Source organism: Sinohyriopsis cumingii, chromosome 5 (genome assembly GCF_028554795.1).
Source record: "Sinohyriopsis cumingii isolate HCF-2022 chromosome 5, ASM2855479v2, whole genome shotgun sequence".
In the NCBI taxonomy this organism is placed as follows: Eukaryota; Metazoa; Mollusca; class Bivalvia; order Unionida; family Unionidae; genus Sinohyriopsis; species Sinohyriopsis cumingii.
The window spans coordinates 1,113,124-1,220,000 of record NC_142965.1 but is presented as its reverse complement, the minus strand read 5'-3'; the positions used below and the strand labels follow the sequence as shown (position 1 = coordinate 1,220,000).

The 106,877-nt window shown below is 36.9% G+C and overlaps 1 protein-coding gene across 1 annotated transcript; it reads left to right on the top strand.

The window, feature by feature from the left end:
- Positions 1-30,514: 30,514 nt before the first annotated feature.
- On the top strand, positions 30,515-106,312 carry LOC149798514 (uncharacterized). Its single transcript, XM_089957131.1, has 24 exons — positions 30,515-30,845; positions 40,707-40,929; positions 41,579-41,599; positions 44,957-45,060; positions 49,773-49,837; positions 50,825-54,498; positions 56,612-56,715; positions 66,619-66,683; positions 69,883-70,511; positions 79,589-79,894; positions 80,456-80,806; positions 81,912-82,071; positions 83,703-83,725; positions 85,163-85,468; positions 85,910-86,227; positions 87,087-87,410; positions 88,239-88,583; positions 89,303-89,491; positions 89,885-89,914; positions 93,205-93,510; positions 94,087-94,413; positions 95,365-95,676; positions 101,601-101,945; positions 102,639-106,312. The coding sequence occupies exons 1-24, from the start codon at positions 30,699-30,701 to the stop codon at positions 102,833-102,835; spliced, it is 8,871 nt and encodes a 2,956-aa protein (XP_089813257.1). The 5' UTR covers positions 30,515-30,698; the 3' UTR covers positions 102,836-106,312.
- The last annotated feature ends 565 nt before the right edge of the window (positions 106,313-106,877 follow it).

Genomic DNA, 106,877 nt, shown 5'->3' with positions numbered 1-106,877 from the left:
AAAGGGCTATATGAGAATTTGCTGAATGTCTGTACTAGTAAATGTGTCCATTTTGAGTATCATTTAACTTGATTTTGACATCGGTAAACAACAGAAACAGGTTAGAATGACCCGAAAGTGCCACAATTGCCGTGTGTATGTTCTTCTTTCGTGTTCGGGGATGATAATGACGTAACTAACTAGTTTGGTTTCTGTAAATACATGAATAGCTGATGAGGACGATTTATCCTCTGATCTGCCTGAACTGGACATTGAATACCGTTTCCGTCACTTGATCAACAGAGGACTTGCTAGTTGCAGAGGATCGTCTTTGATACTTACTCATTTGACATACTTTTGAAGTGTGTTACACATCTCAGCTGATATTACATCAGAATAGTGTGCAATTTCGAAAACCTCCCTATGTGAGAACCTCTACCTCCCTGTGTGAGAATCTCTACCTCCCTGTGTGAGAGAGTATAATAGTGCATTTGTCACTAAACATTTAGGAAAGGTCATCATAGTTCTTTCATGATGACATTATTATGCACATTTATTTTATGGTACACAGGACAAAATAACCAGACAAGTAATTACAAAAGCAAACTGAAAAAGTTACATGCAGAGCTTAAACTCAAATACAACGCCTTGTTTAATGCACTTAATTGTTATAAAGATGTATAATTTCGTTTCAGCTTAATGACTGTTGGAAACACCTGAAACAAACAGCTTTATATCTTTTGTCAGAAGCTAATGGCAACTCAAACAAAAATTTATGCGATATAATGTTTCATTCATATAACTTGTAGCCCACATAATTTAAAACGAACAGTCAATATTCAGCGCCGAAGTTAATGTTCCTTATCACGATAATTGGCTAAATGTTTCATGTTTCTCCTCAGTAGAGTGTGTAGAGTGTATAATCTACTTTTATCTAATGGGGGCTTTATCTACATTAGTAGAGTTTGTAGAGTGTATAATCTACTTTATCCAATGGGGGCTTTATCTACATTAGTAGAGTTTGTAGAGTGTATAATCTACTTTTATCTAATGTGGGCTTTATCTACATTAGTAGAGTTTGTAGAATGTATAATCTACTTTTATCTAATGTGGGCTTTATCTACATTAGTAGAGTTTGTAGAGTGTATACTCTACTTTTATCTAATGAGGGCTTTATCTACATTAGTTTAGTTTGTAGAGTGTAAAATCTACTTTTATCTAATGGGGGCTTTATCTACGTTAGTAGAGTTTGTAGAGTGTATACTCTACTTTTATCTAATGGGGGCTTTATCTACATTAGTAGAGTGTGTAGAGTGTATAATCTACTTTTATCTAATGGGGGCTTTATCTACATTAGTAGAGTGTGTAGAGTGTATACTCTACTTTTATCTAATGGGGGCTTTATCTACATTAGTAGAGTTTGTAGAGTGTATGATCTACTTTATCCAATGGGGGCTTTATCTACATTAGTAGAGTGTGTAGAGTGTATAATCTACTTTTATCTAATGTGGGCTTTATCTACATTAGTAGAGTTTGTAGAGTGTATACTCTACTTTTATCTAATGAGGGCTTTATCTACATTAGTAGAGTTTGTAGAGTGTAAAATCTACTTTTATCTAATGGGGGCTTTATCTACGTTAGTAGAGTTTGTAGAGTGTATACTCTACTTTTATCTAATGGGGGCTTTATCTACATTAGTAGAGTGTGTAGAGTGTATACTCTACTTCTATCTAATGGGGGCTTTATCTACATTAGTAGAGTGTGTAGAGTGTATACTCTACTTTTATCTAATGGGGGCTTTATCTACATTAGTAGAGTGTGTAGAGTGTATACTCTACTTTTATCTAATGTGGGCTTTATCTACATTAGTAGAGTGTGTAGAGTGTATACTCTACTTTTATCTAATGGGGGCTTTATCTACAATAGTGTTTTCATGAACTTACGCATGATATTTACATTCTTATCACATTTACTTCTGTTTATTTCCTTTTTACAAACCTCTGCTTATAAAATGCGTTAGGTTCATATATGGTATGCCCATGTGATCAGACGTGTTAGAAAAAGCACTGCCACTTGTTATTACAAACTGCTCACTTTCATACCCTTATTAAACAAATTAAAATGTCAAAACGTAGAAAGAGTTACGACTAAACAGTGTCAAAACTAATGACAATCTTATGAAGCGTATTCGTGCATTCTATCTTAATAAATGTATTATTTATCTTAGTCTGTGTCAAGGGCATTGTTTTTTTTTAATAATTATTTTAGTATAATATTTATAATAGACCTTCTAATAATAACTAGGATTGTTCTAGAAATAAACTTTTAGTCCTCATCCTGGTTATTGTTTTGTGACTTAGTTGTGATATAATCTTGTTAACTGGAAATGTATTTATTTAACTTTGGCGCTGAATATTGACTGTTCGTTTTAAATTATGTGGGCTACAAGTTATATGAATGAAACATTATACTGCATACATTTTAGTTTGAGTTGTATTTATTTATGAGATAACATATGAAGCAGAAATCAGTCGTATTGCTGTGTTTTAATATTTAATTTTGGCTGGACTATTTTTCTTCAAATTATTCGCTGGAAATACAAAGTGCTCATCTATGATGATATGGCACTGACATATATATTAACTGGGAACTATGGTAAATTAAAACAAGGACTTCTGGAATTGTATTATTGCAATTATTCAAAAGACAGTTGGCACAACATGACAATTCAGGTCATTGTAACATTATATCACATGGGACTGCAGGCCAGGACAGGCACATCTACACCTTCAGCTTTGTGTATTATTTAAAAAACCACAACGTTTATTCAGATCTTTCTTGATTAAGACCTTTGTTAAAATTGTAGGATTTTGGTCGGATTTAATTCCCAATACTGTCGATTGTTTTTAAATTATCACTTTTTACTCTAAGGAAATAAATTGCTTGTTGTATTTTACAAAACTTGTTGCTTTTCGCTCTTTTCTATTACTTATATTAAGAACATTGAGTCGTAATTAGTGGCTGACATATTTTTCAGAGCGACAGGTCGACGGAACAAGACGAATTGGCTTACTGAACATTATTTGCAAGGGTAGCTAGTATTCGAATTTCCATAATATACACCGAGGATACAATTCAAAAGTAGTTTAACTTCCAACCTATACAAGCAAAGAAATACTTTAAATTAGTGTTCACATATGGAATCTAACCATGTTTCAGACATGAATTAAATCTTGAAGTAATAGAAGCTAAATATTTAGAACATTACATATTTCCTAAAAAACGAAAATGTTATCCTGTCATTAAGTGACAATAATATATCAAAACATATTGTTGTTCAACACAGTATGCTTTTTAAACACTATTGTAACTTGAGATGACACATTTGTGTATACATTATGCAAATTAATGTTTGCAATCTGGATTATGAAACCTTAATGCAGTTATAATGCGGCAAATTTGAAATTTTAATTTTAAAGGGATTTGAAATTCCCATGCCTGTTAGAGATAATATACTTCTTGTATCCAGCATCTCAGCTTGTTCACGACTGAAACATTTGAGATGTTATATATTGAATAGTGACCAAGGGCATCTCATTGATCGTCTACTATAATATCAGTAGTGAAGGGGGATACCCTACGGACAATGGGAATTAGCATTACAGAACCCCTTGGGACACTCTACGGACAATGGAAATTTAACATGGCGAAAAATCGTGGGACACTCTACGGACAAGGGGAATTAACATGGGAATAAATCGTGGGACACTCTACGGACAAGGGGAATTTAACATGGGAATAAATCGTGGGACAATCTACGGACAAGGGGAATTTAACATGGGATTTTTTTTTTTTTAAATTTTTAAAAAAAGGGGTAGGCAATGGAAAGGCTATCTCTTTTCGAGAAATATGGCTGGCCCTGAAAAGGGCCTGTGGTTTATGTTAATATGCCCTTAACATAAAGGGCATTTGCGACATCTTCTTTTCCTCAAACTTCGTCTTACAGCAGGGCCATACATCAGAGTCCTCTTGAGGCAACCTTGTCTCTCTATATAGACTCTTCTTATCCACAGGCTGCTGTTGGTCCTGTGGACAACGGTCCAATTGGATCGGACATACATGAGCATGTCCGTCCTGAACATCATTGTTGACACAAGGGTTGAAGATTCAACGTCTGTCCACATGTTGAGGCTCCGAGAATAGGTGAATCAATGCAGTGAACGGCGCTTATTTATAGGACAGGAAGGATTGAAACGGATTGAGTTCATTCACCAATCCGAACACGCGTTACAGAATTCAGTCAGCCCGCATCCAATCCGAAGAGTGCAGTCTGTGACGTCACGTAGTCTATATAGATTCGCTAGCGCTTGTGTGCAGTCAATCTATGCGACAGTGATTCAACATGACGGAAACTCAGAAAACGATCCATTGGGGTGCACCAGCAGGGGAGACTGCCCAAGGGAACTCGGACTTACTTTCAGAAGAGGTGAATTGGGATTTTGTGGATTTTCTCTCCTCGCAAGAATTTGTTCCGGAACCTTCGTTACCTTCTTCATTACCGCAAGTGGAGAATTTTAGACAGAGACAGAAAGAAGAATTGGAGAAATTTATACAACGACAAAAGGAAGCGGAACAGGCTTTTCTCCTACAGCAACAGCAACAAGAAGAAGAGGTAAGAAAAAAACAACAGCAACAACAGCAAGAAGAAGTAGCAGCAAAGAAACAAGAGGGTGAAAATCAAACGGTCACGGTACTGTTGGACATTTTAGCGGAGTTAAGAAGTCTGAAACAAATGTATCAGACTTCTTTATCACGACCGAAGAGAATACGACCTTCCCGAGCTAAACACGTCAACCCTGTGACTAAGCCTACCGTACCACCCTTAGTGATTTCAACCCAATCATCATCAACATTACGCAGTCCAGAAGTAGGCCTTGGCCGTGGCAAAGGCATAAGGCAGTTAAAGTTGATTGCTTAAACTCACCCCTTCACCATGAAGAAAAAGGCCCTTTTCAGGGCCACCCACATTTCTCGAAAAGAAATACAATTTCAATTTGCCAATAACTCAAAAAAACCCCACCCATTTTACCCTTATAGTACGTGTCTGTGTATGAGTGCGTGAGTGTAGCTTCTTATTTTAAAATCACAACTCAAAGACACTTACCTTTTATCATTCATTTATTCTTTTCTCCATTTTTTTACAATCCAATTCACAACACTTTAATAAAAAGTTCATTGACTTCTTCTTTCTCCTTGTTTACTCTCTCTGTTTTTTAAATTTCTTCACCGTCTTTTCCTCATTTTCTTCCCTTCTTCTTTTCTTCTTCTCCTGTTTCTTTGCCTCTTGTAAATAGAATTGTCTTTTTTCTTCCTCTTCTTCCTCAGAAGAATCCCTCTCTTCCTCTGAAGAATTCCTCTCTTCTTCTGAAGAATTCCTCTTTTCTTCTGACTCCTCTTGTTTCTTTTTTGGGCAATCTGGAGACCAATGTCCTTTTTCTTTACAATAATAACAGGTATCTTGACTTTTGTCTTTTTTAGTCCCTGTTTTTGTTCTTTTTTGACGGTCTGGACACTCTGAAGACCAATGCCCTTTCTTCTGACAGATATAGCAAGTATCTTGACTTTTATCTCTAAAGGAAGGAGAGTAGTCCGTAGGCTGGTCTGAAGAGAATTTTCTAATGACCCCTCGCAAAGCTCTGACGAAACGTTCCATCTGGTTAGTCTCTTCCATCGTTGTGCTCGGCTTGAGAGTGAAATGAATAGTGAAAGGACAAGACACACACCCTTTTATATACGCTGGTCTGCTATGACTATAAAGTAGTTTATGGTGTTTGAACTTGAGTCATTTGACTTTTTGCTTTCAAGATGAAACGATCCCATTCATTCGAGAAGAAAGAAGAAGAAAGTAAGAGGGAGAAACGTGATCTATCGCCTCGTACCAGGGCTGAAATCTTGGCACAAATTCATGCCAGTGATTTTGAAGAGGACATGAGTGAACCAGAATCCGAACCCTCTAAACCAAGTCCACCACCCTTTGTCAACCCTGAAAAGTACTATTCCATTCGAGAGACGGAAAAGCGCTCCTCTAGAAAATTTAGAACCACGGCTTACAAATACACGGTGAAGTTTAAAGATTTCAAGGCTGAAGTGCCGTTAGAGAAAGCAGAAGTGTTCATCACCGAGGTGTGGGATTCTTTGCTCACTGCACTCAAGCGACAATGTCAACCCAAAGAAGACGATCGCTTGAGAGTTTCCATACAACACGACGGTTTGAAATCCCCTGTTTGGATCGAGTTTAGCGCCCCTGCAGAATTGACTGCTTCCAAAGTCATGGACAAGATTCAACACGTACAACAATCTAATGATCAGTTTGACATCACCGATGGTAAAGCCACACTGGACATGACCCACGTCTCTCCTCCTCAAGGGACAGGACGCAAAAAGATGTTATTGGTGGACGACCTTCGCAACACCAAAACGAGTCTCGTCCGAATTAACAACCCTCATGACCAGATGTGTTTAGCCCGTGCCATCGTGGTGGGACGAACCTATGCCAACAAGAACGACACGGTAGAAAGGAAAAGAACCTGGGACACTATTCAACGTTCCGACCGAGCCAAACAACGAAACGAAGCAGAACTCCTGTTACAACAAGCCGGACTGCCCAAAGACACACCCTGCGGCATTCCTGAGATGCAAAAATTGCAAGATGTCCTAGCTCCACGATACACCTTGAAAGTGCACCCTCAAGAAATGCGCGGGCCTCTATTGTTTCGAGGCCAAGATTTTAAGGACGGAAAATACATTCATGTTTATCATCACGATGACCATTTCGATACCATTACCAGTATCACCGGATTCCTAGTATACGGTTATTACTGTGAGAAATGTGACCATGGTTATAACAATCGAGAGCAACACAAGCATTGTGGATCGAAATGCACAGGATGTTTGGCCTCTTCACCCTGTCTGAGCGAAGAACCAGTGCCTTGTTCAACTTGTCTGCGCACGTTTGTCAGCCCTACCTGTTACCAACAACATTTGAAGACGCAAGGTTCACAGAAAAAATGCGCTTGTCAACTCCTGAGATTGTGCTCTACGTGTGAACAAGTCATACGTACCAATAATACCAAGGCACACGTATGTTCAGGAAAGAAAAAATGTCACATTTGTCACCACATCGTGGACTTGGAACACGAATGTTACGTGCAAAAATACCAACCCCCAACATAGAAAGAGGACGGTCACAAGAAGAAAGGCAATTTCATCTTTTTCGATTTCGAATGCATGCAAGAGACTGGCATTCACATTCCTAATTTCTGCGTGGCTCATCGAGCGTGCGAGAAGTGCATTCAAGAACCTATCTTCAGTCATTGCCCTCACTGCAGCAAGATTCCCGGAGGGCGTGAAAAAATCTTTCGGGGACCAAACACGTTAGCCGATTTTGCCCAATGGGTCTTAGACCCCGTCGACAAGACGTGGAGCCAAGAGGACATCGAACGTTACGGAGATTGTCATCGTCATGCCACGGTGATGGCTCACAATTTCTCCGGATACGATGGACAGTTTCTTCTCAGATACTATACGGAACAAGGCACCGAGCGTCCTAAAGTGACTTTGAACGGAGCCAAAATCATTTTCATGCAAGTGGGACAAGTACAGTTTAAAGATTCGATGAGCTATTTGGCCATGCCTTTGAGTCGAATGCCTAAAACGTTTGGAATGACAGAAATGGCTAAAGGGTACTTTCCACACTTTTTCAATACGGAAGCCAATCAACACGCCGTTCTAACCCATTTACCTGAGGCTCACTATTACGACCCCGACAACATGCGTACCGAACAACGAGAAGCTTTCTACGCTTGGTACCAGGCTCACGCCTCGGACCCTATCGACTTTCAGGAAGAAATGTTAAAGTATTGTCGTTCCGACGTGGACATTTCACGGCGTTGCTGTGGAAAATTTCGAGAACTGTTCATGGAACACGGAGGGGTCGATCCTTTGAAAGAAGCTTGCACCATTGCCAAAGCGTGTTCCTTAGTGTACCGCCAACGATTCATGCCTGAAAACACCGTGGCTGTCATCAGCCCTCAAACGACCCACTTTGTCAAACGTCAATACTCGGTCAAAGCCTTACGCTGGTTACATTACTTGTGCGACAAGGAAGACAAGTGGATTCAGCATGCCCGCAACGGAGGGGGCGAAAAGACCATCGGAACGTATTCGGTCGATGGCTGGGACTTAGAAAACCCCAAGATCGTGTACGAGTTTAACGGTTGCTTATTTCACGGATGTCCCGTTTGTTACCCTGACCGTGGCACTAAAAATCAGTTTTTGCAACGAACCATGGAAGACTTGTACCAGGACACTTGTCAGCGACGCCTAAAGTTAGAACAGCAAGGATACCAAGTGGTGGAAATGTGGGAACACGAGTACGATCACCGTATTAAAACCGATCCCGAGTTTAAACGTGCCGTGGAAAGTTACCAGTTCATGGACCCGCTGAACCCGAGGGATAGTTTGTACGGAGGAAGGACCAATGCCACCTGTTTGCTGTACCAAGCCGACGAAGAGAAAGGAGAAGAAATCAAATACTTGGACGTGTGTTCGCTGTATCCCTACGTGTGCAAATATTGTCGCTTTCCTGTAGGGCACCCGCAATTGTTAACGGAACACATCGACCTGAAAAACATTCGACAATACGAAGGCTTGATCAAGTGTAAAGTTTTGCCTCCCACGAACCTATACCATCCCGTCTTACCTCACCATTGTCAAGGCAAACTGATGTTTCCCTTGTGCCGTACTTGTGCCGAAACGTGCAACCAAGACCAGCCTTGTCATCACAGCCAGGAAGAACGGGCCTTGACGGGAACCTGGGTCAGCGTAGAATTGTTCAAAGCTCTGGACATGGGATACCAACTGTTAGAAGTGTACGAAATTTGCCACTTTCCCAAGACACAACAGTACCGCAAGGGTGATCCCAGTCAGAAAGGCATTTTCGCAGACTACGTGGATGCCTTTTTGAAACTGAAGCAAGAAGCCAGCGGCTATCCTTCCTGGTGTCACACTCCCGAAGACCAAATACAATTCAAAGAGAAATACTACGAACAAGAAGGCATCACTTTAGACCACATCGAGAAAAACGAAGGTAGGAGATCGTTTGCCAAAGTGATGTTAAATTGCTTGTGGGGTAAAATGGCACAACGACCGTGTTTACCCAAGACGGAATATTTGACGGAACCTTCCCGCTACTTCCAGATGATTCACGACAAAACCAAATACATGAAACACGTGGACGTCGTTCGAGAGAATTTGATCTTGGTCAATTACGAAGAAGATCTGGACTTTGTACAAGACGACCCTTTTGGAAATGTCATCATTGCGGCTTACGTGACAGCCCATGCTCGCTTAAAATTGTACGAAGCTTTAGAACTGTTAGAAGAACGCGTCCTGTACTTTGACACGGACAGTTGCATTTACATCCATCACCCGATTCAACATCACCCTAACATCGAAGGAGACCGTTTAGGAGCCTGGACAGACGAGCATCCCGACGAGAAGATTCTAAGTTTCGTCAGTGGTGGTCCCAAAAATTACGGCTACGAATACCGTGACAAACAAGGAGAAGTGCACACGACGTGCAAAGTGAAAGGACTGACTCTGAATTATCGTACCAGTCGTGTGGTGAACTTTGGGGTATTGAAAGAAGCCTTGCAATCGGGAGAGGATGGAAACTTTAAAGTGACCACTTATCAACCGAACAAGATTGTACGTTTACTCACTCACCACATCGTCAGTCGACCTTTGGAAAAAGTTTATCAAATCGTGTACCAGAAGCGAGTTCGACTTCCCAATCATTTCACCTTACCGTATGGACACGTTGGTATAAAACATTGGTTGTAAGAGGATAGCCACCCACCAGAAAGATGACTTCGCCACAGCAAGAATCGAGTGAGAAACCCGATGAGAACTCCAAGTTCAAACCCTACCATTTTCCAGTCTTCTTACCTGACTATTGTGATTGTGCCCGTCGATTGGACACGTTTCAGAAATGGCCTACGGATAGGGAAGGATTACCTTCTTCGCATGTTTTAGCTAGAACAGGATTTGTCTACTTGGGACCTGAGTCAGGATTGGGATACGAGGTACAGTGTTTCGCTTGCGGACTGAAGTTACGAATGGATCTATGTATCTGTAAAGATTCAGCTATTCTGGAGCATACTCGATGGTCTCCGCATTGCCCTTACCTTTCTATGGCCTTTCCACCCATCACACTACGGTACAATGTTGACGGTACCTTAGAGACGGTACCTTCCAGAACAGGACATAAAAAACGTAAAAAAGGAAAGATGTACAAGCTGGAGACTGCATTGCGACTAGTATAAAAAAGGGGCTATGGTCAAGATCGATAGTTCATTGTGACTACCAAGACAGAGCGAACAAGATGAATACTTTGAAAGAGACATCGTTCCAGTTTGGGGATTGTAAAAAAGTTGTATCTTCCTCTAGTGTGACTAATACTGGATGGATAAGACCCAGACATTGCGACGGAAAATGTCCGGAAGGAAACTGCGATTGTCCATGTGGTTACCATTGTAATTGCGTAACGGAGTTTGCAGACGAGTGCGATTGTGAGCCTTGCGATGGATACGATGCTGTACCTTGTGACCTGAGCGATGCCGTAAAGCATCATGGGAACTTTGTTCTCACTGCCCCTATCATGGAAAGTGATGCTGTGCGTGTCAAACCTGAGGGATGCGAAAGCGATGCCGCTCGTCCTCTTAGACATTTTACCGGGTTTAAAGGGGAATGTCGACCTTCACGTTTACCTCCCTACGGATGTCATCTAGCCCCGAGCAAACTCCTGTTCCTGTCACCCAGCCCTCATCGAAACGAACCTGTGAAAGACGAATATTCGTTCCCTGTGCGTTTGTCGGAATACTGCGACTTTGAAAATCGTCTTCAATCGTTCAAAGGAAAATGGCCAAAGTATCTGGGAGGACCGACCCCAGAAGAATTAGCCAGAGCCGGATTTTTCTACTTGGGCGAAGGAGATAAAGTCAAGTGCTTCAGTTGCGGTGTGTCACTTCACCACTGGGAACCGCAAGATTCGGCCTACGTAGAACATGCTCGATGGTCACCGAATTGTCATTACTTACCCTTAGTGGGACCGAGACATTGAAGTAACTTCTTACCATAATAATCTGTTCATGGATACTTTACAAGAGAACATTCGTGCTTTGCCTGTGGAGTTGAGAGAACGCATTTACCGAGAGCTGGTCAAAATACAAGTGAAACGTAAAGAACAATTGCATCCGTTACGTCACCGGTGTTTGAACCACTGGTACCTGAAGGCTATACAAGGATTGATTCAATTGAAAGTGTTCCATCGGACAGACATTGATGAACGATCCTCTAGTTTTAAAAAGGATTGGTTTGGTATGGACGATTCTACCTACATCATTGTAAACGTACTGCATCGAATTCCAGAGGAAGAGTTAAAGAATTACCAACATCTTGAACACAATGTCAACTTGGTGAAAGAGGAAACTTCTGAACGAATTTTAATGTGTAGATTAGTGACTCAACGATTTAAATTCGACACTGAAGTGAAACCATGTTTGTGCAAAGAGTACATTTCTTGTGTCAGACCAAAAAGGATTTAGTATGACCTATTCATGGATACTTTGCTAGAGAACATTCGTGCTTTGCCTGTGGAGTTGAGAGAACGCATTTACCGAGAGCTGGTGAAAATACAAGTGAAACGTAAAGAACAATTGCATCCGTTACGTCACCAGATCTTTAACCACTGGTACCTGAATGGTATAAGAGAACTGATTCGTCAGAAATTGTTTCAGTGGTCAGACCTTGTTCAATACTTCCAGGCCCCGATGATTCACGTGTTGATCATTTTGGTTACTTCGAGATTCACCTAGAGCAACCCATTGAGGAAGACGAGGTAAAGGATTACCAACATTTGTTACTTGGAATCTACTTAGCGGAAGAGGAAACTTCTAATCGAACTCTGACGTTTCGGTTACAGTATGCAAGATTTACATTCCCAACTGGAAAACGAACATCACTGGCTAGAAAGTACGTGTATTCTTTTCGAAACAAAGAGACTATAAAAACAGGCTGCTATGCCACGACTTATGTCGTATGTAATCCAACAGATTCCGTGGAAGGAACTCAATGACCATATTCAAACCGTGGATCATTACCATCAATTATTACAAGAACTGTATCCATTCAATTTGGGACGACAAGTGGTGTGTGTCTTAGTGACTTGTTTTCTGGGATTTCGTTTACCAGCCGATTCCTTGTGGACTCTTTATGATCAGTACTTACCACCTCCATGGCCTTAAATGGTCACGAAAAACTTCTTTTGCTCAAAGCCTTGCGTTTTCATCTGGATACTTCTCGACCTCTACGGGAAAAAAAGATTCGTCAACTTTTAGCTACCCAAGCCGTGTATGACGATGTGTGTGTAGCTTGTGACTTACATCCACATTGGACAGATGTCCGTGCCTGGAAAGAATGGGGTTTTGAGGCTTGGACCCAAGAAGTGGCCCAGTATGCACGAGAGTTGTTCAAGGAAAAAAGTTACTTTTCAACCCGTGTTAGTGACGGTGCCAGAAGAACCCGTCACCCAGGACAGGACTGTCGTGGACAGACCTGAAAGACCCTTTCGGGAGGACACTTGTGTGACCTTACCCCCTGTTGAACTGGTTAGAACATTACCCAAAACATGTGATTGTTGTACAGACACTTGTGTTTATTCCACGTTCATCGTTATCATGTGCCTTTTATCCTTGTACTTAAGCCTTTGGCTTTTATGTATTTTTGTCTTTCGTATTCATGTTTGAAAAAAACATTCAATAAACGTGTTCTGAATAAAGTATATAAACTCTTGTCTTGTTTGTTTTTCGTGTCACAAGTGACATTTCTCACACCATGGCTACCTCTACTGTCTCTGCTCCCTCTTCGTCTACTGTCAAAGTCATCGACGAACACTTAGATCGTGCCAGTTGGGAGGCTTTGTATCTTAGCCATCCCTTTAACATGCTCATTGCTGGACCTAGCGGTTCAGGCAAAACCGAATTCGTCAAACGTTTGATCGAACATAAACATCATTTGATTGATCGACCCCCTCAACGGATCGTGTGGTGTTACAAAGAGTGGCAATCGGCGTACAGCCTCTTGCGAGAAAGTCAAGGCGATTCCATCGTGTTTGTGGAAGGCATTCCTAAAGAAGACGATGGCATCGTCTCTGACTCCCGTCTAACCCATTTGGTCATTTTCGACGACATGTTAGGAGAAGACGAAGAAGAAATTAAATTGTGGTTTACGCGCAAAGGGCATCACCGTAATGCCAGTGTCGTTTACATCACCCAAAATTTGTTTCAACAAAGTAAAGCCCATCGCACCATCAGTCTCAATGCGCATTACGTGGTCTTGTTTAAAAGCCCTCGAGATAAATCGCAAGTGCAAGTCTTAGCCAAACAGTTAGGAACGCCTTGGCTGACTCAGGCGTACGACGATGCCACTCAAACTCCACACGCCTATTTACTCGTCGATTTGAAACCTACGACTCCCGAGGATTTGCGATTTCGTACCCACTTGTTTCACCACTGGTGCCAAGACGGAGGGCCTGTCCTGTACACGTCTCCGTCCTCGACTTCATTTCACTCCCCATGAAAAAAATCTATAAAAACCTCAGACCCTTTTTCGTCTGTCTCACACAGTGTCAACATGACGTCCCTTCAGTCGCATCTTCCCGTCAAATTGATTCGTGCCTTGTATGGCATCAGTCGAGAAAAAGATCCACAAACACGAGCCTGTGTCTTAGAAGCTAGTCTCAAAGAAGTCTTACGATGGTTCACGGTGACGGCACGTCAATTACTCCAAGGAATCATTCAGATTCCTCATCAAACCCAACGCTTTTTCGATCGAAACAAAGTCGCTTTGGTCCAACTGGCCGATCCCCGCATTGACACTCAAACCAAAAAACAAATCATTTTGAAACCTGGAGGGAGCGGTACTCTAGGAGGGGTCATCATTCGCTCACTCTTAAGATGGGATCCTAATGCCCCCAAAGTTATCCCTAAGACAAAAGTTCAACGAAGCCCCAAGAAGAAAAAGAAAAAGACCAAGTCCCCAAGAAGAATAACTTCTCCAGTGGCAGGACCCTCCTCTTACCAGACACCACCACCCCGGAAAAAGAAAAGAAGCCCCCAGAAAAAGAAACAGAGAAAAAGTCCTCAGAAAAAGAAAAGTCCACAGAAGAAAACTAGTCGCAAGAGAGGCACTTCGGCCAGGACGCAACCTTACACTCGCAAACCACGACCTGCCACAGCGTCTCCGGCAGCTTCACGTTTGTCCACTTCTCCGTTGATGTCACCAGGAACTGAAGAGTACTTGGAGACGTTGATCACACCAAGAACTTCTCCGTTGATGACCCCCAAAAGAACTTCCCCAGTGGCAGGACCTTCCAATTTAGCGGCAGTGGCTGCTGCTCACAAAGTACCTTCTCCCAAAATCAAAGTCCATGAAAGATCGGGCATGTTACAAAGTTTACTGGATTTGTCCAAGCAAGAACTGGCTCGATTTAGTCCGTTACGTACCCCTGCACGACGTGTCATGCCTGTCCTCAAACTGATAAAACGTAAAGACAATCAGTGGCGACGCGTTCCAGTATAAAAAGACCTGTGACCAAGTCGGGGTATCAGTGAACTTGTAAAAGATGTCACCTCCAAGAAGCCACAAAAGAAAGAGACAAAGGCAGACGCGTCATCCGACAAAGCGCTTAGCCAAGCATCGACGTTACCCTAAAAAAAGACACAGTCGTTCCAAGAAAAAGAGGCGTCAACAAAGGGGAGGATTCCTTGGCGATTTTAGGAAAAACATTGTCACCTTTATGACAAAGCGATAGTCCCAGAAAAAAAGATAAAAGGGTGTGTGTTAAGTCATCGACGTTAGTGTCTGTTCGGTGAATGTCCCGGAACCCACAAGCAAAAATGTCACCCTCCAGAAAACCCCAAGGAAAGAAAAGAAAAGGACTACCACCACGTTTAGCCAAACATGGGGACATGTTATCTGTCCTGTCCAAAGCTTCTCCACCCCTACGAAAAAAACTCATTCAAACGGCCTCCAAAGAGGTCATCGATACCGTGTGTGAATGTTGTTTGAACGTTTTGAAAGGCACGATCCCTTTGTCCAAACACCAGAAACAATGCTTAGGCAAACATCGTCACGGTCTTCGGAAAATGGTTCAAAAGAAAATTCCCATTCGTCAAAAAAAGAAGATGTTGGTCCAACGTGGAGGCATTTTACCTCTCTTGTTAGGCCCCATACTGAAAGGAGTCTTGGGAACCATGTTGGGAGGACTGGTGGGAGCAAGATAAAAAGGCCTTCGGAAGTCCCAAGATCTCATAATTGACCCCTGACAACCCCATGGAAGGACGAAAACTAGCTTTAGTGCCTTACAAACGATGGATGGAATACCATCGGTGGCAAGAACAACACACCCCGCATTTACCTCCCAATCCCAATTTGAGCGAGATGTCCCAGTTACAACACGAATTGCAATCCTTGATGGATCGCCAAGATTTGTCCGAAACAGAAAAATCGCAAAAGTACGGTCAACTCTTGCAACGACTGCAACTCTTTCACCAGAAAGCTTTAGACGAAACAGCTTTACCCACTCTGAAAGATTTTAAGACCTTGATGAAAAGTCCAGCACCATCATTATCATCATTACCACCACCACCACCACCACCACTACTGTCATCCCCAACCGTCACCAGAGATGCTACCCCACAAAGACCTGAGGAAGAAGAGACGCGCGAAGTGTTTCAAACACCGTCAGCAGCTCCCATTTCGAGTAAGATTGCAGCATCCTTATTGACCCCGTCCCCCACACCCCAACGAGAAGAAATGAAAGCTTGGGTTAAAAAGATGATGTCCACGCCTCCTTCGACAGAAGTGAAAAAGAAAGAAGGGAAACCAGAAGCGAAAAAAGAAAAGAAAACCAAAGCCATTCCATTGCCACCTCCACCTCCACCACCACCACTACCTTCGACTTCTACTCCCGTAGCCCATCGGACACGTAAATCCGTTTCCAAACCACCCTTTCGTCCCACCCAAAGTAGCATCACCGAAGAGTGGGTGACTTATTAACACACCAACACAAAAAATGGAAAAAGTCTTAGCCAGCATTTACTACGATCCCTCGCATCCTGCAGGTTACGCAGGAGTTCAAAAATTGTATCGTGCTGCCAAAACGCGACTGAAAAGTCTCCGTTTACCTCAAGTGCAACGATGGTTACAAGAACAAGCTACCTACACTTTGCACAAACCCATTCGACGCAAGTTTGCCAGAAGTCGCACCCGAGTGGAAGGCATCGATCATCAATGGCAAGCCGATTTAGCCGATGTCTCTCATTTGGCCAGCTACAATCGTGGCTACAAATATTTGTTTTGTGTCATCGACGTCTTTTCCAAATTTGCCTGGGTCGTGCCTTTGACTTCCAAATCGAGCAGCGAGTTAGTGCGAGCCCTGCAACGGGTGTTGAAACAAAGCGGTCGTCGCCCTCTTCGATGGCAAACGGACAAAGGCACCGAATTTTTGAACCAAGCTTTCCAAAAAGAATTAAAGAAACGTGACATTCATTTTTTTACCACCGAGAATCCCGAAACCAAAGCCAGCATCGTGGAACGTTTTCAACGCACTTTGAAAGAACGCATGTGGAAATATTTTACGCATCACCACACTCTGAAGTACATCGACATCTTACCGCACTTGGTGCAAGCGTACAACCAATCTTACCATCGAAGCATCGGACGTGCCCCGCAGGACGTGACTCCCGACAACGAAGTGCTGGTGTTCGAGCGCCTGTTCGGTACGTCCCCGACGAGGGCTGTCCCCAAGAAAAGTGGAGAGTTGGCCGTAGGAGATTGGGTGCGCATTGGCAAAACCAAACGCACTTTCGACAAAGGTTACTTACCTAACTGGACGACCGAATTGTTTCGCGTCACTGGACGAGTGCATGGCCGTCATCCTGCCGTCTATAAATTGGAAGACATGAACGCAGAAGTACTCAAAGGAACGTTTTATTTGCCCGAGTTACAACGTGTCACCAAAAAAGAAGACGACGTGTACGACATCGAAAGCATTCTCGAACGCAGAACCCGTAAAGTGGGCAAACGACGTGTCAAAGAAGTCAAAGTACGTTGGAAAGGATATCCACCCAGTTTCGATTCTTGGATCGACGCTTCGCAAGTCATCGACTATAAAAAGAAGAAGTGACCGTCATGCCCTTTCACACAGCAGCAGACGCAGCTACGTCAACCAGTCCTTCTTCACCTAGTTCTTCTGTGCAAGATTTACAAAAACAACCCTTGTGGGTGTGGTGTGGAGAACGTGTGCCTAAAACGCAAATCGTCTTTTTCTGCCAAATCTTCGTGGTGTATTGTGTCATCGGGGCAGCCATTGCCAATTTGAGTTTGCAACAAGGAGACAAACAATTGTGGACCATTTTATTGAGCAGTTGCATCGGTTACCTGATTCCCAATCCCTCCCTGAAATTCTCCTCGAACGGGAACGTTGTGTCCAGTGCCAGTGCCAGTCACCACTCCAACAACCACAACCAGAACCCCATTTTGGGCGGAGACACGCCTCTGACATCCAGTAATATCCCCTCGGACAGCCACAGAACTCTGGAATTATGAGTCACCAAAACCAATTTTACTTAACCTTACCCAGTGACAGTTCCATGGAGGTGTTTCCCAATAACACGTTGTGCTGTTACACAGCCAAATTACCTCAAGCCATCCCCTTAGATCACGAAGCCCATTGGGAAGTGGCTTTAGTAGAAATGATTCACCCAACCCAAGTCCACAATGTCATTGCCCAGCAAAATTGGTTTAAGGTGGAAGTTCATGACAAACAATTGCAAGATGAGTTGGATAAGATTGGCACATATACCAATAAAACCTCTGATGAGAAAACTAGAACGACCACCTACAACTTGTTGATTCCCCCAGGCTATTATTTCAGTGGTCATCATTTGGTCAGCGCCATAGCCTCCAAGTTTAATGGCGTGTTCCATAAAGCTTTGGGGAATGTCCAAAAAAGTGTCACCCTGGAATACCACAAAATAGCTCGTCGCTTTCTGATGAAATTTTCTGAGGGGTCCAAAAAATTCATGTCTTTCTTATTTTGTCCTGAATTGTTTGACATATTGGGCGGTGACACGGAGCTGAGGAAGATAGGAGAACAAAAAAAAAGCCCCGAATTACCAGTCATTCATGACAACGACTCTTTTGCGAGGTATTTTCCTTTCCCGGTAGAACTGAACCAAGGACTGAATTTGATCTTTGTGTACTCCGATGTGGTGGAGTACAACGTGGTGGGACACACCTCCGTGCCGTTACTGCGTGTCATTCCTTTCAAAGTGGATTCTGCCACAAACGCTGACGAGGAAGGTGGAAACACTTACCACGTCCACCGCGAATTTGTCCATCCTCACTATTTACCCGTCAGCAAGTCGTATTTGGACACGGTCAACATTACTATAAAAGGAGATTTGGGACAAAATATTCCATTCACCAAAGGAAAAGTCACGGTGAAACTCCATTTTCGAAAACGGTTCTCTCACGACTCGTAAGCAAGTCATGTATCCAGTGTACCGAGGGGTGGCTCGACAGCGAGGAGACGGTTTAGGAGACATGTTAAAATCGGCCTTTCGTTCGGTGGCCCCGGTGTTGAAACCGATGGTGACACGAGGATTGCACGCCTTGAAAGATGCGGCACTGACACAAGGCAAAGAATTTCTCCAAAATGTCATCATCGACAAACAAAACCCTAAAGAAGCCTTCATGAGGGCAGGCAAAAATGTCTTGCTGCAAACGGGCAAAGACATTTTAGGCCGACGAGACACACCTATAAATGCCCTGCACGCTACCGAGTCAGGCATTCAGCAAGGACAAGGCAGAAAGAGACGACGAAGAAGAAAACACCCTTTCACCAGACTTCAAGCTAGAAAGGCCAAGAAAAGAAGAACCGTTCGAGACTTAGACGTTTTCGATTATTGAAACACAGAACAAAATGATGCACCGAGAGTCTTGCGCTTGTTCCAAGACGGAACTGGATCTGTTTGCCATGCCCCCCACCATGATGACCATGCAAGAATCCCAGTGGGTGGAATTTAATCCCATCTCCTCTTTGACCGATTCTGCTCCCATCGAGTTTGAAATCAAGGGACAGCCCGAAGATTACATCGATCTGAATAGCAGTTACTTGTACTTGAAAGTCAAAGTTCTAGATAAGGATGGAGCTGCTATAGACACTGAGCCGGTAGCTCCCGTCAACAATTTCATGCATTCCTTGTTCAGCTCAGTGGACTTGTACTTGAATAACAAACTAGTCAGTAGCAGCATGGATACTTACCCTTATCGTGCCTACCTGGAAAATCTCTTGACGTACGGAATAGATGCCAAGAACACTCATCTCAATGCCTGTGTGGTATGGGAAGATGACGATGCTAACGAGTTTGAAAATTTCGAAATTGAAACAAAGGATAAAGATAAACCATACAATGAGGGATTTACAGAACGAAGAAACAAAATCAAAGATGGAGAGAGTTTAGAACTGATGGATCGTTTGCATTTGGACATGTGGTTGCAAGAGAAATATTTGCTGAACGGGGTCAATGTCCGCTTGAGACTGAATCGTAGCAGTGCCGCTTTCCATTTGATGGCTAAGACTAATGACATCAATCCCAAAAGCACAATCGAAGTGGCCAAACTCTACGTACGACGCGTAGAAGTGTTACCCAAAGTAGGTAACGACATCAGTCAAACGTTGAGCAGAACGACCGCCAAGTATCCCATACGACGTGTGGAAGTGAAAACCTTCACCATTCCCAAGGGACAGCGATCCATGATCGAAGATCATCTGTTCCAAGGACAGTTACCCAAACGTTTAATCCTTGGTATGGTCATGAATTCAACCTTCAACGGAGCCTTCCCTGAAAATCCTTTCAACTTTCACCACTTCGGCGTGAAGAAAATCGAAGTCAGTCGCGATGGCAAGACCTTGTGTACCCGACCTTTCGAACCTGACTTTGCCAACAAAAATTACTTGAGATCGTACTTGTCCCTGTACGAAGCCACCGGCCAGTTAGGAACCAACACCAGTCACGGCATTACGTACGACGATTACGCAGGAGGCTATGCTTTGTGGGCTTTCGATTTCACTCCAGACCAAGGCAGCGACGAGGGACATTTCCACCCTATAAAATCTGGCCAGATTCGTGTGGAACTTCAGTTTGCAAATCCTCTGCCAGCGACAGTGAACGTCATCCTGTATGCAGAATTCGATAATACCATAGAAATCAACAGTTTGAGAGAAGTCATTCTAGATTATTAGAAGCCATGGAAGACTGTTATCCCTCTTTACCTAATGGAGAGACTTTAAAGATGGAATGTGAGGAAACTGTGGAAAAAGAAGAAGTGATCATGATGAAGTCGAGATGGCCAGAACAAGAAGCCCATTTAGTCTCCTGTTTTGCCAAACACTTGGTCGACAAAATAACAGAATTGATCAAGAAAAATTGCTATGGATGTCAAAACGATCATCCCAGTCAAATTCAACACGATAAATGCCTGATGTTAAGTCAAGAAGAAAAATTGGACGAGTATCTGGACGAAGCTTGGAGTCTCATCTCGAACAAAGACGTGTTGCACCAGTGGTATAAAGACTTGCGTGAACATTCTTGTCCACCATTAACCACTCAAGAGATCCATCGCATCGAAGCTCTCCTGAATCAGAGTGAGGAAACAGAACGATAAACCGTTTATTCGTCAGACATTTTCAAGCAAAAAGTCAGAATCGAATTGACGACTTATTATTACCTGTGAAGAAGAAAAAAAAAAACACAAATCAATGGATACCTGGGAACTTTATTACCTTTTGAACCAAAGTTCGTATACGGCTTCTTGGAATCCTGTCGTCTGTGCTAAAGATGAACTCCCTCATCGCAAACCTAAAGACCATCAAGCTTACGTAATCAACACGGACGACAGTCATCTCCCAGGAACCCACTGGGTAGCCGTCTACTTTCCTCAAGAAGGCTGTGTGGAATATTTCGATTCGTACGGATTGCCCCCTTTGGAAGACGATATCATCGACTTTATGAGAAGAAATGCTCAAACCACCCGATTCAATAATGTGAAATTACAAGGCACAGATTCCTTGGTGTGTGGACAGTACTGTGTGTATTTTCTGCATCATCGCAGCCTGGGCTATTCCTTAGAACATTTAGTGACTCATTTTGATCCTCGTTCTTCTGCTAGAAACGATGTGAAAGTAGATCGGTGGTTTTGTGACCATTATGCTTATCTTTTGTCTCAAGCTAGGAAACGTAGTGTCCATCAATGGCCTAATGATTTCCAACAGTGGAAATCACAATTTCATTCACAACGTTGTCAGCCCTGTTCAAAGTAGAATGAGAATTGAGAAAAAAATGTTTGTGATTTGAAAAAAATTGTTTGATGTTATAGTGTTGAATTATTGTTAAAAATGTTAGAGTTGTTGTTTAGTGTTAAGTGATTTTTGAATAAAAAATGTTGTGTTTTGAAAAAATGCTTTTGTGGTTTGTTTAGCTATAAGAATGTTGGATTGATGCTCTTTCATTTCTTACTATCCCTCTCATGAACGTTGCGGCTCGAAAACCGTGTGGGATGTTTTCCTTCACGTCCGCGCTTTGACTTTAAGAACCGGGGTTGTTTCCAGTCTAACCATCCATTGTCGACTCATCCTCCTACGAAGATGTGCTCCAAACTAGCTAAGCTAAACGAAGCCTACGTGAATTTGCATAGGGTCAGACACAGTCTGATACCGAAGCCAGAAGAAATAGAGAATGTGAGAATGTTAAAAATCACTGAAGACCTGATAGAAGAGCTCTTCAGAGAAGAAATGAACAGGGAAAAAGAAGAATGGACAGAGAAGTACAGACTTCAGAGACAGCAGCAACAGCAGCAACAGCAGCAACAACAGCAACAGCAGCAGCAGCAACCTGAACCTGACAGAGGCTTTGTCGATTGTCGTATCGACACCAAAGAGTTCTTCTTCTCTTTCCGAAGAAGCAGACCTATTGCCAGAAAGTCTATCCTCAGAGGACATCGCATTCTTAGAAACTAAAAAAGATTGCCATAACAAAACAAAAAAACAGCCCTTTTCAGGGCTACCCAATACTCTAGAAAAGAAATAACGATTGATTTGCCAATGTGTGTAGGTAGAGTAGTGTGAAAATAAACACTAACTCTTTCTTAAAAAATGTGAGGGTATGTGTTTGTGTGTTTGTGTGATTGTGTTTGTAAGTGATAAAGTACGTTGGTGTGGATAGTAGATTAAAATGATGTTTGTTTTTTTTGGACTGTTTGAGGTGTATATTTGGGGTTAGATTGGATTGCCTTGCGTATGTGGATAGTCTATTGAAGTGATTTATAAAAAATTTTACAATAGTGATGGGTAGCATAAAAAAGTGAGTGAGTGTTTCTTTTAGGTCCGCGCGTTGTTGTTTTATTTTTTTGTTCATGATCTAGGTAAGATCAATTTTATGTTATTAGGGGGATGTTTTCCATCACGTCCGCGCTTTCACTATAAATTGAAACTCGCTGGGCAGTCTAGCTACCCTTGTTGATTGATCAACACAGCCAGAAGAATGAATAGCAGAATAGTGAAACTGTTAGAACTCCAGATGCACCTGGAATATGCCAGGCGCATAGTAAACGAACTATCAGCGGAGGCTATAGTAGAAGAAGCAAGAGTAAAGAAGGAAGAGGAGGAGAGAAGAGAGAGGGAAGAAGAGGAAAAGAAAAGAGAAGAGAGGATGTCGTTCAGTATTCCCGAGACAGAGTATTGGGGTGTTGAAGCGAATCATCCTCCCTCTGCGCTCCCCAAAAGAAAGGTGAAAGAAGACTGGGGAAGAAGATGCGTGTGCGGCGCCAGGCCAGGAAGGTGCAACCATTAGATAGGTGCATCAGGAGTTCAAAAAACAGCCCTTTTCAGGGCTACCCAATACTCTAGAAAAGAAATAACTATTAATTTGCCAATGTGTGTAGGTAGAGTAGTGTGAAAATAAACACTAACTCTTTATTAATAGTGGAAGTGTATGTCTTTGTGTGTTAGTGTTAGTAAGAGCTGAGGTATGTTTGTGTGAATAGTAGATTATGGGTTTCTTAGCGTATGTGAAGAGTATAGTTAGGGTTTTATTATATGAAAAAAGTAGGGGGATGTTTTCCTTCACGTACGCGCGTTGTTGGGTCATGATCTAGGTAAGATCCATTTTATGTTTTTTAGGGGGATGTTTTCCTTCACGTTCGCGCTTTCACTATAAGAACCCACAGTGTTCGTCGTTCAAACCATTCTGCAAAGAATAAAAAGAAGATGGCGTCAAACCAAATGGACAAAATACAAACCTTGCAAGACGTTTTAGACAACTTAGGAATAATGGAACAGATGCTAATAAGACTGGTTGAAGACCATTATTCCTATAGTCCCCATCGTGTAAAGATGGAAATTAACAACTTAAGAAAAGCAAAGGACAAGATTAGTGGTGTGATGAAGGAAATAAAGGAGGAGAAGGAGGATGAAGAGGAAAAGATAAGAATAAGAACATGGAACGAAAAAATTGAAAAAGAGAAGAAAATGAGAAGAGGAAGAAAGAAGAAGAGGAGGAAGAGAAGAAAGAAGAGAAGGAGGAGAAAAAAAAGAAGAGAAAGAGTGTTGGAGATAAAATAAGAAGTTGGTGGAGGAAAAGAAGAAATTAGAAGCAGAAGAAAACCCAAAGGCCCTTTTCAGGGCCCCATATTTCTCGAAAAGAGATAGCCTTTCCATTGCCTACCCCTTTTTTTAAAAATTTAAAAAAAAAAATCCCATGTTAAATTCCCCTTGTCCGTAGATTGTCCCACGATTTATTCCCATGTTAAATTCCCCTTGTCCGTAGAGTGTCCCACGATTTATTCCCATGTTAATTCCCCTTGTCCGTAGAGTGTCCCACGATTTTTCGCCATGTTAAATTTCCATTGTCCGTAGAGTGTCCCAAGGGGTTCTGTAATGCTAATTCCCATTGTCCGTAGGGTATCCCCTTTCACTACTAATATCGTTAAACATTTTGCAATCAAGCGTAACACACCTACGGTTTCCTAATTCTAAGCATTATTCAAACATTTTATTTATCTTTCAACAAATAACGTAACATAAATCTAATTAAACATTAAAATTCACAAAGTTGATATAGTAGTAATTATATGTTGATCAGTTGGATTCAAAATTGGTGTTAGTGCATCGGAGTATAACGTAATGAACAGTATTTAAATTGCACAGTAACGTCAAAATGTGTGTATGATGGCTATAGCATTTTACAGGTCATTGGAACCCTTTTTATCATTATCTCTAGATGAAATTGTTTAAATCATTCTTTCCACAACGATCCTTTTCATAACTGTCAAACTATACCAAAAACATGACTGCCTGTAAAACTGTGATTGTATTACTCAAACTTATAGCTTTTGATTATATTCATTTCTAACCGCCCTGATGAGTGTCATATAGTGGAAAACTCATGAGACAAAAAAGTGGCTTCACGATTGAGCAAAACGCATCAAAAACCGATAACACTGGTTGATGTATCATCAAAAACGAACTAAATTTTTTAGTGAAATACGTGAATGCAAACATTTTCGAACTGAGTGGCTGACAGATAAAATAAAAATATTATTCAAATAATTCCAGGGAGTGTTGTTAGCCTGCAATCTATATTTAACTATTCCGAATTAGTGATTATAAAAAAGCTACGGCAACAGATAATAAATACAAAACTGAAACATGTAACGATTTCTACTATGGACACTAAAATCAATAATACAAATTAATAATATCGTGCAGACTCAACTTACTGAAGTAGACATTCGTCTAAGGTGCCCCGAGTGGCCGAGTGGTCTAAAGCGCTGTCCGTTACGGAACACTGCCATCACCTCTGTCTGCGTAGGTTCGAGTCTCGGATTCGGCCAATGTGGGTATGTGAGAAAGCTTGCCAGAAGCTTCTCGAGGGTCGGTGGTTCTTTCCGGAGTTTTCCCGGGTTCTTCCCCCACCATTAATACTGGCCGCCGTGTATAGCCTATCTTGTGCTGAAAAATGGCATTAAAACCCTACAACAACAACAACAACAAAGACATTCGTCTATGGCATACTGTATACTCTCTTGCATCAAAAATACTGAAGACGACCTATGCAACTCTATACGTTTAAGTTAAACCATGGCATGTAGTCAAGATATATTGCATCTCACGTTATTTACAAGAATTACGTGTTCAATTATATATCCGCTGCACTATGTCGTACTTTTAATATTTGCCTTTAAATATGAAGATTGTATGTTCCTTGGGCATTAGCAAATGAACAAAAAATGGAATTAGAACAAATATTTCTAATTATTGCCCTTTCGTCATTCCTTTCTTTCCAATGTGTACGAAAAGTGTGTCTATGAAAGGTGAATAATTATATTGTTCAATAAAATTTGATCACATGTGATCGGTGGGGCTTTGCACCCAGACCCTAAAACCGAACAGTTATGAGATATTTGTAATTTGATCTGCTTACATTTAGACTAAGGACAGAAATTATTACTGCTTTATTTCATACACATAGAATGTTTACTGTGTTTGACATTCTGATGTACTCATCAAACTGAGACAAATTGACATTCGATGTAGTTTTATGTTGTGGTTAAAATATAATTTATCAATAAGAAGGCATATCAATGATTTGCTTTAAGGCTTCATAGTGTTCTTCAAATTGTAATTAAATTATTCATGCCTCAGTCGTTGGAAAAATCGTCGTGGCATGAAGTGCCTTTCGAATTAAACTATTATGCATTGGCACCTAGTTGAAAGAGTAGAATCAATGAACCAGCACTGAAGTATTTCAAAGGTGTACCGAACTGGAATTTTAATTGGACTCCACTCGTCCGTGGGATGTGTATACTAGGTCCCTTTCCCGACTGGCAGATCGTCCTAAGATGTACACAATCCCCAACTTTAGCGTTCTAACTCATGATCTTTAAACCGCTAACTGATCATTTTTCAACGACGACCCACTCGTCATTCCGGAAGAAAAAATACACTATCGTTAATTTAAAAAGAGTTTTGTTTTGTTACCCCTAATTGCAAATAAGTTTCTGCCAGTTTGGTTAGGAAAGAATTTCAGAAATATAGATCAACATAACCTAAAATGTCGAATTAGTTTATTACATGACCATTTGTAGCTTACATTAGGACAAATCATCTATCTCATTCTCATAGAACTTGTAACACTGTATAATGTTCACGTCTACAAAGCATTATGTAAGCCATTTTGCTTAATAAGTGAATATTTATAAATAGTAAATATACCTGGATTATACTGAGATGATTATTCTGATTTTCATAAAACATTATAAGATCGAATGACCTACATACATATAAACGTGAAGAAATAATACTGTGTGATGATTACACCATGTGTTAAATGTACTAAACTATATTGTAAAAATGAAGAGTTCTCTTAACGTTCAAGGACAATATTGGTTGAGAAAATTAATCTACGTTGTGGATGGAACCGAGACAAGAACATCCCAGTCACTTAGTTACACAATAATATTACTCACTAACTGCAGTTTTCATGGCTCGGCGCAAACACCAACATATATAATATTAATATCACCATACCATTGTAAAAAGTGACTCTACCCTGTGCAATGTAGAGACAGCACGGCCAAAGTCATTTGTAACTAAACATTGACATAAAGAAATTTTACTTTACGCTATGAATTACAACGCTTAAATTGAACCCTTGATATCAGGTTATGGAGGGTTCTTTACAATTGTGCTTCGTGATGCAGAGCATTGTAAAACAAGAAAACAGGTTGTGCATGCCCACACGTTTTACAGTTGATATGATTGATCAAAATAAAACTGTCAAGCTTCAAAAACAGTATGATAACCTCTAGCAATTATATTTTTCAAACAAAAGCAATGAGATTGGACGACCATATGAGAATATCATTTAGCATAGTACTCTTCGATTGTAAAAATGACAGCAATGGTTCCAACTGACGTGCAATAAAAACAACAGTTGTAACAAACTTCAAAGCCACCTAAAATCCAGCAACAACTTGCGCTACATAGCCAATACAAAACATCGCTGACTTGTACTCATTCGTTTTAAAAAACTAAAACTCAAATTTAACAATAAGCAGCACATGCATATATTATCTATTGCATATATTATTTATAAACAAAGACCTAAACCAGCTCCGAAGCTTGAACTGTTTATATTGGCGATTTCTTCGTATTTTTATCTGGGGTAGAAGGAGGGGTGGGAATATGTTCTGTAGGGCATCGTAACGTCAGTTAAGATTGATTTCAATACGCTTTTTGTAATGATCAACATTTTCAAATTAACTTTTGGAAGATTTAATTAAATTGAGTTTCTTGTATTTTTATACCCTACGGTTATTTCTTTAAAATGTTTTCAATCCTTTTTTATTTCGATGGTTATGGTTTGGTGCGCCCACCCCGTTAGAGATTGATAGTGGAATAGTCAACGTATGATGTGGTGGCAGCATCTTGAAGGACTATGATGTCTGCTATGGAAGCAACCATATCTTAAACAATATCCAAGGTACCAGTCATGCATTGCCCAATCTTGATTTCGAGTCATGTCCATGTCTTCGGTGTACGTTTTGGCTCGTCGACATAAAATATTTACTTCCTTTACATCACCGTTGGCGCACATTTTTAATACTACACCTTTGCGGTCAACGTCACAATTGTGGTTGCATTTCGGAATCAACCACATTGCAGCTTGACCCACCTAGTGGCGTTCTTGGACTGTGGCCTATCAAACGGCGTGCCGCCATTTCGCAACATACCATCGCCGTGAAGGATGGCGAGGTTATCTGGAGCCTCTATGATGTCCCTTCGTGTCGATACCGAAGAAAGATCTGTGCAAGAAGCCTTCTGGTTCCTGACGTTATAAGCGAATCTAACAAAGTCGTTGGGTCGGAGATGGAAAGGCGGTTGCTGTACCCCAGCTCAGCCTTGGTGGCATACTGGGTAAGAACGACGGGAGCTCCTGTAACCGCCTCTTCCTTGTGGAAACGCCCGAACATTACTACTAACATTATGAACATGACCAGTACAGGCTTGTATCTAAACTAACCAGTGGGCATCGGATCGTGATTCAGCGTCTTGAATACTTCCAAGGATGCGTGACAGCAAATTGAACTGTCGATACGTTTCCAAATAGGTAGGGTAGAGTAGGTGAGTGGCATCATCACTAGGTCCCCGACGTGGTTACGGTGGAGGTATAAAACAAGCTCTCGAGGCGCCGCAAGACCATATGCGTTGAAGTAGAGTAGACAAACATGTGTTGCTCGAAACGCCTGCTTTCAGCGGTTTCGCGAGGATTGGAGGTCAATAATGTAGACCTCGTGCTGGCTTAGCCCAGGAAGGCGCTCAAACATGTAGAAATCCATAAAGTGCTTGAGGAGCCTGGCTAGCCGCATCATGTCAACAATGAATCACCGCAGCCCAGCCAGTATTAAATGCCTCCACTCTGTTTTGACAAGCGACCTATGATACCGCCAATAGTCATTTGGGCATCTGTTCTCGTGGGCTGTTATTGCCTCCTTATTAAAAAAAATTAAGTCTACCCCTATGTTGGCCTTGCGGGCCGCTCGGAAGCGTTTAGTTTGGGCGGCAGGCAGTATAATATGAGACCAGATAGATTTCCTGCGCCCAGTTGCAGCTCAGCACCGCGACGAGCCAACCAGGACGTGAGAAGCGCATCCAGCTTGCACACTTTGAGCGACACTAGCTGTTGTGTAGAGTCGCGTGGGCATGTGCATTTCGCAAGTTTTAATTTGTATGTTGTACCCTCATTCGTTCCACGGCATCTTCTGTCATCAATTTGTCTGAAAGGGAGAATGCCAAGGCTAAGAAGACGGTGCCGACAAGGTCTACGTTTTCAATGCTACTCGTGATGCTCGGGATCAGGGACAAGGAGCTGGTCATGACATTGCTTGCGAAGCCCTGAAGGTACTTTTTAGAAGGTACTTTTTAGGTTGCCTTCTGTTGTCGTTTATGCGCAGGTACACTTCAGCGACGCCAAGTTTGTCGAACAACATCGTGTTAAGCTCCTAATCATTATCTCAATTCGAGAGCTGGCGGGATACGATGACCTATGTGGTAAAGCTATGCCCTGCTGGGAGTTGGTCTGTCTGGAGAACTATCAGGACACTGCGTTCTGCTCTGAGTCCGTAGTAATGGCATTTAAAAAAATGTCGCTCTTCCCTCAACTCATAAACTTAATGTTATTGTTCACAGCTTCATTTTTACGGCCGGCATCCGCAGGGCATGCGTGCGTGACATTACCTTAATCTGCGGCATTGGCTGGGAGTGTGGCGTCGTCTTCGGTGTTTTTATCGGTCATGCACATGATGTGTTCACTGCCAAAGATGACCGTGTGCACGGTGGGATGACACAAGAAACCTTGATTATCTTTTGGAATGCTGGTGACGAGTTTTTTTTTTATTTTCACGTAAAAAATGACACAATTGAATATTGTTTCAGAAACAAATTTCCTATCCACATACAGTGAGTATCACAGCATCGAAGTTTATGTCCTATAAGCGAACACCAATTAACATTATCAATAGCATTGCTGTCATCTTCATCAGTTTCAGCAGCTCCACCGTTTCTATTCATAAATGTAATAGTTCTTGCTAGTTTTAAACTGTTTGTTTTAAAACGTAGACTACGCCTGAGCTAATTAAACGTCGTGCTCTATTTCATTAGGTATCACAAGTATCTTAGGAATGTTCTATGTTATGAAACGAGACAGGAAACACTCCTGGGAAAGAACATCTTTTTTAAAAAAAACAAAACTATTTCATAAAGAACATCTCATGGGCGACTTTTTCCTAAGAAACGTTAATGAAACCTGCTCCTGACTTATTTTTATATAATAATAACAATGAAAATGGAGAATTATAGCTTTTCAATCCCACTTCATCTACAGACGCTAGGAGTTATTTCATTGTTCGCGTGAGCATTAACTGGTTTCCTGGTATGACGTTAATCGTAGGAGTCATTTAAAAACAAAAAACAAAATATTCTTTTAAAAGTGCAGATAATCTTGTCTTTTGGCAGTGTAAAAGGTCAGAGTAAATATATGCTATCATCTCTTTATAGTATAATTACACTCCTGCTGTCCTTGACAATATAATTCGTGACGTATATGTAGTGAGTCTCTTATGTTGGCCATCCAGGAAGTTAGATATTACCAATCCCTGTCGTCTCTACTCGGGCGTGTCGCCGCTGCTATTTGCTGGATACAAAGAAAGAGTAGACGGCGCTATATATAGTGCTCTATATATATTTTTCCAAGTAACAATATTAAATGCCTATCATGTGTTCCTGCCTATCCCTTACCCGTATCACGTTTAGAAATTTATCCTACAAATGCCTAGGATTGTAGCATTTAATGGTTGTAACTGTTAACCGTTCACATACTGCTTTACGTTTGTTTCATTTGTGTATTCCTTGGAGCTCACGTGTAGAAATTGTAGAAATCTAAAATTTATGCAATTAACAAACAATTCAAGTAGAAATGTCGTACAAAAAGAAGAGAATAGATCAAGAATCAAAATATATGGATCAAAGTGGTTCATACAGGAGTTCCATGCCAAGATGGGTAGACATGGCGAATTTCAAGGACGGTTATGAGGGCTACCAATACACGGACCACTGGGGACAGGTAAAAGACGCTAACCATTGACATATGTTTATGGGTGGGTGTACGTGTCCACAACTAGATGTCCACATAATTGTACCAATGTTTTGTTGTATATATTTAGATTTATTTCAAGACAGATAGATATATGGACGGACGGACGGACGGACGGATGGATGGATGGATGGATGGATAAAGACGAGTGGGTCACATTATATACACTTGTAATGCGTGCAATAGTCTATGCATAATAATGAATGAATTATGAATAGACCGACGACCGGATGGAAAGAATAGCAGATGCATATCTTCATAGATTCATGTTTTAATTAATGAATGGATTGAATGCTGGACAGATTAATTAACTGGTACATTGATGAATAGACTGAAGATAGCGAAAATGCATAATCATAAAATATCTGCAAGTACGTGCCAACGCTTTGCATATTATATTGTATATATGTACGTCTTTTTACACACACACCCCTTTCGATCATTCTGCATTAGAAATATTTTAAAATTGTAGGATTAGTGGACGAGAAGGAATAGACCACATTACGTCGGCTATAAAACAATTTACAGTAAACACAACAGCAATAATAATAATAATAATAATAATAATAATAATAATAATGATAATAATAATGATAATAATAATAATAATATTATTATTATTATTATTAGTAGTAGTAGTAGTATTATTTTGAATATTATTATTATTGGTGTTATCTTTAGTTACTTTTCTTTGGTATAATATTATTATAATACTAAAAACTAATACTACTAGTACTACTACTACTACTACTACTACTAATGATAATAATGATATTATTATTAATATTATTATTATTATTATTATTATTATTATTATTATTATTATTAATGCTATTATTATCAATGATGTTGTCTTTTGCATACTTTTCTTTGTCTTCTCTTTCTGAAGTTTATATTGTTTGTTCAATTATATTGCAAGCAACTACTTTATTGATATTTCAAATTTTATCAAATGAATTGGGTTTGAGTTGGATTTTATTGTTGTGGCACAACCACTTGATGGCTACTTGGTGCTGAGGTAACTGGAATATAATGTATTGACGAATAACACACGACCGTCGCCGACCTGGGATCCTCCGACGATACGGTTCGAATCCGTGCCAATTCGCTCGTAAATCCTGCAATCCAACCAGATCTACCACAACTCCTTCCCCCACTTGTCCTCGTACAACATACAAGAAGGCACGGTTGTGTTATACTGCATTCCCCGGCATACAACGTGTTTCTCATAATAAAGTGGAAAGGAACAGGACATGCACCTTGTTATAAAGTTGACCATGCGTGGGTAACGCCGAATCCGGTTAACTGGTAATGCTTGAAGTAACTAATTATCATTTTAACTAATGAGTCAATTAACATGTTATAATATAGCATTACTCTCACCTTCATATGCCTGTCCTTCACAATTCGTTAAATTCGATTAACTGTGTATTATGGGATATTGGTAATAAAATATATATGGGTGTTATTTGGCGTGTGTATGTGTGTGTGTGTGTGTGTGTGATTTGGATTTTTAACATAGCTCTAACAATTTTTCAGCCATATCCCTACGATATCTGCAGTGTGGCAGTTTATTGTGATGTCTAGCACTGGGGCATTATGCCGCAGACATGAGAGCATTATGTCCCACTCAGTTAAATTATCCTGACACCAGGTCGACCAGGCCTAACACTAACCTCTTAATCCCGAACACCAATCGAAGCAACTGTTAATATCATTTTTATAAGCTTTTGGTATGTCTCAGCCGGTGTTCGAAACCCACGACCTCTTGCATCAGAGACGGACGCTCTATTCGTTAAGGCACCGGAGCGGTCGGACTATTGGTAATTCAGTACAGATATGTGTTATAGGCTAATGGTAATTCAGTACAGATGAGTGTTATAGGCTATTGGTAATTCAGTACAGATATGTGTTATAGGCTATTGGTAATTCAGTACAGATGAGTGTTATAGGCTATTTGTAACTCAGTACAGATATGTGTTATAGGCTATTGGTAATTCAGTACAAATGAGTGTTATAGGCTATTGGTAATTAAGTACAGATATGTGTTATAGGCTATTGGTAATTAAGTACAGATATGTCTTATAGGCTATTGGTAATTAAGTACAGATATGTGTTATAGGCTATTGGTAATTCAGTACATATATGTGTTATAGGCTATTGGTAATTCAGTACAGATATGTGTTATAGGCTATTGGTAATTCAGTACAGATATGTGTTAAAGGTTATTGGTAATTCAGTACAGATATGTGTTATAGGCTATTGGTAATTCAATACAGATGAGAGGTATGGGCTTTTGTTACTTCAGTACAGGTGGGTTGGGATGGTCCTCTAATTGCTTTAACAATTATTCAGTCATATCGATACGATGTCTACAGTGTGGCAGTTTATTGTGTTGTCTAGCACTGACCCATTATGCCGTAGACATGTAGCATCATGTCCCATCAAGTCAAGTATCCTGACGCCAGAACGACCAGGTCTAACACTTACCTCATAATCCTGAGCGCCAAGAGAGGCAGCTGTAAGGACCCTTTTATAAGTCTTTGGTATTACACGGCCCGTGTTCGAAACCCGCGACCTCTTGGGTAATTCAGTGCAGATGATCGTTATGACCCTTAGATACTTCAATATAGGTGGGTGGGGGATGGTCTTCTAATTGTGAACAAATGGCTAGACGTGCTGGTAATAGTGATGTAGTTTTTTTTTGTTGTTGTTGTTGCAATAATAAAACAAATTCCATATCTTGTTATCGACATAATTTCAATCAGTGCATAACAGTATGAAGTTTGTATGCACTGAAACTGAAATATCACTAACAGGTATAAACAATCCATTTAATGACAAGTAAAAGAGCCTTAGATAATAACAGATTTTATTTCTGCACATCTTATTTGCATTTAACAGACAGTTTTGTCAGTCCTGAAATGGAAAGGTAGAGCCTAACAAAAGGTACGAAGCTTGTACTTGCCACAACACGAGCTTCTGAGAAACACAATGCCACAGCTGTACACGTATTGTGCTAGTATTACTAGTAAGAATAATTTACATAAAAACATTAGGATGGTCCCCAAGAGATCCGTTTCGAATATTTTAATAACCTCTACTCGTATGTATTCACATACATGCTGTATGCGTAATCTATCTATCCATCAATTCATGCATGTTAAGACTGTTTTATTTGAAAAGTAGAAAGCAGCTTGCAAACACTGAATGGAAATACGTCGCACAAACATAAATAGACATGCCGGCCATCATATAGGTTTACCTATATTGCGATTATGTAGAGAACAATGAAAACTTTTTAAATGTTTCATTATTTAGCGACCCCGTGTCTTTCCTAATGACTAGGCTCTATGACAGGGTCGGCAACCTACGGCACGCGTGCCATAGGGTGGCACGTCAAGATGTTTTGTGTTGCACGCTAAAGGCAGCAAAAACTCTCGATTGTAACAGTGGTTCTCTCTTGCTGGTGACACCGCTCCGGTGGCCTAGTGGTTAGAGCGTCCGCCTCGGATGCGGGAGGTCGTGGGTTCGAACACCGGCAGAGTCATACCAAAGACTTACATAAATGGTACTAACACCTGCCCCGCTATGCGCTCAGCATTAAGAGGTTAGTGTAAGGACTGGTCGGCCTGGTGTCAGGATAATGTGACTGGTTGGGACATCATGCTACGCGTCTGCAGCATGATGCCCCAGTGCTAGACATCATTATAAAACTGCTTCACTGCGGACATCGTAGCGATATGACTGAAACATTGTTAAAGTTAAGCTAAAAATCCTAATCACACACACACACACACACACACACACACACACACACAAACACACTTACTGGTGGCTCGCACTCGTTCATTTTGTAATTAATCCGGGTAAAAGTGGCGCGTTAAGGCAAGAGTGGGATTGAAGAGAGGAAACTCGTTCCTCGTTCATCACACGACCCTTATATTGCATTATCAGATCTTAAGGTTCATGTAATGAACAAGGAACGAGTTTCATCTCTTCAACCCACTCTTTCCTTGCGACATATGCCTTCTCATACCCTATCCGAAACACGTCATCCATCTACAAGTGCTACTAGCAAACTTCCTAGTTCTACTAATTACGAAGAAATATACTGAATATTTATCATATATCACTAATTCGAAGTAATTTTCTAGCAATTACAATGTAAATAAATAAATAGCTTACTTGATATCATGCATTTCACATATGATTCACACATGATTTGTTACAGTATTCGCTATCAACATACCGAACACAAGTGTATTTACTTTAAGGAAACTTTGATAGCAGTGATTTTGCACATGAGCATGCGCTATATATCTTACATGACTGTATTGACACCAAATAAGACCAAGATAGCAGCCTCTATTATTTGCATCGGGAAGTTTGCCAGATGCGGTGTACACAATAACCCTTGTATATGTATACAAAAAAAAAAATGAATGCTCCTTGAATTTTGTTCTGTCTTGATGCAAAGTGATAATTTTAATGCGGTCGCTCAGTTCTATCTACTGCATGTAATATACCCTATTACATTAAAATAAATTTTAGCTCATACAAAATTCTTTTTCCCGCAAAAAGTGGTTTTACCGGCACATTTCATTAAGAGTCATGTAAGTAAATAATGAAGCATTTCAACTTGTTAGACTCTGTATGTGACGTTTGGCTATACCACGCAGACCCACCCTGTGAAACATGTCTAAATTACCAATAGCTCTTCAAATGTACATACCTATGGTTGACAAATTTCAATGTGTTCTGATATCAATATATGTAAATATTAGTATGAAAATGTTTAATGATAGAAGACAGTTAAACTAAAAAATATACGGTGTAGGGTTAGAGGTATGAATTGGGTGCATTTATGTTAAACGGCGTTCTATGAAAAGAAAATTGTTACATGCATGTGAACAAACTTTTACATAACTTGCACAATGAACACTTTTAGTTGTTCATTGAGTTTAGTAACTGCATGCATCTTTATCTTTCTGGAAATCAATGATCTTTAAAGCCGTGAACCAATTTTTGTTTACCTTTTTACCCTGTTAGATGCTACCATTGGCTGTAACATTTTAGATGCTACCATTGGCTATAACATTTTAGATGCTACCATTGGCTGTAACATTTTAAATGCTACCATTGGCTGTAACATTTTAAAACTAACGATAGATTTATCTCTTTAAAAATCGCAAGTTTTCTTTAAAAAAGATCCTGAAATATTTATTAATGACTATAAGCGATTCAAAAACATATTAAACAGCAACTTCCTAAATGTATGTTGCTGGTGAAGTCATCGGGACTATAGTCTATCGTACTCATCCGTGTATATCACGCAGCCAAATGAAAACGGTGTAGGTCCAGATCTCCAAACGCCGATTACGCTGGAAATTTTAAAGCACGCGTAGTTTTGCGTACTCTGTCTAACTGTCTTAAAGACATAAATCTGTAGATTATCCAGTATACACAGGTTTAACACTGGTTTATAGCTTTACGCACCTAATGTCATGTTCATCTTATCTCATATAGAAACAACCACATTTGTCTGTGTGTCCTGGCTGCAAAAACTAAAGATCGAAAGTTCGAAACTCGCGGCGGCATCCCACATTTTGTTTTTACTTTTTGTACTTATATCTTCAAACTTTCTTTTAAACTCTCTTTTAGACTCTCTAATCCCACTTGTTTTGCTATTGCCTTTTTAATTTTGATCTTGAAAATTAATCAATCCCGTCCTAGGATGGTCAATAGCTAGTTTAGATAATAGTATTCTCGTGTCTTATTATAATATGCTTGGTGTATCGCATGCGCGTTGTCTGTAAGGTGTATTTGTCAGATTCCAAAACACTGGGGAATTGAATAATGGCATTGTAGCAGTCACAATTAAGTAAAACAGCCTCCACTGAAGTGACAAAAAGTTTGTAAATCAAGTAAGTGAATTTTCATAATAAATACAAATTAACACTAATTGTCGACGTGGGGATATTTCTGCATATACGGTATTATGACAAACGAATTGTCGGGACGTTCCCTTCTCGCTTGTTGGGCATCTATTGTACAGTATCGCACTCTTTACGTTTATGTCACATTCAAAATCAGTCATCTAAATGAAAATAAGCAAGCACTTTACGCACTATCCAATTTCAGTTCCTGTTCATATTGCTATAAAATAAATTAGCTCGGCAAATCCAAAAAGTAGTGTCGAGCTATCCAATGGAAAAAGCGATATAAAATAGACATCAAGCAAATGAAGCACCGCATTCCTGTTGTACGTGCGCATGGGCCTTAACACTACCCGACATGATGAATTGCATTTTTAAACGGGAGAGTCTGTAAAAAAAAGCTTTATCACACAAATGAACCCAGTGGATCCTATATGAGATTTTATCGACTTGCATTGCATATTTGAATTTATATTCTTTTCGATTATTTTTCTTTCTCCTTAGCACAGCTTCCAACATTGATCTCCAAATATAGATAAATAATCGGGGGCGGGGGAGCTGATTTAATTGGTCAGGGAAGGAGAAGGGGATAACAATACTTTCCCTACTACTATGTCTTAGCAAATAACAGGCTGATATTTACTAACAGATGGAGGGAGTGTAACGTCAGGAAGAGGTTGATCGTATGTAATTGTTGTTGCTGCTGATTCATTTAATTTTCTTTTGAAATACGTTCTTAAACAAAATTATATGGCATCTTTTGCAGGTCACATTTACACGTTTCATAATAATCCATGAACAAACATACATACATACATGCATACATACATACATGCATACAAAAATTCAAAAATGGTACTAACAGCTGCCTCGCTAGGCGCTCAGCATTAAGAGGTTAGTGTTAGGACTGGTCGGCCTGTTGTCAGGATAATGTGACTGGGTGGGACATCATGCTACATGTCTGAGATATGATGCCCCAGTGCTAGACATCAGTATAAACTGCCACACTGCAGATATCGTAGCGATATGACTGATTTTTTTTAAATCTACGCTAAAAATCCAAATCACACACACATACCACACATACATACACACATTCACACACTTACATTACATTACATACATACATACATACATACACACATACATATATACATACATACATACATGCGTACGTGCGTGCGTGCACGTGCGTGTGTGCTTACCTACTTACCTACCTACGTACATCGGAGTCAAGATATTGTGGGTAGTGCGAAGTAATGTAAGATTATAAGAAAACAATGTGTAGGAAGTAAAATTACACGGAATATGTGATCGTTCAATGATGTGATTATTTTCAAGTTTTGTGATATTTGTTATGGCATGTAACAAAATTGTTTGCTATTATGTTATACTTATATCCATGCGAGGCATTATAATCAACAATATATAGAAACGTATTTCTTGATTTCACTGCCATAGATCTTATAAAACAAACAAAATGGCATGTTAAGAACTAGTGATAACAGAAACGTATGACATTTCAGTTTTTGGACTTAACCTTAATTTGCAGATGTTTTCTTATAACCAAACAAGCAACGGATTTAGACGAAAAAATACGTATTTTAAACACTACCTTTCCTGAGCTGGGGATATCTTTCAAGACAAACGGAAGTAGAATCATCTGTCACTGTGACATTATGACATCGAACATGGAATGATATTGTTTGACGTAGAAACGTCAGCTGTCACTGTGACATTATGACATCGAACATGGAATGATATTGTTTGACGTAGAAACGTTTGAAATGCTAAGTATCCAAAGGCTGCATCGCAATTTGTGTACATGTGTTAATTTTAAATTGATCTTCACATGTCTTCCGTTGGATAGGTTTCTTCATTTGCTAATTCTGATAAAATAATTGTTAGCAATTATTTCGAATTAATGTTGTGATTGTCTTACAATAGGGCAAATATTCTTGTTTGTGGACAACGCTTCAAACACACGAATGCCTAAATAATATTCGTCCAATTGTCCTGTTTGACAAATGTTTTAGTGTCGTTGTTAATATTTAGATTTTCTTTATTTTTTCATTTGGTAATTAGTCCCAACCAAATAAATGTCAAATATTCGCATCATATGACTATATCAAAGTTTAATTTAAAACAATTTTAGCATTATTCTCTTCTTTCGTGATTCCTTTTGACCTCTGGCAAGTTATTACAAAATATTGGTCACTAACTACCAGAGAAGAAAACTTTCGAACGAAATCATTACTATGACCATTATATAATTTTGTAAGATGTTTTAAATAGTTATTTTTGTATTTGTCTCTTTCCAAGTAAGGAAGGTTTTGCAAAAGTGTACTTTTGAGAAATGGCATACAGAAATTAGCTAGCAGAGTAAGTGGCAAATTGATCAGTATGTTTATGTTCTACTTAGTATATCGGTACAATAAATGACCCAGTCGAGTGTTATTGCGTCTCAGTGTAGTAGTTAATTTTTTTAGTGATTTGTCTCTAATTGGTCATTGAAATGATCTGACCAGTTAGGAATGATACGTGCATTCAATAGAAAACAATTATTCCTTAGCAGAAAATTAGGTTTATTCAGTTGAGCGTGAGTTTCTCAGAGGTGGGTTTTCTTGTTTTATTTATTTTTATTTTTTTTAAGGGGTGGGGGTGGCGTGCGAGTATGGATTAGGTTTTGGGGGCGGGTTGTGTAGGATAGCAAACTCATAGGTGTGAATCAGCCACTTCCTAGAAAGGTTATTTTGATACAACAAGTGTCCAGTTATGTTGAGACTTTGCAGCATAACATAGGCTGAGTATTAAAAAGGGTATGTCCAAGTTAGTATCGGATCTAAGTAGGATAGTATATCAATCTGGTCTTATAAATAATACATTAGAATGAATGCATAAGCAATGTAAGAAAAGGAACTGAATTATTGTTATAATACTTTATGAAAAGGCTGTTTTTATGCAAATCATGTAATGTTGCCACCTTTAGCAATTGTATTCACTAGCTAACAGCTCAGTAACACACTGTTTTTGTTTTCATTGGACTTTTCTCTTTCATTTTTTGTTTGATAAACAGTTGTAAATGACGCACCAAAAGAAAATGGCTATGTGGAACAAATCAAATCTCACTAAATTTAAAAACCACAATGTGGAAATTTCAGTTGTGTTAATTAAATATAAAAATAAATCATAAATAATCAGGCTTTTCCAGATCCGTTTTAACTCGAAGGTCTGTCACATTGAAACATGTATGCCAAGAAATAAAAATAAATTATGGGTTTAATGGTAAGCACTATTTGCTGGAAATTATCAAAACTGTTATAATTCGAAACTGTTATAATTCGAACATATTCGTTTTGCGAATGAAAACTGCTCGTTATACAGACAGTTTGCCGTAAGTTAAACAAATTAAGCTTAATTCAAAATTGGTGTGAAATTAAATGTTATTGAAGTCAGTTGGATAAGTGCCACTTATAATGGGGGTGGGGGAATATTTGAGGAAGATGCATATACTTTATAATAGTCGTTAATAGAGTGTATACTTGGGATATTACAAAGGCGATAGAAAGCTTATATTCCTATACATGCTTTATAGACGATAGAAAGCTTCCTATACAAGCTTGAACTCAGCGTAAATGAAAATTTTACCATTCTGAATTACTTTTAAAATCAGGTTTTAACAATTTAACTCGAAAAATAATTCATGAGATGCCGATAAAACAGTACACTGATCAATTTCTTTCCTTCGTTTATTTTTTATATTTGTTCGGTGTGTGTGTGTGTGTGTGTGTGTGTGTTATTGTGTGTGTGTTTTCTCGTTTGTTTATGTCTGCATTATGCATCTGTTTATGCGGTTCTTTGTAATTGTCTTTCATTTATTTCTATTCTTTAGCTCAGCCTGAAATATGCTCCAAGCTACTACAAAAATGAACATCTTACAAAGCATAGCCAATCAATGGCAGATTCATCATCTACCACGAAGAGTGATATGTATGACAATCAGATCACAAGGGGACGTCAGCGATGTAAAATCGCCTTTATTTTAGTCGTTGTATGTCTTCTTGCAATTGCAGCAATCATCATTCCAGTACTCGTCGTTTTTCTGAAGCCTGCAGGTGTGTATATGCCAAAACAACTACTATCACTCTTCCACTACTACTGCTGCTGCTGCTACTACTACTACTGCTATCTTGACTACTACTACTAATAATATAAAAGACATACAAACAAATAGATTCTTGACTTATTTCATTCTTTGTGAAATTTGGTTTGCAATATGTGAGATCTGAGCTTCACCAATAGTGTTTGCAATGTGCAGATAATAATAATAATAATAATAATAATAATAATAATAATAATAATAATAATATTCTTTTGAGCATATATAGCGACACAGTAGTAACATAATATATTGATAATAATAATAATAATAATAATAATAATAATAATAATAATAAATTGTTATTATTATTATTATTATTGTAAAGAAATAATATTTTGTGTCACAAATTGTTAGAAGTAATGCTCTTTGCGTACGAAAAATAAAATTACATTTACGTCTTTGTCGAAGATTCTTACAAACGTATGACAGTTATAAATAAATAAATAAATAAATATATATATATATGTATATATATATATATATATATATATATATATATATATATATATATATATATATATATATATATATATATGTGTGTGTGTGTGTGTGTGTGTGTGTGTGTTGTACTGAAGATTAACAAACATGTAAATATATTTCAGACATCCAACCTGAGAAATACAGTAAGTTTATTATAATATTATTATATATTTCTCATCCATGCAACTGTGAACTCAGTTATTTATGCAAATTTTAACCATATCGTTAACTTTTACTATTGGTCATTCTCTTGCATTTTCGTTATATGCTATGGAAAATTTAGCATATCATCCCAATTTACGGTGAAGTTTCCTGTCAAATATATACTAATCTCTCTGTTATTTGACGTCAAGGAGATTAAATATTATTATATGTGTATTCTTTCGAGAGGATCGTCCTTCTTGTCTTTTTTTAGATGAATAAGATGTCCTTCCAACCTGTCAAAAACTCTTCAATTTTATCTTAGCTCTCTAAAGGTCGTGACAAAAGAACTTTGATTAATGGTGTAACGTGGACTTCAGAACCTTTAAGAGTCAATCTTCTTTGTCATAAGACCGACATAAGGTGCATAGTCGATAATATGTAATTTTCAATCTTTTCGCAACTGTCAATAAACATGTAGGCATATTTAGGACTCCGACTAGTTTAATTGCCCGTTCTAGGACGTAATAAAATAAAAGCAAAGAGAAAAACAAACAAGCAAATTAAAACTGGGATGAGCGATGAACATAAAAATACAAGAAAAGTAATACAATTTGGGGTGCGAGACAAGTAATACCATTTGAGGTGCAAGACAAGTAATAAAAACTGGGGTGCAAGACAAGTAATACAAATTGAGATGCAAGACAAGTAATAAAAATAGGGGTGCAAGACAAGTAATACAATTTGGGGTGCAGGACAAGTAATAAATTTGGGGTGCAAGACAAGTACTAAAATTTGGGGTGCAAACTGGGGTGCAAGACAAGTAATAAAAATTCGGGTGCAAGACAAGTAATACAATTTGGGGTGCAAGACAAGTAATACAAATTTGGGTGCAAGACAAGTAATACAATTTGGGGAGCAAGACAAGTAATACAAATTGGGGTGCAGGACAAGTAATGCAATTTGGGGAGCAAGACAAGTAATAAAATTTGGGGTGCAAGACAAGAAATAAAATTTGGGGTGTAATACATGTAATAAAATTTGGTGTGCAAGACAAGTAATACAATTTGGGGTGTAATACATGTAATAAAAATTGGGGTGCAATACAAGTAATACAATTTGGGTGCAAGACAAGTAATAAAAATTGGGGTTCAAGACAAGTAATACAATTGGGGTGCAAGACAAGTAATAAAAATTGGGGTGTCGCCAAGAGTTTCGAACTTGAGACCCTTTTGTGCAGCCGGGACATACAGAAAGACAAATGTGGGGGTTTTCATATACGATAAATAATCAAAGCATCTAGTATTTTTCTGTTTTCTTTCTTTCTCTTTGTCGCCTTTTTGTAATTTCACATTCCTTAGCAAAACAGGAGACTCTATTAATGACTGTATTCATTAATTATGCTAAATGTCCTAAATATATGATTACCGGTACAATCCTTTCAAACGGATCAAACTGTTTACGTAATGTATCCAACATGTCATTGATCACTGACATGTTCCTAGAGAATTATACAGTACAACTCACTTATATTATTACACTATTGTATCGATTTTTTCTGTATCTGGTAGGACGTATGGGAACGATAGTTATAATGATACATGCGACCGGTTTGGTGCATGCTCTTTATTTACACTGACATTTATATAAATTGCCGTTTAAACAAAGCCCAAAAGCATGCACCAAATTAGAATAATAGAAGTGTGAGCATTAAACGATTAATTTCCTCAACCTCCGTCATCTTAAAAGTAGTCCATGGCTCAAGTTACCAGTTGTGCTGTTCTCTGACTCGTCAGTATCTATTTGTTGTTGTTGTTGTTGTGGGGTTTAACGCCATTTTTCAGCACACGATAGGCTATGTATGGCGGCCAGTATTAATGGTGGAGGAAGAACCCTGGAAAACCCCGGGAAGAACCACCGACCCACTATCTATATGTCAATGATAGTAACGGTTTGGTCAATGGCAGCTAGATTTAATGGGGAAATTCCATAAAATTTAAAAACAGACATAATGCATTTTTGTGGTAATGGTCGAGGTCGGCATTCATTCAAATCCAGGGAGCGGACATTAAAAAGTTCGCTCGAAATTTTTGGCTAAGGTAATATTATTACGTGGCAAGAAAATCAGTTATAGTTATTAGCCGCAGTGAGGTCGCTAACCTCGTAACACAACTTAGAACTGGGGTTATTTTTAAGATCAGAACAGTCCGGAGACTTGTACAATTTGGGTAAAAGAAATGAACAAACCATTTTGACATAATTGTTGAATCATAGGTCCTCAATCTGCTGACCCTTGACCCTTGACCCTTTTTGTGTATGTCTGACATGTCATACGTGATACAATCACGATTTGTTTTCCAAGGCACGCATAAGCTCCAGAGGCTACAGAACAGTATATCTCACTTTTAACTATAGGGTTTTGCCGTCTGCACGTCTTCATGTGTGTACGTCTTTATCTTACGAGCGCTTGATTTTGCTTAGGTCTTTTACAGAGCATTTTAGTCTGCCAAGGAAATGCCAAAAGTAAATGAACTTTAACATCATGTTCACATTCATATTGTTAAGAAATCTATTTTATCGGTATGACGTCACACGTGACCTGTGTCACTCTTCCATATAATGAAAAACATGAATAGAAAATACAATTTTTATTGAGCTTCTAAATTTTGCAAACATGGGGTTGTTGTTGTTGTGTTTTGTTTTAACATTTTATCTGATAACAGTCACAAATCCCGCAAGAACAAATGTGTATCATGAAGAAAAAAAGAAAAACATGTGTAACCAACAAAATATCGCCAACAACTGCATTTAAATCATACGAGAAGGCCAAACTGACAAATCATTTTCAGCTCGGTAGTATGAGTGAGGCCAAAGTTAAATTCATTTAGTATTGTTCTATTAATCTACGCATAATGTAACACATTAACGTTCAAATAGTGCCTGAGAATAATTTTAATAATAACTATATTCCTTTTTCCAATCATCTAACGATTGTATATTTGTATAATTGCATTTTTGACCAATTGTGTGTGTGTATATATATATATATATATATATATATATATATATATATATATATATATATATGTGTGTGTGTGTGTGTGTGTGTGTGTGCGTGTGTTTGTGTGTGTATATATAAGTGTGTGTGTATGTGTGTGTGTTAGCAACAACATCTTTATCTAGTTATTTATTTTCATGTTTTAGTGTTCCTTGTTTATTGGTATTGCCTGATCTATTAGATTTTACCTTAGATAGATAAATGTTCCAAATGCATTTAAATAATTTGATAGTTGTATTTTACCTTAGATAGATAAATGTTCCGAATGCATTTAAATACTTTGATATCGTTTTGTTTCCAGTGGTGGCCACAATGAATCTTACTTTAGCTGAAACCTTTAGAGATGAATATAATAATAAAAGTTCTCCGGAGTACAAATCATTCGAACAGAATTTTGCAAACGCAGTAAGTACTGATAAATAGGTATTTATCAAGGTAAGTACTGATAAATATGTATTTATCAAGCTGCATTCTATTACCTTTCAGTGACATTATGTTATTAATATCTTATTAAATTATACTCTATCACTTCATTTTATGTCTTCTAATCCATCCCCACCTCTCTCTCTCTCTCTCTCTCTCTCTCTCTCTCTCTCTCTCTCTCCTGTTACTAAAAATAAATCTCAGATTCTTGGCCGGATGTGTCTTTTCAATTTTAAGGTATGATTTTTTTTTTCATAGCGCATCTTCCACTTATTTTTACAAGGGTGTGTGTGTGTGTGTAAAAATATACGGTATAATTATACTATATTTACTTTACACACATTTTGGGAAAAATAAGAAAATATATTATTTTTGGCAAGAACATTCGGGGTTTTCTTTTGGCGGGAAGGGTAGGTTTGAGAGGCTCCGTGTCGTTTGTGTCTTATTTAATTTATTATTCTGATGCATACGGTTCTTGTCTCAGTGTCGAATTGATCATGTAAAATGGAGCTAATATCTTGAATGGAAATAATTATTTAAGCTTTTCTGATCTCATCGATGATCACACAATACTCATAGTATAGGCAATGGTGAAATTTTGACCTCATCGATGACCACACAGTACTCATAGTATAGGCAATGGTGAAATTTTGACCTCATCGATGACCACACAGTACTCATAGTATAGGCAATGGTGAAATTTTGACCTCATCGATGACCACACAGTATTCATAGTATAGGCAATGGTGAAATTTTGACCTCATCGATGACCACACAGTACTCATAGTATAGGCAATGGTGAAATTTTGGCTTACCAAGCCAAGCAGCTCGAAGATGAATTAGGACAGACGTATGTTAGATTGAAACAGTATAAGATTATGACACGAAATTTTCTAATTAAATAATAATTATTGGACCAGTTTATGTAATCATGGAAGGACTCCTTTGCCGGTTGTAGTATAATATTATATATCAGAACAACTTTGAGGTGATAAAAAAGTCTTAATAGCTCTTTCTTGATTTAAACTATTATCATATAGTCTGTGTCTAAAACTAATGCCTTATAGATGACCATGGCATTACTAACTGGTTTTGGTTTCTGTGAATACATGAATGGCTGATGAAATGTATGTGGCACACTTGACAGGAGATGACGTATGCGTTTGCTTGATCACTAAACGTCGGGCTGCAGTTCTGCGATTTCCACTGCTCACGCATCGGCACAACCTCTACAATTATCGTCTGTCCAACGTTTGTAGTTCCAGTACGTATGAGACTCCACCAAGTGGAGCTATCCTGTGTGAGATTTTCCCAAGATGCAGTGTCAATGTTGAAGTGTTTCAGGAATGGTTTGAGGGAATCTATGAAGCGCTTCTTCTGACCACTCTGAGATCGCTGTCCATCCTTCAGTTCGCCGTAGAAGTTCTCCTTGTAAGTCGCTCGTCTGACATCCTGGTGACCTGGTCCTCTCATCCTAAATTTGATTCCATCATCAGGGTGTGGATGCCTGGAATGCCTGCCCATAGGAGAATTTCAATGTCTAGGACCCTGTCCTGCCATCTTATCCTCATCAGTTTCCTCAGTGAGCCCATGTGAAAATGCATTATCTTCTTGGCATGACGTCCATACACTATCCGGGCTCAGCAAGCATAAAGTACAGTCAGAGACACCGTAGCTTTGTATTTGTAGACCTTACGTTCTGTTTACAGACTGATCCCTCTGCGCTTTCATACATTTGGATGTAGTTTGCTGTACACATGAATTCATGATCGATGGTGTGCATTACGTAATCAAAATATGACTGAAACAGATCTCCTTGAGTGCCCTATGCATTGTGACCATGGAAACAAATATGCACCCCTTTGTGCTTTTTCATGCGTCCTTCATAGTACAAATTAGTATAACTCGTATCTTGTCAGGCAGCATACCCAATGTGTCTAGTAAGTAAAATCAGTGAGATTCAAGACATATCATCATCATTTCTATTATAATTTGTTTCTTATTATTTCTTTATGTAGCATATCAATGCTGTAAACAACTGCAAAACGATTGTGGTATCATAGAATACTGTTAGCTTTTTGTTCACGTTATGTTCATATACAGTCCGTATGATTTAAGCTGAATAACCTATCATATTCTATTCTACTTAAAATTATCACATCCATCTATCAATAATCCAATCGACAACACTATCTGGTTATCAACATATACTTGCAAGTTTACTGACGCAAAAGGTCTGCCCACCCGCCACTAGACAGTAATTATGCAAAACTTTTGCGCTAATAAAGGATCTCCCCATCCCAAAGGGATAGTTATAAATCGATAAGGATCGTTAGGCTGCTTAGTCATGTGCAATAAAGACATGTTGAAAACTCTACGTAATTGTTTTGTACGTTTCTCTAACAGTTTACCTGCACCATTTCACTGATACGCAATGGGGCTAAAAAAAAATTCTTATACTAGCGTCATAATGTCGGCATAAAATCACCTTTGATGCATATGAGCCAGCTATCAGATATATAATTAAAGTAAGTTAAAAGCAAGCTCTGTGATAGGAAATCTTCACAAAAACACACACATACACGCATACCAGAAATAAGTATATAATGACATTCAGTTATCAGTGTGTTAATTTAAATGACCCGAACCGTGGGCTGTGAGATTTCTTCTAGAGAGAAATGCAGATGTAAAATGTAAGCAGGTCTCCTACCTTTTACTTGTACATACTGAAAATAATTACTCTGCAGTTAAGCGTCTCGCCATCGAGCACTTTAATAAATGGCAAGAAATTTTAGTGTTAAAGTGACTTAATTTGTTTGGTATCAACGTAGTGTTCAAACACTTAAATTTAAAAATGGCTTTCCCTAATCGCCGAATTTCACAAAGAACATTAAAAGTTGTCAGTAAACATCAGGTTCATATTAAGACAAATCTAAGAATGTCAAACACCGGAGTCGAATGTTACATATGCCCATTGTTAACTAGTTATATTTGAGTATTATCCACAATTTTATTTATAGCTAGATTTTCTTCTTAGTAACATCGACGTTGACAAATTTACGTTAAACGCTGAGGGTGTGGATCTTTGACCGACCATTTTAACTGGGTTGTTTAACATTCAGTACACGCTTAATCTCATAAATGCGTTTGTAATACCTTTAATATATAGTTAATATCCTGAATAAATGTTTTTTATATATCCTCCTTTTATTAACAAAGTCATTTTAAGATTAGGTTTGCTAATTTGCTGGGTTTCGTTTCCCCAAGCCTCATAAAATACCATAAGTTGTAAAGTTCCTACCAAAAACACGAAAGAGAATAAAATACATGTATTATCAAATAAAGCTATCAGCAAAAATATCGCCAAAATATCGTAATTTAAGTTAATCATTCAGATTAACATAGACTGGTTTACGGATGCTGAACAAAGATGCGAAGTCAAGTAATTTAAATTTCTCTACAAGTGACAAGATAATAGATGACAAAAATTATCTATTCCTGTAAAAAGAATAACAGTAGGCGTAATTCCGAGAAGGGATGTGTGTAGGGAGTGTCTGGATTCAATTGTCTGGTAGTGCATACACACGTCATAAAAGGAACGTGTTTACTGCACCTACACATTTTCCAAAATGCTATGCTTGATCAAAGTACCCTTATTTCACGAGATACGTCAGCGCTGAAACAGGATAGTATCTCATAATCCAAACTACAAATGTAGTATCAGGTAAAATTCAAAGAAATCGGAAATTTAATATATATACTTTGCAATGTAAAACGTTCTAAAATCTTGAATGAGACCAAGACACGTTGGACTCTAGTGCATTAAATAATTTGGTTACAGACAGCAAAAAAAAAAAAATACATTCATATAGACAGCTTCGAATGTCCTCAATTGCCCTGTGCCTAACTGAATTAACGTAGGCATTCGATTATGTGAGAATAATTCCTCTTACCCACCCAAATAGAACAAGAATGTATTTGAGTATCATATACGAGTGTGCTAAACATTTGTGTGACATTACCAGTGTTGTGAGGAGTGTACTAAAGGCTAGAAACTATGAGTTTAAGAAATTTACATACAGACGTATAAAGGACCTCGAAAATTACATAAAACATATAGACAGTAGATACATACTTGAAACTAATGAGTATAATTGCATGAAAGCATTTCAAGAATTTATTTATTTATTTATTTTGTATCATTAACCCTATCATTGGCATTTCAAATGTGATGCAATGAAAGCCAGGTGTAACTAATTAAAAGAGGTTCATATACGATTCTCTTTACTCATACTTAGCTAAAATTTTGTCAAGACCGATGCTTTCAGAACTTTTTGTTATAGACTATATGGCGGTATACCATCTTTTATTAAGCAAGTATTGACAATGTTAATAGTTCCGGGGTAAGAGTAAAGATTAGATGATTAGATGGTTGGCTCTGCTTAAGAAAGTAATTCTTTTAATCTCTCTCTCTCTCTCTCTCTCTCTCTCTCTAAACCGACCAGGATAGATGGTGCTCAAAATTCATAATACAAAGATAATGCCTAATATTTCATCATCATTTAATCTCTCTCTGTCTGTCTCTCTCTGTCTGTCTCTCTCTCTCTCTTTAAACCGATCATGATTGATGGTGCTGAAAGAAGCTTATTGTTTTATTAAAAATTCATAATACAAAGATATGCCTAATATTTCAGATGGACGAGATCTACAAGAAAAGTAATATTACAGGGTACAACGGAATTCAGATCCAATCTCTAAGGCAAGTATTTAATTAAATGAGAGGTTACCTTATTCTTTCAATAAATTTATAATGTATGTGACTTTAGTTTGAAAATGAATGTTATGTTAGCATGAATACATCCATGTATGTATGTATGTATGTATGTATGTATGTATGTATGTATGTATGTATGTCTGTCTGTCTGTCTGTCTGTCTGTCTGTATGTATGTATGTCCATGTATATGCATGTATGTATGTATGTATGTATGTATGTATGTATGTATGTATGTATGTATATGTGTGTGTGTGTGTGTGTGTAAGTATGTATGTATGTATGCATGTATGTATGTATGTATGTATGTATGTATGTATGTATGTATGTATGTATGTATGTTGTTGTTTTAGGGTTTATCGCCATTTTTCAGCACAAGATAGGCTATACATGGCGGCCAGTATTAATGGTGGAGGAAGAACCCAGAAAACCCCCAGAATGAACCACTGTCCCACGAGAAGCTACTGGCAAGCTTTCTCACATACCCACATTCCCTGAATCCGAGACTCATATATATATATATATATATATATATATATATATATATATATATATATATATATATATATATATATATATGCGTGTGTGTATGTGCGTGTGTGAGTGTGTGTTTCTGTGTGTATGTGTGTAGCAAAAACTTTCTGTATCGTCGCCATCATTCTCATCATCATCGCCGTTGGTGTTGTTATCATTAAGATTATTATCATTATTATTATTATTATTATTATTATTATTATTATTATTATTTATAACATGTAATAGCAGCATATACATGTAAATGTGTATGTATCTAAGCCTATACATATATATGCTTCGGGCTTCGTTTCTTCAATCAAGCTCTTTCTACATTAATTAATCTGATTGAACGTTCACTTTAGTGTGTCATTTTACTAAACATTTTCTACTAAGCTCTAAATGGTTTCTAAAGGTATGTATAATTTATTAAGTGATGTGATCTTTATTCTCTCTTCTAGAAATGGAAGTATCATCGTGACATTCATTATCGTCATTGCGGTCAAGAGGGCAGAGGAAAGCCCTGGAGAGCAGGCACTCAAGGCCATCATAATCGAGCAGCCGAAGGATAAAAATGACAGTACTGTCGTGCTAGTTAAAAACTTTAAGATTCGACCAGAAAGCGTGTCAGTTGCGTTAACGGAATATGTAAATGTCAACCCTATAACACCGGAAGCAACAACAACGACTACAACGTTAGCAATAACAACACCAACGGTAAAGCCAAGTACACAGGCCATAACAACTACAACGCCAAATACAACTGCAACGCCTACATCAACTTCAACGCCAACATCAACTTCAACTTCACTAACAACAAACCCATCAACAACTACAACAAAAGCAACGTCAACGGCAGCCACAACAACTACAACGCCAAACACATCTACAACGCCTACATCAACGCCAACATCAACATCAACTTCACTAACAACAAACCCATCAACAACTACAACAAAAGCAACATCAACGGCAGCCACAACAACTACAACGCCAAATACAACTGCAACGCCTACATCAACGCCAACATCAACATCAACTTCACTAACAACAAACCCATCAACAACTACAACAAAATCAACATCAACGGCAGCCACAACAACTACAACGCCAAATACAACTGCAGTGCCTACATCAAAGCCAACATCAACATCAACTTCATTAACAACAAATCCATCAACAACTACAACAAAAGCAACATCAACGGCAGCCACAACAACTACAACGCCAAATACAACTGCAACGTCTACATCAACGCCAACATCAACTTCAGCTTCACTAACAACAATCCCATCAACAACTACAACAAAAGCAACATCAACGGCGGCCAAAACAACTACAACGCCAAATACAACTACAACGCCTACATCAACGCCAACATCAACATCAACTTCACTAACAACAAACCCATCAACAACTACAACAAAAGCAACGTCAACGGCAGCCACAACAACTACAACGCCAAATACAACTGCAACGTCTACATCAACGCCAACATCAACTTCAACTTCACTAACAACAAACCCATCAACAACTACAACAAAAGCAACATCAACGGCGGCCACAACAACTACAACGCCAAACACATCTACAACGCCTACATCAACGCCAACATCAACATCAACTTCACTAACAACAAACCCATCAACAACTACAACAAAAGCAACATCAACGGCAGCCACAACAACTACAACGCCAAATACAACTGCAACGTCTACATCAATGCCAACATCAGCTTCAACTTCACTAACAACAAACCCATCAACAACTACAACAAAAGCAACATCAACGGCAGCCACAACAACTACAACGCCAAATACAACTGCAACGTCTACATCAATGCCAACATCAGCTTCAACTTCACTAACAACAAACCCATCAACAACTACAACAAAAGCAACATCAACGGCGGCCACAACAACTACAACGCCAAACACATCTGCAACGCCTACATCAACGCCAACATCAACATCAACTTCACTAACAACAAACCCATCAACAACTACAACAAAAGCAACATCAACGGCAGCCACAACAACTACAACGCCAAATACAACTGCAACGTCTACATCAATGCCAACATCAGCTTCAACTTCACTAACAACAAACCCATCAACAACTACAACAAAAGCAACATCAACGGCGGCCACAACAACTACAACGCCAAATACAACTGCAACGCCTACATCAACGCCAACATCAACATCAACTTCACTAACAACAAACCCATCAACAACTACAACAAAAGCAACGTCAACGGCAGCCACAACAATTACAACAAAAGGAACTACCCATGCCATCACAACATTGCCCTCAACATCAGAATCGAGTACAACTAGTACGACAAAATCTGACCCTAAAACCACAACACAGCCAACCATTGCTACATCATCATCAACTTCAAGCATAACAGCATCGACCTATACGACCACCACAACTCCAACCTCAACTAGCAGTACATTATCAATACCCCCGGGTCTGAATACTACTACTACAACATTGACCCTCGCAACTACCACGCAGCCAAGTACAGGTAGTTCTACATCAGCACCCATCCCGGATGCAAATACTACTAGTAGAAAATCATCAATCCCTACAATCGTCACACAGCCAACAACAACAAATGCAACCCATTATAGCACTATACTGTCGTCAACAACGGAAATGAACACTAATACTACGACAATATCGACCCCTACAACCACCACACAGACAGCCATCACTAGTTCCACATCATCATCATCAAGCACAAGCATAACAACATCGACCCCTATAATCATCACACGTGCAACCTCAACAGCCAGTACATTATCAACACCACCAGAGCTGAACACTTCTAGTACGACATCATCGACCCCCACAACCACCATGCAGCCAAACACAACTAGACCTACATCAGCACCCACCCAGGAGCCAAATACTACTAGTACGACAACATCAACCCCCACAACCACCACACAGCCAAGCACAACAAGATCTACATCACAGTCCACCACGGAACCAAATACTACCAGGACGGCAACGTCGACCCCTACAGCCACCACACAACCAAGCTCAAACAGTACAATATATTCGAGCACTATGGTGTCATCGACACCGGAATTCAATACTACTAGTATGAAAACATCAACCCCTACAACCACCACGACGTCAACTACATCTACATCAGTATTAACCCCAGAGCCAAATATTACTAGCACGGCAGCATCAACCACTACAACAACCACGAGGTCAACTACACCTACATCAGTATTAACCCCAGAGCCAAATACAACTAGTACGGCAGCATCAACCCCTACAACCACCACAAGGTCAACTACACCTACATCAGTATTAACCCCAGAGCCAAATACAACTAGTACGGCAGCATCAACCATTACATCCACCACGAGGTCAACTACACCTACATCAGTATTAACCCCAGAGCCAAATACAACTAGTACGGCAGCATCAACCCCTACAACCACCACGAGGTCAACTACACCTACAACAGTATTAACCCAAGAGCCAAATACTACTAGTACGGCAGCATCAACCCCTACAACCACCACGACGTCAACTACATCTACATCAGTATTAACCCCAGAGCCAAATACTACTAGTACGGCAGCATCAACCCCTACAACCACCACGAGGTCAACTACACCTACATCAGTATTAACCCTTGAGCCAAATACGACTAGTACGGCAGCATCAACCAATACATCCACCACGAGGTCAACTACACCTACATCAGTATTAACCCCTGAGCCAAATACAACTAATACGGCAGCATCAACCCCTACAACCACCACAAGGTCAACTACACCTACATCAGTATTAACCCCAGATCCAAATACTACTAGTACGGCAGCATCAACCCCTACAACCACCACAAGGTCAACTACACCTACATCAGTATTAACCCCAGATCCAAATACTACTAGTACGGCAGCATCAACCCCTACAACCACCACAAGGTCAACTACACCTACATCAGTATTAACCCCAGAGCAAAATACTACTAGTACGGCAGCATCAAAACCAACAACTATGACACAGCCAACCACAACTGGCTCTTCATCATCAATCTCGGAACAGAATACGGCTAGTACGATAACACCGACACTTTCACCCTTCATACAGCCAAGTACAGGTATCAGTTCATCACCAACCCACCGATCTACTAATTCTATTACTTGCAATGTTATTACTACTACTACTACTGCTACTACTACTACTACTACTAATAATAACAACAACTACTATGACTACTACTACTACTACTAATAATAATAATAATAAAAACTGCTATGATTACTACTACTACTACTAATAATAATAATAATAATAATAACTGCTACTACGACTACTACTACTACTAATAGCAATTATACTAATCAAGTTTGATAACTGCTTTTATTTAACGTGGACAATATTTTGCATCAGTTGTAAGTTTTGACAGGAATGAAATGTCATTTTGTCATTTAACAAGTCTCTGCCTTTCTCTCTCTCACTATATATATATATATATATATATATATATATATATATATATATATATATATATATATATATATATATATATATATATATTGTTACAAGCCAACTGTCCATACTTGACCGAGCTGTTGTCAAACCCTGGTGCTATTCCCGCTAGAAGTCATAAGTTACCCCAACTTTCCAAATACTTCCATACAACTTCAGTTGTAAATTAGAAAGTCCGGCGTGTCCATTCTATAAAAAATTTTACTCTGATTAATGCAAGACCACAGATAAAACAACCTACCAAATATATATCAACCGCACATCTGCATGGTTTATCTTCATCAGGTTTCCGTACCGCCAGCTGTAGAAACTATACGAGTATCCCCTAACACTAGAAACTATTTTAACTACGCCACCCTAGGCCAATCAACCTATAGTTTCCAGGCATATTTCGCCAGTAAACCTGCACCATATTTGCCACCATGGCGACATGAACGGTATCTGCCGAGTCCCTTCTTCAGTCACATCACCAATATACACCACTAGCTTTTAAGAGGGATTATCTTACGTCAGGGACATTCATTCGGTTTGGGCCTGAATTCACAACTAGTAAGCCATGGCATCATGGAAACTCACTAACACTTCACTCCGTGACGTTTACTCCCAGTAATTAGCTAGCTATTTCGGGCTAAGGATATTTCCTACTTCTCCAAACAGTTGAACTTGATTGTGTTACGCTAAAATTCGGGACAAAACTTTGGTTAATAGCATAACTTGCACGGTGCCAGCACACCTATGTTGGCTTGGCCTAGTTGTTAGAGTGTCCGCCTCGTATGCTGGAGGCCTCTGGTTTGAACCCTGGACCGAGTCATACCAAAGACTTATAAAATAAAGTGGTAACAGCTGCCTCGCCTCGCTATGCGCTCAGCATTAAGATGTTAGTGTTAGGACTGGTCGGCCGGGTGTCAGGATAATGTGGCTTGGTGGGACTTGATGCAAATGTCTGAGGCATGATGCGCCTGTGCTAGACATCACTATAAATTGCCACATTTTATACATTGTTGCGAAATGACTGAAAAATTGTTAAAGCTACGTTAAACAATCTAAATCACACACTCACAAAAAACACACACAAACACACTTATGTAGACGTACTCGAATTGCAATTTAGTTTTACACCGATGTTATCTACCGAATAATTTTGAAATAATCAAACTGCTAAGAGAATGGAGCGTCGACGTCAGTGATCAACAATGACGTTTATAGAGAAGCGCCACTCCCAACTCAAATGTATTATGATACAAATATGTATGTTGCACTGGTTTTTTTTCAATCTACAGTAATGAACTTTTCTATTTCTGCAGCTTGTTGATAAAACTCACGTTCATAAACTTATGTTCCAGGCTTCTACTTATATAGTTTCAAGGAACTGACGTTAAACCTAGTTGACGTGTCACTGATATGGAGAAAAATAAAACACGTTTCAAATAACTACACGTCAGTATTTGCGCTGTGCATTGTATTCCCCTAGATTTGTCTTGACCAATGTAATACTTGTCCAGTTTGTAAATTTCATGTTTTGTTCTCATGTCCAGAGTTGCTTTAATGCAGTCGAATAATAGCATAAGTAAAATTACGTAGTTGTGGCTGCAGGACAGTCGATTAGTATCTTTCTCTCCTTCTCCAAAATAAATAAAAAAATATAAATGAATAAAAAGCAAATGTGAAATGCATGACCAGAAACAATTAAGTTGCAGATTTTTATACTATTTTCATTCCAGCTGAGGCCACAATGAACGTTACTTTAGATGAAAGCTTCAAACCTGGGTATGCTGATTCAAGTTCTTCGGAGTACTTGTCATTTGTTCAGAACTTTACTACCGCCGTAAGTATTAACGGATATATCTCCATGTCATAGGACTCCTTTCCTTTTAATGGGTGTACAACATTATTTCATTTTACTCGTTCTCTTTCTGTTTTACCCGTATCGTTGAATAAATCTCAGATTATGGATGGGTAGTTTCTTTTGAGGACTGTATGTGATACGTCATTTTCAGCCTCGAAGTATGTGCTCCTTTGCCTATTTTTTTTTCTTTCTAATGACTCTCGAGGATTCCTATTTCAGGATCGCTTTAAGTACCCCGGGTAAAAACTCGACTTTTTTAAGCCTATTTTGAAATTCCGCATTTTTTGCATCATTATTTTCATGTACCGTGTTAAAGAATTGTTCCACAATGTTTATCTTTTATATTTAACATTCATCTCATAGAACATATATTTTATGCTATTTTCGTTCATATTCCAAAATAATTTTTGTAAGTTGTTATCTTTACTATGTTTCTTCGTTAACATTTAATCTTAACATAGTAAAACTTGTACTGATGTGCCGTGAAAACACTATACATACATGCATGAATACTGTTACGTGCCACAAGAATTACAATCTTGACTTGAGGATGTCGTCATCATGAGCATTCATTCTGCAATATTAAAATAGGTTCAATCAAAACCTAAGCGTGACAACACACCTAATAATAGCCTTTGTTATTTATACTTTCTTCGAGTCTCCTGGGAATGGTGCATTCTAAAGCCTTGATATATTTTTGATATCATTCACTTGATTTTGTCGAGTGTTCGCTCTGTGTCTTATTTTATGAATATGCCACACATTTGCATTTGTGTTGAGTTATGAATATGCCATACATCTTCATTTGTTTTGAGTTCTGAATATGCCACGTATCTTCATTTGTGTTCAGTTATGAATATGCCATGAACTATGAATTGTGAATGTGCAGAATGTTTTGTAATGGCGGGCCATAGATAAAAGTCAAGATTAATAACATATCTTTTGCAATTCGTCAACTTCAACTATCCACTCTATAATGGCTGTAAAAGTGGCAAAACATGGCAACAGCCATGATATTGTGTCCATGTAGTACTCGGCACTTAGGTATGTAATTTTATTAAGTGGTTCCACATACACACATGTATTTGAAAAGTGGCAATAGCCTACGTTTTAACAGAAAGATATTACTTTATTCCAATACATATCATTTAAAGGATGTTGATTTTCATTGCACTATTTCAAGTGCTTTTGCAGTTCTTTGCAGATATCACTAGTTTCCTAATAAATCGGCGTTTCATTAAACCATAATAATGCAGTCGGCGATAAACTTACTTGATGGATTCTTTCTCAGTTGCAATGTGGATGTTATTGTTAGTAATCACTCTTAAGCACGTTTTCTGTCTTCCTTCGCCAATACCTAATGTTATGAATACCTCTCTCTCATTCGGGGAATTCCCATCATTTTTCAAAACTGCCATTGTAAAGCCTCTGCTGAAGAAACCAACACTTGACCATAACGATTTAAAGAACTACCGCCCAGTTTCTAATCTCCCATTCATATAAAAAATCTTAGAAAAGGTTGTTCTATCCCATCTTGTATCTCATCTGAATTCAAACAGTCTTTTTAGCAATGTACAATCTGCATATCGCCCTTGACACAGTACTGAAACTACTCTTCTAAGAGTAGTTAATGACATTCTCTCTGCATTGGATAGCAGAAAGATTGCAGTCCTCACCCTCCTTCCTTTGTCTGCAGCATTTGAAACAATAGACCCGATATATTACTTCACCGTCTCCGGCATGTATTTGGCATTCATGATAACAGCCTTACTGTGTTTCAAGTCCTACTTGGTCAACAGGACACAAATTGTATCTGCAAATGGAATACACTCCAGCCCAGTTGATCTATTTTGTGGTGTGCTTCAGAGGTCTGTTCTTGGACCTATTCTCTTCATTCTATACACTCAGTCGCTTGAGCTTCCGCCTCGGATGCGGGAGGTCGTGGGTTCGATCCCCAGCCGAGTCATACCAAAGACTTACAAAAATGGTACTAACAGCTGCTTCGCTTGGCGTAGAGCATTAAGAGGTTAGTGTTAGGACTATTCGGCCTGGTGTCAGGATAATGTGACCGGGTGGGACATCATGCTACATGTCTGTGGCATGTTGCCTTAGTGCTAGACATCACTATAAACTACCACACTGCAGACGTCGTAGCAATATGACTGAAAAATTGTTAAAGCTACGTTAAAGATCCTAATCACACACACGCTCTGAAGTGTCATACATCATCATCCAATGTCTCACCAATTGTACGCTGATGACACCCAAATATACAAATCTAGCCACCCAACTGAAATTGATGCTACCATCCATGGTGTAGAGAGGTGCATTTCTGATGTGAAATCATGGATGACATGTAACAAGCTGCAGATGAATGATGTTAAACTGAGGCCTTTCTGATCGCAACACAAAGACTTTCTCATTCACATCCTTTACCTTAAACAATAAATATCAGCAACACCAACATTAAATTCACATAATCAGTACGAAACCTAGGTGTTACTCTGGACAGTACTCTCACATTGCACTAACATGTCATGAACATATGCATGGCTGCATATCTTGAGCTGAGAAGCATCAGCTCCATTTGCAAATATCTTTCAGTTGATGCCACTAAAACATTTGTGTGTTCATTACTACTTTCAAGACTGGACTATTGTAACTGAAGTTTGTCTGGTTCGTCTCAATATCTGCTCCAGAAACTTCAAAAAGTTAAAAACACAGCTGTTCGGATAATACTTAGGGTACCACGATCAGAGCACACCTCCCCACTGCTCTGTACCCTACACTGGCTATCCATTCGATCCAGAATCAAACACAAAATTGGTTCTCTGTGCTACGTTTCACTGTCGGACTCTAGTCCAACATACCTATCTGACCTCATCCATGTGTACACACCAGCAATATACTTACGCTCCTCTTCTGACAATCGTATACTCATTATTCTCACTATGAAAACAAAGTCATATGGACAGCGTTCTTTTGCATACCAGGGCCCAACAACGTGGAATGAATTGCCCACTGAACTTAGACACAAATACACAGTGAGCCAATTCAAGAAATCTCTCAAAACTCAATTATTTCGACTGCAAGAACAAACTTAAAGACCTAATAATGTTTCATACCTTTAATATTCTCAGTATGTTATTTATGTTTTTTAATTTCATGCTGTTTGTTTTTGTATTCATATCATTATATGCTTTTTAGTATTATAGTTGTTGTCTAATGTTGGAAAGCGCTTAGAGCTGCTAAAGTTAGGCGCTATACAAAGTCCTCATTATTGTTATTATTAATACAAAAAGGCGATCTACCCTAGCGTCAGTTCGCTACCTACGTGTACGGGAAGGGGTGGGGGTGGGGGTGCTTTTCTACATTTACTTCCTATTGAAATCGAACTGGTGGACTTTTGAGCTTTGCATATTTTTTCGCTTTTCCCTGACTTTCACCTCGAATGTAAATGTATGTACCCATCTATCTTTGCTCAATAAACAGTTCTTATGACATTAAGATCAGTCAAGAGCAGATCACTAACCATGTTACCACTGCAATGGAAAAGGAATATGTCAAGAGCAGACCACTCACCACTTAGCACTGCAATGGAAAAGGAATATGTCAAGAGCAGACCACTCATCACTTACCACTGCAATAGAAAAGGAATATGTCAAGAGCAGACCACTCACCATGTTACCACTGCAATGGAAAAAGAATATGTTAAGAGCGGACCACTCACCATGTTACCACTGCAATGGAAAAGGAATATATCAAGAGCGGACCACTCACCACTTACCACTGCAATGGAAAAGGAATATGTCAAGAGCGGACCACTCACCATTTACCTCTGCAATGGAAAAGGAATATGTCCAACATTTTTCTAAACTCATTAGGAGTGAAGATAAATATAAAACAAAAAAACTTATTAATTAATTGCTTAATTACGTCTGATATATCAGCAAAAGGTGTCTCAATTCTGGCACGTCACTGGAATGCATATATGTCATATTTTCTCACCTTTCAAATTTAGTTTAAAAGCATTAGGACCATTACCTGGTAAAGAGCAGCGGATGAAATTTAAACAGGAAACAAATTTCAAGCCAATCGTTAGTGCGGACGGAAGACGGAGGTTTAATGGCGGACGTTGTAGGCACCACAGTGTTTCACCTTTTATGATATCCGCTTTAACGTTACAGTTTTGTTTTCACTACTGTTTCCATATTACAACGATTTTTGTAATTATAGCTTTTTTATAAACTAGACATTAGAGCTTGCAAGTTATAGTATTGTGTTTATTTCCATCCATTCAGTATTTTTTTTTCGAAAATTATCATTAGGAACACTATATGGACATAACCTCTGGGACAAAGGCATCCAAATGAACCAACTAGCAATCGTACCTGACCTATTCACACTCACAGGGCTAGCAAAATGACTTTTGTTTCTCTCTTTTTTATGTATAGACGTAATGTACTGACGAGATCTTGAACAGGATATAAAAACGTCGAGTTAAAGATATCTAAAAAGAGTAGTTTTTATTAAAAATAATCAATTTCGGACTTTTTTGTTTTGTTTTTAATTACTAGGGCTGCATTCTATTCTTACTCCGCAACTCCATTTAATGCTACAGTGTACCTTGATATTTCAAAGAGATTTAAGGAGATTAACATGTACTATACAAGAAACTCATAGTTTCCCAAACAGATAAAAAAGAACCAGTCTGGATCAGTACACATCAAGTACTAGCAGTAATTAGTCTCTATAGTCTCTATAAAAATACAAGTGATATTATGATTCTTGCAGAATCAAATAAACTAGGCAGTGCGGATCTAACGATCTGTTTCTGAGTTTTCTTTAATGCATGTCATAGATACCAACGGACCAGAGTTCGATAAATCAGCATACTAGTTTCATGTTTTGTGCCAGATATGAAAACAACCTCCTAAATGAAGATGACTTTATTTACAATCGTATAAAACAAAGGAATGGATATTGAACAATTAAGATTGATAACGCAATGATTTAATTTCAACCTCAGCCTCAAGGCAGCTTTTTCAGATTATACTTTAATGGAGGGTTTACAAAAGTGAGTTCAGATATTATCATATGTCTCGGACACGTGGAGCGACAACGGTGTTCTGTATCCTCCTAATGTAACAGTTCAGTAACATTTTTTAACATTTTGTAAATGTTAATGTATAGAGGTCACGTGTCCATCCAGGCTTCAGATTCTGTTATATAGTCTAGATTATACGTAATGTAGTCTAGATTATCTGTAATATAGTCTAGATTATCTGTTATATAGTCTAGATTATACGTAATGTAGTCTAGATTATATGTTATATAGTCTAGATTATCTGTAATATAGTCTAGATTATCTGTAATATAGTCTAGATTATCTGTTATATAGTCTAGATTATCTTTAATATAGTCTAGATTATCTGTAATATAGTCTAGATTATGTGTAATATAGCCTAGATTATCTGTAATATAGTCTAGATTATCTGTTATATAGTCTAGATTATCTGTAATATAGTCTAGATTATCTGTAATATAGTCTAGATTATCTGTTATATAGTCTAGATTATCTTTAATATAGTCTACATTATCTGTAATATAGTCTAGATTATGTGTAATATAGTCTAGATTATCTTTAATATAGTCTAGATTATCTGTAATATAGTCTAGATTATGTGCAATATAGCCTAGATTATCTGTAATATAGTCTAGATTATCTGTAATATAGTCTAGATTATCTGTAATATAGTCTAGATTATCTGTTATATAGTCTAGATTATCTGTTATATAGTCTAGATTATCGGTAATATAGTCTAGATTATCTTTAACATAGTCTAGATTATCTGTAATATAGTCTAGATTATCTGTAATATAGTCTAGATTCTCTGTTATATAGTATAGATTATCGGTAATATAGTCTAGATTATCTGTAATATAGTCTAGATTATCTGTTATATAGTCTAGATTATCTGTTATATAGTCTAGATTATCGGTAATATAGTCTAGATTATCTGTAATATAGTCTAGATTATCTGTAATATAGTCTAGATTCTCTGTTATATAGTATAGATTATCGGTAATATAGTCTAGATTATCTGCTATATAGTCTAGATTCTCTGTTATATAGTCTAGATTCTCTGTTATATAGTCTAGATTATCTGTAATATAGTCTAGATTATGTGTAATATAGCCTAGATTATCTGTAATATAGTCTAGATTATACGTAATGTAGTCTAGATTATCTGTAATATAGTCTAGATTATTTGTAATATAGTCTAGATTATCTGTTATATAGTCTAGATTATCTGTTATATAGTCTAGATTATCGGTAATATAGTCTAGATTATCTGTAATATAGTCTAGATTATCTGTAATATAGTCTAGATTATCTGTTTTATAGGCTAGATTATCTGTAATATAGTCTAGATTATCTGTAATATAGTCTAGATTCTCTGTTATATAGCATAGATTATCGGTAATATAGTCTAGATTATCTGTAATATAGTCTAGATTATCTATTATATAGTCTAGATTATCTGTAATATAGCCTAGATTATCTGTAATATAGTTTAAATTATCTGTAATATATCCTAGATTATCTGTTATATAGTCTAGATTATCTATAATATAGTCTAGATTATCTGTAATATAGCCTAGATTATCTGTTATATAGTCTAGATTATCTGTAATATAGTCTAGATTATCTGTAATATAGTCTAGATTATCTGTTATATAGTCTAGATTATCTGTAATATAGTCTAGATTATCTGTTATATAGTCAGGATTGTCTGTTATATAGTCTAGATTATCTGTAATATAGTCTAGATTATCTGTTATATAGTCTAGATTATCTGTAATATAGCCTAGATTATCTGTAATATAGCCTAGATTATCTGTAATATAGTTTAAATTATCTGTTATATAGTCAGGATTGTCTGTTATATAGTCTAGATTATCTGTAATATAGTCTAGATTATCTGTTATATAGTCTAGATTATCTGTAATATAGTCTAGATTATCTGTAATATAGCCTAGATTATCTGTAATATAGTCTAGATTATCTGTAATATAGCCTAGATTATCTGTAATATAGTCTAGATTATCTGTAATATAGTCTAGATTATGTGTAATATAGTCTAGATTATCTGTAATATAGTCTAGATTATCTGTTATATAGTCAGGATTGTCTGTTATATAGTCTAGATTATCTGTAATATAGTCTAGATTATTTGTAATATAGTCTAGATTATCTGTAATATAGTCTAGATTATCTGTAATATAGTCTAGATTATATGTTATATAGTCTAGATTATCTGTAATATAGTCTAGATTATCTGTAATATAGTCTAGATTATCTGTTATATAGTCTAGATTATCTGTTATATAGTCTAGATTATCGGTAATATAGTCTAGATTATCTTTAATATAGTCTAGATTATCTGTAATATAGTCTAGATTCTCTGTTATATAGTATAGATTATCGGTAATATAGTCTAGATTATCTGTAATATAGTCTAGATTATCTGTTATATAGTCTAGATTATCTGTTATATAGTCTAGATTATCGGTAATATAGTCTAGATTATCTGTAATATAGTCTAGATTATCTGTAATATAGTCTAGATTCTCTGTTATATAGTATAGATTATCGGTAATATAGTCTAGATTCTCTGTTATATAGTCTAGATTATCTGTAATATAGTCTAGATTATGTGTAATATAGCCTAGATTATCTGTAATATAGTCTAGATTATACGTAATGTAGTCTAGATTATCTGTAATATAGTCTAGATTATCTGTAATATAGTCTAGATTATCTGTTATATAGTCTAGATTATCTGTTATATAGTCTAGATTATCGGTAATATAGTCTAGATTATCTGTAATATAGTCTAGATTATCTGTTTTATAGGCTAGATTATCTGTAATATAGTCTAGATTATCTGTAACATAGTCTAGATTCTCTGTTATATAGTATAGATTATCGGTAATATAGTCTAGATTATCGGTAATGTAGTCTAGATTATCTGTAATATAGCCTAGATTATCTGTAATATAGTTTAAATTATCTGTAATATATCCTAGATTATCTGTTATATAGTCTAGATTATCTGTAATATAGTCTAGATTATCTGTTATATAGTCAGGATTGTCTGTTATATAGTCTAGATTATCTGTAATATAGTCTAGATTATCTGTTATATAGTCTAGATTATCTGTAATATAGCCTAGATTATCTGTAATATAGCCTAGATTATCTGTAATATAGTTTAAATTATCTGTTATATAGTCAGGATTGTCTGTTATATAGTCTAGATTATCTGTAATATAGTCTAGATTATCTGTTATATAGTCTAGATTATCTGTAATATAGTCTAGATTATCTGTTATATAGTCAGGATTGTCTGTTATATAGTCTAGATTATCTGTAATATAGTCTAGATTATCTGTTATATAGTCTAGATTATCTGTAATATAGCCTAGATTATCTGTAATATAGCCTAGATTATCTGTAATATAGTTTAAATTATCTGTTATATAGTCAGGATTGTCTGTTATATAGTCTAGATTATCTGTAATATAGTCTAGATTATCTGTTATATAGTCTAGATTATCTGTAATATAGTCTAGATTATCTGTTATATAGTCAGGATTGTCTGTTATATAGTCTAGATTATCTGTAATATAGTCTAGATTATCTGTTATATAGTCTAGATTATCTGTAATATAGCCTAGATTATCTGTAATATAGCCTAGATTATCTGTAATATAGTTTAAATTATCTGTTATATAGTCAGGATTGTCTGTTATATAGCCTAGATTATCTGTAATATAGTCTAGATTATCTGTAATATAGCCTAGATTATCTGTAATATAGTCTAGATTATCTGTTATATTGTCTAGATTATATGTAATATAGTCTAGATTATCTGTAATATAGTCTAGATTATATGTTATATAGTCTAGATTATCTATAATATAGTCTAGATTATCTGTTATATAGTCTAGATTATCTGTAATATAGTCTAGATTATCTGTAATGTAGTCTAGATTATTTGTGATATAGTCAAGATTATCTGTGATATAGTCTAGATAATCTGTAATATAGTCTAGATTATCTGTAATATAGTCTAGGTTATCTGTAATATAGTCTAGATTATCTGTTATATAGTCTAGATTATCTGTTATATAGTCTAGATTATCTGTGATATAGTCTCGATTATCTGTGATATAGTCTAGATTATCTGTTATATTGTCTAGATTATCTGTGATATAGTCTAGATTATCTGTTATATCGTGTAGATTATCTGTTATATAGTCTGGATTATCTGTTATATTGTCTAGATTATCTGTTATATAGTCTAGATTATCTGTAATATAGTCTAGATTATCTGTTATATAGTCTAGATTATCTGTTATATTGTCTAGATTATCTGTTATATAGTCTAGATTATCTGTAATATAGTCTAGATTATGTGTAATATAATCTAGATTATCTGTTATAGCTTCTGATAAATTTCAGTAATATGTAACGTGTATGACAAGAAATATCAGGTTTTCTCCTACCATACTTAGCTATATTTTTGTCATTATCGACGCTTTCCAATGGAACATATAAGGCACATCGTGATATTTCATATTTAACTGACCATTAGAAATTTGTATAATTCTATGCGAAAGCCAAGTGGCTAACTTTGCTAATGAATGTAAAATATTTGTGTTTATCAAGTCCAACATTTTCTCTTTCTGTCTGTCTGTCTGTCTCTCTGTCTGTCTGAAGCAGCATGTCAGGAGAGACGGAGCGTAAAATCGAGTAAGGGCATATTTCTTTATTAACTATTGCTAATACCAAGACGAAAACCTATTTTTCAGATGGATCAGATCTACAAAACAAGTAATATTACGGGGTACAACGGAATTCAAATCCAAGAGCTAAGGTATGTATATACATACATATATGTGTGTGTGTGTGTGTGTGTGTGTGTGTGTGTGTAATCAAATTTTCATTAAGTGTCTTTGTTATTTGGTAGTTTTGAAATTAGCAAACCCTTTTCCTCTCGTCTGTGATGGCATTTTCTATTTTCTGTTAAGCAGAGGTCTTTGTTTTCGTACAGAGCCTTCTTTGGTGGAGATTATTCATAATCGTACCGTATTATCAAGATAAATATTCTCTCCCGTGGCTGCTATAATAAAAATGCAGAAACAACTTCAACACAGCAGTTCTTCTTTCCATATGTTCAGGAAGCGTTTTATAAATATAGACTTGCCAAACATATTCTACTAAGAGTCTTCCATTATCTATATTTCGGTCACTTGCCTTTACTGATATTTATCTTCGCACAGAGTGCTTCTGATAAGGCTGGGTACCTTAGTCAATGCATCGACAGTTTTTAAATACGGGAATTAGATGAATTCTGACTGCGCATTTTAAACAGTCAGAACCTATTGTGTATTAGTTATGTAATCAAGTACGTTTCAGTTTATATTTCTTTTCCATACGTTTCGAAACAAAATTATAATTTCTGCATGCATGCAATTATGAGTCTGTTTGTATCTCTGTATGTCTATTTCTGTAAGTTCTTTACTTTGATGTATGTATGTATGTATGTATATATGTATGTATGTATGTATGTATGTATGTATCTATGTATGTATGTATGTATGTTTGTGTGTATGTTTGTGTGTATGTGTGTTTATATCCATGGATGTATATGCATGTCTGCAAGGATGGATGTAATTTACACGCGCATTAGCTAGTCAAAGATCTTGAAATAATCCACGAAGCAAGTTTGTAAGAAAGCACTGGTTGGTTAGCTAGCTGCCTATTTAGATCAGTCTCTTTCTTAGTTTAAAATGTATAAATTCCATGTCTCCCGAGGTTCTTTCCTTCCTTTAATATCATTTTTGTACCAGTCTCTACAGTTTCACAGAGAGTTCTGAGACTTCCTCAATTTGCATTTCTTCATAAATGGGTCGTATCCTCATTTAAACGATGACTTTCAACTGAACAAGCTTTCCCTCTTTTGTCGAGTGACTAGTGAGAAACTGTTAGCGCCTACGACATGGGTATTAACAGCATTTTTATTTTTAATTATAATTCATGTACATATTAGAACAAGGGAAGGGAAGACATGTAAACTAAATCTGATGACACAATGAGCCTACCAATTATTCTAACCTGTCTAGATTATAAAATGCATGTGATTGTTTTAAATGTACGCTACAGTTACTGCTTTGTCTAAAATTTTAAAATTGATTCCTTATTTAATTCATAAACAAACTAATTTCAACAAGGATAACACCAGTCTAATGATATGATAGTGTCATAGGATAAAACAGCACTTCCGCTTTAATACACAGTACAATGTCTGACGACTAGACATATTTTCATGCATACAGCATGTGTGTCTGTCTGTGTGTCTGTATGTATGTATGTATGTATGTATGTATGTATGTATGTATGTATGTATGTATGCATGGTTATGCGTGTGCTTTCATCAACTAAAAGTGGAAAATATACACATGCAAATCATTGCCTACATCTCAACATAACAAAAGAACCCCTCCGGTGTTCTAAGTGGTTAGAGAGTCCGCCTCGGATGCGGGAGGTCGCGGATTTAAACCCGAGCCGAGTCATACCAGCGAGTTATAAAAATGGTAATAGAAGTGCCTTCGCTAGGCGCTCAGCATTAAGAAGCGTTGGAACTGGTCGGCCTGGAGTCAGGATAATGTGACTGGATGGAACATGATGCTACATGTCTGCGGCATGATGCCCGGTGCTAGACATCACTATAAATTGCCACACTGCATACATCAAAGCGATATGAATGAATAATTGTTAAAACTATGTTATAAATCTAACAAAGACACACAATCACACAGAAAAGCGGATAATTTTGTTACATTTAGACCGCAATGTTCATCCCATTATTCCCAGCAGTATAATATGGCTTCTTGGAATTTGCCTGACTGCAGTGTTTCATTACAAAGCAGAAAATAATGCATGTTTGTATGTAAGTTATCGTTTTTTTGTTTTTTTTTTGTAGAGTTTAGCGCCATTTTTCAGCACACGATAGGCTATACATGGCGGCCAGTATTGATGGTGGAGGAAGAACCCGAGAAAACCCCGGAAAGAACCACAAACCCTCGAGAAGCTACTGGCAAGCTTTCTCACATATCCACATTGGCCGAATCCGAGACTCGAACCTACTCAGACAGAAGTGAGATGGCAGCGATCCGTAACGGAAAGCGCTTTAGACCATTCGGCCGCTCGGGGACCCCTTGTATGCATGTATGTATGTATGTATGTATGTATGTATAGCGTGCGTGCGTGCGTGCGTGGATGCGTGCGTGCGTGCATACATGCATGCATGCATGCGTGCGTGGATGCGTGCGTGCGTGCGTATGTATGTATGTATGTATGCATGCATGTGTGTGTGTATGTGTATGTGTGTGTGTGTATGTATGTATGTATAGCGTGCGTGCTTGGATGCGTGCGTGCGTGCATACATGCATGCATGCGTGCGTGCGTGGATGCGTGCGTGCGTGCGTATGTATGTATGTATGTATGCATGCATGCATGCATGTATGTATGTATGTATGTATGTATGTATGTATGTATGTATGTGTGTGTGCGTGCGTGCGTGCGTGCGTGGATGCGTGCGTGCGTGCGTGCATATGTATGTATGTATGTATGCATGCATGCGTGTGTGTATGTGTATGTGTATGTATGTATGTGTGTATGTGTGTGTGTGTGTATGTATGTATGCATGCATGCATACTTGTGTATGTATGTATGTATGTATGTATGTATGTATGTATGTATGTATTTATGTATGTATGTCCTTGAACGGATGGATGCAGGTATCCATACATTTAACGGTATCGTTGGATGTATGTATGTATGTGTGTGTGTGTGCCTATAAATATTCTGATACATGTATATGTGAATATTTAAGGGTTTCCGTTCTCTCAACAATCTATTTGACTGTCTGTTAGAGTGGAAGGACTGGTCTCTTTACTATATCTTCGTCGATCCAAATAAATAGCTTCTCTACATGCGTTTCATGTTTCGTTTATAAAGGTACATGATATGTATGCTCTAATAAATTATGTGATATGTACACTATTTTGTAGAAATGGAAGTGTCATCGTTATTTTCGTTATCATCATCGAGGTCAAGCAGGGGGAAAAACCTCCTCAGGCGGAAGCACTTGTGGCCGTCATAACCCAACAGCCCACGGATCAGGTTGATACAGCAATCCTAGTGATTTCAAACATGAGGATTCGGAAACCAAGTGTAACAGTTGTGACAATAGTAGTTGGAATATCCACACCGATAACAACGTCGACGACTGCAAGGATAACGTCAACACCACCATCCACAACACCAACAAAAACCACAACGCCTGCGACATCTACAATATCAGCAACAATGCCAGAAACATCTATGATTACAACTGGAATTCCAACAATGACTACTACACATATTAGCAGTACGTCGTCAATCCAAGATACGACATCTAAAAGTATAACACTGACACTATCAACCTCGACGCAGCCAACTACAAGTACAAAACTGATACCATCAATCACGACGCAGCCAACTGCAACCTACGATACATCATCACCAACTCTGCAACCGAATTCTACTAGCCCGACATCAGTGACCACTACCACTAATACAACGTCGTCGAGTATAGTTACGGATACAACGACAACGCCTACAACATTTATTCAACGGACAACAACCGTTATAGAGTCAAGTAAGTTCAGATTTGAGTGAGAGACAAGTGAAATTCAAATTGTCGCGTTAATAAGTAAATACGTAAGAAAGTGATTAGGAAAGTAACTAATTACATACACGTGCAGTAGGTATGCAAACCTGTTACTTTTCCGTATTTTTCTCATTGATAGCAACAACTACTACAAACTGCATGCCTCTAAAACTGCGTCCAATACAAAATACGTTTACAGCAATGGAGTGGGTGTGACACTAGAATACAATGCAAAGAAACGAAAATCTTTCAAGTAAAACGTTTTTCTACGTGTCACATGTTTTAATGCTAATTGTATAGTCAGTTAATTTTCTGGATATTTTTATTTTCTATTCTCACACTACACCAAACTACCCATCCTTCCAATTGCAAACGTATAGACATACATACTTTCAATGTTCATATATGTATGTATGTATGTATGTATGTATGTATGTATGTATGTATGTACGTACGTATGTATGTATGTATGTATGTATGTATGTATGTATGTATGTATGTATGTATGTGTGTATGTATGTATGTATGTATGTATGTATGTTTGGATGTAGGTATGTATGTATGTATGTTTGGATGTAGGTATGTATGTATGTATGCATGCATGCATGTATGTATGTATGTATGTAGGAGGGCTCTCAAAAGGCACTTATTTCGACTGCAAGAACAAACTTAAAGACCTAATAATGTTTCCTACCTGAAATATTCTCAGCTTGTTTTTTATTTTTCAATGTTTTTCTAATTTCATGTTGTTTATTTTTGTAATAATAATTATTATGTTTCTTATCAAATAGGTGTTGTCTAATGTTGTAAAGCGCTTAGAGCTTCTAAAGATTAGGCGCTATACAAAGTCCTCATTATTATCATTATTATTATTATTATTATTATTATTATTATTATTATTATTATTATGTGTGTGTATGTATGTATGTATGTATCTATGTACTCATACAAACATATATATTTTTGCAGCGACAAAATTCATTATATCAAATAGTGCTTAGAAAGCAAATCAAGAAATTACTTTTCAAGCATCTTTTAAATAATTCTCACGACAGAGACCACTACCTCAGTTCACTGGGACCTTATGCGCTCCATGCCTCAAATGTGATCTCTTGTTGAGAGAATACAGTCACATTTTTATTTCAAAGATTTACCATATACCTGTTCCAAGAAAAATATATTTGGTATTCAACGTTAGCCGCAAAATACGTTTCGGTAGTTGTGTGTGTGTGTGTCTGTGTGTGTGCGTAAGCAACAGAGGAGGCGAACAGATCACGTGCTTGAAGGTCCAGTTTTGAAAACTAATGCTTCCTACGAAAAACGAAAAAAGAACAGGGAGTTGGTGAAGATACCACTCAGGTCAAAATCCGGTAATGGTCCATATCTCGATACTTTGGTCATGTCGTGTGTCGCATGAACGAATTTTTTAAAATATGCAGAACACTCTCCCATTCCAAGAAATCTTCCCGGATAGCATGCAACCATATCAACCGAGATAACATCCTTATGAACGTATCTTGTAAACCATAATCCACCGTCTCCGTATTTGACACAACTCGATATTATATCATTAAGAAAATGAAACCGGGTTGGTTTCCACGAATTTTTCTCTCTAGCAAAATGAATAATTGTTCAGTATCATCGATATATTTTAATGCAAGATTTTTCATTTTTGTATGAAGAGAATCTGTTTAATAAATAATGCATTAGGTCGTACCAATTTATCAAATTTACTTTTTTCTTCGATGCAAATATTTCCATATGGTCTAAGCAATTCATCGTCGTTTTCAGAATTCTGAAATAACCATACTGATACCGGATCGGTTTTACTTATTTCATTAATAAATCGAATATATCTCCTTGGTAAAATTTAACAGTTTGATTTCGTGGAAATATTGTTACTGCATTAGTCCAAGCATGCGCTTTATGATCAATAATTTCGATCGAAGCTCCTTTTGATTTATATTTTGGTTCGTACAAAATCTCTTTTGTTATCGATTTTAGTATTATTGGAAATTTTAGTTTCTTTTCTAGCTCCACGACATCTGTGATAGAAGCTCCAGTATCTTGAATTATTTCTCCCCATTCGTTTATTATTTGACGTCTTTTATCTGTTAGACCGTTTCCAAGAGTCGAAACGGTAAAATGTTCTGTTACTCGTTCGGCTACAGAATTTATTTTTGAAAATGCCATTGGCTTCAGATTATCAACGCTGGGTTTATCATTTTTCTGAAAAATTCTATAAATAACCGCGGTTACAGGATGTGCTCTTTCATAGTACGGTTTGTCAATACCAGTCAACACTCCTGATTTGGAATTTTTACTCAGTATGGCAATTTTTTTTTTTTTGTTATGAAGAACAGGATCATATTATGCACGGATAATTCAATTGTATGTTTCTGCTAGCACAACTTTAAAAAAATATTTTCGATTGTCGAGATAATTAATATCGTTCATCCTAGCATCGACAACATCGGTGATTTTGAACGTTGACCGGACATGAGATGCACATCTTTGCTAAATTCTTTCTTGACGTCGTGAATTTTATTAACAAAACTTTTATTCTTCGGATCAACCAGAGTTTTAACTGGTAAGTCAGGGGATCTTCATTCACATTATAATTAAGACAAACATTTAAATTGAAATATTATATAGAAGTTGGTTCGTGGACTGTTATAGCTATTTTTGCTTCTCTTCCAGTTACTTATTTGATTCTCCGTTGAAATTCATCATTGATTTGTTGGATCTGATAACTCCCTGTAGGAACAGAAACAAGTAACCAATCGGGAGTTCCATCATCCTTATTTTTATTTGCAAATAAAAGCGTATTATTTGCTGGTAATCCAACAAATGATTTTGATCTTATATTTGACCAACTGTAATATACTAGTAATTGTGCTAATGCCATTTCTTTCACTGAAATTGCAGTTGGAAAGTTGACACTAAATTCTGGATTAACTGAATTTACTGATATCATCGGTTTTTTTTTGTTGGAGTCGTATTCGTTACGATTTGTTGTAGTAGCTCGCTTGGCAATGTCATTGTTATTTAAATCCTGATTTTCTAAATCAATCACTGTCATTGCTTCATTGTAAATTTTAATCATCTCCGTGAACTCAAAATCTGATATTTTTCCATCTCTAAGGCTCCTTGATAATAACGAGGATAATTTGGAGTATGATATAGTTGCTGTATGTAATTTTATTATATAATCGTGCAATTTTGCAGTTATACAAGTACATATTTTTTGCAATGATATTGAGATACTGGCAATCGTTGTTGTAGTTGAAACACAAATGGTCACAGCTACGGCTGCCATCATTTTTATTGTTGATAATAATTCGCCGGTTCTAGCAATAACAGCAGACGCTGAATAAATAATTATATCAACAATAACTACACTTTTGAGATAATTTTTAGTTTTACTACATTCTCGTCAACGATATTTTTCAGTTTTGTTTGCCATTCACGTGCTTGATTGTACCTAAATTTTTGAACGTTGATCGGAAGGCTCATTATATTTTACTTAGTAACCAATTGAGGTCTTTCAGCCGCAAATCCCGGACACCACCAATAAGACGTTGCGGTCAATTTTTCATCAGCAGCTTCCAGAATAAATATTTCTTCGTATCCTTTATTTAATATGATAGACACAACGCCAGAAAAATTATCGGTTGAATGACGCTAGGGACACGTAGTAAATATCTTAAATTTTGCAGCGCTGAACACGGACAGCCTATAAACGCCTGTGACTTCTGCAGTATGTTTGATAATGTTATTTTGGTGTGACCATGTTGAGAATCCTGATGATACTGTGTATAATATCTTGGTAATCTGCCCGTGGGGGATTTTAATTAGATTAATTTTTTTAACGATCTCAGGATCCACTTATGACATCTTCTAGATTTTTTTAATCGTTTCAATATCTGATATAGATTTTTTAATATCAGAGAGTTTACATCAACAGTCAAATGAGTGCCAAAAAAATTATCTGCGATTTCATCAAGTTTTAGAAAGTTTCAACGAAGTCTTGTAAACGCCCTTACGTGAGAATCATACTCAGCTCGTAGCGTGAATAATTTAGTATCTACTGTATTATAGCAATTGTTTACATATTTTTTGTTGCAGCATCTTCATCAGATGTTGGATCTCTTAAAACAACTATCTTATTTCCTTGCATGCTGAGCTCGCCTGTCATTGTATCACCGGTGTTCCGCAAACGATTAGCAACGCTCCTTGCATTTCATTTTTTATAGTTGCCAATGATATATCTGAGTCTCTGATATTACCGTCGTCAGTCAATTCTGGAATGTTATCCGTAGTAGCACCAAGAACTCTACAAACTATATCATTCCATTTGATATTGCTGGTCTTGAAAACACCGTATTAGTCCTGAAAAATAACGACCTCATGTCGATAAACTCCAGAGAGGTTCATAATATCAGCGAGTTCATCTTTAATCGCGTAATTTGACAAATGAATATAATTTTTTTCCCTTGCCCTTGATAGAAGAAGATTTTCCGTAAATATCAACCATTATATACTTTAAGATCTGTTTAAAACGACGTGATTACTTGTACAATTATGCACGTCTTTATGAGGTGGTAATAATGATTTTGATATAGCACTGAACACATTAATTACTTCACGACGACGTATCGGTGGATCCGTTAATGTTTGTATTGGTAATGTTGAGTACCAGACTGGAGTTTATATTGTGTTTGTATATTTAAAAATTCAACTGGTGGAGCCAACTCTTACGAATCGAAATAAACGATTCCACGTGAATCAATAGCGTATGCCACCCAATGATTACCAGGTCTTAAATTATCATCAAGATTAATAATACCTGTTTCAAAATTGTTTGGTTGTAATAATAACTGATCATGCATGAAAACACCTCTGAAATGTCAGTACTTTCCCTCACCGCTAAGGGGTTCCTGACAATCTTAGACCCATTCCTTTTTTATGTCCTTGTCCTGATGCTTTCTTTAAAGCCATTCCAGCGGCGGTTCCAACAGCACCTAACGCAGCTGCTTTTGCAACGGCAGGTGCGGCTGCGACTATTAACGCTGGTATAGCTGCAGGAAGTGGAAATATTTTTCCTACTCTAATCATATCGTTAACAGCGCTCGGAGAAAGACGAAGCAGAACTCCCGTTTTTGATTAAAAGACCTTTTTAAAATTTGTAAGTTGAGTCTTGGTTAATGATAATTTGTTTGGACCACCACTAGAAATTTTATCTTTGTTTAGTGATATTTGTGTTCCGCATTTACTCGCGAGTTTTCATAGTAATTCTTTCACCTTACCGGAAGTTAGAGTGACTCTAACGTGACTATACGACTATTTATAATAGAATAGGTGATTTAATTACATGTTTTCTACTGAAGCGTCAATAACTCTCATTCTTCCACCAGCACCTTCAAGTAACATTGCTTTATCTGAAAGAATAACTGCAATTGCTCTGTAGTTACCACCAGCGGGTAATACGTTTACCTGAGCTCGAAAGTGATTATCAACAACATATTGTCTAGTTAAATCAAGATGTTCCAGCGAAAAGTAATGGATTGTTGTAAAATCTAGCTGTGATATTTGTAAACCAGTATCTATATTTTGATCACGTCCCATAAATGTTATTAACCGATGATATGTCCGCGCTACATGATTATTTGCCAAATTCAATATTGTATCTTCAGATGGTTCTTGATACCCGTTTATCCTTAAGGAAAGTTCAGAGACGCCAAGTTTGTTAAATATCACATGACTGCGTATCGGCGAATTTACTCGTGCAGTGTTTTGGAAAGCATCAAATGTATGTCGTGGTGCAGAAACACCTTGCTGTGATGCTATGTGCCATGCAAATAAACCATTAACAGCGCTTTGAACACCATCTGTATTAACTGTCAACCATGATAACAATGATTTACCACCTGAATCCATAAAAGAAAGTAATTTGTGTTCTTCAGCAGTAGTACTTTTCCAGGATCAGCTCCCTCAGCATGCCATATATCATCATCATCATCAGATGCTTTCTTACAAGCAAAACTGTATCCATGGCTTCGAAAATAACCTTTCTATCATTCTGCAAAATCCAAAAAATATGTGACAGTGGAATTGCGCATGAAAATCTTATACGATCACCTTTCAACATTGATCGTCGTGTTGTAAATCCACATTCAGTTCTGGATAAGCACCATGAACCACCAGCCTCACATCGGCGTCATTGTTGTCGGCAAAGTTTCTTGGTCGTCTGATATTATACTGTCTGTAATCAGGATGGTCAGAAGTATGTTTGGCGAACATCATTGTCGATACATCTGATCTTGTATAATCATCTGAATATCTTGCTAGACCTATTATCGTCGTGGCAACGAAAACGTCCTTTTCAATTGATTAAATACTTCTTCCGTCGATGATATACGTGGCACTGTCAAACAACGCCAAGATACCGTTGTTGACAAAACCATCTCTAACATTAGCTACATATTCAGTATCATCTGTTTTTATAATTTCACTTTCTACCTCAATAAATGCTTCAGCAGGTAAGAACTATCTGCTCGTATCATGAACTTGTAATTCGATTCTACCATGTTGATTTGGTTGGCTTGTGTCGTAGGAATAAAACAGATCATCGCGTATAGATTCATCTTTGAGAACTGGTGCGTCTATATCGAATGCCGGATGGATACACATTTTATTTTAATTGTTATCGTCCAATACCAAGACAACTTCCTGCTATTAAATTTGCCGTTATATTTCTTTCTGCTTCACCAGCTAACTTGATAGCTTTGATTTGCGGCTTGATTTATTATTTTACTGACATTTGCCGGCATAACTTAAGTGCTGGTTAATTTTACTTGCTGTGGTTTTCTTTGTACTAATCGATATAGTCTATCCTTGACTGTCGAGAACGCTTTACCGGCAGGATTACCAATATCATTAATACCTTTATTACGAATAACCTCAATAGCCTTCATCCCTAACTGTTTTGCAATCGGTATTGCTTTTGGAGCAACCCTTCTGAATAGACCTATAGCAGTATCACAGAGTCCATCTCTGTAAATCGCTTTGTAAGTTGGTAATCGTGAGTTTACTACCCTGACCATTACAGGTCGACGATGAGCATTATGTATAAACATTTTTAAATTACATGCTGATTAATTAATTGTTTAGTCGCTGTGATAACCATCAGCAATTTCATCGATGAGAGAACTGTAAATGTTGCGATCCATAATACCGCCAGTAAATAATCTTCGACAAATATCAGATATTTCATTAATAATTTCCGGCGAATTATTTATAGCACGTTTTCCTCCAATCAGAACTTCTAATCTATCCACGTAAGAAAGAATACTTTCAGGACAAGTAATAAGATTGCTTCGTTCTGGCGTATTTGAGTAAAAACCACTTCCAGTAGCGCCTGACTGAAATCCGTAAATTTCATCAGGGCCACTACTTTGCTGTTTAGCTTCTTCAACGGTTATATTATTTTCTTTAGATATTTCCTTTATGCATTGTATCTCTATATATCATTGTTTCTCGTTTGAAGTTAATACAAGTAGTTGTATCTAAAGAATGTCGATTTTTATACTTTAGCAATCCATTTTTCGGGTTTTACTCGTTCAACAGAATCTTTATGCACCAATTTCTCTCCATTTACAAAAAAAGCAGCAATACCTGTTGACTCTACTCAGTCATAGAGTAAATTGTAATATCTTTCATCAAGTATATTTCTATAAGCCCTAGGTGTTTGCTGAGGAGGTTGTGGCTCTTGTTGTCACCGGAGAATTCGTGACCCTGGAGACTGAGGTTGTTTTTGTTGTCGTTTTATTTGTTACCGCGGTGGAGGAAGTTGATGGGAAGTTTCTTGCTGCGGAGATTGAGATTCAGGTTCAAATGATGATTTTCTTGTTTGTGGAGTAATTGGAGGAGATGTTGGAAGTTGCGGAATTGTCGACGAGGAGATTGTGATTGTTTTTGTTGTCGTTCTATTTGTTGCAGCAGTGGAGGAAGCGGATATGAAGGTTCTTGTTGAGGAAATTGTAGTTGTTGTTGTTGAAGTTGTAACTCCCAAAGTCTATTTATTTCTTTAATATATTTATCATAAGTTTCATCATTACTTCTGATCACGGGGTTGCTATAATACAAACGATATGTCCATTTAAAATAACTATATTTATTTACGTCAACATGGTCAGGTTTTAAAATTTCAGACTTTCGAAAATAACTATCAAATGCAGCACGAGACAATTTACCTCCTCAAAAAAGTTCTTCAACAACACCTTCTATACATTTTTTTAATCAATTCAATATTTCTTTTTATAATTTCAGGTTTAGGTGCAAGATCTTTTTTTTATTTAACTAATGCCTTCAAGTATTTCTTCGCCTACAGGAGGGGACTGAGCAGTAGCTATTTCAGTTGGGAGATTTTTCAAAAGTTCTTTTGTTTTCCTAGTATATTTAGCAATCAGTTCTTACGTTGGAAGAAGACCTTCAGTTGATTCTGCAACTCTTTCAGTAACCTTTGTAATGGGTTTAAATAAATGTTCCGTACCTTTTGCATATTCAACTTGAGATTCTTGACGTTTTTGTCTAAGAGAATGACGAACAGGCAAAAACTTTTTGATTGCTTCCAATCTTTCTCTAGCTAATCTAGCTATATAAGATTCAGCACCAGGTGCCATTATTGATATAAATAATGATCTAATTATAGCAGCAGAGGAGTAAGAAAAACGACAGTTTGACGTTATTGACCTTTGCTTTTTTTCGTTTCGGTAGGAAGCCTTCATTTTTTAAAACGGACCTTCCAACAAGTGGTATATTCGCCTATTCTGCTCTGTGTGTGCTAACCGATTACCGTATGAGGTTGTATTATTTTAACTTTGAGACATTCATGGTCCTGTGAAAATTGTTTCATGAGTAAGCACTCCTATTACTAATTTACATATGTAAATTATAACGCAGAAGTACAAACGCACATTCACTCACCCACTCATTCATTCACTCAATTATAAATATCGTATAAATCTAAATCGGATTTGATTGTTAACATTATATCATTTCAGCCACCGCTTTTAGCAAAGATAATTATACGTCCATACTTGGTACACCTTTGCAACTCACGTGCATGGTCACCAGTTGGAATGGCAACCTGAATATCAGCCGCGTATCGAAACTCAGTCAGTCGGAAGTTAATGTCATCAGTTTGGTGAACAATGAAACTGGGAGCATTCATACGGGCTTTGCTGTGAATAAAACATTTACGGAAAGCAACGTTTATGTATTCATATTCGTTCTGAACATGACCTGTGATGACGAAGGGACGTACTACTGTAAAAGTGGCTCGGTTTCTGACTCTGCAACTGTGAAACGTAAGTATTTATTAAATCATGAACACGCCGCTTTCTTCCAATATAATTTGAAAAATTCTTAACTCCAAATGCAGCAAATTATACTTTGCATAAAAAGAGGTGTCCTTAATGCTGTTCGAAACTATAGATGAACTATAGATATTTGTGAAAATAGAAATCATGTTAAATAACATATTTAGTTGATTTAGGCACAAGATGGTCTTACAAGACTTCTGATATATAATTATGAGAAGAATATTTATTAACATACCAAAGATTTAAAAAAATGAAGACTGAATAAACAGACAAGGGTAAACATCCCTGTCATTCGGCGTGTCATGAGTCAGCTTGAGAATAAATAAAGTTTATGCACTGCTGAAAGACAAAGGTAGCCACTTAACCTGTACATCGTCATAGCTATTTGCTAAGATCATATCGTTTATATTTAGTACACATACAAGGATTAAAATATATTAGGAATATAAACTTAATTCTTACCACTTTATTTGAAAATGATTTAAAATATGATAGCTTATTTTTTTTTAAAGAAAAGATAACTAATATTTTGTTTTTTCCATCCAGGAGAACGGGAGAAACCAACATTACAGGTTCCAGACATTATGATTAGAGATCAATATCACAGCGTCAATTATCCCTTTGTATGCGAAGCGGAAGTAGAAACTCCAGGAGAAGTTCTAATAGCAGAAGTGAATAGAAACGGGACCTATTCTCATTATGAAGGCTATGGCGAGAGTCGACAGAATATTACCGTAGATTGTGTCCAGAAGCAAATATTTAAATTTTACATAAACGGAAAATTTACTCAAGATTGGGACAATGCAAAAATTCGTTGTGTGGCTATGAACAATTTGACGAATGCCGCAAATGACATTCTAATGGTTTCAGACGAGAAAACTATACAGCTACTTCCAGGTAATCTGTAGTGTACAGTCAGATATCCGATGTAATGTTTGGAACCTTTAAAAATCATACATTTACAATAAATGTAATGCTTACAGTCATTAAATTATTATAGTTCTCTATAATTTTCATCGAGGGGAATAGAAAAAGTAAATTTGGGGTTTTGTACCGTGATTTAACGGATATATCTTGCTCGATATAGTAATGATAATTACGTACTTAAATATAATAGAATTTGCATTAGGTTCTCATGTGGCGTTTTTCATACAGACAAAACTGAATGGAATGATTCATCGACCATTGTACAAAAGAAAGAATCTGTGGTGTACACATACCTTTACAAAATTTGGAATATATTCCTAACAGTACCTAAATGTAATCATGCTTTAAAAGAAATATTCAAATAAGATTTATCCTATGGTATAGTCACGATTATAAATAAGCGCAATGTCAGTCTTTTTAACAGTTTGTACTTTTAAAATCAGCATTTTGAAGGCAATAGATTCTTATGTCTTTTCGGTTGTGTGCAGTTATGTGATTATGACATTCTTTACAACTTTGAGATCAACCGTACATAAATACACCCTGATGAAGTCAGACATGTGATAAAGGTCTCATATATCCTGAATAAATATTAGAGATTATTATGTATACTTCAACATGAAAGGATTATCCACACATCCTGAATAAATTAGTTCCTTGTTGTATAACCTTTAATTGTAGGTGAGCTATTTTAAGACGTTAATCAAATAGAATAATATAAATGAACGTTGTATGCAACTTATACATTCTGAGCACACTCGATTGGTCAAATCTAAAGCAAAATTACAAAACAAAATTGTCGTGAAGTTATTACCAACCATCCCGTAGCCTAGTGGTAACGGTGCATTGTCTAAACAGACGAGGATCTTCTGTGATACAACAGTCTTTTCCATCAGAATCTCTTTTAATAATTTATTATAAAATAACTTCATAAACTATATCTTTAACATGGTGAAATAGGAATATGTTGATTAAACTCGCGTATGTATTTATCTTGGAGCCTATATTGTAGATATTCCTGACCTCAAAGAAGTGTTTAAGAAATATAATTGAATTTCTTCCCTCACCTTTGCAGCTGATATATGCTCTGGTGTCGCAGATGGTTCAAATATTACACATCCTTACAGTGCTTGTGAATTGTTTCTCACGTGCAAGTCCGGTGTACCTGTGCTAGGAAAATGTCAGCAGGGACAATGCTTTTATGACAATATTGGAATCTGCCGAGCACGTGAGTGGTATAAGTTTTCACTTTTTTGCATTACCTCTTCTTCCATTAAAATACAAACGAGAAACTAAAATGGGACGGAGGAGATTTATAACCATTAAAGAATATAGACCAATAACTTTATAAACACTGTAATAAATAAATAAATAAATAAATAAATCGGAATTATTACAAAATGGATGTCCAATGTCCCTCTACATACATTTCGAATTTGCACGTGATTTTCGTTCCCTGTCGTTCAGCAACATAAGTAATGATGTTTTGGTATGTGCATCATCACGTCATAGCAACACAACAGCGCGTGAGGAAATATTGTATTAAAAAATATAAGATCGCAAGTAAACAATGTCTGTCGATACTTTTAAAATTATGCACACATTTTAATGATAACTATACTATTATTGTTCATATACTTGTACAATTTAATATATATTTTAGAAGGAAATTTGAATGTGTAGCTCTGAATTTTATATGAGATACATATATGATTTTATGATAAGTGATCAACGCAATATACAATAAAATTCAAAGTGTCCAAAAGGAAGTAACGAATTGATTTTAGTACATAATGTTGTAAAGTCCTTCCATCACCGAGGTAAAGTGATAACGCAAGCTTGTTAATAATTTAAAGGGCATCTAATAAATATTTTAGAGATCAAATGATTGCACAACAGCAATTTAACAAATTATTAATGGTTTAAAAATAGAAATTTGCATAAAATGTTTCAAAAAGCAATTAATTAGCACATGTAAAATAGAGTATAAATATAGATAATAACAGCTCATCCTTAAAGGGACTTGAAAGTGCGTTGTAGATTTGGGGCACTCGTATTCCTGCTTACACGTACCAATCGCAAACACCTCACGAATAAGGACACATAGTCATAAATACAGACATTCGTGAATAGCATATTCACTAGCATGGCACCCCAGTCATTAACTTTCCTCTAAATACACATTCTGGATTCCTCTGGCAGAAAACAAGGCATAGAAAGATTATTCTTGTAGGCTACATCATGCACCAACGCAAGCGAGAAATTCAGTCGATCGATACTGATTGATTATGCGTAAAACATTAAAGTGAAATAAGTGCAATTACAATTGGGTATAATATTATTATACTGGTTTGATAATTAATTATATATATATATATATATATATATATATATATATATATATATATATAGAGAGAGAGAGAGAGAGAGAGAGAGAGAGAGAGACATAGGTAGATAGACACTCACACAGAAGTAATAATCATAAAAAGTCCAATTCAGTAAATCAAAGAAAGTTCCCAAGCGCTTTAGAGCTATATCGATACCTTTTTTCAGGACTGACAACACAAATGAATATCAATAGCAAGTACCGAAACGTGCACTAAACATGTATTTACTTATTGCTTTGTTATTAAATTCAAAATCAAAGAAACTGATACGAATAAATCCTACAAAAGCAAGAAAATCAACCGAATTTGACCAAATATAATTCTTGCTGGAAATCATTATAAGAATGAAAATGGCTATATATTGTATATATTGATATATTTAAACGTACCAAAGACCGTAATCAACCAATTTAATTTCATATCACGTATTATCATGAATTTTACATCTTCAAATTGTGTTTTGTGTCTCTTTATATTAGTATGGAGAGGGAGAAATATCAGCGTATACATTCGGCAATAGAACTTTTCATATAATGAAGGTTAGAAATATATAAGGAAACAGATGGTATATATAAGTAGATCCTTGTTACTAGTATTATATACTACCATCCTCAATGAATTTAACTACTTAAATCTGTAACATGTGCTGCAACTTACCCCTGTGACAAAGTCAATTAAAATGATATTTGTATTTGTTCCTAATGACAGACATGTATTTTTTGTTTAGTTGGTTATTTGTATGAAATATAAGAGTACGTTTTGGCAATTTCTTTTTTATGTCTACAACTGTTGCCCACATTGTCAAAGGGGTCTTTCTGTACGAGCAAGCACTTTGGTTTCGGTTTCCATTGCATTCAACAATCAAAATGGAAAAGAAGACGGATTGTGAAACGAAGGTTAGGGTCTGCTCTGCAATGTCGGCAACTGTGTTTTCCCGTGTCAATACACATACCTCTCTGTTTGAAAAATCAGCTAATGTAAAAGCGGGCAAACGAGTTTTCAAATTACTTGAGATGTGTACCTGTTAATGCTAGTGACCTTAGTGATTATTTTTGGATACAAGCAGGTTTATATTCTGTGAGTACATGCATTACGTGGATATATGACCCCCTCCTCGAAGAGTCATTACCTGTGGAAGTCCTGTATCCAATATCACCTGTATCATCGATAAGTTGAATTACTATAGCGAACCATAGAACTGCTTGGTAATTAGTAGAATCTTCCAGCATTTAAAAAGAAAATCTTACATAGTCTTACTGCCCCTACCACTATTTTGTATTTAATATTTTATGATTTAAAAAAATTAATTAGATATAGTAGCATCTTAAGGCAATGATTTAAAAATAGTTTATTGTCATTATTATTATTATTATTATTATTATCATTATTATTTCTGTTTCAGCTAAGTGTCCATGTAAGTATATAATGTCATTATTTTTATGTTTAATTTTTTTTCTTGCATAATGCGAAGAACAACCAATACGGCTTTTATATTCGTCTCCAATATTTTTATTTTAAAGAAAAATAAAGACAACCTCAATTTATGATCGCATGCAAACATTTCCAGTCAGGCTGCGTATTACTCTTAAGTGTATTAGGGTCTTGTATCATAAACGGTATATCTTAGTATTTTAGAATATGTTTTGAAAAATTAAACGTTTCTTTCTTCATATGGTTTTTTAAGTTAATTTTGTTCTTTCTGTTATTTGACAAGGATCAATCGAGGTTAATAGAACCCAATCATTATATCTTCTGTATATATATATATATATATATATATATATATATATATATATATATATATATATATATATATATATATATCAACATGAGGCCGTTGCTTTACCTACAGGAGGATGGTTTGATTTGGTTGATTTAGAGCAGAAACATGCTTTCTTGTATGAATGATTCAAGATGAAACTCACTTTTTCAATTTTAGTCCTGTACTGCAGAGATACGGAAGTCAACATAGGAGACAGCGCGTCAATCAGCTGTGAAATCCTTTTCTGCAACAACTCTTTCTCTCTCTCAATAAAACATTCTGAAGAGATTTTGTTCAGCAATGTCAATATTTCGGGTAATAATTCTCTGAAGTCAGACGACAAAGACATACAAATTTCGGTTTCACATGGTGCAGCGGAGGTGACTCTTACATTTAACAAGACAAATTGCAACTACACCGGCGAGTACATAATTGACCTGGACAGAGGAAGCTTCATAGATCATACAACTTTAAGACTGAAGGGTAATATAAGTTTGACTTATACTTCTTTATTCTATATAGCATGTTGCTACATATATATGGCAGGATAAGTAATGCCTTCAGTCCCACCCCACCCCTTAATGAATACTGCAATCACAGTTTAGCAGTGTTTATTTTACACAACAATTGATAACACATGTACGGCATACACATGCCTTGTTAAATCTTAGAACGTGCATAACGCAATTGTCATACATAATGTTACTTTAAGCAAAATTTAATCTAATCTGAAATATATTCACCACTAATAACATTTCTGGCAGAAAAATCATCTCATTTTTCTTAAACAATAAAAATAATTTTTCCTCTTTATGAAAATCCCAATTTTATTAAAGTATATATTTCCTTTAGGTTAATCATTGTTGGCATCAATAAGCCTTCGACTGATTATTTGTCGGAAGAAAAATATTCAATTTATTTCAGTTCCTCCCAAGATACCTACACTCCAGTTGCCACAGTCGATCGTGGCTTACGCAGAAACTACCATATCCTGTACTGGAGAACAGGGAGTGCCACAGCAGGATATGTACATCGAAGTGATGTACAATGGCAGCAACTTTTCAAAGTATGATAAAACAACGTTAACAAGAAATAGCCAGAACTGCAGTAATATGGGCACTCTGGTGATGAATTTTCTTGTCGAAGACATGTGGGATGGTGCTCGAATTCGGTGCGTTATTGGCTACAACAGCTCATCAAGACTGGAATCGGATGTACATGAAATCAGCATAACATATACTGGTATCGTCTAACTTTCAACCTATTCAAATCCTACGGCGTTTTGTTCGTATAGAGTCAGACTTTAGTACGAAATGTACATGTTATTCTGCTTCAGTAAATATGTTCATAACAATAAAAACAGAACATATTTCTCTTCAATGTCCATACATCGGCTCTGTATTAGGTTCATCCTAAAATCTGAACGACTTTAACCGATGTAAGTCGTCACATTGCCAAGATGTTGAGAGCGAAATAATGTAGTGTACGGATCCAGTATCAAAACAATCTTCTTTATATATCCTCCTCCATTCGTATCATCCAATGATCAAAATTGCCTTCACTCTAGCATGCGTTATTTCAATACATCTTCTTGAGGGAAGAAAATAAAAACACATTCAAATAAATCATCTGCATTGATGCAACCTCCTCTTTTTGCTCTGAATGAAGTCATTCAGAGACTAACTGTTTCAGTATATATTCGAATAAGGATAATACCTTTTATGGTAGCAACGTTCGCTGAAGCTTGAGTGTTTGATGCGGGTGGGGTTGAAGCCGAATGCAAATATTGAGGTTTTCCCTACTCCAAATGGATTCTGAGACCCATTGAAATATGCATTATCGTCATTCTTAGATAAAAGCAAACTACAAAGATTAATATATTTAGGTGCAATTTGAGTTCCTTTGGACGAGGTTTAAATCAGGTACGTTGTCTTTATTTATTAACCACTTTAAGCAAAGTTCATTTAAAAAATCTTCATACAAAACTATAATATATGCTTTCAGATACAACCTAATGTTGTTATCACTGAAGATGTATGTTATTAGGTCCACACATTTTCACTGTTTTGAGTATAATTTATATTGATGTCATTTTCAACAGGTGTTAGGTTTTCGTCCACTAAATCCACTGGGCTCATCAATGGTACGGTGCAGATGACTTGCATAGTCAATGGAGTTTTCAACGGCGACAACGTTGTCATTTCGAGATCAAATTCAGGAATCTTGGGAGAAAAGACCGTGTCCAACATAACAGTTGGCAACTCAACCAGAAGTAACATTACAGGCATACAGATAAGTACAACTAATGTATCGGTAAACGATATGTTAGTTCACGTCAGTATCGATTCCCTCCAGTGTCATGATGGGGGAACGTACTACTGTAAAACCGGAAATAGGACAGCGACCACGACATTAGAAATATGGAGTAAGTAGACATCTCATAAGAAATAGGGAGTGTGTAGATTATTAATAACGATTGCTATTGTATTCACTAATATCGATATTCTTGCACTGAGAGAATAATGACGTTGATGTTGATGTTATCGGGTCTAACGGGCCATTTTTTACTACACGATAGGGTATACATGGCAACCACTATGACTGGTGGAGGAAGAACCCGAGAAAACCATGGAAAGAACCACCCACCCACGAGAAATTACTGGCACATTGAGAAAATAAGCAATAATCATATTCATCATAACGGGCCAGTCTTTTAAAGTGCAGATAAAACTAAGTTTGTTCAAATTAGAAATCTCTAAAACATATTGTTCGATTTTTTTCTCCAACAATCTATACCATCAAATATTTGAGTAATATCCGATATTGCAGAATTTGTTGTCTTTGTCAGATTAGAAGTATATATGTCAACTGCATGCTATGTCACATTTTTGCATGTTCCTGGCTGAATAATGAATGGTTAGAATACAGAGAAGGTTTAAATATTAATGCGAAATTGCAAAACAATATCATTCATATTGCCCTCAGTTTTCACGATGTTCAGAATTTCGAAATTTCTAACACAATTGATTATGTATCCTTATTCAATTATATATAAGGCTTGCATTATCGTATATATTTAATGGCAACGATAGACATAAGTACAACTACTATTTCTTATACTACTACTACTAATACTATTAATGCTACTACAAGTCTTAATATGATACCATTTTTACGAGAAGAGTATATTTCAAGATTGTAGTCTTTGAATTTTCAACTGGGACTCTAAAATGGTATTTATTACTTGTTACAGGAAAGCCCGATAAGCCCAAGTTAAAACTGCCGGTGGTCGTAGTAAGTAATGGATATAATCAAGACAGCGACCCCTTCGTCTGTGAGGGAAACGTGGGTTATCCCGATGGAAATCTTACTGTTCAATTCAACAAGGACGGAAACTTTAAGGAGGCCCAACCTTTTTCTTCCAAGATGATCACGGGCAATGTAACTGAGTGTGGGAGAGTGGATAGATTTGAGTTTTACCTCAGTAACTTTACAACCGACCTACATAATTCGACTGTGCGATGTGTTGCAACAAATAATAATACGTTGTCTAATGAATCGGCACCATTTGATGATAAAGTCCTTCTCCTCGTCCCAGGTATATTCATTATAATCTAATACGCACTGTTTTTATATTAGATTTAGCATGCATTTAGACGTTTACGTCTTTGCACCAGATTTTTTGTATATTCTTCTTTCCTTAAGTTATAGCATGCCATCATTATGTCATTTAGTACGTTTCGCTGCTGCCTATTGGTGCGTAGTCTTCTAAAACATTTTGCGGGCTATCAGAAACTTTAAAAAACCTATCATGGGGATAAATGACATAATCTTATCAAAATAGTATTATATGTGCATAATTCATTAAACTCCAATAAAAACCGGTTACTTGCTTTATTTATTCTTGCAAATGACCTTGTATAAATGATCGTTCTTTATGAAAGTTATGAAACGTGTTCAATAATACCACGGTAAATGGATGCATTGTCATAAACTATGGTATTGTATGAAAATCACAAACTTCTTGTTTAACAAGCTTTCAAGATTTCACTCATCTTTTAACTGAATAGATTTTGAAGTGTCTAAGTTTTCATATAATGTTGCCTCAACATAAAACACGTTATGTTCACACATTTCTAAATATGAACTTTAGTAAGAAAACATATAATGGGTAGTCTCCTCCCGAAGCGATGCAAAAGTACAGCTTTCGACTTTTCAGCTGCATCATGCGTTATATATCTCTGTATTACTAGTGTCTCGTACAATTTGTACGATTGTTTGTTATTGAAAATTGCATCCTGTTTTTATATTGTGCAGGCAATACGTGTTATGGTGCGACGGAGGGTTTGATTTTACCATACCCATATCCATCTGATGACTGCAAGAAATACGTATATTGCAGTGGTAATCGCACCTTTGTGAAAAATGGTGGATGTACAGATGGAGAATGTTATTACACTGATATGAAACGATGTGAGCAGGAGCGAACAACTACTACAATTGTTCGTAAGTAGAAGGTTTATTTTCCAAAGACACTAATCGATTACATAAGTATCACAAAATCAAAAGTATTTGACAATATCAGATCTAGTAAACCCATGGTTAATCATCAGCTGAGTGTATGAAAGCAACTGCATAGAAACGTTAAAATGTGATTCCAAAGTATATTTGGTTTACCTCCCACAACAAAAAGATTGGCTGATAGCAGAAACTTTCAGGCATGTGATATTTTCATTGCTTACAATAAAGGCACGTTGCATTGGTTATCTTTACGATTCCCTAAATTTTGATGCTTTTTTCCTATATGTACAAACGTAAGTTGCAAAATCTTCCATTGCAAGTTTATTATTATCAAACTCTTATGTGCAATTCTGAATTATTATTATTCTTTTTCCTCAGCAACAAGGACGACTCAGGCAACATGCCCATGTAAGTATAGCACACGCTGAGATTAAACGTCCGCTGATACATCATTATGTCTGCTAAGTCGTAGGTTAATATAACCCTAACTGCATGAAGAAGGCTATACTATATTAAGACCGTATGATGCAAATAATAGGTTTTGCTATTGATCAAACACACATAATATAAGGACAAATATATTGATAGTGTATGAAATAGCCAAATATGTAAAGCAAACCCAAAAGTTGAACTGTTTCTCTGCGCCTGATACATTGTCCTGTCCTTTGACGCAATTGTCAGTTATATGATATCAGATCCCGTATTTTGTAAACAGACGACCGGCACTACCTATTTTACATTTTCGACCTAAATTTTATATTGGATTGGTTACGTTCTACTTGAAAAACAAACAATGCTCATTCCGTTGAAATTATAGAAAATCGTACCATAAATCGAAATATATGTCACTGTGATCGCTGCTGGATATCATATTGTGTTCACTTTGGTTTCTTTCAATGTTTTATAATGCCCAAGTCATGTCGTTTAAACTTTGGTGGATTTTTATACATTAAACATAAAGCTTCCAAATGTAAACCAAGCATGTCTACGTATAAATCTTCAATAAAATGGCAAACATTGTTTATCAGGTCATATATAGCTGGAAATGGTGAAAAATATAATCTCGCAAAGATTCCCATTGCCGAATTGTAAAACAAATAATCAGTTAATCCATTTGTTAACTGACGCTATCGAGATTATTAACTAACCTTGCAAATCATGAAGTTGAATTGTTTAAGTATTGACAACTTCGGAGGCGAGAAAAAAAAAAATCAGTGTAATTGGCTGCATGTATTAAGAATCCACTTCCTGTTTTGAAATCCTTATGACTCGATTCAACTATGACGCCCGAAATAATGGTATATGGACTAATTCCGCCGAGTTTGGAACAATCTTCTTTTTGGTCCAGCGGAACGCCGATAAATGTCTTTACGTGCATTATTATCACGCATATCGGCCATTTCTCTAATTCTCAGTGCATGCGTAACTCCATAACTGGTCATCTTGGCTTCAACAACTGAAAGTTTAATGGAATCTGTCCTTCATCAAGAACTTAGTCAGACTGCGTGAATGTCATGTTTGCCTTTACATGGATGTCTCCACAACTATGCCATTTTAACATTTTAAGTGGCTTCTTCCAGCGTTAGGTATAGAAAATAAATGTACAATTACAGTTGTAAATGATTGAATATTCTGTTGTAATACTGGACATCATGTCATATCACTATGCAAAGCGTTATGACTTCAATCAGGATTAAAATACATAGACGTTCGTCGGCTAACTTAAATCACAGAGATCCTACTCGGCTGGAACTTCCACGCTTTTTATGCTATGAAAACGTAACTAACATATTTTTAATGCGTGCTCATTACATAGATTTCTGCAAACAATGCTTAGACAATTGTCGCCCAGTTTTTACATCCTGTGTGTGTTATTTAAATGCTATGTTTTTATTTTTGTGTGAAAAAGAAGCAAAGTACTATTAAAAAATAAAGCATCAAATTTTCATAGGCATCATCGAATGTTGTTTTTTATAAAACATTTTCTTCCATTGTATGTTGTAGTGGCTGATGGTGATAATAATGGCTATTTAGTAGTAGTAGTATTAGCAGTAGTAGTATAATATCAGTTGTTACATTAATCTTATTGTTATCATTACTATTTTGTTATTAATGTTCGGGTTCGTCTCTCCATCCTGGTTGTTTTGAATAATTATCTGTTAATACTTAAGGAAAAGTGTTTTCCCACGTCTTGGCAGTTGGCACCCAATATATTTAAAATCAAAAAGCGTAAATTATTCTTCAAAAGAGACGGATCACGACTGAAAAGAGGCATATTTGGTCACGGACACCGTTTTGGAGCAAATGTTTGTATTATTTCTTGGAGAAGTAGCTGAGGATGTATGCAGCATGAGCAATCTAAATATTGGAATATAGTGTCTGTAGAAGTTATTATTGTTCTGTAGTTCTGAAGTTGCACAATCTGACTGGTAGAAAGATTCACATAGGAGAACATGTATTGTTGAATATGGTGATTATGATCTCAGATACAATTGCAAGACATGTATGCTACATGTTGCGTAATGAGACAAATATAAATGCTAATACATTTTGACAGTTTCCTTCAATGATATTGATTTAAATTATGATACATAGGAACGAATCTTGTATCCCTTTCTCTCTTAACTTTAAACAACGCCACGACAAGTTGAGTAATGTCAATGAATATTTCTAAATTATATTGTATGCAGTGAGTCGCTTCCAGTGGTTTTGCATTTGTCATCATTTGGCATGTCCGAATATCAAATAAGCTCTCCCATGTAAATATTGACTTATCTTTATAATACCATGCACAGTAAAGCGTTGCACGACATTTGTGATAACGACAAAATGTCTTTGGAAAATATTATTGACATATGATTTGTCATTAAATACATCTATGGATTTCACATTTAGAGTTGAAATATACCAGTGATTGTGGGTAACTGAGTGTTATGTATATTTAATTTATATTGTTGAAATTTGGCTGTAAATGTGTGAAGGAGGTTGTGCCCACGTTACTGATGTCATTTTAAAAAATATATTTACCTCTATCTGAGTTCGGGACGTCGGACGTTCCATTGGAAATTATATAGTCTAACTGATGTTTGTAAGATTGTTCGCTAAAAACAAGAAAGCAGACCTGAACTTGTGTATGAGTCTGATGGGAACATGACCTATAACCTAGTCGTCTTATTATGTGTTAGAGTTTAATATAAGGTTCTGAAGAAAATAACATTGTCCATTACCATAATTATATCAGTCTTTGTAGAATCACTTTTAATTGTGTTCTTATTTAAGTCTGAGAGGATTTATCTATTTAACTTATTCATATAAGATACAGAGTGCTAATTCAGTTGTTGGACTAAAATACTATTTTGGTGATCCAAAGATATTTTAGATTATACCATTGTGATACATCTTGACAGTCAGGACATCCGCATTTTCGTGGTTGTCGGTACATCAGCACATTCAAGATTTGAACTCTTCATGGAACAGTCTATCCTTTTGGACCTGGGTTAGAACGTTCAGGAGTATCTGTATTTATTTCAAAGAATGTAAGCTCCTCATAATCTGTTTTGTAACTATAAGAATGAAATTATTTGTTGTTTTTTAATACACTTGCTGGTTATGCTATTTCTCCTCATAGTTTAAGACAATAGAGTTGTAACATTGAGGGAAAATAATGTGAAGCTTTGCTTGATTGTTTTTCATTACAGTTGTACGTTGTTTGGGAGCAGATGCCCTTATCAACAGTGCAGTCGCAATTAATTGCCAAATGATACTTTGCGGATCTGATTTTGACTTGAATATCGACTTGGACTCTACGGTACTGTTCAGAGAAATCATTCATGGTAATCGTAGTTCAACATTTCTCGGCAATGCTCGTCTCAACCTTGCCGTGGAAGGCAAAGCTGGAAACTTGACAATTACATTTGAGAATGTATTATGTAACCAAACCGGAGGGTACAACATCAGCATTTATGGAGGAAATGCATCAAGTGTGGCAACATTAAAGGTTAGAGGTAAGTTTATTAGAGGTTAATTATAAATGTATGGATCATTAGCTTACGTTGTTAATTCTATAGCTTTGTAAAGTAAATCAACTGACTGTATAATATTAACATATTAAGTACAAGTTGATTCCTATTTTAAAGAAAATGAAAGCATTTAATATATTTATGTTTGAGGAGAAATAGAAAATCATAACTATGATTTTCTACATATTTCATTTTGCTCATTTTACTTCTTGCAATCCAGCTGGTAGATAGGTAAATATACTTCAACTCACTCCACTTACGTTACTTCTCACTGCAATATTGAGTTAGGTGTATAAGTAATATAGATTGAAGCGCATAGGTACATACAACAACTTTCATTCAATTGATTAGGCTCTAACAATGATAAAAGTTCAACATAATAAAATATGAATATATTGCTTTATACATAATTTGTAATAAGAGATCTGCTTATCATGATGTTGCAATGCAGTCTCCAGAGAGACAGATCGATAAATCAGAGATACATAAATAACCCAGTGATACGTTCGGTTTATGTAATTAATCCTACTGTGTGGCTCATTTCATGCCGTCATCTTTCAGTGAATCCCGAGAAACCAAATATCACAGCACCACTCAATATTTACAAAGGTCAGGAGGCAGTTTTTACCTGTATCGGTCAACTGGGAATTCCTAATGCTTCGATGTCTTGGCAATTAATGTTAACGGGTGGCAAATTTGAAAAATACAGTGTACAAGGTTCTCCCATTATATTAATAAGCGACTGCAGTGTCATCGGGAACTGGACAGTTCAACTATACCCTGAAGATAGTTGGAATGGTGGTAGTATTCGATGTCTCATAACAACGCAAGGAATCAGTTCAACTGAAATATATTCGGATACAATAGCAATTGCTTTAAAAGAACCAGGTTAGTAAAATAGAGACTAAGGTTGTCGGAGCGGTACGACCAAAATGTACTTTTAATTCGGATTTTTTCATACATTTGAACTTTTGACATTGTACAATTAATACTGAAAATTATTGTAGACACATACACAAAAATGTTTCTATACATATTAGTGAACAAAGTAACGTTAAGGAAATATTAAAATGCCGAGACCTCAAATGTAGGTTATTTCTTTAAGATTAATGTTATAACAATTAAAATTAAATCTCTCATATATTCGTTAAATGAAGTGATAAATAGGATTTTATTCATCTTCCTTGAACGAAGTTTTCTACAAAACCAGCTTACCCTTCTTTAGGGTAATAACAAATATGGACAAACCGAAGAATTAAAATATGTGTCCAATTTCTGCTTTCCTATCAAGCGAAAACTATAACAACATACACACAATTTCAAATGTGGTTTCTTGATTTGTCTCAATATGTATGACATAACATATAATTATTACATAAAGTTTGCAGACTGAAAACGCTTGCTGGAGAATATATTTTTCCGTGTTTGACTTTTGTTTATGGATATTTATTGTTTGCTTTATTTTTAATCATTTAGTCAATACATGTATAATATACCGAAAAACTCTAAATGGAGTTTCATGAAACACGATAACGCCTAAATTCAATTCGATATTGGATATGGCTGAGGCCATGAAATTGAATTTGACGAGCAAGCTAAATTTGACCTGATAATAGAAGGTTTTTGCTATGAATTATTGTTTGAAAAATCTAAAATGTTTCTTACCAAAATTAAACATTTTTAGAATTTAAAATCATGTGTCTAACGTGTTCAATAAGAAAAATATGTTCAGACTTTTCAACACCGAATATACATTCAGATACTTACGATATTCACCATAAGTTAAAAAAAACCACTATCATGTTTGTTACATTTCTTCCATTATGTTACCCTCAACAGATATATACTTTGTTCCACCGATTTCGTCTGGTTACATTGGAGCACCGCATAGATTAACGTGCCTTGCCAGAAATATGACAAATATTAGGAGTGTCAAAATTGAACGTCACACTGCCTTTGCTATTCGAGAAGAAGTTGCTTCCATAGCGCTCAATGGATCCACGACAAGCAATTTCAACGGCATACGAATAAACAGCACTAGTAGTATCAGTGCAACATCTGCTACCATTTATGTGGATTTTGATAATCTCACCTGTAAGGATGAAGGCGATTACTACTGCAACACATCACGTGGTCATATCAGTGTTGTGCGTAAGTATTGATGTGAATGATTAAATGCGCTTACAGATATATTGGGTTTCAGCTGGAATGGATAGCCAATACATTAATACCTTTTCATTTGAGAGAAATAAGAGATTGCAAAAATCTTCTAAAAATCACTGGTCCATAATGACTATATTTTGCTGCCATTTGCCTTCTTGTATATTGCCATTATGAACCATCTTCACAGACACATGCAACTGGTTACAATAGCCTGGTCAGTTGGGTTTTATTTCCTAATCCAGTATTTACTAAGAAACATTTTCTATAAAATGTCCTTCAGACTTGATAATCCATACAGAAAGTTCGTTATATTCAGAAGAAAGCAATATACAAGCCTTAAAATTTATACAAGATTTACTGAATTCAGACTATTTCTATGATATGATACAATAAATAGTTATGATATTTCGAAAATATCGCTAGTATGAAATTACCTGTCATTTATCGTATATAAATATATTATAGAATATGCTCGATAACATATGATGATATATTTTTTTTATATATTTTCTGTCAAATTGGATGTATAACCATCACCTTTTGAGAATATTTAAAGGAGTGGATTCGTGTATGGGTTCACTCATACCATTCAATCTTCCGAAAGCGGGCCTCAAATGTGTTACTGAATTATTTTAATTGCCTGCGCAAGCCAAAAAATGCTCAAAGAAATTATCCACCTGATCAAACTGAAGAAAACGCTTGAATGAGTCTAAAACCTCGACGCCGTTTCGAACTTCAGAGTTACCTCATCTCATCGTTTATTAACGCATACTTTCAATTACTAAAACTAAAATGAGACAAACTATTTATCCGCAGCGATAGGCGATGCTACGACGTTTGCTGAGGACTGTCAGACAAGATTTTTCCTACAATCATAAAACAAATATGAACGACCTAGTGGTCTGCGATGATATTTACGCTGCACAAGAAAGCAACCATTCACGCATTTGATTATGCAAAATGCAGAAAACCCTGATGTCATTCACCTCATGCAGTCCAGATTCTGAAGGTTATGATCAGCAGCACAAATATGACGATCTTTTCCAGCGCCAAGGACGCACACGGTTTAAGAAACATCTATGCGGCATAGTCATCTAGCGACAAGGATCACAGCCGATTATGATCTTCTTCACACACGCAGGATCAACACGCACGGATTATTCAATAATATCCCTCTCTGATCCACGAAGGCGATGAGGATCGATCTCAACCGGATATTTCACTGATTGTGCGACTTCACAGGTAAATAGGTAGTCACCATGGTGCGTCAGTCATACATACCGATTAGCCCACGAGAAACTTGGATACACACAACTATTCACGCACACGAAACGTCTAGCATCAACTACATTAACACTAATCCACGTGATCTGAACCTACATTTGAGTAATCAGAATAACCAAACAGGAGCTACCAGCGCAAATCCTCGTGACCCCGGTAGACGCAAAGAAATGCTGAACGAGAGGTTCAGGACACCAGTTATACCATTAAGTCTGCGCAAGTATAAAGTGAGGAGCGCGAAGAATAACTCGCAGACGGAGCAGAAAAATGAATTTGAATTGATGATAAATACGGCAGTGTGAAACTATAACAAAACAGATTGCAGTAAAAACACACCAATAATTTGTTGCCTAAGAAACCACAAATCATATGTACCGCTTTGTGGGTCCTATAAATGATGCTGATTATGCTATTGCCACTTTCACGAACGCCAACACGGATTTCACATTGATCATAATTTTACCCCTAAGGTCAACGGTCAAGCGTGATTCAACTGAAAAGGTACTGCAGTGTGTGAGAAATTATTTTGGGACATAAACTCACTATTGTATTGACACGTCTTGGCAACGACGCTTAATCAATTTGGCACGCTGATGCACAATTTCAGACCGACCACGGGAATACACGAACGAGTTGAAGTGACTAATCTGTTGGTGTGGATACCCACGTTGACATTGTCACTCGCATGAGAACAACAATTAATGTCATTGATGGGGAGAATATATCCACGTTCACTTCGCGGTCGCCGTCAGTACGTAGCAAATTCTTCGTTCGAGGCTTTGCAACAAAGGATCCAACTTGCAACCCGAATTCAGCAATGAATTTCGGTTACGTGCCACAGCCAAGATTAGCCATTCACGTGCTAGTGTCATTTGACTTTCAAGCCATTGGACTGGGCCTATGAGGTTTATAACTTAAGGTCGACGATTTCTCAATAGCCAAACTAACCATCGTCAGCACTATAGCCCACCGTCGTAACGTTGATATAATCTGTCTGCTGAAGACTCAAATAGCAGACCAGGTAGCAGAAGGATATACCATTGGAGACTTTATCCTCATCTAATCAACGCTACACTCCAAATTCAGCCGTGCAATATATGCACGTGATGCCATTACTTATGCCTCTACGGTTTCCTCCACCTGATGTTGCGACGAGATCAAGGATGGAACATACAGGATCACTCATGTCTACAAACCACCTAGCTTCCACTGGATAACAATATGCTTCTAAATCTCGAACTCCAAGCCGTCTATATCGGCCACTCAATATAGTCATCGCTCTGAATGGGACTACTCGCAACCCGATGAAGATCGAAAATACTTGATAGAGTGGGCAATTAACAATAACCTCCTCGTGGCCGTCGTCCAGGGTATACACCCTGTTTGGATGAAGAGTGTAAGGCTCTTCACAAGGAATATGAAGCATCTGGAGACCCAGACATAGCATATCACCTGACTGAATCCATGGAAAATGTCAGACGCACTCGAAGGTAGCAAATTACTGGGTCATTCAAATTCATGCACTCCAGCAAGACATTTTGGTGCTTGATTCGACGACTTGGCACCGCACAGCAACCACCAGTTGAAAACCACCCTGGTGTCAGTTCGGATGATGTTGCTAGCTATTTTATACAAGTGGCAAAAGCATCCTGGACAAACATACCGTCTTCAAGTACTAGATGAGTGGTGACAATAAGGTCATCGTAAGTCGGATGAACTAGATAAAAAAAAATTCAGAGGCATTTATTTGAAAAAGGTGCTCTGCAACATCAAATCAGACAAAGAAGAAGGATATCACAATATCCTGCCTGAGTTCCCAAACCATCTTGGCCAACATGCAAATGTATGGCTCCGTTGTTTAAACACCCCGAGGTGTTAGGGAAGCTTGTATGCCGACTTTGAGGAGTCAGGCAAAGATTATTACAATCCCGAAGCCTGGCAAAAAAATCCCCATAAGGCGGCGAGCTATCGGAAAATCTCGCTCCAGTCTGTTTTAAGGTAGTGGAGCGCCTGATTCTCTAAAGAAAGGTCGGTCCGGACATTGATAATATCATAACTGTTGAGTAGGCGACCTTTAGACATTGTCTCAGCACTTAGGATCGAATTTGTTGAAAACGATATTGAGAGGAATCTTAAAACTGGAGTTTTTTCTTTATGTAACAGCGCCATATGACACGGTCTATCATGCATGGTTGTTGTTGACAGTTTCAGAGTATTGCCTCGCTGGATAGTTAAGACGTCGGATTAATGGAATACCGCAGGGTTTGTTCTTTTGTCAAGTCTGTTCAATGCTTATATCAATGCCTAAGGCAGAGCACAACAAAGACAGTCTCCAGCTTCATTCACCATAACAATGCAAATACGAACCGTGAGTATTGCATTCTCCACCTCCGTGGACAGCCTATTAAACACATCCCGACACCAACAACCTTGGTGTGACTTTTAACAGATCACTCAAAACAACATGCTTAAAAAAGGTTGGCTCAACCTGGTGCGCTAATGCTCAGACACTCAAGACATCATCACTGGCTTTCAATTATTCGATAGCAGACGATCGCGCTTCTGTTGTTGCTCGAACGTTCCTTACGAAAATGAATTGACGTCCGGCTCAATGCACATAATCTCTCGAACACTACGACCTATACCTTTACCATGGCTGCCGGTTATTGAGCAACATTCCTCCTCCACATCTCATATGTTGTAAACCACTTCCTCGTAGCTAAGGCATATGTCCGCTTTCCTGTCTTCTAATCATCGACGACATATGTTCGTCATGCTGAACCCTTTGCGTACAGGACAGCGACATTGATCAGTCAACCTTGTACAATGGAACCAGGCTACTGACACTTCTTTTAGCTGTTGAGCCCTACAGACAATTTAGCAGATTGTGAACAACTGCCCACTGACAAAGTTCCCCGCTGGACTGCAGGCTATATGCTTTGCTAATGATGGTGCATTTAATTGGCTGAGAATGCACTGCACAAGATAAATAAATAAAAGTGTATTTGGTGTTAGAGAGTTGGTAGTCTACGCAGTCGTGGGTGTCAATGATAACCGACCAGTTCTGGGCACTCCGGCAGATCTGTTAACTAGGTAGATCAGTGGCCAACAAGGAGATTTAGCACCGCGACATGTATGGATAGCGTTTCACGACACACGATGCATGTATAGTCATATAGAAAGACCGACTGCTTTTGGGCACATTAACGTATCCGAGGTGTCATTGCGACTGAACAGGCTTCAAAAAACATCCAAAGAAATCGTCGATGATTTTGATCAGAAGCATCCTCACGAGCATATCATATACTGATGTCGTTCATGGTGGAAATGTCAAAATATCGTCAAATGACTGTGGAATTCTGAAAGAAATTTTAGGCAAAATTACCCGATTTATTACTTTTTCCTCGAACATATGGGTTTAATTAGACAGTCCGTCGAATCCTCATAGGCGGACTGCCGGCTGCTGTTGTCGATGTCATCGTGATATTGTGAGGTAATGTTGCTCGAGGGGTCAGTGGAGCATTGGCACGTTCGATATTAACATTCAAGTGGCGCGCTAAGGCACACACTACCTGTCTGTTAAAATCGCTTTGGCATGTAGATAAAAAACATATCATACAAAACATCTGGGTAACGGTCTCGCAAAAGCAACTTGCAAAATCGAGATCCACTACGGATGCGTACAAATGCATGCCGTTCAAAATGTCACACACGCACAAACTGTCACTAAAAGCCACGCAGGTGAACAAGATCATTGCGGCAGACAAGCAGTCGTGGGGCCGCACTGAATTTATCTGCGGCTGAATTGGCCGAGATGGACAAGCACATTGGTACCCGACATAATCCACGGTGTCGCGAACACATTATATCGCCTGATGACTGAGGTCCCATAAGTAGTTCAAATTAGCGCGTCGAGGTTGAGAATACATTTTCGATATGATCATTTACGTCACATCTTTTGTTTTACATATAACTCACTCGTGATTGTATTCACTATTTCGATCATGAGTTGTTTTTGTGCTCTTTTTGATATTTTCTCTAAAGATTTTAACTTAATCGTATATAAGTACGCGATATTAGTTCATGTTTTATTGTTCTTATTCTTTGAATTATATAAATATAACCGCATCAGCACACACGAGACTTAAACGATGTCAATGATAGATTTTGTATATAATTGTTTTGTGCCTGCGAGCCTAAATATTCCCGTAAACCGCAGTTGGGACTGCGGAAATGACCATGTTTGAAAGTGTTAGCCAGGCGGGCCAAGGACTATAGAAAACCACGAGCGGCAACAATCCTGCTCACGCGTCCAAAATAGTCCCACTAACAAGCACTGTTGGCCTACTTTTGCCTGATAAGACGCTGCAGAGATTAAAAATGGGTCAGAATGAATCATAGTTTCTGGATAGCTTGATAAAGGTACAACACAACTTCATTAATGCTTGTGTTCATTTTTTAAATGCTGAAAAATGTCTCCTTGAACTTTTTTACTTGTCTTTGGTATCCGAACTTAAACTCTTGAAAATATATAGTATCGTTGCATTTCGAAATATTCCGAGTGCAAATCTTAGTCTTTGTCAAAGAAATACGTTACAAAGTGTTCATCATTATTTTCTTCCTGTCTTCAGGTAGTCCAAAAGTCCCAAGTATTACACTTCCAACCGAGTTTATTGCTGGTCAACAACATCTGTATATAACTTGCTTCGGAGAAGTTGGTTATCCAGCTGGCTATATTGTTGCAGAGACAAATTTAACAGGAACGTTTGCAGAGTATAACTTTACTGATGTAATAACTGACCTAAAAGTGAACTCTGATAATTGCAGTGCAGTCTACACTCTTAAATTTAGAAACAACATCATAACAAATGAATGGAATAACACACGGGTGAGATGCTTAGCTAAGAGTAATGACTCTGCTCCAGTGTCGTCATCTTCACTGACGTCAGAAGAGAAAGTGATATTATTGATTAGAGGTAATAAATATCTTCATTTGACTAAGATTTGTAGCTCCATTCTTATAATTTGTTTTCCGAATATAAATGAATCTAAAACTGGTCATCCAGTAACATCAGTTACGTCGTATATCAAGTCCTACTACGTATATTTATTTTATCATTTCGGGATTAATTCAACAAAAATGCAGATTGAAATCATACCTTGCTGGTGTTTTGTTCGTGCATGCACATATTAAAGTAGGTTCGAGTTTGAGTAGACTTTTATTACTTAGATATCCTAATCACTTTAACCTAGTCTTTTACGAAGTTGTGACACTCAAGGTTTTATCGGATATAGACCATGGAGACTGCGTTTGGGGTTTAAAAATTCCTGATTGCCAGACAAATCCTATGAACAAATATAAGCTTCTTTATCACTTAAATGTTAACGATCACGAATGCTTTTAATGAACTAGGCCTTGAATTAATATAATAACCGTTATGCACATTCCTGTTTCGTGCAATTCATTTCAGATTTAACATTAATGACTAATTGAGAAATAGTTTATACGTTATGATTCTAATTAGAGGATCGAACTTGAACATTAAACTTTTTGGTCACTCCATCCTGTAATGTAAATTATATTCTAAAAAATTGATCAGTCTACTAATTCTCTTTTATAAAACTTCTTCATGCTGAAACTGATGATATACATTTGCTCTCTTTTCAAGCTGATTTCTGCACTGGAAAAGTTCCAAACGGAAAATACAGTCATCCTTATGTCTGCAGTTACTTTGTTACATGCTCTGGTGCGGGAACAGTCCTGAGGCCACAAGTCGTTAACTGCGGATCATTGTGTTTTAACTCAGTTTCTGAGAATTGTGATTGGTGTTACAATGTGAATTGCACACAAATCGTGAACTTCTAAGACCTTTCTCTGATATTGGGTTGATAGCATATGTGTTTTTATTAACGCAAAATGTGTTTGTTTTTTTTAAAAAATATATGTTTTTCAGTTTAAAGAGTAGCTAGTTTTCTCATTGACCAGGAAAATATTAAATATTGTTATATAGTGTGCAACGATCTGGTTCTTTTTATTTTGAGTTTAAAAGCTTATGCATTGTGAGGCAGTCTGATTGTGTCTGCGTTCAGCTAAAAGCCTGTGTATCGTGCAGCAGTCAGTGCTTGCTTGGGTCTAGAGCGCAATGCAACGTGCAACAGTATCATTGTACTTATTTTCCTTCTTTACACTGGATAAATGTTATTGCATTGTGTTATATAATTCAGTTTGTTACTTTTAACTTATGTCTGTATATAAATATATAGAATTGTTCTGATTGCCATTATTTTTATTCGTCTCTTTGATACACAAGTGAATATTACCCTTGGGAAAATATACAATACACTTTTGAATAGAAATATGATTTTGCCTTGTAATAACATGTTACCAGTTTATTTGAACATATGTATTTTAATATTGATTTGATACTAAAATTACCTACAGAATGAAATATATGGTGAAATAATAACCACCAGTTTTAGAAACATAATAGATGATTTTAGACTCAGCTGTCGACATTACGTGATATTAACAATGAAAAGATCAAACACTTGGACACACACAAATTCAGACAAACTAATATTTACCATACAAGCTGTATCCTCCTTGGCTTATGGGCGAAGTCTAACATTGATTGCCTTACATTTGCAGGCAATACACGTAATATGTACGTGCATTTAGAATTGCAAGAGCGGTAAGTGTATTTTTACCAAATCGTCAGTTCCGCATGGAATTGTTAAACTATGTGCTAATTCACGAGAGAGAGTCCTCAAAAATAATATACCATATATGTTGACATTTTGAATTAAATGTACTACTTTCCTTTTTTATTTGTCTTTCATGAAGCTTAAAAATAAATTTACATTGTACACATTTGTCACATTACTACTCCCAGGAATTGGTAGAACACTTTCAGGAAGATCTATTTCAAAATAATTTGTAGAGTGGGAATTTCATTTTTCTTTCTCTTCTTCGCTCTTTGTCAATGATCATGTGTCAGGGTTTACATAACAGACCATTTTATTTTTTTCAGTTTTCCTTCTGTTTGGTGCTTTTACGGCACTTCAACAATGGCATGTTTATAATCCATGTGCGATTGACGTGAATTGTCTTGCACAGGGACAGGTGAATGTGGCTTTTAAATCCTTTTCTGTAGAGGATTCGCATCCTTGACATTTGGTTGCAAATCTCACATGCAAACAGCAACAGTAACAACTAAACTTTAATAATATATTGTGAAATACACAATGTGACTTCAAAAAGAAAATGTTGAAACAGCTGAAACGAGAATCACAATTATGGTTAGTAAATATTTCGCATCAATAAGATAATATTTAAGCAAAATAAATATTTGAAATTCAAACAGAAGGTGCTCAGTCAAAAAGGATCAACGCTATTTAAAACTGTGATTGCCTAAGTAAGAATAATTTTGTACTACATCAACGTTAGAATTATTTACATTGTCTCTATGAATATATAACAATTTTCGAATATTTCCAATACCACCCAAATTCTCATAAACAAATTACATATGCATATGACCCTGCTGTTAATAACCTATGATCAAACAGGAAGAGCAATACTTTGACATATACATACATGTGGAGGTAAAACGCTTGGATAGCTCCTTGGACTTTTTTCTTTTAATGTCTAACATAAGGTACGCTTTGGACCAACTGAATGTGGCGGGTACATTAGTCAGTAGATATTAATGAAAGCAAACATTAAGTAACATCCTTTTTTTAACCCAAATGTTTATCTATGTTTCTGTTCAAGACTGATTCGCTTTATTTACATAAATATAGCATGCATTTCATAGTTATGATCTTTGATATGTTAAAATTTCTTTACGAAATAGGAATAATGAATTGGCCTGCTCACAGGCAGGAATTTATATAAACAATGGGATATGGCGATGTCCGGTTACATCAGGGTATTAGTGCTTATGCTTAATACGCGCTGTAAAAGTCAGATATTTTCCGAAAACGGCATGCATAAATCAAATAAAATGTTGTATATTAATCATTGAAAACAGACTTAACTAAGGAATCCTATTTGGTATCAAGCACACCTTTTAAGTTAAGAGTGCTGTATCCATATTGAGATTTTCAAGTCTTGATTTGAAAACAGATAGGGAGGAAAAATAATGTAAAATTGGGTTTTAATTTTGTGCGATTGAGATTATGTGTAATATTGAAGGCGAATTTTATTCAGTAGTAAAATTTCTATTCTGTACAGAACATATACATAAATATTTAGTATTTACACAAGTACAATGATCCAACAATAGATCACGCTAAATTACCCTATTCGTGTCAGCGTTTGGATTTAAGAAAGCATTTCAAAATAATTTCGATTACGTATTGTGCTAAAAAAATGAATTTGCGGTTTTAAACTTTGTTTGCATTTACACACACACACACACACACACACACACACACATATATATATATATCTATATATATATACACACACACAAACACACACACTTGTGTATATATATATATATATATATATATATATATATATATATATATATATATATATATATATATATATTAAAGTGCGCTGTCCTTTTTGATAGCGCATAGAAATGAGTGGGAATAGATTAACATAAATGAGAAGTTATGATGATGTAATTGAAATATGTATCGTTATTTACAATTTACCCGAATTACTGTAATGCTCGAATTATCAGTTATACTACCCGTTGATCTAGTCTTTATTGTTGATCTCTCTCTCTCTCTCTCTCTCTCTCTCCAGAGATACAGAGTGATGCATAGATCATCTAATGACTGATCAACAAACAAACCAACCATTACACGCCTGCTATACAACAAGGACCATAATAACAAGACATACACAAACTGTCATTTTCAACAGGGGTTATAAGTGACTACAGAATGCTGTGCATGCATACAGGGCTTTAACACTTCACGTAGCTCCTGAAATAACTGTTAGCAAATACAGTTTTGCAGGACACGCTTCTTCTTTAGTTGAGGTAAAATTAAAGTTTTGATCAATGTCGCTCGAAAAAGACTAATGATAATATTCGTCCTATTAGGTTTCTTTAAGAGAAATCTTTAATGCATGTTGTATTCGGTTTTGATAACGAACAAAGGCTTTTATGGACTAAAAGGTTTTGTCAAACTACTCTTGGATATGTTTCTGTACAAACATTATTGAAAGAGTTTTAAATTCTTTTCACCTAGAATTACCAAAAAAGCTATAACTCTTTTCCTAGATGGAGAATCTGATCTTTTTAATTATGCATGTACTACTGTATTTTACTTGTATTAATTTCATTTACATTACTTTTTTAAAATAAAGATTGTAACTATTAAAGCATTACATTTTTATGATTTTAATCCCAATCATAATTCACAATAAAGTACAGGTCCATGTACAATTTATTAAACACCTTCCACATTCTTCACAACAAAATATGCATGAAATATCAGACTCTTTGTATATTTCTTTTTTTCTTCGTGATACGAGCTGTATTATGTATATCACTGGTAATAATTTAATGCTGGAAAAACTCGACTCTTATAATCTTCAAAATGTAATATTGTCATATGTATTTTAATATATCCGCTTTTGTTAAAACCCACAGATGACTTTTTATTGCTTCATATTTCATGGCATTTAAGGTTCAAGCAAATTTAAAACTGAAGACGTTATTAGGGTAAATAAAATGATGATGATATTTTTTCTCCTTACACGTTTTTATTTCATTGGGTTGGTTGCTTACAGATCTATTAATGCCCCATCGTTAACTGATGATATTCCATGTTCAACCATCTAATTACACTTTGTAAATTTAATTTTAATTCTTTAATTGAATTTTCACATAATCACGTTTGATTCTATAGCAGATTACGTCTTGCGAATTTGATTCAAGGACCAT

Excerpts from the sequence above, each read along its gene's own strand:
- LOC149798514 (XM_089957131.1), top strand. The coding sequence starts at position 30,699 with ATGTCGTACAAAAAGAAGAGAATAGATCAAGAATCAAAATATATGGAT. Across the intron at positions 80,807-81,911 it reads AACTATACAGCTACTTCCAG|CTGATATATGCTCTGGTGTC; the intron begins GTAATCTGTAGT and ends TCACCTTTGCAG. Across the intron at positions 87,411-88,238 it reads CACGACATTAGAAATATGGA|GAAAGCCCGATAAGCCCAAG; the intron begins GTAAGTAGACAT and ends TACTTGTTACAG.